Genomic DNA, 122,526 nt, shown 5'->3' with positions numbered 1-122,526 from the left:
TAAGCCAACTTTTTCACTCTCCTCTTTCACTTTCATCAAGAGGCTTTTAGCTCCTCTTCAAGTTCTGCCATAAGGGTGGTGTCATGTGCATATCTGAGGTGATTGATATTTCTCCCGGCAATCTTGGTTCCAGCTTGTGTTTCTCCCAGCCCAGCGTTTCTCATGATGTACTCTGCATAGAAGTTAAATAAGCAGGGTGACAATATGCAGCCTTGACGGACTCCTTTTCCTATTTGGACCTAGTCTGTTGTTCCATGTCCAGTTCTAACTGTTGCTTCCTGACCTGCATACAGATTTCTCAAGAGGCAGGTTAAGTGGTCTGGTATTCCCATCTCTTTCAGAATTTTCCACAGTTTATTGTGATCCACACAGTCAAAGGCTTTGGCATAGTCAATAAGGCAGAAAGAGATGTTTTTCTGGAACTCTCTTGCTTTTTCCATGATCCAGCGGATGTTGGCAATTTGATCTCTGGTTCCTCTGCCTTTTCTAAAACCAGCTTGAACATCAGGGAGTTCACGGTTCATGTATTGCTGAAGCCTGGCTTGGAGAATTTTGAGCATTACTTTACTAACATGCGAGATGAGTGCAATTGTGTGGTAGTTTGAACATTCTTTTGCATTGCCTTTCTTTGGAATTGGAATGAAAACTGACCTTTTCTAGTCCTGTGGCTACTGCTGAGTTTTCCAAATTTGCTGGCATATTGAGTGCAGCACTTTCACAGCATCATCTTTCAGGATTTGAAACAGCTCAATTGGAATTCCATCACCTCCACTAGCTTTGTTCGTAATGATGCTTTCTAAGGCCCACTTGACTTCACATTCCAGGATGTCTGGCTCTAGGTGAGTGATCACACCATCGTGATTATCCGGGTCGTGAAGATCTTTTTGTACAGTTCTTCCATGTATCCTTGCCTCCTCTTCTTAATATCTTCTGCTTCTGTTAGGTCCATACCATTTCTGTCCTTTATCGAGCCCATCTTCGTATGAAATGTTCCCTTGGTATCTCTAATTTTCTTGAAGAGATCTCTAGTCTTGCCCATTCTGTTCTTTTCCTCTATTTCTTTGCATTGATCACTGAAGAAGGCTTTCTTATCTCTTCTTGCTATTCTTTGGAACTCTGCATTCACATGCTTATATCTTTCCTTTTCTCCTTTGCTTTTCGCCTCTCTTCTTTTCACAGCTATTTGTAAGGCCTCCCCAGATAGCCATTTTGCTTTCTTGCATTTCTTTTCCATGGGGATGGTCTTGGTCCCTGTCTCCTGTACAATGTCACGAACCTCATTCCATAGTTCATCAGGCACTCTGTCTATCAGATCTAGACCCTTAAATCTATTTCTCACTTCCACTGTATAATCATAAGGGATTTGATTTAGGTCATACCTGAATGGTCTAGCGGTTTTCCCTACTTTCTTCAATTTCAGTCTGAATTTGGCAATAAGGACTTCATGATCTGAGTCACTGTCAGCTCCTGGTCTTGTTTTTGCTGACTGTATAGAGCTTCTCCATCTTTGGCTGCAAAGAATATAGTCAGTCTGATTTCGGTGTTGACCATCTGGTGATGTTCATGTGTAGAGTCTTCTCTTGTGTTGTGGGAAGAGGGTGTTTACTATGACCAGTGCATTTTCTTGGCAAAACTCTATTAGTCTTTTCCCTGCTTCATTCCACATTCCAAGGCCAAATTTGCCTGTTACTCCAGGTGTTTCTTGACTTCTTACTTTTGCATTCCAGTCCCCTATAATGAAAAGGACATCTTTTTTGGGTGTTACTTCTAAAAGATCTTGTAGGTCTTCATAAAACCGTTCAACTTCAGTTTCTTCAGAGTTACTGGTTGGGGCAGACTTGGATAACTGTGATATTGAATGGTTTGCCCTGGAGACAAACAGAGATCTTTCTGTCGTTTTTGAGATTGCATCCAAGTACTGCATTTCAGACTCTTTTGTTGACCATGATGGCTATTCCATTTCTTCTGAGGGATTCCTGCCCACAGTAGTAGATATAATGGTCATCTGAGTTAAATTCACCCATTCCAGTCCATTTTAGTTTGCTGATTCCTAGAATGTCTCGTTTGACCACTTCCAATTTGCCTTGATTCATGGATCTGACATTCCAGGTTCCTATGGAATACTGCTCTTTACAGCATCGGATCTTGCTTCTATCACCAGTCACATCCACAGCTGGGTATTGTTTTTGCTTTGGCTCCATCCCTTCATTCTTTCTGGAGTTATTTCTCCACTGATCTCCAGTAGCATATTGGGCACCTCCGCCTAGTCAAAGCTATGGTTTTCCCAGTAGTCATGTATGGATGTGAGAGCTGGACCATAAAGAAGGCTAAGCACCAAAGAATTGATGCTTTTTTGAACTGCGATATTGGAGAAGACTCTTGAGAGTTCCTTGGACAGGAAGGAGATCCAAGCAGTCCATCCTAAAGGAAATCAGTCCTGAATACTCATTGGAAAGACTGATGTTGAAGCTGAAACTCCAATATTTTGGCCACCTGATGTGAAGAATTGACTTATTGGAAAAGACCCTGATGCTGGGAAAGATTGAAGGTCGGAGGAGACGGGGATGACAGAGGATGAGATGGTTAGATGGCATCACTGACTCAATGGACATGAGTTTGAGTAAGCTCCGGGAGTTGGTGATGGACAGGGAGGCTTGGCATGCTGCCGTCCATGGGGTTGCAAAGAGTTGGACACGACTGAGCGACTGAACTGAACTGAGAGTCCATGGGGTCACAAAGAGTCGGATATGACTGAGCAACTTTCACTTTCACTCGTGATGAAAAAGTGTAAAGTTATGCCCCATATGAAGGGACAAGGTAAAACCCCAGAAAAACAACTAAATGAAGGAGAGATAGGCAACCTTCCTGTAAAAGAATTCAGAATAATGATATTCACAATGATCCAGAATCTTGGGAACAGAATGGAGACAGAGATTGAGACGATTTTACCAATGTTTACGAAAGACCTAGAAGAACTGAAGAATTAAGAGAGATGAATAATACACTAGATGAAATCAGTAGCAGAATAACTGAAGCGGAAGGACGGATAAATGACCTGGAGACCAGAATGGTGGAAATCACTGCCACGGTACAGCATATAGAAAAAAAAGAATGAAAAGAAATGAAGATAGCCTAAGAGATGTCTGGGACAACATTAAATGCAACAACATTCACATTATAGGGGTCCCACAGGGAGAAGAGAGAGAGAAAGAACTTGAGGACATATTTTAAGAGATAATAGCTGAAAACTTCCCTAACATTGGAAAGGAAATAATCAACCAAGTCCAGGAAGCACAGAGTCTGAGGCAGAGTAGAGCCAAGGAGGAACACACTGAGACACATAGTAATCAAACTGACAAAAATCAAAGACAGAGATAAAATACTTAAAGCAACAAGTGAGAAATGGCAACATACAAGGGAGCTCCCACCAGGCTATCCGCTGATTTTTCAACAGAAACTCTACAAGTCAGAAGGGAAAGTCATGATATATTACAGTGATGGTTGGGAAGAACCTGCAACCAAGAATACTCTACCCAGCAAGACTCTGCTTTACATATGATGGAGAAATCAAAACTTTCCACATGAGCAAAAGTTAAGAGAATTTAGCACCACCAAACCAGCATTACAACAAATGCTAAAGGAATTTCTCTAGGCAGGAAACAAAAGAGAAGAAAAAGCACTAGAGAAAATAAACCCAAAACAATTAACAAAACGGTAACAGGGTCATCACTTCAGTTCAGTTCAGTCACTCAGTCATGTCTGACTCCTTGCGACCCCATGGATTGCAGCACACAGACCTCCCTGTCCATCACCAACTCAGGGAACTTACTCAAACACATGTCCATTGAGTCGGTATTGCCATCCAATCATCTCGTCTCTGTTGTCCCCTTCTCCTCCCGCCTTCGATCTTTCCCAGCATCAGGGTCTTTTCCAATGAGTCAGTTCTTCGCATCAGGTGGCCAAAATGTTGGAGTTTCAGCTTCAGTATCAGTCCTTCCAATAAATATTCAGTACTGATTTCCTTTAGGATGGACTGGTTGGACCTCCTTGCTATCCAAGGGACTCTCATGAGTCTTCTCCAACACCACAGTTCAAAAGCATCCATTCTTCAGTGCTCAGCTTTCTTTATAGTCCAACTCTCACATTCATACATGACTATTGAGAAAACCATAGCTTTGACTAGGTGGACCTTTGTTGGCAAAGTAATGTCTCTGCTTTTCAATATAAGAAAACCATAGCTTTGACTAAGTGGACCTTTGTTGGCAAAGTAATGTCTCTGCTTTTTAATAGGTTGGTCATAGCTTTTCTTCCAAGGAGCAACTGTCTTTTAATTTCATGGCTGCAGTCAATATCTGCAGTGATTTTGGAGCCCAAGAGAATAAAGGCTGTCACTGTTTCCATTGTTACCCCATCTATTTGCCATGAAGTCATCGGACTGGATGCCATGATCTTAGTTTTCTGAATGTTGAGTTTTAAGCCATCTTTTCTCCTCTCCTCTTTCACTTTTATCAAGAGGCTCTTCAGTTCCTCTTCACTTTCTGCCTTAAGGGTGGTGTCATCTGCATATCTGAGGTTATTGATATTTCTCCCGGCAATCTTGATTCCACCTTGTGCTTTATCCAGCCCGGCATTTCACATGATGTACTCTGCATATAATTCAAATAAGCAGGGTGACAATATACAGCCTTAACGTACTCCTTTCTCAATTTGGAATCAATCTGTTGTCCCATGTCTGGTTCTGACTGTTGCTTCTTGATCTGCATACAGATTTCTCAGGAGGCAGGTCAGGTGGTTTGGTATTCCCATCTCTTCCAGAATTTTCCACAGTTTGTTGTGATCTACACAGTCAAAGGCTTTGGCGTAGTCAATAGATGCTTTTCGGGAACTCTCTTGGTTTTTCTGTGATCCAATGAATGTTGGCAATTTGATCTCTGGTTCCTCTTTTTCTGAATCCAGCTTGACCATCTGGACATTCTCGGTTCACATACTGTTGGAGCCTGGCTTGGAGAATTTTGAGCATGACTTTGCTAGCATGTGAGATGAGATGAGTGCGATTGTGCAGTAGTTTGAGCGTTCTTTGGCATTGTCCTTCTTTGGGATTGGAGTGAAAACTGACCTTTTCCAGTCCTGTGGCCACTGCTGAGTTTTCCAAATTTGCTGGCATATGGAGTGCAGCACTTTCACTCAGCTGGAATTCCCTCACCGCTGCTACCTTCGTTCGTAGTGATGCTTTCTAAGGCCCACTTGACTTCACATTCCAGGATGTCTGGCTCTAGGTGAGTGATCACACCATCGTGATAATCCGGGCCGTGAAGATCTTTTTTGTACAGTTCTTCCATGTATTCTTGCCACCTCTTAATATATTTTGCTTCTGTTAGGTCCATACCATTTCTGTCCTTTATTGTGCCCATCTTTGCATGAAATATTCCCTTGGTATATCTAATTTTCTTGAAGAGATCTCTAGTCTTTCCCATTCTATTGTTTTCCTCTATTTTTTTGCATTGATCAGTGAGGAAAGCTTTCTTTGCTCTCCTTGCTATTCTTTGGAACTCTGCATTCAAATGGGTATATCTTTCCTTTTCTCCTTTGCCTTTCACTTTTCTTTTCACAGCTATTTGTAAAGCCTCCTCAGACCACCATTGTTCCTTTTTGCATTTCTTTTTCTTGGAGATGGTCTTGATCACTGCCTCCTGTATAATGTCACGAACCTCCGTCCATATTTCTTCAGGCACTCATCTATCAGATCTAATCCCTTGAATCTATTTGTCACTTCCACTGTATAATCATAAGGGATTTGATTTAGGTCATATCTGAATGGTCTAGTGGTTTTCCCCACTTTCTTCAATTTCAGTCTGAATTTGGCCATAAGGAGTCCATGATATGAATCATGAACAGCTCCTGTCTTGTTTCTGTTGACTGTATAGAGCTTCTCCATCTTCGGCTGCAGAGAATACAGTCAGTCTAATTTCTGTGTTGACCGTCTGCTGATGTCCATGTGTAGATGTCTCCTCTGTTGTTGGAAGAGTGCGTTTGCTGTGACCGGTACATTCTCTTGGCAAAACTCTGTTAGCCTTTGCCTTGCTTCATTTTGTACTCCGAGGCCAAACTTGCCTTTGGCCTTGTATAGGGTCATACATATTGATAATTACCTTAAATGTAAATGGATTAAATGCACCAACCAAAAGACATAGAGTGGCTGTGGGTGAAACATGTTCCTGTATGTACTTCCACTTACCACATCACTCTGCTTGACCCACCCACAAATTGTATCTAATTATTTTATATGGTTAACTTAATAATGTTCCCGTTATGAATTGCAATTATAATTATCTTTTTTTTTTTTTTTTGGTCTGGCTATTGATTGTGAAAACTGATAAACATCTTTTACAGTTGTGATTATATAGCTGCTGCTAAGTCGCTTCAGTCATGTCCGACTCTGTGCAGCCCCATAGACGGCAGCCCACCGGGCTCCGCCGTCCCTGGGATTCTCCAGACAAGAACACTGGAGTAGGTTGCCATTTCCTTCTCCAATGCATGAAAGTGAAAAGTGAAAGTGAATTCGCTCAGTCGTGTCTGACTCTTAGCGACCCCATAGACTGCAGCCTACCAGGCTCCTCCATCCATGGGATTTTCCAGGCAAGAGTACTGGAGTGGGGTGCCATTGCCTTCTCTGGATTATATAGCTATTGCTCAGCAAATACCATTATATGATAATTGGTCAACAGGAAAATAATAGAACTCTATACCACCAAAATTATTATCTAATAGGAAAGCTTGTCATCACTTTTAAAAATTCAGCTGCATATCAGAATGATCTTGAAATTTTTTGAAGAATGCAAATGGTCAGGTATTGCTCTTTTCCCCCAGAGCTCCAGATATGTTTCTAATGAGCAGTCATGTTTAAAAATAACTACAGCACATGATGATCCTTTACTTTTATCTAGTTGCTTCACTTTTCCTATTTCATATTTAGTGCTTTCATCTCGTTTAGTTTATGTTCTTCAATTTTTTCATCTTTTTCTTTTGATGTTTTTTCTCAAGCCTTTATCAAGTGTAGTAGAAAAGCTTTTGTATGAAGTGAAGTGAAGTGAAGCCGCTCAGTCGTGTCTGACTCTTTGCGACCCCATAGACTGCAGGCTGCCAGGCTCCTCTGTCCATGGGATTTTCCAGGCAATAGTACTGGAATGGATTGCCATTTCCTTCTCCAGGGGATCTTCCCAACCCAGGGCTCGAACCTGGGTCTCCCGCATTGTAGACAGACACTTTACTGTCTGAGACACCAGGGTACGAATATATATATATATATATAATTATGTATGAAGAATGCTGAGCACTGAAGAATTGATGCTTTTGAACTGTAGTGTTAGAGAAGACTCTTGAGAGTCCCTTGGACTGCAAGGAGATCCAACCAGTCCATTCTAAAGATCAGTCCTGGGTGTTCTTTGGAAGGACTGATGTTGAAGCTGAAACTGCAATACTTTGGCCACCTCATGCAAAGAGTTGACTCACTGGAAAAGACCCTGATGCTGGGAGGGATTGGGGGCAGGAGGAAAAGGGGACGACCGAGGATGAGATGGCTGGATGGCATCACTGACTCGATGGACATGAGTTAGGGTGAACTCTGGGAGTTGGTGATGGACAGGGAGGCCTGGCGTGCTACAATTCATGGGGTCGCAGAGTCAGCGACCATGACTGAGCAACTGAACTGAACAAAACTGAACATATATTTTGGAAAACTTACAAGTTTTGATTAAGAAAGTTTGTACCTAATGAATAAATTTGCCTAATAAAAAAATTATCACATTTTTATTTCACTTGTTTCACTTAGCAGGAATAGAATGCTAGATTTCTAATTAAAAATAGATAAGCAACAAGCAACAAAGGTTTACTATATAGCATAGGGAACTTTAGTCAATATCTTATAATAAACTAGGGGAAATAATTTCAAAAATACTATTTTCGTATGTGTATACCTGAGTCATGCTGCTGTGCACCTGAAACACTCTAAATCAACTGGACTTTGAGAAAGTATATACACTGAAATAATGAGAGTAATTACACGAAACGCTGAGAGTAACTACACCAAATGAAAACGGTCTTTTGCTGTTGTCGTTCACTGGCTGAGTCCTGTACTGTTCTTTGCCACCCCACAGGCAGCACCTCGCCAGGCTCCTCTGTCCTAGACTGTCTACCAGAGTTTGTTCAAATTCATACACATTGAGTCAGTGATGCAGTCTAACCATGTCATCCTCTGCCCTTTTGACTTCAATCTTCCCTAGCATCGAGGTCTTTTCCAATGAGCTGGCTCTTCTCATCAGGTGACCAAGTATTGGAGTTGCAGCACTAGTCCATCCAAAGAATATGCAGGGTTGATGGTCTAAATAACTCAACTAAAAGGCAGAGATTGAATGAGTGGATAAAAGAGTAAAACTCTATTAAATGTGGCCTGTAAAACACTACTGATAAACATAAAGACATAAATAAGTTGAAAGTAAATGAATGAAAAAGACAAATGCCACACGGACAACATGCTTGAGAAGGCAAGTGTGGTCATTTTATTTTACATGAATCCCCCCCACCGCCCTGTTTTATTGAGATATAATTGACATATAATGTGGCTATTTTTTTTTAACAGGCAAAGGAGAAACTCAAATCAAAGACAGTCACAAAAGATAAACACATCATAATGATAATAGGATGAGTGAATAGCATCACTGACTCTATGGACATGAATTTGAGGAAGCTCCTAGAGTTGGTGATGGAAAGGGAAGCCTGGCATGCTGCAGTCCATGGGATCACAAACAGTCAGACATGACGGACCGACTAAACTGAATGATAATAGAGACAATTCAGCAAAAAAACATAACCACAATTGTGTATCTAACTAACAATTAGACCTCCAAAAGATAGGAAAAATAAGTTAACAGAATTAGAGAATGAAATAGACAATTCCACGGTTACAGGAGGAGAGATTATCTTCTCTCAGCAACTGCTAGAACTAGAAAAAACTGCAGAAAAGATATGGATCTAAGGAGCAACACCCTCTTGACTTGACTCCCAGAGGACAGTACCCCCAACAACAGCAGAATACACATTCTTTTCAGGTGACAAGAAACGCACAAGGAATCAAGACAGACCACACGGTAGACTTACACAAGCTCAACTCGTTCAGAAAGGTAAAGGATCGGACGGAACATTCTGTGACCATAACAAACGGAATTACAAATCAATAATTGCGAGGATTTTTACAGAAACTCTAAGACTCTGTAAGTGAAAGTGTAACTTGAATTCAGAGGTCAGACCCAAACAGGGGCGATGAAACGACTGATTTCCTGGGCCGCAGGAACCCCACTGACCACGCTGACCCCAGGCCACAGTGGCCCCCGAACCACGCCCGCCGTGACCCCGGCCCGCGCCCCGGCCGCCCCGCGCCCTACACGCCGTGTCCGTTGGCCCTCCGCCCTGCGCCTCCGACGCAGCTCGCACCGGGCGCGGCCATGGGGCCCGGGCCGGCTCTCCTGCTCCTGGGCCTGGGCCTGGGCCTGGGCTGTGGGCCCGGCCGCCGGCCGCCGCCCCCGGCTCCCGCGCAGGCGCCCGGCTCGCCGGCCCGAGGCCTCCCCGTCCCGACGCCCGCCTCGGCCCGGCGTGCCCCGTCCGACACCCGGGCCCTCGTCCAGGCGCGGCGCCCGGAGGCCGCGCTCCGCTCGGTCACGGCCCCCCGGGACCCCGGGGAGCGGGCCGCAGGCCTTGGCGGCCTTGGAGCCGGCCGCGCCCGCGTCAGCCTCCGGGCCCGCGCGGCCCCGGGCGGCGGCATCTTCCTGAGCGGCCGCCGCGGCCTCTGCCTGCCGGCCGGGCGGCCCCCGAGCCTCGCGCCGCGCTGCCTCCGCGCGCACGTCCAGGTGCGCGCCCGCCGCGCCGCCGCTAACGCCGCGCCCGCGCCCGCGCCCGCGCCGGTGGACCTGCAGCTGTCCGCGCCCGGCGGGCGGCTCTCCCTGCGCTGGCGGTCCCGCCTGCCGCGCTCGCTCGGGCCTCTGGAGTGGACCTTCCGCCTCGGGCTGCTCGGGCCCGCGGCCGCCCAGAGCCGCGCGTTGCCCCGTCGGGCTCTGCCCCGCGGCCGGCGCTCCTACCCGGGATTCGTGGCCCGAACCGAGTGTCCCACGGACGGGCCCACCCCGGTCTTCTTAGAAGCTGTCGGCCCGAACAGCTCAGAACCCACTGAGTCCTCCGTGTCCTGTCAGGTATCCCGACCGATGACCTGTAAATTGGACCCCGTGCGGATAAATAGGAACGACGATAAACCCGTGCGACTGACCAGGGACATGGGAGACACCTTCAATGCAACAGTCATCCTCTTCTGTCCAGTCCAAGAGTACTTTCTGCGGATTTGGTATATCTATCCTGTGCCTTATGTAGGGGCCGTGCCTGACTGGACTAAACCTATGCAAAAGCCACCAGTCACCGCAGGTAGAGGTTCAACAGTGTTGACTATACTCCCATATTCTTTCACTTGGGGGGTGTATCTGTTTAATTTCTCGGTAGTTGTCAGAACGCGGGATCCCCGGGTTCCAGGGCAGAAGGACTCAGACAGCATCTATGTCGTCATTTTTAGACGTCCCCTGAATGCTGTTATTTCAGGGCCTTCCAACATCACAATTAACTTCACAGATGGGGTGACTCTCAATGGAAATACGTCTTCTGATCCAGAGGAAACAGACCCTCTAGAGAAAGAGAGGCTTAAGTTTCTGTGGTACTGTACCACAAACCCAAGAGACTACGATGGACAAAAAATAACAGTGATAAGCAAGGAAGTGTGTCTCCCGGAGCAGGTTGACCTCAAGTGGACATGGGCCTCTGGTCCTATTCTCACCCTTTCTCCAGAAACACTTCAAGGTGGCCGTGTATATTTTTTCAGACTGGTGATCCAGAAGACCGGCAGGTCAGCATTTGCTGATGCAACGCTGCGCGTGCTTCAAGGAGAGCCGGTAGCAAGCATCACATGTATTGAAAATTGTGACCAGGTTCTGGTTTTATCAGAGAGATTCTCGTTGTCTCTGGATTGCACAGGTTGTACAGCAGGCCGAGATGTCTATCGGTGGTCCATTCTGACGTCTTCAGGTCAGGAGGTGCCATTTGACTGGATGGGGCAAACTTCAACAGGACGGCATGGTGCTTATGTATCTATAAAAGCTTTTGCTTTCTGGAGTTTCAAGGAAGATAAGTTTTGGATTTCTCTAAATGCAGCAACTTGGAGTGGAGTCACCTTGGTCTTAAGGTATCCTTTCATAATTCGCCATGTCCCTATAACCACAGACTGCAAAATTGTTCCAGAAAAAGGAATTTCCTTCATTACTCAGTTTGTTGTCATTTGTACTCATTTGAAGCAGAAGAACATTGTTCTTACATATAAAATAATAGTTCCTGACGTACATGGTTTTGGTGAAATCAGTTCTTTGAAAGAGAATAACTTTGGATCCATCCTGTATTTGGGGAAGAGTTCCACATCGCCCCCTTCCTTTCTCCCTGTTGGTGTGTTGGACAGTCATTATGCCTTGAAAATAACTGCTCAGGCATATAATACCTCTCTGGGAGCTTTTTCCCAGGTGAACTTGTATGCCACTGTGCGGCCTCCCACTGACGTAAAGTCATCAACGACTGTGCTGGAGGAGTTATCCAACTTCACCACGGGACCAAATTCCTCCCTGTCCACTTTGCTTCAACAGCAGGATTTTCTAAATGCAAGTTATTTAATATACGTAGTAGCTTCTGTCATGAATAGCATGAAAACTGACGCAAGTCTTCAAGCTGAGAAAATTAAACTCCGAGAACACCTTTTCAATCAGACACTCATTCTTCCTATAAACAGCTTGGTGAATATTAGCCAGGTGGTCATGACTATTACTAAATTAACAGAAAAAACCTCTGAGATCAGCGCATTCTCTCAGAAACTGGCTACAGTGAGGACTTGGCAAGCAAGCCAAGCCCTCCAAGATAGACATCAGAGAGATAAGAGCATTTCTTCTGAGCAAATAGAAAGTGTGTGCACTGGAATATTAACAACCTTGTCTAACATCCTGAAACTGCTGGTTCATTATGAAGTGTTCGAGGAGCCTTTCCACGTGGTTGAATCTCTAGCAGACACGGTACTGGCTGTGAAGGTGCCAGAGAATGAGACCACTGCCTTGAGGACCTCCAACTTTAAAATGCATGTCAAGAAAACCGAAAGGTGGAATGTTACCAAGTTTTTCAGCACCCAGAAGCAGTGTCAGAATTGTTTTTATCCCACCCTAAATGTGAACAGCGTTGCTAGTCTGCCTGCCAGGGCTCCGATTTCCACGATGTTTTGTGAATTTGCGGATGACCCTTTCCCTTGGCTAAATCATGGGGAAAACATTTTGACCCAGGTGGTTGGATTCCGAATGACAGGAGTCGAGGTCACGGGTGACGTGACTGAGATGCCACCTGATGCAGTGGAAGTGTACCTCATCAGGAAAAACCTGAGCGTTGGAACTTTCAATCTCACAGTGGGACCCAGCTCAGAGCCTTATGCAGTGGATGAGTCATCGGCAAAGACGACAGGGGCGTTCAGCTTTGTTGTGGACAGTGCAGCAGGGAGGGACGTGTTGATCCACATCCTGACAGACGTGTCCGTCTTGTTCACGGTGTCTGTGTACGCAGGCCGTGAGATCACACCCAACTCTTTTATGACCAGCTACCTGGTACCCCATAAAATCCCTCCAATTGCCAACGAGAGTGACCTGTTTGACCCGGAGTGTCCGGTGAAGGAGGCCCGAGTGGTCTGCCTCCCCGCGGCCCTGGTGCAGGTCATAGCTCAGCAAACCGATTCCTCTGAGTGCACCATCGCTGTGGTTCTACAGGCACCTCGTTTCGTCCTAAACCCCAGTAACAAGTTGGTGAGAATTTCTGTTTTCAGCATCACGTGCTTGAATATGTTTGGGATCCAGAGCGACTGGAGAGAAGACACCTGCGTTGTGGGAGAGAAGACCACTTGGCAAAGAGTGCACTGTATGTGCAAGAACCCACGGCGGGCCAAACGGCAGCTGGATATAATCAAACAGGCCAACCTTCGCCTGCGTACACACTATTTGACGGCCAAGGTGATCGTGGTCCCTAACCCTGTGGATCTACAACTGGAGGTCATCAAGAATGTCACCCAAAACCCTGTGACTCTCTTCACGGTACTTCTCATTTTGCTGTTGTACTTGATCCTTGCGTTCTGGGCCTTGCACAGAGATGAAACGGACCAGTATCTTAGGGAGCATGTGATAGTTCTCCTCGATAACGATCCTTATGATAATGTGTGTTACCTAGTCACTGTTTTTACAGGAAGCCGTTGTGGTTCTGGCACCAGGGCCAATGTCTTTATCCAACTGCATGGAACCGAAGGTAGCAGCGATGTGCACTGTTTAAGCCATCCACAATTCACAACTCTCTACCGAGGAAGCATCTGCACTTTCCTCCTAGCGACGCAAAAGGACTTGGGCGACATCCATTCCCTCCGCGTGTGGCACAACAATGAGGGCAGGTCCCCTGAATGGTATTTAAGTAGAATCAAAGTAGAGAATCTGTTCACCAGACACATCTGGCTCTTCATGTGCCGAGAATGGCTTTCTATTGACACATCTCTGGATCGAACCTTTCAAGTTACCCCCCCAGATAAGCCTCTCAAGAAAATGGACTTTTTCCTCATAGATTTTAGTTACAAGCTGGGGAGAAGCCACTTGTGGTTCTCCGTTTTTTCTGGTGTCATTTCTACACCGTTCAACAGGCTCCAGAGGCTGTCCTGTTGCTTAGCCATGTTGCTGTCCACGCTTCTGTGTAATATTATGTTCTTTAGTCTAGAGAAGGAGATCGAAGCAGAGTCACAAGAGCGGAGGTACATCAGGCCGATGGTGATTGGATTGGAAAGTGCCTTTATTACGCTCCCTGTGCAGCTAGTGATCACATATTTGTTCATCTATTCCCAGAGGAGACCTCTTGTATCTCTAGATGAGGTCACTCCTCGGAAGCATCCTTTGAAGCCAGCTGTAAATGAACAATGGGAAGAACGGCTGGGAAAGTGGCACATTTACGAAATTGACAAGGCACACTCTCAGCAGCCTGAGAAGTCTAATATACATCCTGCAAAACACAAGTCTTCTGTCAAGATCACCTCTAAAAGACAGCCCCTGGCCAAGCAAGCAGAAAGCAACATCTCTGGCTCCCCAAGGAAGATATCAGGCACCAAAAGCAAGGCCTCTAGGCCCCAAAGAGATGTCTCCAGCTCACAAAGAAAGGTCTCCAGCACCCCAAGAATGGTTGCCGACACCCCAAGAAAAGCCCCCAGCACCCAAAGAAAAATCTCTAAAGCCCAGGAAAATAATAAAAACACCAATATCCCAAATGTTGAAGACAATCAAAGCATTTCTTCCAAGGATCTGCCTCCCCAGCCAGGTTCTCGAGCCCTCAAAGAGAAGCCCAGGATGGTCCTGCCGTCGTGCTGTGTTAGTGTCGCCTGGCTCTTGGTTTTCCTAACCTGTGCAGTATCCTCCTACTTCATCATATTTTATGGACTGACTTACGGCCTCGAAAAGTCAACAGCATGGCTGTTTGCATCGTTCTGTGCATTCTCTCTGTCAGTCTTCCTAGTGCAGCCATTGAAAGTCATACTTATGTCAAGCTACAGAACAAGTACATCCAAGTATTCAAAGAACCTTTCATGGATCAGCAACTATCACTTCACTGAGATCAAGTTGCAAAACCTCTGGAAGGATCCAGAAGAAATGGACAGACGCCACCAGTTTGTCATGGAGCTCCGAAACTCAAGGATGTACCAGCCTCTCACCCAAGATGAAATCACGATATTCAAAAGAAAGAAGAGGGTCAAGCGAAGAGCTTTCCTGTTCCTGAGTTACATCCTCACTCACTTCATCTTTCTGGCTCTCTTGCTGAGCCTAGTCGCCGTCCTGCACCCCACTGACAGCTTTTACTATAATCAGTTTATTCGGGGCCAGTTCTCTGTGGATCTGGCAGGTGTGGCCAGGCTGGAAGACATCTATCAGTGGCTGAACAGGGTGCTGCTGCCTCTGCTCCACAATGACCTGAATCCCACGTTTTTCCCTGACAGCTCCTCTAAAATCCTTGGCCTTCCTCTGATGAGGCAGGTGAGGGCGCAACCTGGAGAGATAACATGTATGCCGGCCAAGAAATTTGTGGAGGGCAGCCTCAAAGGAGAGATTCGCTGTCACCCCGAATATGGCATTGACCCAGAAGACACAAAAAACTACTCTGGGTCGTGGAATAGAGTTAGTAAGCGGGACACTGACCAGACGGCCGGAGGGTTTACTTACAGGCCTCCAGAGAAGAGGTGGGCGTACTCTTCCTATGGGCTGCTGCACACCTATGGCTCAGGAGGATACGCCTTCTATTTTTTTCCAGCAGAGCAGCAGTTTAATTCCACACTGAGGCTCAGCGAGCTCCAGAAAGGCCACTGGCTGGATGAGAAGACCTGGTCTGTGATAGTGGAACTGACCACCTTCAATCCAGACATCAGTCTCCTCTGCAGCGTCTCGGTCATCTTCGAGGTCTCTCAGTTAGGTGTTGTGAACACAAGCCTGCATGCGCACTCCTTCTCGCTCACTCATTTCAACAGAAAATACTCAGAAGCAATCTACTTGTATGTGGCCATCTACCTTTTCTTTCTCGCCTATATTGTCGACGAAGTCAACGTCATCACGGATGAATGGACTGCCTATGTGAAAAGTGTGTATAATTGGCTCAGCTTTACTCTTAAATTCTTCCTTACCTTGTGGATCATGCTCTTTTTCAGGAAGCACTTCTTGGCCATCGGTGTAGTTCGGGCTTACCTGTCAAATCCCGAGGATTTCATTCCCTTTCACGCAGTGGCTCAAGAGGATTACACCATGAGGGTGATTCTGGGTTTCCTGGTGTTTCTGACGATCCTGAAGACGCTCCGGTATTCCAGGGTCTTTTACGATGTGCGTCTGGCTCAGAGGGCCATCCAGATTGCCCTTCCTGGCATCTGCCACATGGCATTGGTGGTGTCCGTGTATTTCTTTGTCTTCATGGCATTTGGGTACTTGGTGTTCGGGCAGCATGAGTGGAACTACAGTGACATGACCCACGCCACCCAGACCATATTTTCCTACTGTGTCTCAGCTTTTGAGAACATGGGATTTTTCAGTAACCGGGTTCTTGGGGTCCTCTTCCTCTCATCTTTCTTGCTGGTGATGATCTGCACATTGATCCACTTATTTTGTGCTGTGATTCTGTCTGCCTACGAGGAAATGAAGCAGCCCGTGTATGAGGAGCCCTCAGAAGAGGCGGAAGCCATGACTTATCTGTGTCACCGGCTAAGATCTGTTTCTTGCTGCCTGTGCTTCAAACCCAGGGCGGAAGATGAGCCCAGGTTCTTCATCAACATGGTGTACGGGCAGCCGGAGAAGAAGAGCCGCCGCTACCTGGGGCTGAAGACCAGAAACATCAATGGGAAGAAAATGGTTTACCTCGTCGTGTGATCCGTGGCAATGTCGAGGCCCACAGGCAGGTTTCTCCAAAGGTCCGGTTTCTGGGGTCAAGGGGCATTTCGTGGCTCAGTGTGTTTCCCACCCGTATTCACAGTGCACCCCGCGTCTGGACGCGTCTGCAGTGGGGGCCTCCACGCTTGGGACTTGAAAGGAGGGTCAAGGGCAGTGTGGCCTCTGCGGAGAGAGGAGGGCGACCATCTGTGAGTCCCGGGTTCATTTCCCTTTTTCTTTGAAGTTGCTGTCTTTGGCACCAACTGCAGTTTAGAGGGTTAGAGACCTAGATTTGGGGGAGGGAGCTGAAAGGACCCCCAACCTCATCTCAGCTTGTCAGAAGCAGCAGGTGAATGCTCCTGCTGTCCCGGCCTCTCTCCCCCCGAGGCTGGGAGGCCAGGGCTAGTGGTTGAGGGCAGAGCCCAGGTCCCTCGGCCCTGCTGGCCCTTCCCTTTGCTGATGGGGCTGCAGAGCCTCCCCGCCTCCTTACTCCCACCACACACACTCCAGCTGGGCAGGGCTGGAGGGGCCTCGTGAGGGGTCCCAGGAGTGGCCCTTGTGCCTGGAAATGGAGCGATGTGGACCAGGGCGCAGCAAATTGAAGCTTCTCATGTGCTCTTAAGGCCACTGCAAGTTATAGATGTACAATTTAGTAACATATTTCTGTCTATGAAACATGTCTTTTCTGAAACAAGTTACGTGTTTATGCTGAGTGGTTCACACTGAAAGGTTGTAAATATTCCATGTACCGTATGTTACCATATATACTTCTAGGATGTGGGCTTTTGGTTATTGTTGGCCTGGTGGATTGTTTATAACACATTAGTTAAGGAAATGATATAGCAGCTCCTGTATTTTCACCCTAAAGCATGTTCCTTTACGTAGATGCCACTTTAAGCTTGATGTGAATTAAATGTATGATTTTTTTCTTGAAGCCTGTGGTGATTTCTGTGATAGGGGGGGTACACAGATGGCACCTGCCCTCCACATCCAGTGCCAGCAAAGGGGAACAACCCACAGGTGGTGGCTGCTTTTTCCCAGGTGTTTGTCACTCATCACCCCCGGAGAACGGAATGGCTACCCACTCCAGTATTCGGGCCTGGGGAATTCCATGGACAGGAGCCTGGCAGGCTACAGACCACGGGGTCACACAGAGTTGCATACAACTGACTAACACTTTCAATTTCACTTGGCACCCTGGAGGTGCTGATCTGCACTGCATGCCCGTGGCACCTCACACCTTGGCAGGTCTGGGCGCATGCACAGCTATAGGCCTTCCATCCCTTCCTCCCCATTGTGGGGGCACTCTTTTTCATCAGGTGAGTAAATGAAGAAGCTTTGTGACTTGCCCAAGGCTACCCAAGAGTTAAGAGTCAGAAGCACAGTTCTGGGTTTTCTATCTGCCCTGGCGGGAAGTCCCAGGTGTGCCCAGGTTCTGATCCAGTGTTCCAAGTGAACTTCATGTTCATGGTTAGCACCTCCCATTAGCACACGACTTATTAACTGGTTGAGAGAGTAGAAAACTGGGGCTAACTCTTTAGATTGGGTTCCGGTTAGGTGCACTCACCCATGGCACACAGAATTGTAGAGTGTAAGCCCTGACAATGTGCAGGAACTGTGGGCCAGGCCCCCTTAGAGGCTGGGAAGACCCATGGCAGATAAGGCAGTCTCAGGCCCTCTTTGGGGGAGGGTGGGGAGCGCCCAGACATTCTTCCCAAATTAGGCATCAGCTCAAGTCTCCAGCCCTTCTGATGGTGTGGGAGGTCCAGCGTCACACTATTTGGGCTCGCTTCCCTGGAAATAAGCCCCCAAGTCAGCACTGCATCTCATGATTCAGAGGTGTGACAGAGTCAGAAAGGGACCACCCAAGTGGGCAGTCCAGGAACAAGGCTGGGGATGGGAAGCTATCTGAGACAGGACCAGGGACAGCAGCTGAATGCCCTGGGGAGACACGACTCTCCACTTGTGGCTTCAGTGAGAAGTCTAGCAGATTCGCAGGGCTGTTCCCATGTGTACTGGGAACGAAGGGAGTGCCAGGGGCCTTCCAGTGTCAGAGAGCAATGACATGTATTCTTAGAGTTTAGAAATCTCAGAGATGCCTATTATAACATTGTCAGCGTGGGAAGTAATAAAGGGAAACCTCATTAAAATGGAGTCGGGAGGCCAGATGCGGGGTCTCATGCATACCCCACTCCAGTCAACACAGATCCCAACTGGAAAAGAGGTACTGGCAGGAAGTGATGCAGGAGGAAGAAAGATTTTCTCCTTGCCTGGCAACTACGTAGCCAATGAGAGGCTGTCACAGCTTAGCCAGTGAAAAGCTGTCATAACAGCCCCTCTCAGCTACCCCTTCTCTATTAAAGACTTCTCTTTTCTTTGTTCTACCAGACTTACTTGTCCCAAACTGCAATTCATTGCTGCTCCTGAATGAATCCATTTTTTCTGGTAAAAATAACGGGCTGTTTTATTGTTTTAGGTTAACATCAGGAAAACAAAGCAATGAGAAAACTATAAATTCAGGTTTCTTTAGAAGGTCATTTTCATGGAACATTGCATCAATTTCTAAAGGAGTCTTTTAAGATGCCTTTATTCTTACCACGTTTCCAGGCACAGGGCAGGCATTTTTTAGAACAAGTTGGAAACAGTTATTCATGCCTCCAGAGTGTGCATTGCCCAGGAAAACAAGATAGATGTTCTCGGATTTGTTTTTCACTCAAAGGAGTGGAACAAGCTTTGTATGCAGAGAGGTGGCACCGTCTGAAGCTACATGTTCTTCATCTACCTCAAAGTGTTGTGTTAATTAAGAAGACTTGTATTTGTAAAGCCTGCTTCTGTGTGTATGTTATACTCCAGTTCAGTTCAGTCGTTCAGTTGTGTCAAACTCTTTGCAACCCCATGAACTGCAGCACACCAGGCCTCCCTGTCCAACACTAACTCCCGGAGTTTACCCAAACCCATATCCATTGAGTCAGCGATGCCATCCAACCATCTTATCCTCTGTCATCCCCTTCTCCTGCCCTCAATCTTTCCCAGCATCTGGGTCTTTTCAAATGAGTCAGCTCTTTGCACCAGGTGGCCAAAGTTTTGGAGTTTCAGCTTCAGCATCAGTCCTTCCAATGAATATTCAGGACTGGTTTCCTTTAGGATGGACTGGTTGGATCTCCTTGCAGTCCAAGGGACTCTCAAGAGTCTTCTCCAACACCACAGTTCAAAAGCATCAATTCTTCTGCACTCAGCTTTCTTTAGAGTCCAACTCTCACATCCATACATGACCACTGGAAAAACCATAACCTTGACTAGATGGACCTTTGTTGACAAAGTTATGTCTCTGCTTTTCAATATGCTGTCTAGGTTGGTCATAACTTTCCTTCCAAGGAGTAAGCGTCTTTTAATTTCATGGCTGCAATCACCATCTGCAGTGATTTTGGAGCCCAGAAAAATAAAGTCAGCCACTGTTTCCACTGTTTCCCCATCTATTTGCCATGAAATGATGGGACCAGACACCATGATCTTAGTTTTCTGAATGTTGAGCTTCAAGCCAACTTTTTCACTCTCTTCTTTCACCTTCATCAAGAGGCTCTTTAGTTCTTCTTCAATTTCTGCCATAACGGTGGTGTCATCTGCACATCTGAGGTTATTGATTCCAGCCTGTGCTTCCTCCAGCCCAGCGTTTCTTATCATGTACTCTGCTGAACTCACCAGGTGCCCAATATGCTACTGGAGGTCAGTGGAGAAATAACTCCAGAAAGAATGAAGGGATGCAGCCAAAGCAAGAACAACACCCAGCTGTGGATGGGACTGTCGATAGAAGCAAGGTCTGATGCTGTAAAGAGCAATGTTGCATAGCAACCTGAAATGTTAGGTCCATGAATCAAGGCAAACAGGCGATGACAAGAGTGAACATCGACATTCTAGGAATCAGCGAACCAAGATGGACCGGAATGGGTGAATTTAACTCAGAGATGACCATTATATCTACTATTGTGGGCAGGAATCCCTTAGAAGAAATGGAATAGCCATCATGGTCAACAAGAGTCTGAAATGCAGTACTCGGATGCAGTCTCAAAAACAACAGAATGATCTCTGTTCATTTCCGAGGCAAACCATTCAATATCACGGTAATCCAAGTCTATGCCCTGACCAGTAACGCTGAAGAAGCTGAAGTTGAACAGTTCTGTGAAGACCTATAAGACCTTATAGAACTAACACCCCAAAAAAGATGTATTTTTGATACTCTTAAATATTTACTTAAAAACTATACAACAGTTAAAGGCATTTTGTCTCTTGGCCATAAATTCAGTTCTCTAAATGCATCCTCCCTCCACCACCCTACAGAGGGCCAGCCTTTCCTTTGAGCCAGAAGAAACCTCTAGTGTCTTGCATTGTGGAAGACTTCACCTGGGTGCTGGATACACTGTTGTATTTACTTTGTGAGATTTCACCTTGCTGCACACTTAGGAAGTACGTATTTTTCTGTATGTATGTTATACTTTTAAGAGTTTACTTAAAAAACTAAAGCCTGCTTCTGGCACTTCATTCAGCACTAAAAGCAAAAATGCTAATCTTTGGAGCTTAATTTTACTGGAAGAAATGGAGAAAGGAATGAGCAAGGTTGTACTTAAGTGAGATGAGGTGCATAAAGAATGAATCCTCCAGAATACCCCCTTTTGTTGCTACTAGCAGTGCTTTGCTTTAGATTCTAACCTGCAATTTCTTATTTTTCAATTTTCAAATCTTTCTCAGTCTTCACTTAACTAAAAACGTATAATATCAATAGTATTTACAATGTTCTGCCTTTTCCCGGAATGTCATAGAATTGGAATCATACACTATGTATCCTTTACATATTGGATTCTTTCATTTAGTTATATGCCCTTACATGTCCTCCATGTCTTATCATGGCTTGATAGCTCATTTCTTTTTAGTGCTGAATAAAATTCCTTTGTCCATGGTTTATTTATCCATCGACCTACTGAAGGACATGTTGGTTGCTTCCAAGTTTTGGCAATTATGAATATGAATAAAGCTGTAATAAACATCTGTGTGCAGGTTTTTACATGGACCTAAGTTCAATTCCTTTGTTGAGTACCAAGGAGCACAACTGATGGATGATATGGTAAGAGTATGTTTATTTTTGTAAGAAACTGCAGAACTGACTTCCAAAGTGGCAGCACCATTCTGCGTCCCTGCCAGCCATGAATGAGAGCTCCTGCTCTCTACATCCGCAGCAGCATATGGTGTTGTCAGTGTTCCAGATTTTGGCGATTCTGATAGCTGTGCAGTGGTATCTTATTATTGTTTTCATTTGCATTTCCCTGATGATATAGGATGTGGGACAACTTTTCATATGCTTACTTGCCATTGTGTATCTTCTTTGGTGAGGCATCTATTTCAAGTCTTTGGCCCATCCTGGGTTGTTTTTATTGTTGAGCTTTAATAAGAGTTCTTTGTATATTTTGGATAACAGTCCTTTATCATATCTGTCTTTTGCAAATACTTTCTCCCATCCTATGGCTTGCCTTTTTAATTTTTTAATTGGAGGCTAATTGCTTTACAATGTCATATTGGTTTCTGCCATACAACATAAGTATACATAAGTCCGCTCCCTACTGAACCTGCCTCCCACCCTCCAACCCCCCCACCCCTCTAGGTTGTCAGAGCACACTGGGTTGAGCTCCCTGTCCTATATAGCAACTTCTCACTCGCTGTTTTATATATGGTAGCGTATATCTTTCAGTGGTGCTCTCTCAGTTCCTCCCGCCCCCTCCTTCCCCCACTGGATCCTCAGGTCTATTCTCTGTGTCTGCATCTCTCCTCCAGCCCTGCAAATAGGTTCATCAGTACCATTTTTCTAGATTCCATGTATATACATTAATATACAATATTTGTTTTTCTTTTTCTGACTTACTTCACTCTGTGTAACAGGCTCTAAGTTCACCCACCTCACTAGAACTGAGTCAAATTCATTCCTTTTTATACCTGAGTAATATTCCATTGTATACATGTACCACTTCTTTACCCATTCCTCTGTTGATGGACATCTAGGTTGCTTCAATGTCCTAGCTGTTGTAAATGGTGCTTCAATGAATGTTAGGGCATGTGTGTCCTTTTGAAATATGGTTTTCTCAGGGTGCATACATGGCTTGTCTTTTCATTCTCTTGATTTAATGCCTATTTCACATGCAGTTTCTTTTGGGAAATGATTTTTTTCTAAAGCTTTATTAGATATTTTAAATCCTTTTGGATTTTTTGTAAGCTTTTTCATTTATCAGTAACTGTTGTTGTTCAGTCTGACATTTTGCAACCCCACGGACTGCAGCACACCAGGCCTCCTTGTCCTTCACTATCTTCTGGAGATTGCTCAAACTCATGACCATTGAGTCAATGATGCCACCCAATCATCTAATTCTCTGTTGCCCTCTTCTCCTCCTGCCCTCAGTCTTTCCCAGCATCAGGGTTTTTGCCAATAAGTTGCCTGTTCACATCAGGTGACCAAAGTATTGGCGCTTTAGCTTCAGCATCAGTCCTTCCAATGAATATTCAGGGTTGATTTCCTTTAGGATTGAATGGTTTGATGTCCTTGCTGTCCAAGGGACTCTCAATAGTCTTCTCCAGCACCACAGTTTGAACGCATCAATTCTTTGGTGCTCAGCCTCCAGCTATCACATCCATACATGATTGTGGAAAAACCATAGCTTTGACTATACGGACCTTTGTTAGCAAACTGATGTCTCTGCTGTTTAATACACTAAGTTTGTCATAGCTTTTCTTCCAAGGAGCAAGCATCTTTTAATTTCATGGCTGTAGTCACCATCTGCAGTGATTTTGGAGCCCAAGAAAATAAAGTGTGTCACTGTTTCCATTGTTTTGCCATGAAGTGATGGGACCAGATGCCATGATCTTAGTTTCTTGAATGTCGAGTTTTAAGCCAGGTTTTTACTCTCCTTTCACTTTCCTCAAGAGGCTCTTGTAGTTCCTCTTCACTTTCTGCCGTAAGGGTGGTGTCATCTGCATAGCTGAAGTTATTGATATTTCTCCTGGCAATCTTGATTCCACCCTGTGCTTCATCCAGCCTGGCATTTCGCATGATGTACTCTGTATATAAGTTAAATAAGCAGGGTGTCAAGATACAGCCTTGACGTACTCTTTTCCTAATTTGGAACCAGTCCATTGTCCCATGTGATGCTTCTTCATGGGCATACAGTTTTCTCAGGAGGCAAATAAGGTAGTCTGGTATTCCCATCTCTTGAAGAATTTCCCACAGTTTGTTGTGGTTCACACAGTCAAAGGTTTTAACATAGTTAATGAAGCAGAAGTAGATGTTTCTCTGGAATTCCCTTGCTTTTTCTATGATCCAACGGATGTTGGCAATTTGATCTCTGGTTCTTCTGCCTTTTCTAAATCCAGCTTGAACATCTGGAAATTCTCTGTTCATGTACTGTTGTACTTCAAGCCTAGCTTGAAGGATTTTAAGCATTACTTGCTAGCATGTGAAATGAGTACAATCAATAACTGTGGACAGCTCAAATCAAAATTAACATTATTTTCTGCCTAAGACCACATGACTTGCTCTTTGAATATTATTTCACTTAACTTTCAGCGCAGCTAGGAACTTGTCCACACTAATGGCTTTGACAGCATTCATGGGATAAGCTGTCATATATCTGAGAGTGGATTTAGGTCAAATTGGAAATGCTTCAAGATGGTCTATCTATGGCCAGACTCAGAAATAAAAACCAACAGTATATAATCGTTGCATTGACCCCAAAAATGCCATTGCTGTAAGCACACGTCGAGGTCATGTTCTAGTAGTATAATAAAAGTGATTGCTAATTCCTGAGACTCAGGACAGCAGCATTCTTTGGGTCAGTTCAAAGATTATATAGCATTGGTTTTCATTTTTGAATCTGCCCAGATGACGAAGGGCACTGCAGGCCACTTAGGTCACTTCAAGGCTTTGGAGGAGCACAGTGGCAAGTCCTAGGCGCACACAGCTTTTAAGGACAGCAGGAAGGGACAGGACCGATTTTGAACCCCTTTTATCTGTTGTCTCAGAGGACACACTAACCACTGCGGGCAGGGCTAGCCCAGAACCCGGGCTTCCGTCCTAGTGAGGAGACGGGTAACGGGAGAACTAAGATCAGCGCATTTCTCTCGGAAGCACAGGGTGAGCGAAACTGCCTGGGGCTACAAACCTCAGGGGATGGGCGGTCTGTGGGGCTGCACACTGGCAGCACCGAAGCTCGAGAAGGAAGCTGAGACTCCGGGCAGCCAGGACGACAGGCCAAGGTGAACGAGTCAAGGCGCGCCAAGGGCTGCCCAGCCCCTGCCAGACAGCCGATCTTGGGTGTGGGACGCCGCCGCAAGGCGGAAGCGAAAATGAAAGGCATTCAGTCGTGTCTCTTTGCGACCCCAAGGACTGTAGCCCCACCAGGCTCCTCTGTCCATGGGGATTCTCTAGGCAAGAATACCGGAGTGGGTTGCCATGGCCTCCTTCAGGACAATCTTCCCAACCCAGGGATCGAACCCGGGTCTCCCACATCTCGGGCGGAGTCGTCACCTTCTGAGTCACCGCGGAAGCCAAGCGGAAGGCGAAGAGGAAGTCCGCCACGGAGCCCCGCCCCCGCCGCGCAGCCGCGCCCCCGCCGCGCAGGCGCCCAGGGCAGACGGCGGCCGTGGGTCAGGGCCGCGCATGAGCCCAGGCCTGGGCATCGCCGCCGCGGAGGCAGCGGAGGTGAGTGGCGCGGCCTGGCGGCCTGGCGGCCTGGCGGGCCCTGAGGGAACGCGTGCGGCCGCGCCCCCGTCGCCTTCCGGCGTCTCCCGCTGCCCTGGCCGGGCCTGGGTTCCTCCGCGGAGAACTCGGGGGTTCTGAAGGCAGAGGCAGGCGCCGTGGGGCCAGGCCGCGGAACTTGCTCCCGGCTCGTTCGCGCGCTGCGCGGCGCTGCGGGCTCGGGAGCCGTCCGAGGGCCGGTCGGCTGACCGGGCAGAACCGAGGGGGAAAAGTCAGTGGACTTGACGGCAGGGCGGCAGAAAGAGAGGGACCCCAGAGGTCCCGAGACCCGCGGGGACACCACCCGAGCTCACCGTACTTGCGGTTGAGATGTCCATGGGAGGCGAGAGAGAAGGGGGCTGAGGAAGAAATCCATGAAGTGACAATGGTTAAGGATTTTCCTAAACTACAGATCAAACTGCTTAATGCAGCACAAGCAGGATAAGTAGGTTGAAAAGGGGGGAGGGGCGGGGAAGTAGATATATATTCAAACCGCTGAAAGCCGAAGGTGAAGAGAGAAATTTCAGGGCAGCCAGAGGGAAGGCCCCTACGTGGAGACGCGAGGGAGGCCCTCCAGGCGGCAGGAAGGCCAGGAACGAGGCCGGGAGGTGGGAGAGCGCAGGGGACGCGTGAGGGAAGCCGAAACGCAGCGCAGCCTGCTGTATGGACCGTGGACGCCGGAGTCTTTGGGAAAAGATAATTCCTGAGTTAAAGAGGCCTCACATGCCCAGGAAGGTTTGAAACAGCACTCGGAGCCTTGAATTTTGTAAAATCCTGTTGAATTCTCTCATGCTTATAATTTATGCGTCTCCTGAAGTGATGGTGCCCTGTTTCTTCCTGTATTGTTACTCTCCTGAGTTGCGTTCACTGGTTTTCGAATGCTGAACCAGGTTTGCATTCCTGGGTGGAATCCAGTCTGCCCTGATGTTCTCAGCTTCTTATGTATTATTGGATTCAGTTTGCTAATATTTTGCTGAAGAATTTTGCTTGTGAAGGATATTGCTCTGTTTTGTTATTCGGTGGCTTCAGTTCAGTTCAGTAGCTCAGTCGTGTCCTACTCGACCCCATGAATTGCAGCACGCCAGGCCTCCCTGTCCATTACCAACTCCCAGAGTCACTTAGTTGTGTCCAATTCTTCGTGACCCCATGGATTGCAGCACGCCGGGCTTCCCTGACCTTCACTATCTCTGGGAGTTTGCGCAAACTCATGTCTGTTGAGTCGGTGGTGCCATCCAACCATTTCATCTTCTGTCACCCCCTTCTCCTCCTGCCCTCAATCTTTCCCAGCATCAGGGTCTTTTCCAGGGAGTTGGCTCTTCACATCATGTGGCTAAAGTATTGGATCTTCAGCTTCAGCATCAGTCCTTCCAATGGACATTCAAGGTTGATTTCCTTTTGGATGGACTGGTTTGATCTTGCAGTCCACGGGATTCTCAAGAGTCTTCTCCAGCACCACAGTTTGAACGCATCAATTCTTTGGCGCTTAGCCTTCTTTATGGTCCATCTCTCACATCCCTACATGACTACTGGAAAGACCATAGCTTTGACTATACGGACCTTTGTCAGCAAAGTGACGTCTCTGCTTTTTAATACACTGTCTAGGTTTGTCATAGCTTTGTAGTTTTCCTATAATCAGTTCAGTTCAGTCTCTGAGTTGTGTCTGACTCTTTGCAACCCTGTGGACTGCCGTACACCAGGCTTCCCAGTCCATCACCAACTCCTGGAACTTGCTCAAGCTCATGTCCATTGAGTCGGTGATGCCGTCCAACCATCTCATCTTCAGTTGTCCCCTTCTCCTGTCTTCAATCTTTCCCAGCATCAGGGTCTTTTCGAAGGAGTCAGTTCTCATCAGGTGGCCAAAATATTGGAGTTTCAGCCTCAGCATCACTCCTTCCAATGAATATTCAGGACTGATTTCCTTTAGGATGGACTGGTTGGATCCCCTTTCAGTCCCAGGGACTCTCAAGAGTCTTCTCCAACACCATAGTTCAGAAGCATCAATTCTTCAGTGCTCAGTGTTCTTTATAGTCGAACTCTCACATCCATAGCTTTGACTAGATAGACCTTTGTCAACAAAGTAATGTCTCTGCTTTTTAATATGCTGTCTAGATTGGTAATAACTTTTCTTCCCAGGAGCAAGTGTCTTTTAATTTAATGGCTGCAATCACCTTCTGCAGTGATTATGGAGCCCAAGAAAATAAAGGCTGTCAATGTTTCCATTGTTTCCCCATCTATTTGCTATGAAGTGATAGGACCTTAATTTTTTGAATATTGAGTTTTAAGCCAGTTTTTCACTCTCCTCTTTCACTTTCATCAAGAGGCTCTTCAGTTCCTCTTCACTCTCTGCCATAAGGGTGGTATCATCTGTGTATCTGAGGTTATTGATATTTGTCCCGACAATCTTGATTCCACCTGTGCTTCATCTACCCTGCATTTCACCTGATATACTCTGCATATAAGTTAAGTGTATGCAATATACAGCCTTGACGTACTCCTTTCCCAATTTGGAACTAGTCCGTTGTTCCCTGTCCGGTTCTAATTGTTGGCTTCTTGACCTGCATATAGATTTCTCAGGAGGCAGGTGAGATGGTGTGGTATTCCCATCTCTTGAAGAATTTTCCACAGTTTGTTGTGATCCACACAGTCAAAGGCTTTGGCATAATCAATAAGGCAGAAGTAGATATTTTTCTGGAACTCTCTTGCTTTTTCTGTGATCCAGCGGATGTTAGCAGTTTGATCTCTGGTTCTTCTGCCTTTTCTAAATCCAGCTTGAACATCTGGAAGTTCATAGTTCATGTACTGTTGAAGTCTGGTTTGGAGAATTTTGAACATTACTTTAGTAGTGTGTGAGATGAGTGCAGTTGTGCAGTAATTTGAATATTCTTTGGCATCACCCATCTTTGAGATTGGAGTGAAAACTGACCTTTTCCAATCCTATGACCACTGCTGAGTTTTCCAAATTTCTTGGCATATTCAGTGCAGCACTTTCACAGCATCATCTTTTAGGATTTGAAATAGCTCAGCTGGAATTCCATCACCTCCACTAGCTTTGTTCGTAGTGATGCTTCCTAAGGCCCACTTGACTTCGAATTACAGAATGTCTGGCTCTAGGTGGGTGATCACACCATCATGCTTATCTGGGTCGTGAAGATCTTTTTTGTACAGTTCTTCTGTGTAATCTCTTCTTAATATCTTCTGCTTCTGTTAGGTCCACCATTTCTGTCCTTGACTGAGCCCATCTTTGCATGAAACGTTCCCTTGGTATCTCTGATTTTTTGAAGAGATCTCTGGTCTTTCCAGTTGATGCTGTTGGGTATCAGTTAATCAGGTATCAGCTAATAGTCTAGTCCAGTTAATGGTATCAGGGTACTCCTGGCAGTTTTGGTTGTTCATGTGATACTGGCCTCAGAATTTCTTTGGCAGTCTTCCTCTCTCTGCTTTTCTTTTCCTGTGATCCGTGCATCTGCGTCTGGCTGCACCGGGTCTTTGCTGCGCGCGGGCCTTCTGGGCTGCTCTCTGCTGGTGGCGTGTGGGCTCCCCATTGCGGCGGTCTGCTCGCTGCAGAGCGCGGGCTCTGGTGCGTGGGCTTCAGCACTCGCGGCTCCCGCGCTCTCTGGTGCGTGGGCTCAGTTGCTCCTCCACATGGGGGTCTTCCCGATATCAGGGACCCATCCTCTGTGTCCTGCATTGGTGGGTGGCTTCCATACTACTGAGCCACCAGGAAAGCCCCCCTGCTCTGTAATTCTGAACGTTTCTGTAGGTTGTTGTTACTTCTGTAAATGCTTGACACTTTGCTGGTAAAGCCATCTGGGCATGAAGTTTTGCTGGTGCTCTGTTTCATCTTAAAGTAAAATTTAAAATTACAGATTCACTTTTCTTAATAAATATAGGTCTTTTCAGGTTCTCCATTTTGAGTCACTTTTGATAATTGGTGTTTTTTTTTTTTTTTTCCAAGAAATGTGTCTATTTCATCTAAACTGTCAAGTTCATTTGGTGAAAATGTCACTGCATTCCCTTACCCTCTTAATGTCTGTGGTCTTGGTGACGTCCCCTATTTTGTTCCTCGTTATGGTAATTTGTATCATTTTCTGTCTGTCTTGATCAGTCTACCTAGAGGTTATCAACTTTACTGACGTTTTGAAGTAACCAGCTTTGGTTTTATTGATTTTTTTTCCTATTGTTTGTCCATTTTCTATTTCTTTGATTTCTATTCTTTATTTTCTGTGTAGTTTGTGCTTAATTTGCCTTTTCCTAGCTTCTTAAGGTAGAAAGTTAGATGACTTATTTTAAACCTTCATTTCCAGTTTAGGCATTTAAAGCTGTGAATTTCTCTAAAATCAGCTTAAACAGCATTGTGTATATTTTGATATTTTAGTTTTCATTTAGTTCAGGCTATTTTCTAATTTCTCTTGGGATTTCTTCTGTGAATCATGATTTATGCAGAAATATATCATTTAATTTCCAAATATTTGGAGATTTTCCATGTATCTCTTTGTTACTGACTTTAATTGACTTATTTAGGGGTTAGAGAAGGTACTTTATGATTTCAGGCTTTTAAAGTTTGAGGCTCATTTTTTGGCCTAGCCTGTAGTCTTATCTTGGTGGTTACCTCATGCACACTTGACAAGAATGTGTGGCCTTGAGCAGGCCTTGTGGTCGTCCTGAACTGATGGACACCTGACGAGTGTGTGTGGCAGTGGGCAGGCCTTGTGGGAGCCCTGAACTGATGGGCACCTGACGAGCGTGTGTGGCCGTGGGCAGGCCTTGTGGGCGCCCTGAACTGATGGACACCTGATGAGCGTGTGTGGCCGTGGGCAGGCCTTGTGGGCGACTGAACTGGAGACTCCTCGTCTGTGTGGTGCCCGTCTCCCCGTGGGCAAGAAGCAGGCAGTGGGGACTTTGAGATGTGGGTGCTGCTTGGTTCTGTGGGTGATGTACCCCATCTCTTGGCCTTGCAGATGGCGTGTGAGACAGAGCGAAACCCCCTGGGTGTGTTCAAGTGCCAGCTCTGTGCCTTAACAGCTCCGTACAGCTACCAGGGGCAACAGCCCCCTGACAGCCAGTCTGTCGTGTGAGTACCCAGGGTCCCAGCCCAGGAGTCTTCCCAGAGCTCGCTGGCCTGAATCTGACACAGAGCTTGGGTGTTGCGTCTGGGCCCACCCTGCCCGGGCTCTGGGTGCTTGAAGTGTGACCCACACCTGAAAGGTTCAAGGGCCATCTGGCTCTTCTGGAACCTCCCAGTCCCTCCCTCCGTGTTGGGCCCAGGGTCCAGCCTCGGGTGGACTTTGCTGCCTGTGGCTCCTGTTCTGGTAGGAGTGAGCCCTGAGGGCCAGCATCTGCCCAGGGAAGGCCTGCAGTGGAGCCAGTGGGTCCCAGGCCTTGATTCTTGACCTTCAGCTCGTCCTTCATCAGACGCCACCTTGTGAGGATCTGACCAGTCCATTACGTGGGACGGGTGCTGGGGGCCAGGCCTCTTCCCTCCGGCCGCGGGGATCCTGGGGGTGTCGCCTCAGGACTCTCTTGGTCTCCTTTCTGATGCACTGGAGGCCAGTAGGGCACCCACCAGCAGCCTCCACGTGCTCCCTGCGCAGAAGCCGTTTGGGAGTGGGCGTCATTGTGGGGGCGGGGAGAGGACTCGTGCCTGCCCTCAGCCCCATGCTGTTGAGTCAGGCGGGGTCTGGAGTGGAGTTGCTGCAGCCCTTCTCTGGGCGGAGGAGGAGCGGCGCTCTCTCGACGACTGTTCGTGGAGCCTGGAGCAGGTCTTGTTTCAGTCCCAGGCTGGCCCCTTTGTTCCACTCTGGTACTACTTGGAGGCAGTGGGGGCCCAGCCCCAGCCCCTCCCGCGATGAGCGCCCACAGCGGGCAGCCACCAGGGAGGTCTGTGCAGCTGCCCGGTTCCTGTCAGCAGAGGCCGGGCCTTTCCGCCCCCACTTCCTGTTCTGCAGCCTCCTGGAGGAGAGCTACGTGATGAGGGACCCTTTCACCCCCGACAAGGGCAGATTCCTGATCGTCGGCTCGAGGTGCAGCATGTGCGGCAGGCTGGTGTGTGTGGGCCCGGTGGGTAAGCCGCGTGTGCCTGGGGCCCTTCTCTCTTTACCCCGTGGCTGGGACCTCACGTGAGTGGTCTCGGGAGAGGTGACCTTTGTGCCCTTCCCAGGGGCAGTGTGAGCGGCAGCCTTTCCTGGCCTTGGTGTCCCTGGGCCCCTCACGGTCACTTGGCGGGGGCAGCTGCTCTGCCTCATTATGGGTGGGTCCCTGCAGCCAACAGAGGGCTTGGGGACAGGCAGGCTGGGGTCAGTTTGAGGGTCTCAGTGGGGATTGAGGAGAGATTCTTGGAGGCTCTGCACCGCCCCCCCAACCCCTTAGCCCCTAATCGCCTCCCCTCCCCCACCAAGTGCAGCTGGCACTGTGCTCTTCCCTCCGTGGGACTGTGGCCTTCTTTCTAATCGTCCTCCAGGGCCCCTCCAGAGGAAGGGGCATCTTTTCTGGAGCATTTGTTGTGTGCTAGACCCTGTGCTCGGGACGTGTGTTGCCAGCAATGCCTTCTTTATTCCTATCCCAGCCCTAGTTAGGCAGAGCAGTGCGCACCCATTTTACAGGGGAGGAGACTGAGATTTGGAGAGGTGGAGTTTGCCCAGTTCACTGGGCTAGCTGAGCCTGTTGTGTGAAAACCCGAGGACGGATGGAAGTGCAGCTGTGTAGACCCTTACCCCAGGTGACTCTGCAGCCCAAGCATCCCTGAGTATTCTGGCTGGGGGCCGAGGGCCAGCAGCGGAGGGGCAGGGGGGCTGTGTCACAGAGCAGATTGGGACAGCCAGTCTCCATCCATCAGAAGTCAAGGTGATGAGACTGGCAGGTGGGAGGAAGCCTCAGCTCAGGCAAAGGCCCAGAGGGAGCCGCTCCACTGTGGGGCCATGTGAGGAGACGGGCAGCTGGCGCCGCGGAGGCCCTGTGTGGACGCGACACAGCGGGAGTCGGGAGTGGGGCCAGGCGGGGGAAGCCAGGGCTGCCGCCCTGGGAGTTCGGGCCGCAGTTGGTGACAGAGGGGATGGGCCCCCGTGTGGCGTCAGATCTCCACGGTTGTCTTGGTTGAGGCAGAACCTAAGTTCCTGGAAGGAAGGGACCCTGATACACGGGACAGATGAGACAAACAGCCCGGCCCAGTGGCGCTGGCTGGGGGGGCACAGCTGTGGTCCTCAGCGCAGGACCCATCTGGTCCCCTGCAGAAGTCGCAGCTCCAACCATCACATCTACATCCCCGTTGGTGGGAAGGGACAGGAGCGCACACGCCTGTTCCTTCAGAGAGCTTGACCAGGAGGTGGCACACAGCTGTGGTGACGCCGCTGAGCAGACAGCCACGTGGCCACACCTGGCTGCAGGGCAGCTGGGAGGCAGGCCCGGGCCCTGCGCCGGACGGAAATCAGTGCAGCGTTAGTGGGTGCCACGCTCGCCACTGTATGTGGTGGAGCAGTTCTGACCTCCTGCCCGGACCAGCCTCGGCTGTGGCCTCCGGCTCTGTGGGCCGTCCCTCCCATCCCTGGCTGCTCCTAGCACCGGTGTCACCGAGCCCCTGTCTCACCGCCGTGATAGCCAGGAGAGGGAGGGACCCCGGGTTTCCAGCCCGTTGGGCCTGGCTTGTGCTCATCCTTGGCCCACAGTGGAACCCTGCCCTGCAAAAGCCGGGCTGCACCGTCTCTCCTGGCCGCCTTCGCGGGTCTCACCCAACCATTCCCACGGCCTGCGTGCTCTGGCCCTGGCTCTTTTGCCCCCACTGCCCTCTCAGAAGCCCACCGGCTCTTCTCTTAGAAGAGGACCACCCTCCTGGAGGTGGGCAGCCCGGCCCCTGTGCCCTACTCTCCCTCTCGCTGTCTGGCTCTGGCCACACCCCCCAGCTCCTCTCTGATGTGTGTATCTGGGGGCCTTGCCTCACCCCGCTGCCCTGCCTGCAGTGAAGGGCTGCCCTCTGGGAGATGTTGCACTGGGCTTCTTGTGGCACTCAGCACTCCCCTCCCTTCTTTCAGGAATGCAGTTTATTCTACTCGAAGAGATTTTGCCTCCCCTGTGTCCAGGACAACGTGGATGCTTTCCCTCAGGAAATTCAGCAAGACTTGGAGAAAAGGAAAGTCCCCTCCACGAGGCCTGCCAGCCAGCGCAGTTCTCAACCATGAGTGCAGTCGGGTACCAGGGCCGCAGCGGTGCCCACCCAGGGCTCGTGGCCACACGGGCTTCCGTGGCCCAGGTCAGAGACGGGGCCGAGCTGGAGCCGCTGTGCCGGCCTTCTCTCTGGGCCGTGGGAGCCGTGTCTGGAGCCCAAGGGGGCTGGGGTCTGCCTGCAGCAATACCAGGGTCAGGTGCCGGCCGAGACGGCACCCACAGGCAGACCCCAGACGCCCGCGCTCAGGGACCGCAGCCTCCCACCCTCACAGCCCCCACCTTAGCAGCTGGTGAGACGCTGACGTGGGCTCGCCGTGTGGCCCCAGTCCTTAGTGGGCAGAACTGCTCCGTCCGATTGTATAATTTCTGCAGGGCCAGTGCACACTGCCTGGGGGTGATAGAGACATGTCTGATGAGGGGACGAATAAAGAGCTTTTACTGACGATGTTGGTGCTGGGTTTTGTCTTCTGGGCCGCACTGTCCCAGGTCTACTCTGTTACTGGACCCTGACAGGCGGAGACAACCTCAGGCTTGGGTTCAGGGCAGACCTATAGTTGGTACTTGTTTTTCCAGCCAGGCAGTTCATCTCACAGCATCACTCAAAACTCTGCAAATAATTTTTAAAAATAGTTTATTTTTTAAAACCATTAAGGCAATACTGTACCCTGAAATTAACTCTTTACATTCATCAGTCTTACAGTAGGACATTCCAAACATGTAAGTTCCCATCAGTTCAGGATAGAAATTAACATACGTGATCAGTTCAGTCTCCTTAAGGGAAAATGAATAAGATCCAATTTTTTTTTTAAATTAACGTTATTTTATAGCCATTTTCTAATTGCCTGGCACGACCACCAGGAAAGTGACCAAGGAGATCCCACTTGCTGTCCTCTGCATACCCTGGCTTCCCTGACCCCAGGTGCCCCACCGATCACATCCAGGGGGCTGAGCCACAGAGGTCATTTGGAGCCTACCCAGAAAAGCTCTGCTTTGGAATTGCTCCTGTTTAGTATGAAATACAAGGGGTCTGTCAGCCCCTAAATGCTTTGAGAACATTAAGGCACCAAGAACAGTAATGGACCAACACACACCAAGGAGTCACACTCAGTCCTGGCTTTGGAAGCTGCGTGGCTCTGCCGTATGTCTGGCAAAGGCTTCCTCTGTGCCTGTGTGCCCCAGGCACAGACACGCATCAGGAAGAAGCCCACCTAGGTTTGGAACAAGTCGCCCGGGAGATTCACGGGGTCTGTGGCTTCCGCTGGAGGCGGCCAGAGGAGCAGCCAGTGCGAGTCCCTGTCTCAACATCTCTCAGATTGCAGAGCTCTTTGGTAACAGCCCCCAGGTAGTAATTCCCTGAAGAGCAGACAGCTGCTTACTCCATAGGAGAAGCTCCGCGTCTCTGGTGGGACCAACCCTGCTTGCGTGAAGTTGGCTTCTAACCTGGGTCTGCCTTGCTGATCGACAGACAGGCGTGCCTGTGCTGCTCAGATGCGAAATGATGAAGAGAACAGATTTACAGGGAGATAAATTCCAGATGGCTCAGGAGAGAAGGGGAGCTCAGACGTGTGTGCATGCGTGCGTGTGTGCGTGCGTGTGTGGTGTCCGGGGAGGGGCGGGCCTGTGTGCGCATGCAGTTGTAATTCTGTTGTGACATTTCAGCTTTTTTGTGTGTTTCCAGCAGGTCCAAGAGCCAAGCTACTAAACAGTATACATCAGTTCACATTGATCTCGAAAGAATCCCAATGTTTGTTGTCAGATGCATGATTGTAGGTTAGTAAAATATTATGATTAAAAAAAAACACACAACCTCAAATCACAGTATTTAAGATATAGCTATTAACGTAGTTCCTTTTACCATACAGTGTAGGGGGAAAAAAAGTGATTCTCGAATACAAATACTGTAACTGTAGGGCAGTGAGTGGTGTCCATCTCATGTGAGGTACGTTGTTTTTTAGGCCTGATGAAAGGACCAGGCCATCTGTGCCTTTAAACTGAAACTTCACCAAACCGAATGATTTTTCCTGGAAAAGATCAGCTACTCGTCTCCAGGGCCTCTCTGCCCGTGGCCCCCACCTTCCGTCCCAGGAGGCAGGGCTGGTGGTGGGGTCTGGTCTGCACTCCGGCTGGCATGACGCTGTGCTGGCCACACCGCTGGGGGTGGCAGTGGTGAGGGAGGCAAGAGAGGAGGCGGCGGCCGTGCTGCCTTCTCTGGGCCAAACAGGGAAGCTGTTCACTTTTGACCCAAACTAGCAAACACATTTTCAAATGAAAAAACCTGACCCAGGTCTCAGTTTGCTGTTTTGTGATGTAAAAAAATTGCTATTTCTTCGCTTTTTTTTTATTTTTCCAAATAATGCATTTAACAGCCACAGGGGCCCCGAGGTCCTCGGTGTTATGAGTTGCTCAGTCAAGATGTGACCTTGGCGTGGATGCAGTGTGGTCCGTCCTGTGCAGAGGATTCCAGAAGCATGTGGCTCCGTGTCTTCCAGCTGAACCACATCACGTGGCCCCCTCTTCCCCAGGGGGTTATACTTTTCCTGCCTCACTGAAATTCTGAGAAGGAGACAGTCTAGATCTGAGGAGTCTGGGTGCCTCAAGCCAGGAAAAGGGGTGTGGAAGTGAGCCTCAGGCAGGGGACTCTGTTCTAAGCGGGAGTGAAGTAGGGACCTGCCACACCCCACACAGACAGCTTCATGGAAAGCGTCATGTAACTCTTCAGATGAATTTGAAGACGCGTGGTCTTTTTTTTTTTCCTTAGAGCACTCCCAGTACCACAGTTCAGTTCGTCGGCAGTTCCCGGAGAAGCAGGAGGGCCTCCTCTATTCCCAGTCAGACGGAGTTGCTGCCCTTGTTTTCACTCTGGTGTGTGTCCCTGGCTGAGGGTTGAGAACCATTTTCCTAATTGTGCTAAAAAATGGTGCCTAAAAATAGATGTAAATCTCAGCCAACACTCAGACCTCAACCTTTGGAGCCTAATGTTGGATCTTCCTGGAGAGAAGTTCCCCAGGGGAAAGCGTGCCCCCGGTAAAGTCAGCCCTGGGAAGGGGGGGCATGCGCAGGCGGTGGCACGCAGTCGGCAGCACTCAGGCCGGCTGGTCGGCATTCCCCGCCACGGCCCTTGGTCCGCTCCTCCCAGCGGGGCTGTCTGCAGAGCCTCCCTGCTGCACCCGGGCCGTGCCGTCTAGAGAGCTGAGGCAGGAGTCCCCTTAGCTACCACTCCAGGCAGAGATTTCGTTGCCGAGAATCTGTCATCCCAAGGGAGCCCCGTAAGCCCGCTTGGACCAAGACTTAAGAACAAATACAGATACAGTCCAGTGCCTGCAGCAACAGCGCTGTGAAAACCCTCCCTGGACACCTCTTGATAGTGAAGCCCTCAGTTGGTGGCATCGGTCTTAGTTTGTGGCATCTAGGGACAGTACGGTTTCCTTGCCTCTCTTGAATTGACATGGCTGCTGTGAGCTTAAGGAGCAAGCGACCCCTCCAGGAACATGTGCAGCCAGGGGAGCAGACTCAACCCCAGGGACCACTCTGAAGCACCCTCACCCACCTTAGATGCAGAGGCAGGAGAGGGGAAGCAAGCCACCCCCGGGGCCCAATCCACACGTCCAGGCAGTCCTTCCGAGCCCGGTGTTTCCACTGGAAGGTGAGATGACACGGTCCGACCCCCTCGAGGGTCTGAGGCCTGGAGGTGACGCCGGAGCCTGCACTGACGGCGCAGGTGGGGAGCCGGGGGCACCTGCACGTCTCCCTCGCAGGATCCGTGTTTTGGAAGCCGTGCGGGTTGAAGAGGCACTTGCTGGTTCTCCAGGGTCCCTGGAAGCCCCTACTGAAGGCCAGGCCAGTGGCCAAGTTGGTCTTAGCTGGAAGCACCTGACTCCCTAGTGAAACAATGGACTTATATTTAAACAGGACTTTTTAAGACATTCCAGAGACGAGTGTGGTCATTGTGTCAAGACAAAAAAAGCCCTCTGTCGTGCATCCGGCCGCGAGCCGTCAAAATGTGCCTGGTGTCACAGTGGCTGGAAAGGAGCCAGGCACAGAGGGGCTCAGGTGCGACTCGGGGCGGAGGCCGCGGGGAGCCACGTTGACGAAGGCTTGCACAGAGACACCTCTCTCTGCCCTCGCCTGCCAGAATCTCCCTGTGAGCAGGCTCCTCCTCGGCCAGCAGGTGAAGCTGTAGAGGAGGGAGGCCCTGCGTGGGCCAGTCACCTGGGCCCTCGGCAGCGAAGGCACAGAGTCCTAACCCCTGGACCACCGGGGAATTTCCAAGGCTCCCTTTAAACGATGAAATTTCCTTTAAAAATCCACACAGGCTTCCGTGTCTCGGTGCACACAGCAGCAGTGGGCACACAGTCTCTGAGCCCTGATCACAGACGGTCTGACTAGGGATGCGCCAAAGGCCCCAGTGCTCCGTGGATCTTAGATTTAATAGAGGCATGTGACAGCCCTATTGACGTGGCTGTCCAGCTGCAGATTTGCGGAAACAGTAGCTGCTCAATTAATAGCTTTCTCATCATCAGTCATCTAACCAAGGGCCCTACCTGTGCCTGGAGCTTCTGTTCAGATCGTAGGCTGCCGTGTTCTATGCTCTTCAAGTGGAAGGAAGGGCTTGCTTTACCAGGGCCAGCTCTCAGGCATTCTGGAATTCTTTGCCTTTGATTCACAGTCACTGTTGACACCTATGCGTGTATCCTCTTTGGGAAGATGCTTTGAGCCCCTCTTCCCAGAGAGCTGTGTAGAGGTCACAGGGTTCCCGGGGGCCAGGCGGGCAGTAGGCAGGGCTGTTGTCAAACTGCTCCTCTGACACTGGACGTCAGGGAGGCGGCGTCCACGCGTGCAGCCCTCAGACTTCTCGCAGTGTGGCAGGGGCAGAAGTGAGCCCGTGGGACCCCCAACCAGAAATGCCCAGGAGGCAGAGAGGAGGGCCACTGGGGGGCAGCCAGGCGGCCCGGAGGAGCCCCATGGTCCACCTGTCCAGACAAAGGTCCCCAGTAGTCTGCGGCCTCTGGGGAGTTTGGCACTTGGTGGTAAGTGAGGGAACGAAGAACCAGGTTTAAACGATGGCTTAAGAGCGGATCAAGGTGGAAAAAGGAGTCTCGCCATGACCTGCATCCAGGACCGCGGGCAGCTGGCTCTACACTCGTTGTCTGAGGTTTCTGGAACCCGCTTCCACCGGACCTTATGCTGATGTCTGCTAAAATACCACAAGCAAGAAGCGTGCTCCTTCCATAGCTCCTGTTTGAAACACTACCATATACTAAACTGGTGAATAATTCATCCATAATTTGACTATCAGTGCTCGGAGAAATCTTTGATTGTGTGACCCCAGATACTCCGAGTGGCAATGAGTGGCTCTGTTATTTCAAGTGAATTTCTTCTTATTAGCAAGTGAACAGTGTCAGGTTGCTTTAAGGCCAAGGTCCTCTGCAGCTTCACCATGGGCTTCCCTGGTGGTCTGGCCGGACCCCAAGAGGACCAGATGCTCGCTGACACCGTGGATGCAGAGCCTGGGCCGGCAGTCAGCTTGTTCAACAGCAAGCATGAGCTAGGAGCTGTTTCAGATAGATCCTAAGAGAATCTAAACAGGACCGACAAGTCTTCCGAAAGCCTGAGTCTTGGGCCTCACTTTCCAAAGCCGTGTCTGTGTGAGTAGACCTGTCCCGAAACACTAGAGCGAGAGGCGGCACCCACAGGATCCAGCCCGAGACCCCAGACCTCACACGAGCCGGGCCTCCAGGCTCGCCAGCCCAGGGAGTGCCCATCTTAGGGAAGAGCGGGCACATGGGCGCACCTGTGACTCAGCTTACCTCCTTTCTGACTTAGGGTGATCCCTGACTGGCATCAGTTCTAAAGCGGAAATGCTGTCATTTGTCTCCAGCAGGCCCTTTGATTGCATCTTAAAAAAAAAGATAAAAGCATCACCGAATGTGTAATATGTACAAAGACGCCCTAATTGTGAGGCTTGCTTTTTTTTTAAGCTGCAGTCTCAGTTTTCTGTATCATAATGCTGATCGTGGAGACTTTCAAACTCAGTCCTAGCCATTCTTTAACAGCAGATAATAAAGACCTTATAGAACCAAATGTCCCAAAGACAGAGGAGAGGGGCGTCAAGGGTCAAAAAGGCTGCAGGCCCAGGAGGTGTCCAGGGGCTGAACCAGCCAGGGGGTGGGGAGGCACTCTGACAGCTCTCTGATAGGACAGTTAATCCAAGTGGTGGACAGGACCATGTGCTCTAGACAAAACCATAATCCACACTGCCTCCAGACTGGACTGAGGTTGAAAACTTGACCTTTAAGGCTGAATCAGACATTTTAGATTTTGGTAAAACCACCTTATATATGTAGCTGGAAAAGGAAACAACTCTTGAAATCCTCCCGAAAACCACCAGCCTGTTGTGAATCCTGAGACCAAATGAAACCATTTCATCCCCCCACCCTGGCCCGCCCTGGCCCATTCTCCAGGCGAGACCCCTGGCCCCACCCCCACGCTATACAGTCACAGGAACTTTGTCCTCTCCACCCCAGGGAGCAGCTGCCACCAATAGGGGTTAAAAGAAACAAAGCTGCATATTTAGAAAAGCAACAGAAGAAGACCAAGGAGCTGCCTTGCCAGAGGGGGCTTGGAGCAAGATTTACAAATAACTTGTCAGTTTGCCCATGGAGACGCGACCCTGGCCCCCAAACAGCTCGGCTCGGTGGATTCGGGTCTGATAGGGGACCGAGCCGAGAGGAATGAGAAGTGGACTACATTTCAGTCCCTCTTGTCCCTGCTGACCACAGGTGCCAGCTTAGAACAGGGAGGGGATTGAGTCCAGAGGGCCCTTGAGACGTGGCTTTCTGGAATCTTCTACACACACCTGGGAACAGACTTTTCCACATACTACTTACAACCACAAAAACAGCAAACTGAAACGAAACACCCGGTGCATTTCGATAAGCTTATTGAAATCATTCTTTGACATTCTAAATCCTGTGATTCAAAAATAGCACGTTGTCTTTCTTCGAATTCAGGAAACAGAACCGAAGTCTTCCAAATAAATATTTCGCTGCTTTTAAAATACTTAACCTTTGGAGACATCTATGTTTACAGGATTATAAAAATTAAAAAGTGCTGATTAGTTTTCAAAATTAAAAAAGAGCATAACAGTCAAAAAGGGGTAAAAAGGGAAGAGAGACCACGTATTTTGAGGTTAATTCACTGGCAAATTCCTAACACGATATAAAGAAATCTGCACTGATTCACATCAGGCACATTAAAAATCAGACCGCTGAACACCATTCCCCCTCATTTCCCAAGTCCTGACTAGTAGCTGCTTCTCACCAGCATTTCAAGACTCTGCACTGCTCTCAGAAGTGGTTACAAAAAAGAAACGTGGAGTAGCCTTCCGGTTACCTAGGCAGTAAACCTCCCGTTGTTCCAAGGTTTCCATGGGGGACATTTGTGCAAAGCTGCGTTGCTCCCGTCTCTCCTCTGTAGCGCCGCCGCCTCTGAAAACCCGCGAGAAGCCCCTCCCCGCGCGCGCGCGCCCGGGAGAAGCGCCTCCCCGCGCGCGCGCCCGGGAGAAGTGCCTCCCCGCGCGCGCGCCCGGGCCGTCAGTACATGTCCCTGTAGATCTCCTGCAGCAGCGGGTGCAGGGCGGCGTCCGACTCCGTCTTCTTGATCACCTGCACCAGCTGTGCGTGCTCCGTGACCAGCTGCCGCAGGTCTGCCATCTTCTGCAGGAGTTTGGGGAAGAGGAAGGCGTCATCAGGATGGTTGTTCTGGAGATGGAGTTTGAGCACGTGCACAATTCCCTCCTGCATTTTCTCAATGTGTCCTACGTTTAGGAGGCCGGGCCGATCTACCCTCAGGAGAGAGGAGAGAGGGTGAGTGGGGTAACCAGCACGGTAATGCTGAGAACAGTCTTCCAGTCTGAGAAACCAGACATCCTGACTGGACTCTGCCTTTCTTACCCAAAGCTCAGCCGCCTTTACACACGGGCCACTTGCCTAGAAGACAGAGCTGCATTTTTCCCAAATCGCTGGGCCTGGGACAGACAGGAGAAATACTCGTTCCTAAATATTTCTTTTCTTTTTTTAAATGTATTTTATTTATTTGGTTGCACCAGGTTGTGGCTGCAGCTCACGGGATCTTCCATCTTCACTGGGGCATGTGGGATCTAGTTCCCTGATCAGGGCTCGATCCTGGGCCCTCTCCACTGGCCTCGAGGAGCCTTAGCTGCTGGACCACAAAGGAAGTCCCTCTCAGTACTTCTATGACCTTAAAACCACAGCTACCTTACAGGGTGGCTGCTTCATTTAGAGTTTATCTGATGACCACCTGTCAGGGGAAAACTCCCAAAACATTAGGAGTAGAAGCTATACATACAACCTGCTGCTGCTGCTGCTGCTAGGTCGCTTCAGTCGTGACCGACTCTATGCAACCCCACAGACGGCAGCCCACCAGGCTCCCCCGTCCCTGGGATTCTCCAGGTAAGAATACTGGAGTGGGTTGCCATTTCCTTCTCCAATGCATGAAAGTGAACCTACTTGTGCCTAATATGGAAAATGATATCCTTCTTCCTACATCTTCTTAGGTACTCCGTTTCAACAGTATTTAAGCAGTGTGGTTATGTCCGACACAGGTTTAATGTGGTATAAAGCACCGCTACAGGTACCGTCTAACGTGTGTGGGTATGTGCGCCCAGTCGCTCAGTTGCGTCCAACTCTGTGACCCCATGGACTGTAGCCCGCCAGGCTCCTCTGTCCATGGGATTTCCCAGGCAAGAATACTGGCGTGGGCTACCATTTCCTTCCCCAGGGGGTGTTCCTGACCTACGGCTTGAACCCGTGTCTTATGTTTCTTGCATTGGCAGGCAAATTCTTTACCACTGTGCCATCTGGGAAGCCCACCTTCTAATATGAATCAGACAGAAAGTAGGCGGAGCCAGAAAGGAATGAGGGGATGGATACAGGCTGGAGAGGGGCTGAGGACACCTGGAGAGGGGACATGTGAGGCTTGCACCAAGAAAAGTGAGGTGGACACCAGGTGGCGTCCCCAGGTGGCTCAGACATGGGCATCAGGCACCTGGGGCAGCTCAGACCATGCATCCTGCCCTTGACCCAGAAAGATCAGCCCTCACCATGCGTATTCAACAGGCAGCGCTCTCTTTAGAGTCCCACACATCACTAGGGTTTCAGAAGTGTTGCTCGCAATGTGGACTTGTCGTTCTTTGGGGGGTGGATTGTAAAATAAATATTAGGTTTTTAAAGAGAGAAGTTTTAAAAAAGTAATAAGTGAGTCCCACTTCATAATTGTAGCCCCATCATACAGATTTCATGTATGTCTCACCAGATATTTTTCTGATCTGATTATAATTTCTTTTATAAAACTGTGGTCACACTACTTATATAGACAGTCATGCATCACTTTCCCCACCACACTGCTTCTTGAGCATGCAAAGGACAGTGGCAGATTATGCACGGCTGCCTTGCCACTCTGCTTTTTACCTCCACCTAACTGGGCCCAGCTGGATGGCCAGAGGGACAGACCTCGTGGAGCTGAGCCACCCTCACCCAGCTCCGTGTCCGGAGTTGGGGCTGCTGCGGCCAGCCTCAGTTCCGCGAGCAAGGGACTCACGGGGCACTACAGCTTCAGGCAGCAGTGGCCCCGTGGCTCTCATGGCTGGGTTGGGTCAGCTAAGTTTACAGTAGAGGGCTGACCTTCTTAGACCCAGGACGGCTATTTAAAGGAACATGAGGCTGAGCCAAAATTCTGCAGAGCCAGCTCCCCGCACAGAGGCCCAGGTTTTCCTTCACTGGAATCCGTTTCCTCTGGCAAAGCATGCTGTGCAGTCATGCCTGTTAGCTAGCTGCTGATGCTTTTCATTATGAAATCGCACAAGTATACCAGCACAGACAGCAAGTGCACTAATGACCGTGGGGCACTTTATAGAACACTGTCTGCAAGATGGATACAAAATGATAAGAACAGTTATAACACGGTCGTCCCACGGTATCTGTGTGGATTGTTCCAGGACCCCTTGAGAGTCCCTTGGACCGCAAGGAGATCCAACCAGTCCATCCTAAAGGAGATGGGTGTTCATTGGAAGGACTGATGCTGAGGCTGAAACTCTAGTACTTTGGCCACCTGAGGCAAAGAGCTGACTCATTTGAAAAGACCCTGATGCTGGGAAAGATTGAAGGCGGGAGGAGAAGGAGACGACAGAGGATGAGACGGTTGGATGGCATCACCGACTCAATGGACATGAGTTTGAGCAAGCTCTGGGAGTTGGTGATGGACAGGGAAGCCTGGCATGCTGCAGTTCATGGGGTCACAAAGAGTCGGACACGACTGAGAGACCGAACTGAACTGAACTGCAACACCCAAATCCATGAAAGCTCAAACCCCTTACATAAAACGGCACATAACCCGTGCACATCCTCCCAAACATATGGCATCACCTCTAGCCCACCTGTAATGCCTCAGGCAGTGTAAACAGTATGTGAATAGTTGCCAGTGTGTGGCAAATTGAAGCTTTGTTTTTTGGAACCTTCTGGAATTTTTTTTTCTGCATGTTGACTCTGCAGGTGCAGAACTGACAAGTATGGAGGGCTGACTGAATATGATGGTGTTATTATAACATATACATTGTAATATTACTACGATTATATCTGATATATAATAGTGGATATGATAATAATGAAAGTGAAAGTCACTTAGTCGTGTCCGACTCTTTACGACCCCATGGACTCTACAGTCCATGGCATTTTCCAGGCTGGGATACTGGAGTGGGTGGCCTTTCCCTTCTCCAGGGCATCTTCCCAACCCAGGGATCAAACCCAGGTCTCCCACATTGCAGGCAGATTCTTTACCAGCTGAGCCACAAGGGAAGCCCATGATAATAAGAGATATCACTAAATATTAATTACTAATGATCCCTAATATATTTTGCTGTTGTTTAGTCACTCAGTCATGCCCAACTCTTTGCAACCCCGTGGACTGTAGCCCACCAGGCTCCTCTGTCCATGGGATTTCCCAGGCAAGAGTACTGGAGTGGGTTGCCATTTCCTTCTCCAGGGGATCTTCCCAACCCAGGGATCGAACCCGCATCTCCTGCATTGACAAATGGATTCTTTACAGCTGAGCCACCAGGAGAATGCCCCTAATATACTTTATTACTGCAGTGGGCTGCCATTCCCCCCTCCAGGGGATCTTCCTGACCCAGGGGTCAAGCCCAGGTCTCCTGCACTGCCGGCGGATTCCTTACTGTCTGAGCCACCAGGGGAGCCTGACATACCGCACCCTGTTACAGACCAACTATCATTCACGCAGTTACAGGTGGGACATGTCACTGTGGCACAAGTGTGTCGCCGTCTTGTTACTCAGCCACTCGGTCGTGCCCAGCTCTTCTGGGACCCCATGAGCTGTAGCCCAAGAGGCTCTGCTGGGTTGCCATTTCCATCTCTGTGGGACCTTCCTGGCCCACGGATTGAACCCACATCTCCTGTTTGGTAGGCGGATAATGTGTTTTATATAAAGTAACATGGAGACACTGCCATATATAAAATAATCAACAGACCTCCTGTGCAGCACAGGGGACTCTTATCCTGTAACCACCTAAATGAGAAAGTAATCTGAAAAAGAACAGACGTATGTGTATGGGTATCTGAATCACTTCGCCTCACACCTGAAACTAACAAGACTATAAACCAACTATACTCCAGTGTAAAATAAGAATTGTTAAAAAGTTAAAGCTCTGAGACAGGAAAAATTACCTTTGCTACAATATGATCCAACATGGATCTCATTCTCACTGAATCCTGGTTAGTGTCACTGTGGGAGCTCGGACGCCCTCCCCACCTGCCCCAAGCGGTGGCTCCGTGCCACTCACGTTGGATTCACCGCTGCTGGGTTCTCAAGACGGGAGGCTGTAAATGCCCTGGCACTGACGCGAAATCAGCGACTTACCTCCGCAGCAAATGATAGCAGCCACAAAGAGGGAAATATCACTGTCGTCCAGCTCCAGTGCATTGAACTTCATTGCAAAGTCGAACTTGGGCTCCATGATATCACAGAAGGGTTTTCTTAGGCTTTTAAGGAACTCACGGGTTATGAAGCCATTCCCATAGGCTACCAACATCCCGTCTTTGTTCATCACAGAAGACAGCATCGCAAATATGGCTTCGTAAACTCCATACTTCAGCAGGGTGACTTGGTCATTCAAGTCCAAGCTTGCAAACCCCGGGATGGACTTGGCGAACTCCGTGAGCTCGGTGACGGTCTCCACGGACGTGCACTGGCAGCAGTGGAAGATGCGGACCTCCGCCTCCTTGTTCTGGATGCCGTTGGCCACCAGCTTGGCCACCAGGGTCTTCTCGGCCATGCACAGCGTCTCCATGTCGTGGATGACGAAGGGCTGGAAACCAAGACACTGGAATAAGTTGGACGACTGGTGACAAGCTGTCTTCTTAATTATCATCAAACTGATGGGTAGCCCCTGAAGTTCAGCCGCCTGAGAAGCAAAGTACGTGCACGACACAGTCCCCGCCCTTAGACAGCCTCAGAATCGGCTGGGGGTGAAAAGACGTTCAGTAGCGGACAATATACATCAGAAAGACAGTCATCATCATCGCCTGGAACTGGGGGGGGATTTCATTGCTAAGGAGGTGAAGGACCTCCCTGGCAGTCCAGTGGTTAGGATTCCGTGATTCCACAGCTTTGGGCCCGGGTTCAGTCCCTGGTCAGGGAACTAAGATCCTGCATGCCTTGCAGCACGGCCAACAGCAACAAAGTAAAGTACTGATTTTGGCAATAAAGCTCACAGGAAAGAGAATATTAGCAAACCACTCTAAATATTTGATAATTTTCTCTGGATTCCCAAATACTACTGCAATAGCCAATCATTAGAATAATTCTTTTTTTTTCTATAAACAATGATGGTGGTGGTTTAGTTGCTAAGTTGTGTCTGACTCTTGCGACCCCATGGACTGTAGCCCACCAGGCTCCTCTGTCCATGGGATTCTCAAGGCAAGAATACTGGAGTGGGTAGTCATTTCCTTCTCCAGGGGATCTTCCCACCCAGGAATCGAACCTGAGTCTCCTACACTGCAGGCAGATTCTTTACCGACTATGCTACAAGGGAAGCCCTGAGCTACAAGGGCTTCGAGCCCTGAGCTATAAACAATAATGGTTCATTTATTTCAGAGACTCTAAAAAAAACAAATCCTAGTATTTATTTTGGCAAAGTCATATTTAAATGAATGAAAAGTGATAAAACAAATGAAATGATCATAGTCACTGATCATTGGGGAATATGTTCTATTTTAACAATGAACTTTTGGTAAGTTGGGATTTCCTGGTGGTTCAGACAGTAAAGAATCTCCGTGCAATGCAGGAAACCCAGGTTTGATTCCTGGGTCAGGAAGATGCCCTGGAGAGGGAAATGGCAACCTACTCCAGTATTCTGGCCTGTAAAATCCCACAGATGGAGGAACTTGGCGGGCTACAGTCTATAGGATTGCAAAGAGTTGGACACGACTGAGCAACTTCACTTTCACTTGGTAAATTATTCATTACGTGCATGCGTGCTAAGTTGCTTCAGCCGTATCCGACTCTTTGTGACCCCATGGACCATAGCCCTGCCAGGCTCCTCTTGTCCATGGGATTCTCCAGGCAAGAATATTGGAGTGGGTTGCCATGCCCTCCTCCAGGGAAATTATCCATACAGTAATTCTTAGTTTTTCCATTTTATGGACGTTAGAGATAACCATCCTTATCCAGCACTACTGAATGAATGAATTTTGCGTGTAAATAAATGTCACTCAGAAAGTTGGCATCTGTGTTGAAGTAAACGGACAAGCACTGCTAAACCCTTGCTCTCTGGGGATAAACCGGAAAGCCTCACAGGAGCCCCTTTCCTGGTGCAGAAGACTGAAATCTCCCCACCACTGCTCCACATTCTGAGACAGTCTCCACAATCTCCAAATGCTTGAGGCAGCTCCCTAAGTGTGGCCTCACCATGTGCATCTAAACCCACCCATCCTATCATTTTATAAAGATCTAGTGGGCTTCCCCGGTGGCTCAGATGGTAAGGAAACGGCCTTGAATGCAGGACACCCAGGTTCGATCCCTAGGCCGGGAAGATCCCCTGGAAAAGGGAATGGCAACCCACTCCACTGTTCTTGCCTGGAAAATCCCATGGGCAGAGGAGTCTGGCTGGCTGCAGTCCACGGGGTTACAAAGAGTCGGACAAGACAGCGACTAGCACAGTGGAGGACAGACGAGATGGTGGGCCGTGGATTCGGAGCCAGTGTGCGCAGAAGAGATGGTGTATCTGGTGGGGCTCGGGAAAACAGGCACAGATAAACCCTGCAGCTGAAATGCAGCCAGATCTTTCTGCGGACAGGAGAAATGGCAGCCTCCGGGGGAGCTCGCTGACTCTTCCACAGGCCGGCGATGAAGCAGGCTGAGGCGTTATGTTCAGTCCCCGCTGGACAAACGCTGAGTGGACGAGCAGCCCAGTGATTTTAAGAACCACTCTGCAAGTGGGCAGATCACATCACTGACAGAGCCTCCGGGCCCCACGGCATGACATGTGCCCTTTCTGGGCTCACGAGCATCGGGAGCCACCTGCAGGGCACCTGTGGGGTGTACCTGGCACAGAGGCGGAGGTGCCGGGGTAATCTGACGCACTCTTTGAAATGTCTAAACAGAATTAGAATTTGCAAGATAGTCTTGGACCAAAAAAAAAAAAAAAAAAAAGATCTGATTTCGCATCTGAGGCAAGGAAGTATTTTTTAAATTATCTGTGAAGGGCTGCAAACATCCTGAATACGAAACTTAAAGCCAAATTTCTAGCAATCTCAGGTTTGATGGAGAAAGACTAAAACTATCTTTTTCCAAAGACTTTACAAGCAGGCCAGGTTGACCATTTTGGGAGGAAAGTTTGGGGGCAGTTTCTATGAAGTTAGAGCTCAGATTTAAAGTGGACTAGAAAAATATTTTCAAAGAATACATGGCAGTGTTTCCTCAATTGCAGAAAATACAATATAAGTCCACCTTGACTTTATGCAGATCACTAACTTTTTAAAAGCACATTCAGCAGAAATAAAAATGTTCAATGAATTTTTTAAAATATGAGTTTTGTTGTTAAAAAAAACAACAACTGGAAAAACACTGAGCTAAATGAAATTAGGTCTTGCCAGCGTCTTTAACATAATGAGTATACACCGTCTATCTTTTAAGAATGGGGTTAGGGACTTCCCTGGTGGTCCAATGGTTAAGGCCTTGCAATGCAGGGGACGCCAGTTCAATCCCTGGTCAGGAAACTAAGATCCCACATCCCACACCACTGAGCCCAAACTAGAGAGTCTGTGACCCACAGCGAAAGATCTCACATCTCAACTAAGACCTAATGCAGCCAAATAAATATTTTTTAAAACAGAAATCACCTGCTAAAAAATTTATTAAGAAAAAAAAAAAGAACTGTTTGACTGCAGAATGCCTATTATTATTGGTAGGACATTCCACAGGACTAGCACAGACTGGCTACATAATTTTCAGGGCCCAGTGCAACATGCCAGTCACTTACTCAGAAGCGATTAAAGCTTTCAAGACAGTGACAGAGAGCATGAAACGCCAGCGCAGGGCCCGCTAAGCGGGGGCGGTATGTGGGAGGACACACACCCAGGACGCCAGCCCTGGACTAGTTTACGTGAAACATTCTCTCACAAGTGAAGACTTCGATCGTAACGAGTATTTCATTTTTATAAAATTATCAGTTGGGTTTTAGAAGGCAGGCCTCATTAACAGGCAAAATTAGAAACTATTTGGATTCAAAACAAGTGCAAACGTTTAAAATCATGTTTATTACAGCCCAACAGAAGTTGTAGACCGAGACCCTTGACAGTTTGCCAGACTTTATTGAGAAACATTCTCCATTAGGCTATTTTAGAAGTCCTGGAAGCTTTCATTTAACTTTGGAATGTGCCTTTTCTACTCAAGCTTGAATATGAATATATCTGATGTTACAAGTGGTCGTTTCAAATCAATGAAGCACATCATAAAAAGTTTAAACAGTACAAGGCAGAAAGCTGCCCACTTTCCCCTCAGAACTGTGCGTGCATGCATGCTAAGTCCCTTCAGTCATGTCCGACTCTTTGCGATCCCATGGACTGTACCCTGCCAGGCTCCTCTGTCCAAGGAATTCTCCAGGCTAGAATCCTGGAGTGGGTTGCCATGCCCAGGGGTCAAACCCTTGTCTCGTTAGGTCTCCCGCACGGGCGGGCGGCTCCCACTAGTGCCACCTGGGAAGCTCCCCCCAGATCACTCTGGGCCAAGTCCAGAAGGCTCCCCTCACAGATACTTTTTTTTTTGCCACTTGAAGTGTTCTATGTGTGTTAATGATATTCCTTATAAGAGTTCATTTCTGAAACACATTCAAAGAGCATTTTCTGTGAAAACTTAGGCAGCACCATCTTTTAGGAGAAATTTAATTGTGAGTTATTTGGAAGAATTGCTTGGGATGACATTATCTAATAAGCTCTTGATGAGGTTTTACTACACATTTCTCAATATAAAACAGTATGTTTTTCAGCCTACTGACAACTGAAGTTATAGGTATAACATTTCAACGCAGCACAGCAGGCCAGACCCCAGGGTGTGGTGGGAGGGGGTGTCAGTCCGAGACCCGCCGTGCCTGGGCAGCTCTGCCTCTGTCTGAGCACAGATGGAGTAGCAGAGACCGTGGCCCTGAGCTGGATGCTCCAAGCTCTGGCGTGCCCTGGGCAGGCCAGGAAGACAGGAAGGGCCACGTCTCCATGTATGCGGGGCATGGGGCGGGAAGTGAGCCCACCTGGGAGCAAACAGGGTCATCAAAGGCAGTCACTGTTCCCTGGACACTCCCTTTCAAACTGGTACCCGTGATGCTGCGGTTTGGAGGTGGGTGCAGAAGCAAGCGACGGACCCTTAGCCATATCCTGCTCTCCATTTTTCCCATCCAGTGAGACCTAATCCTAGACTACTTGTCTACTCCCCAAGTCACTGTGTGACAGTCCTCAACTGTCCAGGTTCCCACTGGCCTTGGGTGACGGGCTCCTCCTCGGAGTGCACGGACCTCAGTGGGATACGGGAAAGATACTCTGCGGAAACCAAGTTAGTATTAAAGAAGAGTGCTTGGCTCAGAATAAAGATGACTTTTAAGTCTGCTTTACATTCTGGAAACCCAAGGGAGAAGTAGAAGATCTCAGCAACATGTCAAAAGATTCAAAGAGATAAAAAATCTGGACTACAAGATCAAACCAGTCAATCCGAAAGGAAATCAACCCTGACTGTTCACTGGAAGGACTTGATGCTGAGGCTGAAGTTATAATACTCTGGCCACCTGATGGGAAGAGCTGACTCACTGGAAAAGACCCTGATGCTGGGAAAGATCGAAGGCAAGAGAAGGGGACGACAGAGGATGAGATGGTTGGATGGTGTCACTGACTCAATGGACATGAGTGAGCAAACTCTGGGAGATGGTGAAGGACAGGGAAGCCTGGTGTGCTGCAGTCTGTGGGGTCGCAAAGAGCCGGACATGATTTAGCAACTGCACAACAACAACTTGGGGCTATACCAATCATTTCCAGGGTAGAAATTCAAAGGTGAAAAGGTTACTTTGCTTTCACCCCAGTGATGTGGGAAGGATTGAGTCTGTGCTGGCCCAGCATGGGTGCAGCTTTACCAATTTAACGAGAGTTCACTCAAACCCTTCTAAATTACCTCAGCCTATTTCACTGGAGAAATCACCAAAGAATGAAAAGACTCAGTAGAAAAGACGGTGGGTGTCTTCATGAAAGTAAGCAGCTTGTGAAATCCTTTATTTTCCTGTGACTAAAAGTTCCAGCTTGTAATTCCCAATAGGGATGGCTTCAAGCTACTCATTAGTACAAATTAAACCTGTTGCACCACGCCCATAGGGAAGAGGCAGAACGTCTTGATTTGCCAACCTCGGGCCATGCCCCGCTTTGAAGGCCACCGTGAGATCAGTCCTGTAACGGAGACAGAGGCTGGGCTCGCTGTGGGGTGGGGACCGGGTGGGGACTGGGTTGGGGCCGGGTGGCACTAGGCTGGGCAGGCAAGTGTCAGCGCCCACAAGGGGCATTCTCAGTTGCTCCCAAGAAGGTCCAGAACTGTCCAAAAGACAGTGAAAATAAAGTTACTGAAAACAAAAGGACCCCTTCTAAGCCTGGAGATGTCATTTGCTTCTCACTAGAGAAAAAGATGATGAGGGGTGGGTAGGAAGGGGGCACACTGGAGAGGAGAGAGTATTTTTTTAGGAGCAAGGATATAAGGGCACATTTTGAGTCAGAAGGGAATGGTTTCATTTTCTGAGATTTTAAAAAAAAATCACTGATACAGCTCTAGAATCTGGTAAACTATTAAACAGAGGTTTTGGGCACATTAATTACACAGTCATTATACTAACTTGGTTGCTGGGAGCTTTGAGGTGGATCAAATGGATGGGAATTGCTGTCAGGCTGAGTTTCATAGTCTCTGAACGAAAATGTTTCCATTGCATTGTCTGTCGTTGGCCTTGGGGATAAATATTTTCTCAACATTCAGAACATACCTCCTCCACCCTCTGCTACGACTCTAGCTGACGGGTTGCCCAGGGAGCCCGTCAGACTGTAACAAACAGAGCAGAGCCACCCACCGGATTGTTGTTGGTCTTCCCGGCAAGGATGACCCGGGCCTTGACCTTGTTCATGTTGAAGTTCTTCAAGTAGGCCTCATAAATCCTCTTGGCCAGAGACTTGAGATCTGCGGTTTCGGAATCTTCTAGGTCATGTTCACACGTAAGGATTTCTGCCTTCAATTTTGCTTTTTCAGATCTTGGCATTCGTCCAAAACGAATCGCTGGGGGTCGGAGGGGAGACACGGAATCATGGAAAACAGAGAAACGAAGGACATAATGGGGAGTGGTGGCTGACAGCTGCAGGGAAAGTTCACACTATGGGCCAAACTGTGGGCGAACATTAGCAGGAAGTTAGAACACATTTCACGACTCAGCTTTCTCCCTGTGGAGCGGTGAGCATGCTACTCACAGCCCATATATCCTAGACTTTTAAAACCAAAAGGTTAAAGTAAAAATTAGCACCATTACTCACTTCATCAACAGGACTGGCTCAAGGTCACTTCATGTTATTAAGTATATAATTGACCCTTTCAATCAAGGAGATGAAAGTGAGCCTTAGAAGGAGTTAACTATTACCTTTTTCCTTCTCAGAAGGTAGACACGCAACTCTTATGGACATTATTTTAAACTTCCTTTCATGTAGTAATTGGCATGTTTTAAAATAAAAGTAGGGGGCCTTCCCTGGCGGCCCAGTGGTTAGGACTCCACGCTTCCAATGCAGGGGGCGTGGGTTTGATCCCTGGTTGGGAAAGGATCCCACATACCACATGGCTTGGCCAAAAATAATAGTAATAATTAAAATAAGAGTATGACTGAATATAATTAAGCTTATAATATGGTGAAATGTTTGAAATGGCACACACTTCATATATATGATCTGAACATTATCACTGTGATTTCCAATTGGTTGCAAAATCTTATATCCAAGTTTCACCATTTGAAGTTTCTAACCATAATTCCAAGGGCTCTACTGGATTTCTGCGCTTTGAGACTTCCTTTTTAGGCTCTCATGTTACAAAATGACCTGAATATTAAATGCTGCAGCACATTCATTCAAAGTACAGCACGTTCCGAGCCCACAAGGGAGGCAGATGGAGGCATGAAAAGTGAAAGTGAAGTCGCTCAGTCGTGTCCGACTCTTTGCGACCCCGTGGACAGTAGCCCACCAGGCTCTTCCGTCCATGGGATTCTCCAGGCAAGAATACTGGAGTGGGTTGCCATTTCCTTCTCCAGGGGATCTTCCCGACCCAGGGATCGAACCCACGTCTCCCACACTGCAGACGCTTTAACCTCTGAGCCACCGGGGACACCCAGATGGAGCCATGGGTGGGTAAAATTCGAGAGCCAACCTTACCTACCGTTATGGGACATCCCAACGGAAAGGCACTTGTGGAAGCGACAGTACTGGCACTTATTCCGGTTCTTTTTCTGGATCTTGCAGCTCCGGTCGCATCTGTCATACACCAGCTTCAGCCGAATCGTCCTCCTAAAGAAGCCCTGTGGATCAGCACACGGTGGGTTAAAGAATAGGACCACTGATGAATCAATGTCCTCCTTTATTCACGCTTCTTGTTGTTCACTTATTGTCTCTTTTAAGATGAACTGAATGCAGAGAAACGGTTCATCTAAGAAGTCTGATGTCGGCACTTCCCTGGTGGCCCCGTGGTTAAGACTGCCCTCCCAGTGCAGGGGGCACAGGTCTGATCCCTGGTTGGGGAACTAGATCCCATGTGCAGCACAGCCCAGGCAAATAAATAAATAAAGTTCTTATTTAAAAAAAAAAAAGTCTAATATAATTGAAGCAGGTTTACATGGAAAAGTAAGAAAATGAGGCAAAATTCAAATACCAATACATCCTCACCTGGGAAGACACACAATCTCCCAAAGAGTGACTCCACCCGGCTAAGATTTCTACAAATGTGACTTTCTCTTCTTAGAGAGCAGGTCCATTTGGGTGATGAAAATGTTCTAAGCATTTTTTGTGGGAGAACATAAACTCTCTAAAAGATAAAGATTATATAATAAAGGGAAGCTAGCTGGTTATAAATGGAGAAGGCAATGGCAACCCACTCCAGTACTCTTGCCTGGAAAATCCCACGGATGGAGGAGCCTGGTGGGCTGCAGTCCATGGGGTCGCTAGGAGTCCGACACGATTGAGCGACTTCACTTTCACTTTTCACTTTCATGCATTGGAGAAGGAAATGGCAGCCCACTCCAGTGTTCTTGCCTGGGGAATCCCAGGGACGGGGGAGCCTGGTGGGCTGCTGTCTATGGGCTTGCACAGAGTCGGACACGACTGAAGCGACTTAGCAGCAGCAGCTGGTTGTAAATAACTTTCTTGCTTTATAAAAGCATCTTAAACTTGACCCAGTGAGAAACAACTTAAAAAAAAACCCAAAGTAAACAAAGGTGACTCAATCATGGCCCAGCGGAAAGACAGCTTTGCGGGGAGCAAGGCACTCGCTGTGGAGCCCGTGGTTCGGGTGGACGGGCCCCTGGCACAAAGGACACACTGGGGCGTGCCGCAGCGGCCGGGGAGGACTCGGCCTGGGTTCTGGCCGTTGGCCGGCACGTGCTGTGGGCTCTGATGGTGCTGATGCTTGTGAGGACCACTGCCCTCCATGGCCTTCTGAGGACGATGGAGAGAGAATGTGTGCGGAAGCTCTCTGACCTTGCATCCCCATGAAGGGAGCAGCCTTAACGTGGTTCATTCTCTTTCAAACAGCACACTTGCTACATCACGTATAAAGAGCAGTCCAGCAATATGGCACAGGCTTTCCAGAGAGAGAAATGAACGTGTTAATGGGGTCAGTTTCTGATTAACAGCTTTAACGTGCTTGTACTAAGTCACTTCCGTCATGTCTGACTCTGTGCCACCCCATGGACTGTAGCCCGCCAGGCTCTTCTTGTCCATGGGATTTTCCAGGCAACAATACTGGAGTGGGTTGCCATTCCCTTCTCCAGAGGATCTTCCCCGCCCAGGGATTTAGCCCGAGTCTCTGCGGCTCCTGCACTGCATGCGGATTCTTTACCACTGAGCCACCAGGGACGCCCTTCAGCAGATCTTTCTTACTAACAACAAACATTTGTGTGTAAGATAAAGGGAAGCACACGTGGTCCCTGAAAGGTCACTTTTCTCTGCACCTAGGGTCCCCGTACCTTGCAGCCCTCACACGCGTGGACGCCGTAGTGGTAGCCAGAGGCTTTGTCCCCACAGATCCTACACTCGATGTTCAGGGCAATGCTGGACGACTCCTCGGTGCTGCCAGGGACCACGGGGTAGGAGGCAGATGAGGGGCTCGAGGCTGGGGACAGGGTGTCTAGGAAAAGAAGGGGAGGGCTTATGAACTTCCACACTCTCACCATCCAACATCCAGACCAGCTTTCTGAGGATCTGATCCCCGCCTAACCACCCCTCGCCCTCAACTCCCCCCACCCCACCGCCCCGGGCTTTCACTGGGGAGGCGTCAGCTGGTGGGTAGGGCTCCCTTCCTGTGTCAGCCCTGGCCCAGCCCTCCCACAGCGACCAGGGCTGGGACATCTGGAAGCTCCCCTAGCCAGGGACCCCCCAACTAAAAAAAAAAACTATACACTTTAACCCATAAAAATCAAAACAAAATGGACCAAATCATGGCCGCATAGAAAAGGCCACTTCCTAAGCAGCCTATACACACGAATGCTCACAGCAGCTTTGTTCTTCGTTGCCAAAGACTGAAGTGTCCCACACAGAACTTGTTGCTTTTTTTTTTTTTTTTGCATCCTCCCTTCCAGCCCTTTTGTACTTGTTAACTCAGTAAATTGCACCAGAAAGACAATAAAAATCCATGTGGGCAACCCAAAAGCACAACTCAAGAAAAAAGAAGTTGGGCTTTCTTAAAATTAAAAACTCCTGCTCTGCAAAAGACAAGCCACAGACTGGGAGAAGCTATTTGCAAAACACATACGCAATAATAGAACTGCATCCAAAATGCATGAATGAGTCTTACAACTCGACAGTAATGAAACTAAAAAACTCAATTAAAAACAGGCAAAGGATCCAAATAGATATCTGGCTGAAGAAGACACACAGATAGCAAGCAAGAACATGAAAACATGCTCCCCATCAATGGTCAATGAGAACCTGAATTAAAACAACGAGACGTCACTGTGCAGCTATCGGAACGGCTAAAACCCAAAAAACTGACACCATCAAATGATGGGGAGCAGGTGGAGGAAAAGAAGCTCTCATTCTAGGGAAGCAGAATGGTGCAGCCACTTCAAAAGACAGTTTGGCGGTTTCCTATGAAGCAAAACAGTCTTAAAGAGTTACACTGCTAGATGTCGACATGTGGTGCTGGAGGAGACTCTCGAGAGCCCCTTGAACAGCAAGGAGATCCAACCGTCCATCCTAAAGGAAATCAGCCCTGAATATTCATCAGAAGGACTGATGCTGAAGCGGAAGCTCCAACACTTTGGCCACCTGATGCGAAGAGCCGACTCATTGGAAAAGACCCTGATGCTGGGAAAGACTGAAGGCAGGAGAAGGGGACGACAGAGGATGAGATGGTTGGATGGCATCACCGATGTGATGGATATGCGTTTGAGTAAGCTCCGGGACTTGGCGATGGACAGGGAGGCCTGGCGTGCTGCCGTCCATGGGGTGGTGAAGAGTTGGACCAGACTTGGCGACTGAATGACAATACCAGTATTGACAAAAGTGATTTGAAAATGTGTGTCCACACAAACACCTACATGTGAGTGTTTCAGCAGCTTTATTCTTTTCAAACGTGTTTCTGAAGCATCGTTGCGTTAGTGCTGTGTTTAGTTGCTGCCGTACAGAACAGTGACTCAGCCACACACACGTGTTCTGTTTCATACGGTTCGTCACAGCATACTGAACACAGCTCCCTGCGCTGTACAGTAGGGCCGCGTTGTTTCTCCACCCCGTATATGCCAGCTTGCCTCTGCTAATTCCAGCTCCCGACTCGACCCTCCCTCCCCCTCTTCCCCCTCGGGAGCCCCAAGTCTGCTCTCTATCTCTGTGTGTCTCTGTTTTGTAAATGTGCTCATTTCTTGTTAAGTTTTAGATTCCACACACAGCTGATGTCATAAGCTATTGGTTTCTCTCTTTACGACTTAGTGTGATAATCTCCAGTTGCACCCATGTTGCTCCAAATGGCTGAGAAAAATGGAAAATCACTTTCTTTTTTCATGGCTGAGTGACACTCTGTCGTGCCTACACATGCACCATGTCTTCTTTATCCACTCCTCTGTCGATGGACGTTTAGGAGGTTTCCGCGTCTTGGCTATTGTGGACAGCGCTTTAGTGCCAAGAGGCCCCTCAATAGGTGAGGTCAGTTCCGAAAGGCTACACATGCGGCTCTTAATATCTGACATTTGGGGAAAGGCAGAGCTGTCGGTGGTAAAAAGATCAGCAGCTGGAGTGGGGTTAGGGAGGCAGGGCTGAATGGGTGAAGCACAGTGGCTTTTTCGAGGTGGTGAAACTATTCATATGAAATTGTAATGGTGAATACACGACCTAATTTATTCGTCAAAATCCACAGAGTTTTACATTCAGAGTGAACTTTAATGTGTGCAAATAAATGAAAATAATTGAGGAGGTCCAGGGGTTCCAGAATGGCACACAGAATGCAATTATACAACCTTTCTTGCCTGGAGAATCCCATGGACTGAGGAGCCTGGTGGGCTGCAGTCCTCGGGGTCACAAAGAGTTGGACACGACTGAGTGACTTTACTCATTTACTTATATCACAAGTGTGGGAAGCACTTGTAGGAACGCTGATGAAGATGCTTGCCTGCATGACCTTGGAAATGCATGGAGTCTGTGAGTCCAGAGGAAAAGGGAACTGCCCCTGGTCACTGTCCTGAGCCGACAAGGTTGTTTCCCACAGGGCCCTGGGGGAGCAGTTCTGAGGTCGCCACTCTTGCTGGTCTGTCACTCGGTCGTGTCCGAATCTTTGTGACCCCATGGACAGCAGCACGCCAGGCCCCCCTGTCCATCGCCAATTCCCGGAGCTTGCCCAAACTCATGTCCATTGAGTCGGTGATGCCATCCAACCATCTCATCCTCTGTCGTCCCCTTCTTGTCCTGCCTTCAATCTTTCCCAGCATCAGGGTCTTTTCCAGTGAGTCAGTTCTTTGAATTGGGTGGCCAAAGTATTGAAGTTTCAGCTTCAGCATCAATCCTTCTAATGAATTGTCAGGACTGATTTCCTTTAGGATGGACTGGTTGGATCTCCTTGCAGTCCAAGGGACTCTCAAGAGTCTTCTCCAGCACCACAGTTCAAAAGCATCCATTCTTCAGTGCTCAGCCTTTCTTTATTGTCCAGCTCTCACATCCGTACATGACCACTGGAAGAAAACCATAACTTTGACGTAGGCAAAGTGATGTCTCTGCTTTTAAATATGCTATCTAGTTTTGTCATAGCTTTTCTTCTAAGGAGCAAGCATGTTTTAATTTCATGGCTGCAATCACCATCTGCAGTGATATTGGAGCCCAAGAAAATAAAGTCTGTCACTGTTTCCATTGTTTCCCATCTATTCCCCATGAAGTGATGGGACCAGATGCTATGCTCTTAGTTTTTTGAATGTTGAGTTTTAAGCCAGCTTTTTTACTCTCCTCTTTCACTTTCATCAAGAGGCTCTTTAGTTCCTCTTTGCTTTCTACCATAAGGGTGGTATCACCTGCCTATCTGAGATTATTAATATTTCTCCTGGCAATCTTGATTCCAGCTTGTGCTTCATCCAGCCCGGCATTTCGCATGATATACTCTGCATATAAGTTAAGTAAGCAGGGTGACAATATACAGCAGCCTCGACATACTCTTTTTCCTATCTGGAACCAGTCTGTTGTTCCATGTCCAGTTCTAACTGTTGCTTCCTGACCTGCATGCAGGTTTCTCAGGAGGAAGGTCAGGTGGTCTGGTATTCCTATCTCGTGAAGAATTTTCCAGAGTTTGTTGTGATCCACACAGTCAGAGGCTTCGGCGTAGTCAGTGAAGCAGAAGTAGAAGGCACTACACCGGAAATGAAAGACTAAATCTAAGTGTTCACTGGATGGTGGATGGTGGATGGATGGTGGATGGATGGTGGATGGTGGGTGGCAGATGGATGGATGGTGGATGGATGGACGGATGGATGGTGGATGGTGGGTGGCAAATGGATGGATGGTGGATGGATGGTGGATGGATGGATGGTGGATGGTGGATGGATGTTGTATAGATGGTTGGATGGTGGATGGATGGATGGACGGATGGTGGATGGATAGATGGTGGATGGTGGTGGATGGATGGTGGATGGATGGATGGTGGTTAGATGGATGGTGGATGGATGGATGGTGGATGGATGGTGGTGGATGGATGGTGGATGGATGGTGGTGGATGGATGGTGGTGGATGGATGGTGGATGGATGGTGGTGGATGGATGGTGGTGGATGGATGGATGGTGGATGGATGGTGGATGGATGGATGGTGGATGGATGGTGGTGGATGGATGGATGGTGGATGGATGGTGGATGGATGGATGGTGGATGGATGGTGGTGGATGGATGGTGGATGGATGGTGGATGGATGGTGGTGGATGGATGGTGGTGGATGGATGGTGGATGGATGGTGGTTAGATGGATGGTGGTGGATGGATGGATGGTGGATGGATGGTGGATGGATGGATGGTGGATGGATGGTGGTGGATGGATGGATGGTGGATGGATGGTGGTGGATGGATGGTGGTTAGATGGATGGTGGATGGATGGATGGTGGTGGATGGATGGATGGTGGATGGATGGTGGATGGATGGTGGATGGATGGATGGATGGTGGATGGGTGGATGGTGGATGGATGGTGGTTAGATGGATGGTGGATGGATGGTGGATGGATGGTGGTGGATGGATGGATGGTGGTTAGATGGATGGTGGATGGATGGTGGTGGATGGATGGTGGTGGATGGATGGTGGATGGATGGTGGTTAGATGGATGGTGGATGGATGGATGGTGGATGGATGGTGGTGGATGGTGGATGGATGGATGGATGGTGGATGGGTGGATGGTGGATGGATGGTGGTTAGATGGATGGTGGATGGATGGTGGATGGATGGTGGATGGATGGATGGTGGATGGATGGTGGATGGATGGTGGTTAGATGGATGGTGGATGGATGGATGGTGGTTGGATGGATGGTGGATGGATGGTGGTGGATGGATGGTGGATGGATGGTGGTGGATGGATGGATGGTGGATGGATGGTGGATGGATGGATGGTGGTGGATGGATGGTGGATGGATGGTGGTGGATGGATGGTGGTGGATGGATGGATGGTGGATGGATGGTAGATGGATGGATGGTGGATGGATGGTGGTTAGATGGATGGTGGATGGATGGTGGTGGATGGATGGTGGTGGATGGATGGATGGTGGTTAGATGGATGGTGGATGGATGGTGGTGGATGGATGGTGGTGGATGGATGGTGGTGGATGGTGGATGGATGGATGGATGGTGGATGGGTGGATGGTAGATGGATGGTGGTTAGATGGATGGTGGATGGATGGTGGATGGATGGTGGATGGATGGATGGTGGTGGATGGATGGTGGTGGATGGATGGATGGTGGATGGATGGTGGATGGATGGATGGTAGATGGATGGTGGTTAGATGGATGGTGGATGGATGGTGGTGGATGGATGGTGGTGGATGGATGGTGGTGGATGGATGGATGGTGGTTAGATGGATGGTGGATGGATGGTAGTGGATGGATGGTAGTGGATGGATGGTGGTGGATGGTGGATGGATGGATGGATGGTGGATGGGTGGATGGTAGATGGATGGTGGTTAGATGGATGGTGGTGGATGGGTGGATGGTGGATGGATGGTGGTTAGATGGATGGTGGATGGATGGTGGATGGATGGTGGTTAGATGGATGGTGGATGGATGGATGGTGGTTAGATGGATGGTGGATGGATGGATGGTGGATGGATGGTGGATGGATGGATGGTGGTTAGATGGATGGTGGATGGATGGTGGATGGATGGTGGATGGATGGTGGTGGATGGATGGTGGTGGATGGATGGATGGTGGATGGATGGTGGATGGATGGTGGTGGATGGATGGTGGTTAGATGGATGGTGGATGGATGGATGGTGGATGGATGGTGGATGGATGGATGGTGGATGGATGGTGGTGGATGGATGGATGGTGGATGGATGGTGGTGGATGGATGGTGGATGGATGGTGGTGGATGGATGGTGGTGGATGGATGGTGGTGGATGGATGGTGGTGGATGGATGGTGGTTAGATGGATGGTGGATGGATGGATGGTGGTGGATGGATGGTGGATGGATGGTGGATGGATGGTGGATGGATGGATGGTGGATGGATGGTGGTTAGATGGATGGTGGATGGATGGTGGATGGATGGTGGATGGATGGATGGTGGATGGATGGTGGATGGATGGTGGTTAGATGGATGGTGGATGGATGGATGGTGGTTGGATGGTGGATGGATGGTGGTGGATGGATGGTGGATGGATGGTGGATGGATGGATGGTGGTTAGATGGATGGTGGATGGATGGATGGTGGATGGATGGTGGATGGATGGATGGTGGATGGATGGTGGTGGATGGATGGATGGTGGATGGATGGTGGATGGATGCATGGTGGATGGATGGTGGTGGATGGATGGTGGATGGATGGATGGTGGTGGATGGATGGTGGTGGATGGATGGTGGTGGATGGATGGATGGTGGATGGATGGTGGATGGATGGTGGTGGATGGATGGTGGTTAGATGGATGGTGGATGGATGGATGGTGGATGGATGGTGGATGGATGGATGGTGGATGGATGGTGGTGGATGGATGGATGGTGGATGGATGGTGGTGGATGGATGGTGGATGGATGGTGGTGGATGGATGGTGGTGGATGGATGGTGGTGGATGGATGGTGGTGGATGGATGGTGGTTAGATGGATGGTGGATGGATGGATGGTGGTGGATGGATGGTGGATGGATGGTGGATGGATGGTGGATGGATGGATGGTGGATGGATGGTGGTTAGATGGATGGTGGATGGATGGTGGATGGATGGTGGATGGATGGATGGTGGATGGATGGTGGATGGATGGTGGTTAGATGGATGGTGGATGGATGGATGGTGGTTAGATGGATGGTGGATGGATGGATGGTGGATGGATGGTGGATGGATGGATGGTGGATGGATGGTGGTGGATGGATGGATGGTGGATGGATGGTGGATGGATGCATGGTGGATGGATGGTGGTGGATGGATGGTGGATGGATGGATGGTGGTGGATGGATGGTGGTGGATGGATGGTGGTGGATGGATGGATGGTGGATGGATGGTGGTTAGATGGATGGTGGATGGATGGATGGTGGTGGATGGATGGATGGTGGATGGATGGTGGATGGATGGTGGATGGATGGATGGATGGTGGATGGGTGGATGGTGGATGGATGGTGGTTAGATGGATGGTGGATGGATGGTGGATGGATGGTGGATGGATGGATGGTGGATGGATGTTGGATGGATGGTGGATGGTGGATGGATGGATGGTGATGGATGGTGGTGGATGGATGGATGGATGGTGGATGGATGGATGGACGGATGGTGGATGGATAGATGGATGGTGGATGGATGGATGGTGGTGGATGGATGGATGGTGATGGATGGTGGTTAGATGGATGGTGGACACTGTTGGAGTGTGAGCTCACAGGTAAGAAGAGGCTAGAGTGGTCCATGAGGTGGTGGATTAGAGGTACAGACATTTGTTTGAATTTATATTACCTTAACATAGAGACAGACATCTGTATATAGAAATACAGACACGTGTACATATGTGGGTATGTATGTACACATATATGTCTGCTCCATCAGCTGAGAGAGCCTAAAAGGAAAGATACTCCAGGGAATTTCCTGGTGGTCCAGTGGTTAGGGCCCCAGGCTTTTACTGCCAAGGGCTCAGGTTCAATCTTTGGTTGGGAAAACTAAGATCTGGCAAGCCGTGGGGTGTGGCCAAAACAAAAGGAAGATAAAGAAAAGATACTCCAAGAGCAACCTCAAATGCTTGGAGGGAACAGTATGGAGTATCTCAGAATCCTTAGGACCCTGGGTAAAACACTCAAAAGGGTTTTGCCTCAGAACTGGGGCAGATTACCTCTAGCATCAGCACTGCTCTGGTCCATCTAACAAAGCTTAACCACAGGGCCTGAAAGGATCAACATTTGGCACATTAAAACTTAACTGCCTCCCAGAACAGGACTTAAGAATATTTATGTAAATACAAAATATCCATCATCAACAAAATCCACAATGTATGGTATCTGAAAATAAACTGCAAAAAAAAAAAAAAAAAACCATGCAAAGAAGCAGAAGAACAAATGACCCATTCCTGTTTACCCAAGAGAAGTGGAAGCACTGTTCACACAGAGATGTGTACGTGAACCTTCCCAGCAGCTGTATCTGTAACAGCCAAGACCTGGAGACAACCGGATGTTTATCAACAACGTGGATAAACAAACCATGGTAAACCCAGACAGGAAATCTTAAAAGATGAACTGTTGATACACGCTGTCAATGCAGATGAATCTAAAGATAATTTGGCTGAGTGAAAGGAGTTAGACTAAAAAGAGAACATGTTGTATGATTCCATTTATATAAAATTCTAGGAAATACAATCTGACTGATGATAGAAAGCAGAGCGGCGGTTACTCTGGGAGAGGGAGGTGTGGTGGGAGGAGGGATTACAAAGCGGCACAAGTGAACGTCGGGGTGACGGGGCTGCCATCTGATTGTGCTGATGGCTGCACAAGTCTCCGTGTGTGTGTGTCACTGTTTGGATATGTGAAGTTTTTATGTCAATAAAGCTAGCTAAGAAAAATTGGGGGTAGGGCGGGAAATACACACTGGCAGAGCAAACAGTCTCACCCGTCCAGTCTGCTAGGTGTAAAGCTGACCGTGAACAGGTTTTATAGAGGGCCCTCCCGTATCTGCAATTTACATAACTTAGAAATATCACCAAGGGACCTGTTAGAGACAGGATGAAAAGTCGGATTCACAAATAAGAAGTCATTCTCTCTCTCAGATGAACTGGTATCATGATATTAGTGTATCAATGATAGCAATGAAAAACCCAACAAGGAGACAAAGACTTTACGGATTATGAGATGATTCTAAATGATCAAAAGGTTTAATTGCCATGATAAAGAGAACTGGAGGGAAGTAAAAGTGGATGACCACCCCCACCTCCTTAGCGGCCAGCGGCCGAGAGTCAAGGACGTGTGTCTGGTCTCTTTCTGTAAGCGCCCCTCTCTTCCTTTCTGCCACGGTGCACACGCTGTCACCAACACCACCGCATTGCAGACCCCTGTGCGTGAGGTGAAGCAACGTCCACCCCAGCAGGCTCGCGGGTCGCGCACTCTCAACCACGCTCTCCGTGACACGGGTCTATCCGTGAACACAGCTGCCAGCCAACCTCCAGCCTCCCTCTCCCGCTGTCACTGAAGGTCAGCGCACAGTCTCAGAAACCACCTTCCTGGGGTGGGGCCATGGGAGAGGACAGTGGGGGAGCGAGCCCTGGACACAAGGGGAGCCGTGGGGTGGAAGAAACAGAGGCCTCCACCAGAGGCTGCCGGGAAAGCCTTCTCGGTTCTCCCACGGGAGCCAGGATAACCCACGGTCAGAGGGGAAAACCGCACACACACCTCCTGGCTGGTTCAATCCTGACTCCTCCAGTCTCAACCCCAAGAAGGACAGCGGAGTCAAGTCCACCTCCAAAGGAGCCTCCTTTAAATCAAGGGTGCAGTTTATACCACATTATCCCAGGGTGCCTTTTTTGCAGGGGTGGGGGCATGCTGCAAGGCTTGAAGAATCTTAGTTCTCCAACCAGGGACTGAACCCATGTCCCCTGCAGTGGAGGCGTTGGAATCCTAGCCACTGGACTGCCAGAGAAGTCTCCGGGGAGTCTCACCTGTTGCCCTGAGAGACGGACAGAGCCGTGACTTCCTCTTCCCGGTGAGGCTACCAGACTAGGCCCCACAGTTTACTGCTTTGTATCTGCCTCGCCTGATGCTTGATGGAGTCCTTTTTTTTTTTTTTACCATAACCATCTTAAAATTCCTTTTTTTTTAACAGTTTTAATTTTTTTTTACTGAAGCATAGTTCATATGCCACGTTGTATTAATTTCTGCTGTTCAGCAAAGTGATTCAGTTTTACACATATACATATATACATTCTTTTTCAAAATATTCCTTTCCATTACAGCTTATCATATGCAAAAGACCCTGATGCTGGGAAAGACTGAAGGCGAAAGGAGAAGAGGGTGGCAGAGAATAAGATAGTTAGATCATCAACTCAATGGACGTGGATTTGAGCAAACTCTGGAAGAGAGTGGAGGACAGAGGAGCCAGCTGTGGTGCAGCCTGTGGGGTCGCCAAGAGTCAGACACACCCGAGCGCCTGGACAATAGTGACAAATTTAATACAGTTCACGCTGTGCAGCAGGGCTCCGCTGCTCATCCATCCCACGCATGGAAGGTTACAGAAGAGTCGGGAGATGGTTCACGTCCATTCCCAGACAAGACAGTGATTTTTATTACAGTAGGAGTCTCTGCTTTAAAGAAACATAAACTCACACCATTAAAAAAAAAAAAAAAGCAGCTGCCAGCTGGATTTCAAGCATTATGTGACTCATGTCCAGCTTTTATAAAGAGGACACACTGTGAGATGCCTCAAAAGTCCGGGGGCACAGAATGTCACGCTCTCACGGCTGAAGATTTCAAGGCAGAAAGACGTGACTTCTCCTCCAGGTGAAGCGAACACTGTTCTCTGTGGAAAAAACATTTCTGAGTAAAGCTTTCCAGGAAGGGGTACGCTTACCTGTAATAACGGAGCCATCTGATCCTGGACCACTTCCTAAGTATTGGTATTCTGTAAAACTGAAGCTCCCGGAACTGTCCTCCCCAATAGACTGAGAAATCTCTTGAATGGTTCCCATCTCTTGTAGGAAGTCTGCCGAGAGCGGGCTTTCCAGGTCATCAGCCTCCAGTGGGGAGAGGGGACCGATGGGGCTCTCTGTGTCCACCATCTCCATCGGGAGGAGCTGGTCCCACTGCCCAGCTCCGATCTCCTGGGAGGAGAGAGAGGCCATTGGTGAAAACACTGGGAGACTGGAGGGCCACTGGCTCCCCTTGAGCAGAAGCATCACTGGCCAGTGGAGACACACCTGAACTCATAATCGAAAGAGTGACATTGTCGGCCATTCTTCCGCTTGACTCTTGATAAGCTCAGTAAGAAAAGGAACATATTTTTTATTATTATTACTTTTTTATTTTGGTCAAGCGGCTTGCAGAATCTCAGTTCCCTGACCAGGGACTGAACCCAGGTCCTTGGCAGTGACAGAACCAAATCCTAACCACTGGACCACCAGGGAACTCCCCTCAAAATGAAAAATCTCTAAACAAGAGCTCATCTCAGGAACCAGAGCTGACCCGGCCAGGAATCCCTCTGTGTTGCTGCGCCCTCTGTGTATCGGAGGAAGACGGAAATAGCAGCGACACACGCTTAGTCCCAGCTGCCCCAGGGCAGCCCCTCCGGTGGGGACATGTCTGGACTATCTGATGAGCACGCAAGGATGCGGGAGGGGGATAGGGAGGGCATGGCTCCACACGGCTGGCCAGGGAGGGTCTTGCTTAAAAGGGTGCAGACCCCAGCAGGAACACAGCAGAGAGCTGTGCAGACATCTTGGAGAGAATGTTCCAGTGAAAGGAGCGGCAAGTGTGCAGCCCCCAGGATGGATGCCTGCGGGAGTACTTGCAGGCACAAGCGGGTCAGTGTGGCTCGGCGGGGGTCCCGGGGGAGTGGGAGGGGCAGGCAGCTGGCGGGCACACTGGGCATGATATGTTCTCTGTGCACGTGGGGTGCTCCATGCAGGTAGGTGTTCCTAAAGTGACTACTCTGTAACGAACACATCTGGTGTTACAAAAATCTAAACGGGTCAGTCCCCGATAGTGCTAGGCTGTTTCAACTCACACACGGAAGAACGCTCTCTAGGTGGGCACTTTCAGACTGCAGCGTGCCCCCCAGATTCCTGTGTGGGAGTCCTGATGCCGGTGCGTGCTTGCTCAGTCGTGTTTGACTCTTTGTGACCCCGTGGACCGTAGCCCACCAGGCTCCTCTGTCCATGGGACTCTCCAGGCAAGAATACTGGAGTGGGTAGCCATGCCCTCCTCCAGGGACCTTCCCAGCCCAGGGATGGAACCCATGTCTCCTGTGTCTCCTGGACTGGTAGGTGGATTCTCTACCACTGAGCCACCTGGGAAGCCCTCGGGCCCTAGCATGGGGCTGCATTTGGACATAGTAAAGGGGTGATTACATTAAGATGAGTCTTCAGAGGGGGCCTGATCCAATCTGGCTGCTGGAAATCTGCACACACAGAGACACGGGGGTGCACACTCGGTGGGGGGCAGCCTGTGAGCACACAGCAGACGGCGGCCCTGTGGCCCAAGCAGAGGGGACTTGAGAGGAACCAAAGCCGCCCACACTTTGATCTTGGCCTGTGGGCCTCCCAGACGGTGAGAAGCAAACACCATCGGGGGCCGCAGCCCGTGACCCGCCCTGAGGGCAGCCGGGGCACAGGCCCAAGGTCAAAGCACAGGCCCTCCCTGCGCTGGCTAGGTTCACACTGCTGCCCGGACCTCTGAAACCACTTCCTGCAACCTTCAGACCAGGGCCCGGCCTCCTGCACAGCGTGGGCCCTGGTGACCTGCCTTCCCCGCCTCGCCCTGGTTACCGGCCCCCATACCCCCGAGACCAGTGGCACCAGGTCATCTCCCCAGATAGAACCCCAGCGTCGGCCCTGGGCCCCTGCCTAAACCGCCCTCCCCCGCCCCCCGCCTTCCCGAGGCCCCGTCCAAGTTCACCCCCCAGCCCAGCCTCTCCTCGCCAACAAGGCCGAGGCGACATTCAGCTTCTGAAATGGTCTCAGGGAGGCCCACACGCACGTTGAGGAGAGGACCCGAGGGGTGCGTGCCACCAGTCCTGGCTGGGGCTCAGCGGGCGGGGGGCTGTGGTCCCTCCACGACCTCGGAATGCTGAGCTCTTGGGACCAAGGAAGGAAAGAAAAGAAAGAAAGAAAGGGAAGTCGCTCAGTCGTGTCCAACTCCTTGGACCCCATGGACTGTAGCCTACCAGGGTCCTCTGTCCATGGGATTTCCCAGGCAAGAGTACTGGAGTGGGTTGCCATTTCCTTCTCCAGGGGATCTCCCCAATCCAGGGATCAAACCTGGGTCTCCCGTGTTGCGGGCAGACACTTTACCCTCTGAGCCACCACGACCTCAGAAGGCTGGGCTCTTGGGACCAAGGGAGAGGATGCTGCCAAAAGCAGAGCTGTGGGAGGTGCTCGGGCCAGAGCATGTCCCACCTCAGCCCGGCTGCGAGTCAACCGCAGCATCAAGCGCAGAGACGAAGGCACGGTCTGCTTCCTTTGGAAATGAAGAATGGGGCCAGTCCACATGCTTTTGTAAGGGTCTCATCTCATGCCAGGATTCTGACAATAAATGACCATAGTCAGTGATAATGCCACAGCAAAAAAGAAAAGGGGGCATTAAACTTCTGTAAGATTGAGAAGATGTTATCATCTTTTAGGGTACATCAGACTGTGCTCTGTGCTTTTTTTATTATGTTTTATTCTGCATCATAACTGTATTTCTTCAAATGGCACGTGAGATAAAGGGATTCCTTAAGATATTTTCCGGGAGGTCCCTGGTGGTCCAGTGATTATGACTTCACCCTCCAATACAGGGGGTGCAGGTTCTATCCCTGGTTGGGGAGCTAAAATCCCACACGTCTTGTGGCCCAAAAACCCAAACATAAAACAGAAGCAATATTACAAATTCAATAAAGACTTAAAAAATGGTCCACATCTAAAATAGATTTTTTTTTTTAAAAAAAAGGTGTTTTCCACCATGATCAAAAGGTTCCAAAGTGCAGTCATTAACTTACTACCTCTACCATAAAGCTCAACTTCAAAACTATATGAAAGCCAGGCAGAGGCCATGTTATCAACGGGGCCGCGACCACGTCCTCTATGCTGTCATATTCTAAGCGCTGAAAGGAAAACGCACATGGAGGCAGCCTTGTATTCCCGCAGACATCCTATCTTTCAACCAGGAGCGCCCAGATCCGGAGGAACTCAACTCTGACTACAAACGATGTTAGTCTCCCTGGCATTCCAACAGGGCGTTGCAATGCTCTGCCATCTTATCATTTTACCTTTCAGTTGCTTTCCGAGGGTACCTGAGATTTATGGAGAGAAACGTCAGTGTTTCTGTTAACGAAGAGCTAGAGGATGTGAGAGTTGGACTATATAAGGAAAGCTGAGCGCCGAAGAATGGATGCTTTTGAACTGTGGTGTTGGAGAAGACTCTTGAGAGTCTCCTGGACTACAAGGAGATCCAACCAGTCCATCCTAAAGGAGACCAGTCCTGGGTGTTCATTGGAAAGACTGATGCTGAAGCTGAAACTTCAATACTTTGGCCACCTGGTATGAAGAACTGACTCATTGGAAAAGACCCTGATACTGGGAAAGATTGAAGGTGGGAGGAGAAGGGGACGACAGAAGATGAGATGGTTGGATGGCATCACTGACTCAATGGACATGATTTTGAGCGAGCTCCGGGAGTTGGTGATGGACAGGGAGGCCTGGCGTGCTGCAGTCAATGGGGTCGCAAAGAGTCGCACATGACTGAGCGACTGAACTGAACTGAAACGAGAGCCTTGGGGAGTGAGGCAACACCATGACCTCTGGCCAGAGGACTGGCTGCCACACATCACTGGACGCACTGGCCCTGCCTGCTTCCAGCCTAAGCAGATAAGGGACACTGCCCTTTGGATGTTTCCGCAGGTAAAGTCGAGGCCGCATGGCACACGCCCTACCCCGTGGCCCTGTGGTTCCTGGCAGCCTCTGCACACGCGGTCTCCACACCAGTCACCTCTGCTCCGGGATCAGGAAAATCACAGCAATTCCCTGCCTCTGGAGCCCACAGAACACAGCCACCGCCTGGTCCGCCAAGACGGGCAGCTAGGTGCCAGTTACCGTGCCCTGGCCCAGGGTCCTAGGTCCTCCGGGGCTTCAGGAGAGAGAAAAAGACACCACCAATGATGTCTCAGCAGCTCCCAGGGTAGCCAAAAGGCGAGACATCAGGAAATGGTGCAAATGGAAGTCAAACAGGCCTCAGTTTCCAGGCAGGGAGAAGCGAAGGATGGAGTGGCGGGTGCTGAGGACGGGTGATAAAGCCGAGCTCCGACAGAGACATGGGGGATGCATACGCCGTCTCCCTTCCTGGACAATCCATTCTGAGACTTGCTGGCTTCTAAATGCATTTTTTCCTCCCCTTTCTCATCCAACGTAAGTGTTAGAACTGTATCCCATATATGGGAAACTCAAATGTAAACTGCTAAAATTCTACTTTTAGTAGAACACTGATCCGTCAAAATATTGATGATCCAGTGGTTATGACTCAGCCTTGCAGGGGGTGTGGGTTTGATCCCTGGTCAGGGAACAATTATATAACCCCACATGCTGAGCAGTGCAGTGAAAAAAGATTCAAAACAAAACCGAATGAAAAAAAGAGAAATTAACAGAGTGAATCATAACTGTGAAACTAAGCCTGAGAGATGAGACGAACACACACAAGTCTAGGCACCACTGCTGTTTGCTGTTGTTCAGCCACTAAGTCGTGTCCAGCTCTTTGCGTCACGGTGAACATAGTGAACAACAGAGTCCAAGTGGGCAGGAAAAGGCAGGCTTCACACGGGGAGGTGGGCGGTGGGGGTGGTGCACCTTTATCCTGAGGACGGGGACCGTGCCCGCGGCCTGGGCAGCCGGCTGGCACACATCTCCGACCGCTCAGGAAAGGCGTGGACAGAGTGCCGGACTGACTCTATCCGAGAAGCAGCAAAGAGAGAATCTGGAGAACGTTCAGGACATTCAGTCACATACCAGTGCTTTGCAGAGAGTCAGGAAGTCTCATTATCTGACTGGAATGACAAAGCGGGGACTCACTTGGCTGTTGTCTCCCGAGGGTGTTGCTGTGTCTCAACCATCTTTGTCCCCTTACATTACTTTTCTAAGTATTTATTTATTTAATTAATTTATTTGGCTTTCCCAGGCCTTAGTGGTGGCATACGGGATCCAGTTCCCTGACCAGGAATCGAGCCCGGGCCCCAGGCATTGGGAGCCTGGAGTCTTAGGCACTGCACCACCGGGGAGTACCCCGCTACACACACATTATTAGCAGAGCTCCTTGGACCTAGAAGGCCTTTTGTAAATGTTCTCCGATATAAAGTACTAAATAAAAGTTCACCATCTAAACATATTTCTATGCTGTGACATCCGACACTCAAGAAAAAGAGCAAGTGGAATTAGGCTGGAGCTCTCTCACTCAGAACTCACGTTCGCCTCAGCAGGGCCCAGCTGAATAGCTGAGCGAACGGCAGTCTTTTAGTGTGTTTCTCTTTACCTCCCTCTGCTCAGTTCTTACCGCACCGTAAAGCCCTGGTGGACGGTCCCTTCTCAGGCCTGGTAATGCCGCCTCCGAGCGATCTGCTGACGGCTGTCCTCACTCAGGTAAGTCTGACTAGACTTCATTGAGTGATTAAAGGTAAAAGAGGGGATTTTTGTCAAAAGAGTACCATTTGTGGAGCAGACAAGCAGCTTTCAGACAAGGAATTTTTCCACTTTTCATCAACTCTAATTTACTACCTTGTCAGCTTCTTTGTACTTTCCTGTACACTTTATGGAGATTACACAACTATTGTGACTTCTGGCTTAACTTGTTGGTTTAGGGCTGGAAACAACATTTCAAAATAAACAAAATAATGCTAAAAAGCCCTCTGCACCTTCACCTTGCACCTGAAGTTCACTGAAATAGATTAATCATTAGTGCCTGTATAATGATTGACAAGGTAAGTATAGAAAAGGCCTAGGAAACGCATTTAAAACAGAAAAGTACCAGAGTATAATAGAAAGAAAACAAAGGACTGTGCATTTTAATGAATTAAATCAAACATACTAGGAGAGTCTGCACAATAGGTTTGACTAGAGCTGTCTAGATCTTTTCCAACAATGCTTAAGGCGTGAAATTTTGTAATCAAGAGTCTGGCAGGCAGAAACGGGAGACAAAAGGATAGTTGTGAGCCTCTACACCTCTGTCTTTAAAGGTGCAAAGAGACTGTTCCCAATCATTTCCAAGAAATCTCCCCCCAGTTTTATACAAAGGTCACACTCTATCATGTTGGTGTTCCAGCACTTCAAACCCACTCCTTCCCATATTCCTGAAAATGGAGTTATCGTTCTTAAATATAATCTTACTTTTGTGGATGGTGATACCAAAATAATCACAGGCAAGTGGCAACTTTGGACACGCGTTGGTGTCAGCTGCAATGGAATGTGAGTGAGCTGAGAACCAAAGTCAATGGATGCAGCCGCTATGGAAAACAGTATGGAGTCCCTCAAAACACCAAAAATAGAGTTATGTGATCCAGCAATCCCACTCCTGGAGGGATAGCCAGACAAAACTACAATGCAAAAGGATACATGCTTCCCTGTGTTCTCAGCAGCACTATTTACAACAGCAGAGACGCGGAGACAACCTACCCATCCATGGACAGACAAATGGATAAAGGAGTGGCAAAGACAGACAGAGGAATACTGCTCAGCCACGAAAAAGAGTAAGACAAAGCCGGCGGCAGCAGCACAGACAGACGTAGAGATCACCATGCTAAGTGAAGCAGGTCACAGACAGAGAGACAAACGCCACATGACGTTGCTTGTATGCGGAGTCTAGGACACGACACAGCGGAGCCTGCTTGGGAGACAGAAGCAGACTCACACAGAGAGAGACAGATTTCTGGTTGCCAAGGGGGACAGGGGTTGGAGATAGATGGTCTGGGAGTTGGAGGTTAGCAGATGAAAACTATTACACGTAGAAGGGATGGACAACAAGGTCTTACTGCGTAGTACAGGGAACTATATTCAATACCCCGTGACAAGCCATGATGGAAAAGAACATGAAAGAGTGTGCATGTGAAAGGAAAGTGAAGTCGCTCAGTCGTGTCTGACTCTTTGCGACCCCATGGACTGTAGACTACCAGGCTTCTCTGTCCATGGAATTTTCCAGGCAAGAATACTGGAGTGGGTTGCCATTTCCTTCTCCAGGAGATCTTCCCGACCCAGGGATTGAACCCGGGTCTCCCGCATTGTAGGCTGACGCTTTACCGTCTGAGCCACCCGGGAAGTCCTGAAAAAGTATGTGTGTATATATATATACACATATAGCTTATATATATACAAGGCTACTATGTAGCGCAGTCAGTAAAGAATCTGCCTGCAATGCAGGAGAGCCGAGTTTGATTCCTGGGTTGGGAAGATCCCCTGGAGAAGGGAATGGCAACACACTCCAGTATGCTTGCCTGGGAAATCCCATGGAGAGAGGAGCCTGGCGGGCTACAGTCCATGGGGTCACAGAGTCGGACACGACTGAGCAACTAAACCATCACCGTATGTGTGTATATACACATATCACTGAAGCACTTTGCAGCAGAAATGAACACAGCATTGTAAATCAACTCAACTTCAATTAAGAAATAAATGTAAGAAGCTGTGAGCAAAAGTCCACAGAAATGTAACTCATATTTATGACACAAACGCTTTGACCCGATGAAGCAGCGGGGAGGACGCTGAGCTTCTGCCGCTCAGACGACAGACAAGCAGTGGAGGGTCAGGGGCCTTGATGGCCACAAAACTGAACGGTGACACCCCAGGCAGGGAGGGGCTGGTGGGTGTGGGAGGAACGTCCCACGGACACCAGGACGTGAGTCAAGCTGGGGCTCGCCGCTGCGATGGGAGCCGTGTTTCGTGAGCTTGGTGGACCATGTGCGTCCCCCTGAGCTGGTGACCATACTTCTCCTGGAGACATCTTGGGGGGACCCACAGCTCCAGGGCAGGGGTGTGGGAGCCGAGACGGGGCGGGGAGGGTGCAGGGGGCACACCCGGAACCAGGCCCTCCGGAACAGTCACTGCAGCGCTTTCTCTATGGGTCCACACTGGGGCAGGGGAGGCAGCCCTGGTCCCAGAGGCTCAGAGAGGGGCACGCCTTGTGCAGCTGAGACATGAAGAGAGAAATGATCGAGTGACAGCAGAGGCAGTGTGACGAGGGCCATCTGGGGGACACCCTGAGGGTCAGGGAGCCTCCACCAAGGAGGGGATGTCCACGCGGAATCTTAAAAGGTGGCCATAAAGAAGTGCAGCAGAAGAAAAAGGGTGAAGAGGTGTTTCTAAGAAAAGGGCACAGCCCGTGTGCAGAGATGACTTGAAATATCACTGAGTAGCTAAGAAGGTCAGGATCACCCACATTGAGGGGCTGGACCCGTGACCCGTGGCCGCACAGCAAGCAATCCCACAGCCCAGCGGCTTGAAAGCCATCCACTGTGTTAGCTCACAGTCCTGTGGGTCGGCAACTCGGGCTGGGCTGGTGGGGCCTTCCTTGGTCAGCAGGTCACCGTGGCTGGGGGGTCAGTGGGGACGGATGCTGGGTGCAGGCTGGGCCCTTCTCACCACGTGGCCTCTATCCTAGGAGGCCAGCCCCGGGCTCCTGCAAGTGCCTTCGTCTTCCAAGAGGGAGTGTGGGAGCTTGGCGACCTCACTCGTAAATACTGCATCACTTCGGCCAATTTCTGCAGGTCAAAGCGAGTGAGAGGTGAGCTGAGATCCAAGTGGTGGGGAAATGAGCCCGGCCTCCGAGAGGGAGCCCCAGAACCTGGGACCCTTTGTGGTGCGGCGTGGGTTGGGGGTGGGGGCCTGCACAGGGGGGGAGGCTGCAGTGCAGTCCAGGCACGTCACCGCCCACGGCTCAGGACTCCGCCTGTGGCCTCCACCCTGCAAGCAGGAAGCAGCCACGGGGGGTGAAGGCAGGACGGTGACAGGGAGGGGCTGCACTGGGCTTGTTCTGGCAGCAGGTGGAATCCAGAATTAGATGGAAGCAGGCAAGGTGAGAGGCAGCAGGACTCCTCCAGAGTATGTGGTGACTGCTCCCAGTAAGAGGACACGCCCTGGGGGCTGATCTGGGGAGGTGGGAGGGAAGGGGACGAAGACCTAACATGGCCAGCGGGCAGGGGTGGGGCAGGGAACTCGGACGGAGCCTGGGCTACACCTCTCCAGCTCAGGTAACTGGGAGACGAGGTGCCGCCATGAAACCGGGAGCGTGAAGAGAAGAGCCAGTTCCCAGAGCGGAGAGTCGTGGAGAGGGAGGGTGGCAAATTCAGGGGCGGGCTGTGGTGACGGTGTCTGCGGGACGCGCAGGCTCAGCCTCTGTCAATGCCTCCTCTTCTGGAAAGTTCTGAGGATGTTACCAGTGTTCGCCTCCTACAGCTCTTAGCAGCAGCAGCATCGGCCGGGCAGATAAAGCCCCATCCTGCTCTGGGTGACCTTGGATACCTGAAACGCAGTCTCAACAGCTGTGATGGGGTTACTAACATCCACACGCTGGTTGGCCCGAGCGTGTGTGGATCGACTGTCCCTCCTCCTTCCTCAGGTCCCCCCGCCCTACCCCCACTTTTATCCCTTAATCACGCCCTTCCTCCTGCCTGGCTGGACCTTAAAGAAGGCTGAGTGCCGAAGAATTGATGCTTTTGAACTGTGGAGCTGGAGAAGGCTCTTGAGAGTCCCTTGGACGGCAAGGAGATCAAACCAGTCCATCCTAAAGGAAGTCAGTCCTGAATATTCATTGGAGGGACTGATGCTAAAGCTGAAACTCCAATACTTTGGCCTCCTGATGTGAAGCGCTGACTCATTGGAAAAGACCCTGATGCTGGGAAAGACTGAAGGCAGGAGGAGAAGGGGACGACAGAGGATGAGATGTTAGGTGGCATCACTGACTCGATGGACATGACTTTGAGCAAACTCCGGGAGCTGGTGAAGGACAGGGGAGCCTGGTGTGCTGCAGTCCGTGGGTTTTCAAAGAGACAGACACGACTGAACGACTGAACTGCAACAAAGGCAAGAGCAAGCTGATGGAGACATACAGCTCACAATACCCCTTGGCTGGGCTGGGCTGAGCACCAGGAGGAAGGGGAAACGAGGCACCATCTGCATTAGATTCTACAAGTACCAAGAAGAATGTCGGAGACCTGTGAGGCCTTCATGTTGCTGAAACAAAATGAGACAGTAGGAAGCATATTACTCAAGGCCGACTGATGGTGTCAGCCCATGAATGTATTTCCACTGCCTGCCCTGCGGTGCTGAGAGCCTAGATAAAGGTTTTATGGTAAAGAGAAAACTTCTCCAGGCCAACTCAATGAAATCTAAGTTTGTTCTAAACCAAGAGAAATCAAGTAGAAAGACGATTACTTTCGGTAGTTGTATATCTTGGAGGCTAATTTTGGCTTTATGAGTTCAGAAACTTGATAACAGATGTGTCCATATTTTCTTTTTTAAAAAACCATTAAAAAAAATCAAAGTATAGTTAATTCCCAATGTTCTGTTAGTTTCAGGTGTACAGCAAGGCGGTTCAGTTATACACATATACACATATATAGGGCTTCCCTGGTGGCACAGAGGGTAAAGCGTCTGCCTGCGATGCAGGAGACCTGGGTTTGATCCCTGGGTCGGGAAGATCCCCTGGAGAAGGAAATGGCAACCCACTCCAGTATTCCTGCCTGGAGAATCCCATGGACGGAGGAGCCTGGTGGGTGACAGTCCATGGGGTCACAAAGAGTCGGACACAACTGAGCAACTTCACTTTCACACACATATGTATGTTCTTTGCCAGATTCTTTTCTATCACAGGTTGTTACGAGATATCGCATGTAGCTCCCCATGCTGTACAGCAGGTCATGGCTGTCTATCTTTCATACATAGTAGCGTGCATCTGTTGTGCGTGCATGCTCAGTCGCTTCAAGCATGTCCGACTCTTTCTGACCCCATGAACTGTAGCCCGCCAGGCTCCTCTGCCCACGGAATTCTCCAGGCAAGAATGCTGGAGTGGGTGGCCATTTTTCTCCTCCAGGGGATCTTCCCGACCCAGGCGTCAAACCCACATCTGTCGGTGTCTCCTGCATTGCAGGCGAATTCTTTACCTACTAAGCCACCTGGGAAGCCTGCATATCTGTTAATCCCTGCTAATTTATCCCTCCCCAGGACCACCCCCTCGGGAAACCATAAAATTGTTCTCTAGGTCTGTGAGTCTGTTTCTGATTCATTAGTAAATTCACTGATATCGCTTTTTAAGATTCCACAGGTGATACCATACAATCCAAGTCTTTGTCTGACTCGCTTGACTTAATGTGATCATCTCTAGGTCCAGTCTGTTGCTGCAAATGGCAGAGATGTGGCTGTGTCCAAACCACTCTCCTTTAACTCCCGCTTCGGTTCTGGATGAGGTCAGAGGCATCGCATTCAACATTGGGCCGCAGTGGGCAAGGTCTGAGCGTCCTCCCATTTTTCCAGTTTGACACAGAACCACAGAGGGTCAGACACGGGGACTCAGAGTAAAGCAGGCCTCCCTCTAGTGACAACGTTCGGAGAGATGGGAGATACCAGAAGTTTCTGGGGAGACAAGCTCCCTCCAGTAATGTTCTGAATGCCCAGAGCCAGCTTGGCCTGCAGAACCATCTGGGAAGTCAGCATCAGCCCTTCCGTAAACGCACTCAGAGGAGCACCTTCATGGACAAGGTCCCACTTTCTGGGAGGTGAGAACCACTTTTTGGACATTTTCAAAAACCGCGCTAAGCTACAGAACGAGCCGGTGCGTCCAGCGTTCAGAGGGCCCTGCCCACCATCTCTCTCACCTGACTGAATGCTCACTCTCAGGGTCTTTCGCTCTGCAGCGGATGAGACGACAGTAAGGAAAAAGCCAAAATCTGGGACAGTAATACAGTGTTGTCACTGGGTTCATCCTCCTCCATGAGGATAAAGAGATTGGGGAAAAAGTCCTCTTCGTCTCTCCCCAGTTCTATTTGGACAACTGACACACAATATTACAATTTTATTTCTACAGTCGCCAAGGGATGGTTTCTCTTCAGCTTCACGGGTCTGTGAGCGGCTGCGATAGGCATACGGGGGAGACCACCGACTAGGGCAGCACTCTCACTCCTGAGCTCCAAGTAATCGCGGGGGATGCTGGAAGGCAAAACATGCAGACCAGCAAGCTCCCAGGAAAGCAGACACAAGCTGCACTGAGCACTGCAGACGGAGAGCTTCAGGGGGAAACCCAATTACCACACTCAAAAATTAAACGGGAGCTTAGCTTTGCAGAAGTTCAAACTGTTTTTATTTCTTCATTGTTTTTATTTTTTGTAATTTTTTTTTTTTACGGTGCCATTCAGCCTGTGGAATCTTAGCTCCCTGACCAGGGACCAAACCTGTTCCCCAGCAGTGGAAGTGTGGAGTCTTAACCATAAACCACCAGGGAAGTACCAAAACCACTTTTTAAAAAATTTATTTGTTTTTAATTGGGGGATAATTGCTTTACAGTATTGTGTTGGTGTCTGCCATACATCAACACGAGTCAGCCACAGGTACGCATACGTCCCCTCCCTCTTGAGTCTCCCACCCTCTAGGTTGTCACAGGGCAGGTTTGAGCTGCCTGCATCACAGAGCGTTTTCCGTCTGGTAATGTACGCGTCCCCATGCCGCCCCTCAGTCCGTCGCGCCCGCTCCTTCCCCACTGGGTCCACAAGTCTGCTCTTCATGTCTGCATTCCCACTGCCGCCCTGTAAACAGGTTCATCAGCACCATCTCCCTAGATTCCATACACATGCCTTCATATACGATATCTGCAGGACTTCTTTTTTTTAAATTCAGACTTTAATCTTAGCCCAGAGATCAGGAAATGTGAGTTCTGGAGTCACCAGAACTGCCACAGCTGCGCAGGAGTTGTGTAACTCTGGAGCTGACTTACAAAGTCCCTAAGGGTAGGGGGATAAAGGCCGTCATCTCCCAGAAAGCAAAGGGGAAAGGCAGATGGAAATGGGAGAAGACAGAGGAGAAAGTCAGAGGAGCAGTCCAGGGGTGAGACATCCAAGCAGAGATGTCCCAGAGGGAGGGAGGCGGGGAGTCAGGGCGAAGGAAACGATCCGTGAGAACTGCCCTCAGAACTGAAGGCTGTGCGTTCCCAGGTCCCCAGGACAGGGGGTGAATGCAGGCCCCCATCAAGGCAGAGCACGGGGAAATTCTGGAACACACTGGGACAAGAGAGGCCACCAGACCCTGCATAGGAATGAACTCCACCCCCACAGCACATCTGTACGTCCAGCAAAGTTAGCCGAGATACCCAACTAACACAATGGGCTATATACTTGTTGTTTTAGTCTCGAAGTTGTGTCCGACTCTTTGTGACCCCATGGATTACAGCCCACTAAGCTCCTGTCCATAGGATTTCCCAGGGAAAAATCCTGGAGTGGGTTGCCATTTCCTTCTCCAGGGGATCTTCCCGACCCAGGGATTGAACCCAGGTCTCTTCCATCTCCTGCACTGGCAGGCAGACTCTTCACCACTGAGCCACCAGGGAAGCCCGGGCTCTCTGGCACTGCACTGCAACAGGGTTATAACACTTTCACACAAGTAATACCTGAAAACAAACAGATACAAAAACCCAGGAAAACACTTTGAACCTGGCAGTACAGTACCTTGAAAAGTGCAGTAGTGACTGCAGAGTGAAACTCAAAGGTGCTTGCTCCTTGGAAGGGAAGCTATGCCAAACCTAGACAGCACGTGAGAAAGCAGAGACATCACTTTGCCAACAAAGGCCTGTCTAGTCAAAGCTATGTTTTTTCCAGTGGTCATGTATGGATGTGAGAGTTGGACCATAAAGAAGGCTGGGCACCAAAGAATTGATGCTTTTGAACTGTGGTGTTGGAGAAGACTCTTGAGAGTCCCTTGGACTGCCAGAAGGTCAAACCTGTCCATCCTAAAGGAAATTAGTCCTGAATATTCATTGGAAGGACTGATGCTGAAGCTGAAGCTCCAATACTTTGGCCCCCTGATGCAAAGAGCTGACTCATTGGAAAAGACCCTGATGCTGGGAAAGACTGAGGGCAGGAGGAGAAGGGGACGACAGAGGACGAGATGGCTGGATGGCATCACCGACTCAGTGGGTATGAGTTTGAGCAAGCTCTGGGGGATAGTGAGGGACAGGGGAGCCTGACTGCTGCAGTCCACGGGGTCGCAGAGGCGGACACGACTAAGCGACTGCGCGATAACAGCAGGGCAACAGCTGGCATCCCGGGGCTCGCGGCAGTACCAGCTGCATCACAGCTGCTTTTACATGTTTCTGGACATCCGCAGCTTGAAACAGAGACAGCGTACGACTGTACTCACAAGCACAACCACATGTAGAGGACCCACGCACACAGCAATGTGCGCCAGATACCTGAACCAGCGGACACGGCTGGACACATAAACGCATGTTCAAATGTTTGAAAGTTTGCAGCTTGAAGGCTCATGTGTGGGCGCCTTGACTCCCTGCTTCAGAATGCTTTTGCATTTCTCAACAGCAGCACTGAAAGCAGAAGGCGACAGGACGGCACGCTTACAGTGGGGAGAGGAGGGGACTCCCACTCGCAGCTCAGCGTCCAGGTGAGCGGGCCACCGGGTGGGGAAGCAGGAAAGCGCTGGTGTGATCTTTCAGTGCGGTAACTGTGCCTCTCTCCAAGACTCCAGAGCCTCTCCCTCCCCTGATAACCTGGTGCTTATCTCGTCTCACAGGCAACGATGGGGGAATGTTTTTTAAGTGGAGTTATGAAATTCAACTCAAGCTCCTCTTCTAGCCATCTAACTGCAGTAAAGTGTTGAAAGCTGCTCACGCCCCATCTGCTGTGGGTCTATAGGCTCTTATGCGTCAGCCTGACGTCATCACTGGCCACCATGCAGACACAGCACTGCTCTAAGTTAGAGATTCTGTTGCCGTGGATGATGGAGGCTAACGCTCCTTGAATCTTCATAACGTGCCAAGCACGCGTTAACTCGTTCCATCCTTGCAACAACCCCACGAGGAAGGTCCTGTGAATATGCTTACTTTAGAGGTAAGGCAACTGCAGTACAGAGAGGCTACAGTCCTGGGCCCAGGGTCTCAGCACAAGTAGAGGTGGGGTTTGGACCTTGCCGGCCAGCCTCCAGTTTCCGCTCCTAACCCACCACACTACTATCCTTGGTAGAGTTTATGGTGTAACATCTCCCAGCGCTCATGTTTCACAGCCTTCTGGTCAACTACTATGATTTTTGAGGTTTGTCATCTAGTTTCTGAATTACCCACAAGCTATTTTTTCCTTCCCAGTTTAGTCTATGTTAAAAGCAGACACTCTGTTGCAGGAATGTTATTCTTAACTAGACTGTCTGGTAAAGTTTAGAGCTGAGAAAAAAACCCAGCATCATTTCAGTTTGTTTATTAAGTGGAGATTGGAGATTTAAAGTCATGGCAAAATGAAACCCAGATGATTAATGGAATGCCCAGTTCTCGTGTGCTGTTTGCATATTAAGTGGAGAACTGTCTACTCGACTTTGCCAATGGCGTCATTTTTGCAAGTGTCTGTAAGTTGGGCCGCGTGAGTCTTAGCTGATGACTTTAGGGCCAAGCCTACAGTTTTAATACCAATTATGAGTGAATCATTTTTTTGTTTTTAAACACCGGTCTTACTGATGTATAACTGGCATACAATAAACTGTACATATTCATTTTTTTCAATTTGTATTATATATATATATTAAAGTAATTATTTTTCTGTGTCAAGTCTTAGTTGCTGCCCGCGGGCTCTAAGGCGCTCATTAGTCAAAGCACATAGGCTTAGTTACCCTACAGTGCGTGGGACCTTAGATTCCTGACCAGGGAATCGAATCCGTGTCCCCTGCATTAGAAGGCGGATGCGTAACCACTAGACCACCAGGGAAGTCCCTGTATGTGTATCAAGTATACACTTTGAGAAGTTTTGATATCTGCACACACCTGTGAAACCACCATCGCTATCAGGATAGTAAAAATATCCGTTGCCCCCAGAGTTTCTTCCTCCCCATCTGTAACCTCTCTCTCTCTCACTCCTCTGGACCCCCAGCCTGCTGATCTGCTCTCTCTCCCCTCTGGACCCCCAGCCTGCTGATCTGCTCTCTCTCCCCTCTGGACCCCCAGCCTGCTGATCTGCTTTCTGTCACTGCACATTGTCTGCATTTCCTCGAGTTCTATACAAACAGGCTCGTTCGGTGTATACTCCTGTCCGTTTCCTTTCACTCAGCGTACTTCTCTGAGATCCATTCATGTTGTTGTACACATCCAGATTCACTCCTCTTCACTGCAAAGTAATATTCCATCTACCTGTGGATGGACATCTGGACTGTTTCCAAGGTTGAGTTATTACAAACAAAGCAGCTATCAACATTCATGTATCAGTCTCTATATGGACAGGTGCTTTTCTTCCTCTTGGCTAAATACCTGGGTGTGTGATTGCTGGATCAAATGGTAGGTGTTTAACTTTTTAAGAGATTGCCAAACTGTTTTCCAAAGTGTTTGCATCGTTTTTCATCTCTACTAGCAGTGTATGACGGAGAAGGCAACGGCACCCCACTCCAGTACTCTTGCCTGGAAAATCCCATGGGCGGAGGAGCCTGGTGGGCTGCAGTCCGTGGGGTCACAAAGAGCTGGACACGACTGAGCGACTTCACTTTCACTTTTCACTTTCATGCATTGGAGAAGGAAATGGCAACCCACTCCAGTGTTCTTGCCTGGAGAATCCCAGGGACAGGGGAGCATGGTGGGCTGCCGTCTATGGGGTCGCACAGAGTCGGACACGACTGCAGCGACTTAGCAGCAGCAGCAGCAGCAGCAGTGTATGAGAGGTCCAGTTCCTCCATGACATGCCCAACATTTGGTGTGGTCACTCTTTCGAATTTCAGCTCTTCTAATGGGTCTGTAGTAGCACCTTGTCACCTCTGTGAAAGCTGTGAAACCCGAGCACAGGGATTGCAGGCAATTTGCATTGCCCTGGCAACTGATGATGTGGGGCATCCTTCCCAAGCTTATTGGCTCCCATGCATCTTCTTTGGCGATGTGTCAGTTCGGATCTCTCGCCCATTTAAAAACTGGGTTATTTTCTTACAAAGTGAATTTCCTAAGTGTCTCCCTGTTTTCTGGTTACAAGACCTTTATCAGGCTTGTGCTTTACAAAAATTTATTCTCAGTCTGTACTTTGCATCTTCATTTTCCCAGTGCTGACTTTTGAAGAGCAAAAGTTCATTTCTATTAAGTCTAATTCAGCAGTTTTTCTCCTTTTGTGGATTGTGCTATCGGTGTCATAACTATGAAACTGTTGCCCTCCTGGTGGGCTTCCGTCTATGGGGTCACACAGAGCTGGACACGACGGAAGCGACTTAGCAGCAGCAGCAGCAGCAACCCAAGGGCACACAGGTATTCTTAATTCTTGCTTTCTTTAGATTTTACATTTAGATCTATGATCCATTTTGAGTTCATTTTTATATATGGTGTGAGGAATGGATCAAAGTTCATTTTGGGCACATAGATAAACAGTTTTGAAAAGACTGTCCTTTCTCTGCTGAACTGCCATTGTACCTTTGTAAAAAACACTGATTTCTCTTAGTAACAAAGATGGAATTTCATCAAAAGCTTCTTCTACATCTATTGAAATGATCACGTAGTTTTTTTCCATTCTGTTAATTTGGTGAATTATGATAATTTTTGATTGTTAAACCATCTTTACATTCCTGGGCTGAATCCATTTGGCTATGATATAACATTTTTTTATACATCATAGATTCAATGTCCTAAACTATAAATTAGAATTTTTGTATCTATGTCCAGAAGGGATTTTGGTATTTAGTTTTCTTTACTTGTAATGCTTTTGCCTAGTTTTGGTATCAGATAAATGCTAGCCTCAGAGAGTGAATTGGAATGTACTCCCACTTCTTCAGTTTTGGGGAAGATATTGTACAGAATGGTATTATTTATTCTTTAGATATTTGGTAGAATCTACCAGTGAAGCCATTTAAGCCTGAAGTTTCTTTGTGGAAAGATTTTTTAAACTACAAATTTTATTTATTTAATAGATGTAGGGCTAGATAGATGATTGATTTATTCTCGAGTTTAGTTTTGGAAATATGTGCATGTCAAGTAACTTGCCTTTTTGTCTGAGTTGCCAGATTTATTGGCATAAAGTTCATAACGGTTTCTTTCTATCCTTTGATAGCTGTATGGCCTGTAGTGGTGTCACCCCTCTCATTGTAGATATTAGTAGCTTGCATCTTTTCTTCTTTTTCTGAATAAAACAGGCTAGAAGTTTATCGATATTATTTATCTTTTCACAAGAACCAGCTTTGTATTACTATTTCATTGGTCTTCTCAGTTATGTTTGGGTTTCTATTCATTGATTTCTCCCTGATCTTTATTATGTCCTTTTTTGTACTTATATCGGGTTTAATTTGCTCTTCTTTTTTCTATTCTTAAGGAGTTCTTTCTTCTTTTCCAGTAAGGTGCTTAGTGTTATAAATTTGCATCTAAGTACTGCTATAGCAGAGTCCACAAATTTCAACATGTTGTTTTTAATTTTCATTCATTTCAAAATACTTTCTAATTTCTTCTTTGATTTCTTTTTTGATACATGGCTTATTTGGAAGCATGCTATGTAATTTCCAAATATCTGGTGAGTTTTCACTCATGTTTTTGTTAGTGACTTCTAATTCAATTCCGTTATGTCAGAGAATCTGCTTCATATGACTTAAACCTTTTAAAGTTTACTGTGATGTGTTTTATGGCCCAGAATACACTGTGTCTGGTACATGTTCTGTGTGCACCTGAAAGTGATGCACAGCCTGCTGTTGTTTGGTAGGTTGTTCTATCTAGAAACGTCAGATCAAACTGACAATATTGTTCAAGCCTTCCATATCCTTGTTGATATTCCCTATATCTAATAAATTATCTGACTATAATTTTATATTTATCTGTTTCTCCTTGCAGTTCTCTGTTTTTGCTTCACGTATTTTAAAGCTCTGTTATTAGACACATAAACTTAAAGAACTGTAAATCTTCCCAAAGAACTGATCCCATTATTTCTTCAAATGTTTTTTTTTCTGCCCCCCACTTTTTCCCTAGGGTCTCCAATTATGCATACATTAGGCTGCTGTTGTTCACCAACATAGCGATGGCTCTTTCCATTTTTTAAAATCATAATAACTGTTTTACTGCTTAATCTAACATACATACACATCAGTATATATCAGTTCTGGGTAAGTTTCAACTCATTGATCCCCACCCCTCCCCCCATTATGGATCCTCTTTTCTGGTTTTTTAGCTTATCTAGTAATCCTTGATTAGATGTCAGACACTGTAATTTACTTTTTACCTCACTCAGTACTGAGTAATTCTGTATTCCTATAAAGATCCTTGAGCTTTCTTCTGGGATGTAGTTAAATTACTTGGAAAAGATCCTTTTGTATATTAATTTTGAGAATCGCCAGGCAGGACCACAGCAGCATGTAATCCAGTGCAAATATCCCCCTACTGGGGCAAGATCTTTCTGAGTGCTCTGTCCAATTCCTCTTGAAGTGTGAGGTTTTCCAGACTGGCAAGTGGAAACAGGCACTGTTCCCAGACCCATTAGCGTGCCAGGCACTGTTCCTGGCCCAGCTTGACTGCTGGGCACTGACCCTTCCAGTCCTCCCAGATGGTGCCTTCACTGGCCTCAAGCAGCTTCACTCACACGCCTGCACCAGGCAGCACGTAGCAGGCTTGGAGCTTTCTCCTCTGGTGCTCTGCCCTGGGAAACTAGGCCCTTTGGTCTCTGCAGACTCTCAGCTCCATCTCCTCTGCTTAAAGACCCTGCCAAGCTCTGCCCGACGCCTCCTTCTGGCACCGCAGCCTGGAAACTCACTCGCATCACACCTCTCACCCTGTTTGTTTTCAGCGCCATTCACTGCCTGACGTCCAATGTATGGAAAACATTGTTTCATACATCTGTCTGGATTTCTGGTTGTCTCTGGCAGGAGAGTAAATCAGCTCCGTTCCATCTTAGACAATGGAGCCAATCATTTTTACAGACAGAATAAGTTGGTCACAAGGTCACAACCACTTTCTCTTGATCTTTTAAATGTGAAATGTGAAACGGTTAACATAAAGTTATATGACCCATCAATTGCACTCTTGGGTGTGCCAGTGACGAAAACTCATGTTCACAAAGAAACCTGAAGACATACCAAGGGCGCAAGTGTCAAAATGGAAAACAAATTGGATGTTGAATTTTTTTAAAAAAAGTGCGCTATAAACATTATCATCAAGAAAGAGAAGACAACTCACAAAATGGGAGAAAAATGTGAAAATCAAATCTCTGACTCAAGACTTCTCTCCAGAAGATATAAAGCACTCTTACAGCTCAACAACGAAAAGGAAGATACCCAGTTAAAAAATGGGCAAAGGATTTAAGTAGACATTTCTCCAAAGGAGATATACAAATGGCCAACAGGTGCATGAAAAGATGCTCAATGGTCTTCGGTTAGGGAAAAGCAAATCAAAACCACAGTGAGATACCACTTCACATCCACTAGAATGACTATAATACAAAAAACAGACAATAACAAGTATTGGGGAAGATGTGGGGGAACTGGAACCCTCACACATTGCCACTGAGACTGTAACATGATGGAGCCATTTGGAAAACAGTTTATCAGTTCCTCAGAGGGGTCAGACATAGAGTCACCACATGGCACAGCAATTCCGCTTCTAGAGAAACGGAAAGATACATCTCCACAAACACTGGTTCATGCAGCGCTCACAGCAGCCTTGTTCATCACAGCCAGAAAGTGGAGCCACTCACACGTCTACCGACTGATTACTGGGTAAAGAAAGCGCACCGGGCCGGCACGTGGGTGTGATGCTTCTTCAGGTGCGCCCGGCTCCTGGCGAGCCCACGGACTGCAGCCCGCCAGGCTCCTCTGTCCGTGGGATTCTCCAGGCAAGAACACTGGAGTGGGCTGCCATGCCCTCCTCCAGGGGATCTTCCAGACCCAGGGGTCAAACTCACATCTCCTGCACTGGCAGGTAGGTTCTTTACCACTACCGCCACCTGGGAAGTCCCAAAATGTACTATATCTATACAATATTCTTGGTGACAAAAAGAAATGAAGTATTGATTTGTGACACAACATGGAGGACCCTTGAAAACATTATACTAAGTGAAAGAAGCCAGGCACAAGAGACCGTGTACTGGGTAAATCCATTGATATCCAACTGTCCACGATAGGCCAATTGTAGAGACAAAGCAGATTAGCGGTTGTTGAGGGCTCGGAGTGGGGTGTGCAGGGAATGAGGCACGATTGTTAGTGGGTATGTGGTTTCTTCCGGGGGTGATGAAGATGTTCTAAAATTAGATTGTGGCAATGGTTGCACAACCCCATAAGTATAATGGAAACCATGGAACTGTATACTTTAAACCATTGTTTAAACATACCAGTTACATACTAGTGTATGGTACGTAAACGACATCTCAATGGAGCTATTTAAAACCTGCAGAGCAACTTTATTCATAATAGCTCATAACTGAAAAGAATCCATATGTCTTCTCATGGTGAATGGTTCCAAACACTTGGTATATCTGTTCCACAGAATACGACTCAGCAAAAAAAGGAATGAACTATTAATATATCCAATAACCTGTATGAATCTCCTGAGAGTTACGCTGTGTGAAAAAGCTAGCACCGAAAGGTTGCATGCCACTTCTGTTTGTTGTTCAGTTGTTAAGTCCTGTCTGACTTTCTGTGACCCCACGGATTGCAGATCTCCCAGGGCTTGCTCAAACTCATGTCCATTGAGCCAGTGATGCCATCCAACCATCTCATCCTCTGTTGTCCCCTTCTCCTCCTGCCCTCAATCTTTCCCAGCATCAGGGTCTTTTCCAATGAATAGGCTCTTTGCCTCAGGTGGTCAAAATATTGGAGCTTCAGCTTCAGCATCAGTCCTTCCAATGAATATTCAGGGTGGATCTCCTTTAGGATGGACTGGTTGGATCTTGCTATCCAAGGGATTCTCAAGAGTCTTCTCTAGCACCACATTTCGAAAGCATCAATTCTTCAGCACTCAACCTTCTATTGGACTCATTATGTACCACTCTCAAAATGATACAATGGTAGAAATGGAGAACAGACCACCAGGGTAAGGAAGAGGCTGGGGTCTGAGAGATCGGTGTGGGTCTGAAGATGACTCTGAGAATGTTCTGGACACATGACTATATCCTGGCTATGAAGCAGCACTGTGGTCTTATAAGGTGTTTCCACAGGGGAAACAGTGTGAACAGTACAGAGATCTCTGAATTATTTCCTACAACTGCATGTGAATCTACAATTATGTCAAATTTCAAAGATTTTTTTCATTTTAAAAAAGTACTAAAAGGGAGATAAATTAGGAGTGATATTTTCAGAACAGGTGAGCTCAGACTCACAGTTCTGATCTGCAGCTTGGTAAGTAAACATGGTAATAAACGTAATAGATGGTAGAACCTGTCCTCTTTTGTTTGCTTGCTTTTTTGGTTTCTTCACTTGGAAGTAATTTCACTTACAGAAAAATTGCGCACGCACGCAGACTAGTATTAAGAACATTGTGAACTCTGTGCCCTTTATCATATTTACTAATGATTAACATTCTACCCACTTGCTCTGTCTTTGTAGGTAGGTAGCCATACAGCGTGTGTGTGCATGTGCGTGTGTGTGTATTTGAAGCATGACTCTGTCTCCCTCAATAACGAAGTACCTATTTTCTAAGAATCAGGATATTCTCTTATACACTAGAGTACGTTTATCTACAGGACACTTATCAATTTCAGCCAACTGAATAGAGATACAAGGCTTTATGATTCAAGGTCAAATTTTCATCAGCTGACCCAATAATGTCCTTGACATTATTCCCTCCAGTGCAGGACCTAGCGTGGGGGTCACCTACGGCATTTCGTTGTCATTTCTCTTTTAATGTGAAATACTTCCACTGCTTTTGTCTTTTCATGAAAGTGACTTTTTAAAGGCTCACCATTTCTACTACTGTTTTTAAATAGAACGTAGACATTGCTTTAAGGGAATGGCAACCCACTCCAGTACTCTTGCCTGAAGAATTTCATGGACAGAGGAGCCTGGCGGGCTACCATCCATGGGGTTGCAGAGAGTCAGGCGCGACTGAGTGAGTAATAGGCACACAGTAGCTTGCGTTTTGGTAGGTACCTGGGGAGAAGAGCCAGCGCTTCTGGAGAGCCTCTGCCTTGAGATGCCGCAGGTGCCCTTCCAGAGCTGGGTGCTTCAGCTGCCTCGCAGCCTCTCTAGTGACTTTTGTCCGTTTGCCAGCTGGACAATGTTTCCCAGGCCTTCCTATTTGGAACTAGAGGTTCCCAGAGCCACATAGCTTCCATTCTTATTCATCACGACAAATAAAAGAAAACTGAAAACAATTATTCTGTAAATTCCCAAACAAGAAGAGGTTGACCTAACGTTGATTTTCAGCAGCTCTGTAATTCCAACATTTAGCGAATGTTGGTAACAAGCAACCAAGGGCCCTCTTCCGGAGCAGGCTGTAGATCAATTGCTTTTCTAAAGAAACCAGGGTGAATGCGACTTAAAGCGACAAGGAGCCGAAAGGAACAGAAGCAACCTGTGTAAGGGGGAAAAGTGAGTCTACTGCTATCAAGTCAGACTCTGCATGAAAATAAGAGAACCGGGAACTCTACGAAGGGTTCATTCACAACAGCCAGCGCCGGGGCTTATGAGAAGGAGATGGTCCTGTATCTGCGGTAACTGGCTATTCGCATCCACTGCACAGAATCTGGGAGGGGAGCGGGGACTGACACGCAGGAGGCTCTGCTCGGCCACGCTGCCAGGGAGAGCAGGTCTGGGGGCGGGAACAGCTGTCCACATGCCTCTTAAGCAGCATGCCCTGACGTGACCTTGGTCTTTGAGGGCTGACAGAGCTCCAGCCTAGAGTCTTTTGGACAGTCTGGTTTGCTTCTTATTTGTTTTGATAGATTGTTCCTTGCCTCTATCCTGCCTCCGCCCAGCCCACAGCAGCACTCCCCTCCCCTACTTGGACTTCGGCAACATCCTCCTAACTGGCCAGCTAGCCAGCTGCTCCCCTCTCCGAGGGTCACCAGCGACGCTGCCAGTGGCATCCTGAAGTCCCGCCCTGATGGCCCCACCCCTGCTTTATGCATCCCTCTGAGGTGCATGGGTTCCAAATACCTGGACTTACAGGTAAGGAAGGAAATGACAGCCCACTCCAGTATTCTTGCCTGGGAAGCCCCACACACAGAGGAGCCTCTGGGCTACAGTTCGTGGGGCTGCAAAGAGTCGGACACAACTGAGCATCTGAGCACGAGCAGACCCAGGGAAAGCATCACCCAGGGCCACATGGCCGCTCAACCGTCAGCATCTCTGCCCCACGCGGGACCGCGTCCACACCGCCCAGCAGCCCGAGCTGCTCTCTGCCGGGCCCTCAGTGAGCCCCAAGAGCCTCACGGCTGGCCTGTTGCTTCTGTCCCCAGCCTCAGACGACAGCCAGAGGGACCCTGGACCAGCTGAAGAGCGGTGTGTGGCAGCCCCTGACTCAGGCCCTGCCCCGGGGGCGCTGTGTTCACAGAGCACACAGCCAGAGGCCTCGCAGCAGCCCCAGGGCCCTCCAGGGGACCTGCTGCCACCTCCCTGCCGGTGCCACGTGTCCCCCCTCCGCGTGCTCCTCTGGCGAGCCTGGCCCTGGCTGCCCTTGGCCCCAGGACACTACCCACCCCTGCAATCTGTGGAGCCTCTCACCTTCCAGTCCTTTCTCAGACATCATTTTCTTGGCGAGGCCACTTGGCCGTCCCTTCAGTGCCCTGGCCCTTCCCTGCATGCACGCCCGCCCACCTGCCCACGCACAGCATCTCTGAACACACCAAGCCAAGCTCGGATGTGTCCACTGGGCTGATTGTACATCTCTCCCCACCAGAGAGCCAGCTCTCCAAGAAAAGAGATTTGTGGAATTTTGCTCCTTTATGTATCCACCAACCAATGCTTAAGAATGATGCCTAGCACAGAGAAGGAGCTTAATAAACATTTGCAGAAGTTTTACCCTGAACTGATCCAATGTCTCTTCATTCCCCTTTGCAACCCTGTGTTCCAAAATAAACTATTCAGGGTCTTGCCAGACCCACCTCCTAATTTCTAGCCTCTATACTTTACCCTATTCCTCTGCCTGGAATGCCTCCCATTCCCATACATGTCAAGCTCAAATACAATTCCTCCCTGAAACTTTCCTGGAGGAGTTTCATCCAGATGGAAGGACCCCAACCTTCACATCACAGGAATTGATTGAAATAGATTGATGTCTGTAGTTTGGCCACCTGATGTGCAGAACTGACTCATTGGAAAAGACCCTGATGCTGGGAAAGACTGAAGGCAGGAGAAGGGGATGACAGAGGATGAGATGGTTGGATGGCATCACTGACTCGATGGATATGAGTTTGAGTAAGCCCTGAGAGTTGGTGATGGGCAAGGAGTCCTGGCATGCTGCAGGCCATGGGGTCGAAAAGAGTCAGCCGTGACTGAGCGACTGAACTGACTGATGTCTGAATGCCCAGCTGGTCTGGGACTCCTTAAGGCAGCGTTCGCAGCCCAAAAGGCAGGTGTTCAATGAATACAGACTGGTTCAACCTGATCAGTGCTACACTCTGGACATTGATCCCTTTCTTACAAAAACGCCTCATATCATTTCAAGCAGTGAGCCAGCGAAAGGAGTTTATGTGGGGAACACAACCAAGGGTCAAAGGGCTGAGGCCGGGCATGGAGCAGGTGCTTTTCTGAAGAAACAGGGGTTTATGCAACTTCAAGTGACAAGAAAGGTAAGAGAACAGAGCGATCCATTTAAGGGGAAAAAAAGATGGCAAAGTTCCTGAAGCACATTCGAAGACGTTCTGGGGAACAGTGCATGGGGGGCGTCAGGGCCAATTACGGTCTGTAACCAGTTTCCAGCGTCCACACCATTCAGCTGAGCGCAGTCGAGACGCCCACGTGAACTTGGTGGTGAACTTAGAGGTCACTAAAGGAAATCAGCCCTGATTTTGGTACATGAGGCCTTTCCAGAGAGAACTGACCCCTTCCCAAAACACTGTACAGCCATCTGTTTATTTGGGCTACATTTAGTGTCAACACTCGGGTTCGATGCCTGGGTCGGGAAGATCCCCTGGAGAGGGAAATGGCAACCCGCTCCAGTGTTCTTGCCTGGAGAGTCCCATGGACAGAGGAGCCTGGCGGGCTACAGTCCTTGGGGTCCCAAAGAGTCGGACACAACTGAGCGACTAAGCACGCATCCATGTTAATGTCAGCAGTGGGGTCAATTATCTGAGTAGAGGTCTTGTATACCTGTTTCCTTAATAGGTTTATTCTTAGGTACATGACATATGCAGTCTAATTTAATTCTTAATAGATTGGATTTTATTAGAGAGCTTTTTTCCAATTCTTTGAACTGAAGTATAGTTGATTTATAATGCTGACTTCATTTCTGCTGCACAGCACAAGATTCCATTATGCATATACATACATCCTGTTTTTAACATTCTTTTCCATTCTGGTTATCATAAAACATTGAATATAGGTCTCTGTGCTGTATAGTAGGACCTCCTTGTTTATCTATCTGATATATAAACGCTTAGATCTGTTAACCCCAATGTTCCACGCCACCTCTCCCCCAAGCCCCTCCCTTCTTGGCAACCACCAGTGTGTTCTATTTAACGTAGTTCAAAGTTTACAGGAAAACTTAGAAGAAAGTACAGAGAGTTCCCGTGTTCTCCCATTAGTAACATCTTGGTAGGGTCATTACCACTGATGAGCCAATGTCAGTGTGCTAATTAAAGTCCACAGTTTACACCAGGGTGCACTCTTGCTGTTGTACGTTCTGTGGTACAAATATATAAGTATATAAATAAGCTATGGTTTTTCCAGTAGTCACGTATGGATGTGAGACAATAAAGAAGGCTGAGTGTCGAAGCATTAATGCTTTTGAACTGTGGTGCTAAAGACACGAGAGTCCCTTGGACTCCAAGGAGATCCAACCAGCAAATCCTAAAGGAAATCAACCCTGAATATTCATTGGAAGGGCTGATGCTGAGGCTGAAGCTCCAATATTTTGGCCACCTGGTGTGAAGAACTGACTCATTTGAAAAGACCCTGATGCTGGGAAAGATTGAGGGTGGGAGGAGAAGGGGACGACAGAGGATGAGAGGGATGGTGGAATCACTGACTCAGTGGACATAAGTCTGAGCAAACTCTGGGAGATAGTGAAGGACAGGGAAGCCTGGCGTGCTGTAGTCCATGGGGAGGGGTTGGATACAACTGAGCAACTGAACAACAGCAAGCGCCTATTACAGTATCACACAGGGTAGCTTCACTGACCTAAACGGCCTCTGTGCTCTGACGCATCCTTTCCTCCACCCAACCCTGGGCAACCACTGATCTTCTAACTGTCTCCATAGTTTTGCCTTTTCCAGAATGTCACAGAGTTGGAATCATGTAGTCTGTAGACTTCAGTTTGGGTCCTTCAGGTATATGATATTTTCGGTAATAGCATCAGTGATATCACTTGCCAAAATGTTTTACAAAGAGGCGGTACCAGTTTACGGTCCCATCAGCAGCATGAGTTCCTGCCAGACCACGTCCTCAGACTTGACACTTGGCCAGTCTTCTTAATGTATCCATTCTGGCTGGGGTTTAATATCTCTCTACTACTAACAGCAGGCTTCCCTGCTGGCTTGGACAGTAAAGAATCTGCCTGCAAAGCAGGAGACCCGGGTTTGATCCCTGGGTTGGGAAGAACCTCTGGAAAAGAGAATGGCAACTCACTCCAGTAATCTTGTCCAGAGAATTCCACGGACAGAGGAGCCTGGTGGGCTACAGTCCATGGGATCACAAAGAGTCGGTCACAACTGAGGGACTAACACTTCACTACTAACAGCAATATCTGCTGCTATTAGTTTACATTTTCCTAATGACTAATGATGTTGAACACCTTTTCATGTGCTTACTTGCCATCTAATACCTTTTGCTGAAGAATCTGTTCAAATATTTTGCCCATTTTTGCTTTCATTCTTAACTGGGTTGCTTGTTGTCTTCTTACTGAATTGTGAGAGTTCTTTACAGATACAAGTTCTTTGTCAGACACATGTTTTGCAAATATTTTCTCCAAGTCTGGGGCTTGTCTTTTACTTTCTTAAATGCCTTCTGATGAGAAAAAGATTATATTTTTAAAAATTTTATTCATTTATTTATGGCTGTGGTGGGTCTCCATTGCTGCGTTTTTTTTCTCTCGTTGTAGCAAGCTGTGGATGCTTCTTATTATGGTGGGTGGGTTTCTCACTGCAGCGGCTTCTCTTGTTGTGGAGCACAGCCTCAGTAGTTGTGGCACACGGGCTTACTTGTTCCACAGCCTGTGGGATCTTCCCAGACCAGGGATCGAACCTGTGTCTCTTGGATTGGCAAGTGGACTCTTTACCTCAGCTTCAGTACCAGTCCTTCCAATGAATATTCAGGAAGGTTGGTTGATTTCCTTTAGGATGGACTGGTTTGAGCCGCAAGGGAAACCCAAAATTTTATAATTTTGATGAAGTCTAATTTATTAGATTTCTTCAATACCTTGTATTTTTTTCATTATAGTCTTTACCAACCCTGAATCACTAAGATGGGCTCTGTTTCTTCTAGAAGTTTCTGCAGTTCTCACTCTTTAGGTTAGGTCTATGGCCCACTTCAAGTGCTTCCTTTTTAATATGACATGATATGGGGGCTGAGATTTGTTCTCTTGCATGTGGCTAGCCAATTGTTCCAGCATGAATTGTTGAAAAAAAGCGTCTTCTCCCATCTTCTCCCATGGAAACGGTCCGTCACTCTGTTCACAATCAGTTGGCCACGTAGTTGGGTCTGTTTCTAAACTTGCTGTTCTGTGCCGTTCCTCTGTTTTTCTGTTTTCATATCGATACTATATTGTCTTGAGACTGTGGCTCTATCATTCTTGAGACCAGATAGTCCAAGTGCTTCCTCTCCATTCTTGTTTTCCAACGTTGTTTTAGCCACTCCAGGTCCACTGCGTTTCCATATAATGTTAGAAATCAGTTTGTCAGCTTCTGCAAACAGGCATGCTGAGATCTGACTTTGATCACTGAATCTGTAGATCATTTGGGAAGAACTGCCGTCTTAATGATACTGAGCCTGATAACGCGAGAGCATGCTGTGACTCGCCATTTATTCAGGTTTTTCAAAATTCCTCTCAGCCACGTTTGGTAGATTTCATTGTTCAGATCTTAGGCATTTTATCCAGAAGCATTTCATGCTTGTTGATATTCCTCTCAGCCACGTTTGGTAGATTTCATTGTTCAGATCTTAGGCATTTTATCCAGAAGCATTTCATGCTTGTTGATGTTTGATTACTTTTAAAAAAAAGTCCAGGTTATTTTTAAAAATTAATTAATTTTTGGTTGTGCTGGGTCTTCATTGCTGCGAGGGCTTTCTCTAGTTGCTCCAAAGTGTTGGAGCCTCAGCTTCAGTACCAGTCCTTACAATGAATATTCAGGAAGGTTGGTTGATTTCCTTTAGGATGGACTGGTTTGATCTCCTTGCTGTCCAAGGGACTCTCAAGGGTCTTCTCTAGCACCACAGTTTGAAAGCATCAGTTCTTCGGTGCTCAGCCTTCTTTATGGTCCAACTCTCACATCCATACATGATTACTGGAAAAACCACAGCTTTGACTAGACGGACCTTTGTCAGCAAAGTGATGTCTCATTTTAATGCACTGTCTACGTCTGTCACAGCTCTCCTTCCAAGGAGCAAGTGTCTTTGAATTTCATGGCTGCAGTCACAGTCTGCAGTGATTTCGGAGCCCAGAAAAATCCTCCTTTCTAAGTTTGAATCTGCGTCCAACATTTTATCCTTTGTACTTTCAATGTCGTGAACTATCTTAGAGAGTTCTATTAATGTGATGGGGGAAAGGGCTAGGCTCACTTCCTGTGTGGTACTTTCAACCATTTTCCGCAAGCATGTGGATAAGTCACTTTTACTAAGCTCCTCTGCCTGCCCCTCTAGAGTGCTAAATAGCAGCAGTGTCCACATTCCCACTTTTGAGCCTGTAAAAAGCAGAGAACCTTCTCTGGCTGAAATGAGGAGGTGGGAGAGGTTCAGGGCATGAGAAGGACTACACCCACACAGCAGGTTTGGAAAACCACACGGGGCCATGAGCCAAGGAATGTGAGCACCTCTGGTTGACAACCAGGAAGAAAACAGGCATGGAGGATGTTCAGAACGCACCGAACTGTCCATCCAAAAAGGATGGATTTCATTGCATGTAAATTATACCTCAGTAAACTAGACTTTAAAAAGACCTGAAACGCACCTCCACTGTCTGGATTTTAGGGACAGGTGGCTCAGTGGTAAAGAATCTGCCTGCCAATTCAGAAGACACATGAGACAGAGGTTCAATCCCTGGGTCAGGGAGATCCTCTGGAAGAGGAAATGGCAGCCCACTCCAGTGTTCTTGCCTGGGAAATCCCATGGACAGAGGAGCCTGGCAGGCTACAGTCCATGGGGTCTCGAAGAGTCGGACACAACTGAGCGACTCAGCAATACAAAGAGGCGAGTCTGGTGTTAGAAGCTGACCCGACACACATCCCGCCCTTGGAGCAGGGCAACCACGGAGGCTCTCCAGCATCTCCAGGGGCCAGCCCTGCTCCCACCTGCCGTGACCGAGCTCCTGACCTCCTGGGCAGGGTACAGCCTCTCTCCCCACCACCTCAGCCACAGAGCAAGAAGCCAGGAGGCACAGACCTCACCCATCTATGGTCCTAGGAAAGGGGCATGCGTGTGTCTAAGGAACAGTTCGCCTCCTTCGCTTCTGTGGCAGCAAACAACGGCAGGCTGATGACACGCCCGATCCCTCACGCCTGGCTCCTCCAGGAAGCAACTACCCCGCTCACACAATGAGGACCGAATCACTGCTCGGTAGGGTTCTCCATGCCTCATGCCTAGCCTTCGGCGACAGAGGCAGCAGACCCCGCAAGTCAAGTGCCGTGCTTCCTGGAGACAGGTCACTAGGTGTGGGGTGGGAGTCTCTATGCCTCTAAGGTTTAAATCTGGCTGACCTGAGCGGGGCAGAAGGATTTCAGCTGAACACATGATGCCAAGAGAAATAAGAAGGTAACCATCAGAAGAACTGAGACGGGTGCAACAAGGGCTCGGGTCCCTCGCGTTCACTCGTTTCCTTTCTCCCAACTCAGCTCCTGTAGTTCAGGAGTCCCCGAGCCCTGGCCACGGCCACGCGCCGCCCTGTGGCTTGTTAGGAAGTGAGCCCCACAGGAGGAGGCGAGCAGTGGGCAAGTAAGTGAAGGCTTCATCTGTATTTACAGCTGCTTCCCACGCCCCCCTCGACCCCGCCGCCGTCTAGCTGCAGGAGAACAAGCCCAGGGCTCCCGTGGACTTTGCATTACAGTGAGTTCTGTAATTATCTCACGACACATCACAGTGTAATAAAAACAGAAATGAAGTACACAATAAACGGAATGTGCTCGAATCGTCCCCAAACCATCCCCCGGCCCCACCCTGGTCCGTGGAAAAGTTGTCTTCCACGAACCCAGAAACTGTCTTCTAAACTTGCCCTGCGTCAGAAAGGCTGGGGGCTGCTGCTCCAGAAGAAAGGACGTGTTAAAGACAAATATTACTCGAGGCGCGTGTGCAGACCCCTATTAAATTGTTGCTGTCCCCCTGGCCCCCCGGAGGCTTGGAGAAGTCCAGCCTCGCCCGTCAGGTCTCCTGGGTTGGCTGTCCCCACACAGCACCGCCTTGCTTGGGTACCTGCCTGAATCCTGAGCCCAGGGGGCCCGCTTGCCATGGGACGCAGCGCTTCCTGATGGCAGGGAACACGGCCTGCCCTTTTCCGCTGCTGCCCCCAGCGCTTGGAACACTGCCTGGCCCATAGCAGGGGCTCAGGAAAGGTGTGTTGAATAAACAAATGAGCTCAGGAATGAACGACTGAAGTACTGCAGACCCGAAGGTAGAACATGTCCAGCCAGAGAGATTCAAACCGCAGTAGAGTGTCTGAGCGGCAAAGTTCCTGCCTCTCGGGTAGGAAGCAAGGAAGGCTTCTGGAAGGAGACGGTATTTGATTAGGCCTGGAAGGAATCTCAAACGGAGGGGCAGCCGAGCCGGAGCTCACGCAGATTGTCCTGCAGCCCCTGCTGGCGCACATTCCGGTGATTAGAGTGTGAGGCATCTGTGGTTTCCTGCCCCAGAGGGTCTGCGACTCAGCTGGGGAGGGCGGCTTGCACCAAAAGGCCACGATGAACACGTGACGGGCGAGCACGCAGGCAAACGCGCCTGACGCTGCACCAGACAGACCTGCCCCGGGCAGGCAGGCCTGGAAGGCTTCCCCAAGAGTGATTTTCACTGAGATCTCCGGGGTAGGGGTAGGGAAAAAGGAAGGGTGAACAGCAGGATGAGCGAGCTTCTCTGGCACAGACGAGGAGCTGGCCACAGAGGAAGCACGTGGGCCTCTGGGCGTCAAGGCCCTGCCCTCCAGTCACCACCGGAGCCGACAAACAAGGACGAGTAAGTCCATGTCACAGCTAGAGAGTTAATAACAAGCCAGGAAACAATGAAGCCCCAACAACAGGGTCCTGTTGTGTAGCCCAATGCCCTGTGATAAACCATAATGGGAAAGAACAGGAAAATGACTATACACATGTATATGTGTGTGTAACAATCTTACGTCCTATACAGCAGAAATTAACACAACACTCTAAATAACTACACTTGGAAAACTCATAGCTTTGAGTGTATGGACCTTCGTTGGAAAAGAGATGTCTCTGCTTTTTAATACGCTTCTTAGGTCTGTCATAGCTAACCCTGAATGAATTCATTGGAAGGGCTGATGCTAAAGCTCCAATACTCTGGACGCCCAATGCGAAGAGCAGACTCACTGGAAAGGCCCTGATGCTGGGAAAGGCTGAGGGCAGGAGGAGAGGCAGGCAGAGGATGGGAGGGCTGGATGGCATCACCGACTCAGTGGACTTGGGTGTGAATGAACTCTGGGAGTCGGTGAAGGACGGGGAAGCCTGGCGTGCTGCAGTCCATGGGGTCACAGAGAGTCGGACGTGACTTTGGAGACTGAACAACAACAAATTCTTGAATAAAGTAAAATCTTTTGGAAAGCCTTCTTGGGAATTCCCTGGTGGCCCAGGGGTTAGGACTCCACTTTCACTGCAGGGGGTCCAGGTTTGATCCCTGGACAGGGAACTACAATCTTGGACCCCACAAGCTTCAAGGAGTGGCCGAAAGTAATGATAATGAAAATAAAAGCCATTCTTCCTCCGCGCCAGGCGAGAGGCTTGCACTCGGAGCACTAGCATCCCCCACCTGTAGACTAGGGGAACGGGGGGATGGGCGATGCCGGCTCTTGGTGCTGCTCCGCCTCCAGGGCCGCAGGGGGAGGCCGCTTACTGGACTAGAGGAAGACCAGGGTCAGGGAGGGGAAACATGGGGGGCTCAGAACCGACACTCTGAGTCTGAGTCTCAGGGAGGCAGGCTGGGGAGCGTGGGGGCCCCGTCACAACAGCGATGGCAAAGTGCCGCTCTGCTGAGCCTCCGCTGCCGTAGTTCAGTCTAACTTCATGTCTACGAAGATGAGGGCTTCCCAGGTGGCTGAGCGCTAAAGAACCCGCCTGCCAGTGCAGGAGCTGTGGGTCCAATCCCTGGGTCGGGAAGATCCCCTGGCGGAGGGCACAGCAACCCGCTCCAGTATTCTTGGCTGGGAAATCCCATGGACAGCGGAGTCTGGCGGGCTACAAAGAGTGTGGCCTGGGGTCTGAAAAGAGCGGGACATGACTGGGCGCACACACACACACACACACACACACAATACAAAGATGAAGACGTCAGCTGGATGGAGGTGCTGATACCTTCTTCGGCTGGAATACCATCTTCTCATCTCTTAGAGCGGTCCCTTTTCTAAATTTTATTTACTAGTTTTTGTCTCTCAGAGGTCTCGTTCTCAAAGAGGCCACACCAGATCTGACATCGCAAGTGGCCATGGGGCTTTCTGAAACATCTTCTAGAAAACGCCCTCTCCTGCTATGAAAGCCCACGTTTGGACTCATCCGTTCCACACAGAGTTGCTGAGCCCTTCTTCGGTTTGTGCCCTTTCACCAGTCCGTGAACCAGTCATGGGTTTATCTGTTTTCCTGGCTACTTTTTTTTTCCCTTCTAGAGTTTTCTTTCTCTTAAGTCCTGTGCCTCCCTTAGTACCAAAGATCATCAGCCGTCCTTGAATGTGGTTAAATATTCACTTTCACTTAGACTTCTGACCTAGACACTGAAAGCTAACTTTGCTGCCTTCCTCTAAGTAAAGAGAAATAGGAAAAAAGTCGATAATTTTTGGTTTCCAGAGTGAAAGAACATACCCTATTTTTTTTAATATTGATAACCTGCTAAGTAGGCTTGTTTAAAAGATTTGTTTTCCTGAAATATGGACTGACAGTGCTGTGTTCTGCTAGATACTGACATCCACACACAAAGCTAGACTTGGAAAGACTTAGTCCCGCTCTTCCCGGAGCCCTTCCTCTCGCCACCGGCCACTGTCACTGTCGGCCAGGATGGGGGCCTTCCTCTTTCCATCCAACACACCAGCCCTGGAGGGGTCTTCCTGCCCCTGCGCTGTTTCCAGGCTGCTTGGGTGGATGCTGGCAGAGCCCCCCACCACTGGAGAGCCAGCATCTAGACCCGCCCTCCCTCTCCCCTCCCCAGGGATGCGGGCACCCTGCCCTTTCCTCCTTCTCCAGGTCCAGAACCTTCCGTCTCTGGCTCAGACATCAGTATTTCTACCCCCTCGACCTTCTGGCGTCGCTTGTCCAACACATTCTTGGAACCCTGTTTGGGCTGTTTTTCTCAAGCAACGTCTGCGGGTGGACACTCTGATGCCCTTCTCCGCACGCCTCTTCTTTTTTGAAGCCTTCGTGGTCAAGTGTCTCCCCCCACAAGTTCCTGCCATGGCTTTTTGCACAGTTGAACTTTGTGAGTTTTTTTCAACCGCTCCTCTCTGTTGGGACCCCTGCCTGAAGGTGGCGGATGAGCTTTACTCTCATGGCTTGAGAAGCGCCGCACTGGAATGCCTTTCTTCCTGGAAACAGCTCTTGAGAAGTGAGAATTTGAAGGAAAACAGGGAGAAAGAAAGAGGCTCTTTCCTGAACCTGCGTGTGCTCTGGACCGACTGCTGTGAACAGTCAGGGGGACCTTGCTGGGATGGGGCTGGAGTCCCTTTGCCTAGAGGTGGGGATAGATTCTGCAACAGGTTTCAAGGTGGAGAAGAACAGGTGATGATAATATTCAAGCAAGATATACCCCCAAAAGTCCTAAAGTCCAAGGATATTGTTAACACATCCAATACTGCCTTTTTGTTTGGACTATAAATAACTTCGGTACAGCAAGAGATGCTTCTATTTAAACCAAATTTCAAATTGCTCGGAACCATTTTCCTTTTGTAAGCCACTCCTGTTAATCCCGTCCCCAATACACAGATAGAAAATCGGAAATAAAGTGAGTGGATAGAGAATAAAATAAGACAATAACCCACTTATCAAACTGACCCGTAAAATGAGCCAAAATGAGATTACCAATTAGAATTTATCAAATTGATTCACAGTCCTTGACAGAGGGGACATACGTTCTTCGTGCTGGCAGCCTAATGTCAACTTCTCCAAGGAGGAACACTGCCTGAAAATGCTTCTGAAAAATTTTTTTGGTTAAAAAAAATCCCATTAACATACAGGTAATAGAAGAAAACCTGATTTCAGATCATCAAGATCTGATTGTCACTTGAGTCCTCTGTTTTACTAGCCACATTGCTGCGCTGTAAACATGCCCTTAAATACATGTCAGGCTAACAATTTCTTAGAACATTTCCGAAAGAGACATGGCCACGTGCCAACCTCTAGATGACTTGGTCTGTTTTACTAGAACTTGGCAACTTGTCACCTCGGTGTGGTTATCACATAACCACAGATGTATGCAGTTGCAAATGGCCTCAGGGAACTTGGTGCCCCACTTGCTCTTAAAAATTGGGGGAGGGGGTAAGGAACTACGGTATACTGTTTACTTAACTGTATTAATATCTCCAACCTTTCCTGTGAAGCTTCATAACCTTTGAGGCAATTCATTCTGCCTTTGCTTTCCAAATTCCTCCTTGTGGCCCCATGGACTACACACTCCCAGCCTCCACTGCCCATGGAATTTTCCAGGCAAGAATACTGGAGTGGGTTGCCATTGCCTCCTCCAAGAGATCTCCATCTAGGGATCAAACCCCCATCTCTTGTGTCTCCTGCACTGGCAGGTGGATCCTTAACCACTGTGCCACCTGGGAAGCTCCACAAATAATCTCTTTAAATAAAGCAAAGTAAAAGCAGTCAGATGGGAACTATATTCAATCTCCTGTGATAAACTATGATGGAAAAGAATACAAAAAAGAACATATATATGTATATATAACTGAGTCGCTCTGCTGTACAGCAGAAATTAACACAACACTGTAAATGAACTCTGCTGCAACAAAAATTTTTAAAAAATTAAAAGCCAAGCAATGAGTGTGGCATCTGAATACAGAAGACAAACCTCTGCAACGCTTTCTCTAATTTCTCCTGTGTATCTTATCTTCACAGTTGGAGAGCCAACAGGACCCTTGCCCTGTTAAATAACAGCACACGTTCCAACTCACAAAGATTTAGAACACAACTCTTTCCTTCTGAGTCAATTGTTTAGAATTAGAACGCATGATCTTGCAGAAAGAGCAATTTATTTAATCATCTGCTTAGGCCACCTTGTAGAAACTCTATTTCATGCTTAATATACCCCAAAGCTGGGCTTCCCAGGTAGCATTAGTGGTAAAGAGCCCTTCTGCCAATGCAGGGGATGCAAGAGACAGGGGTTCAATCCCTGGGTCGGGAGGATCCCCTGGAGGAGGAAATGGCACCCCACTCCAGTATTCTTGCCTGGAGAATCCCAAAGACAGATGAGCCTGGAGAGCTGCAGCCCACAGAGTCGCAAAGAGCCAGACACGACTGAAGCAACTTAGCACACATACCCCAGATCTAGTGATAATTATAAACAGAGTAATCTGAACAGCGGCTGCCACCTTTACACACCTATGCGTGGGAGCCACGTGTCCCGCACGCCCGTCCAGTGCAGACGGAAGGGGGGGTTCTGGCCATCTGGGTGTGAGGGGAGCTGCAAAATGCCAAGGGGAAGTCCTCCAGCAGGGGTGGCTAGGCCCCTGCTGGACTTCTAAGTCCCCCCGACTAGTTCCCACCCACATCTGAGCACTGTAAAAGAAATCGGCAAATACTCGCTGAATTCAATTCTGTTCATGTTTTAGTGGTTCAGGGCCCAGGCACAGTCGCCCGTCGCATCCTCAAGGATGGTCCCAGGCCCCTCGGGGGCACCAAAACCTGCCCACCATGCTCAGGTCCCTTAAACGGTTTAGCATTTGCATACAAGCTACACACATCCTTCATAGACTTTAAACCACCTGGAGATTACGTGCAATACCTAATACCACCTGCATGCAATGTAAATAGTTGCAGATACAATGTATAGCTATTGGCAGGTGGCAAATTCAAGTCTTGGTTTTTGGAACTTTCTGGAATTTTTTCCCCTCGAATATTTTCCATCCATGGTTGGTTGAATCTGGGGATACAGAATCTGTGGATATCCAGGTCCTACTCAGGATACAGGGCGAGCTGGGCAAAACTGCCTGACACACTGTCTGGCTCATCGAGTTAGACTCAGTGGAAGAAGACGTCATTCAGCCTGCATTTCCGGAGACCCTCCAAGGATGAGGACCAACTGTTTTCAGGGTCTGGGGATACCAGAGGAAAGACAAATGCAGAATACATCACCATCAAAACCTGAGCATGTGGACGTCCCTGGTGACCCAGTTAAGACTCCATGCCCCCAGTGCAGGGGGCCCAGGTTTGACCCCTGGTTGGGCAACTACTGAGCCCACATGCCGTAACTGCTGAAGCCAATGCACTTAAGAGTGTGCTTCGCCAAAGCCCCCAGAAGGAGAAGCCCCCGCGCTCTGCAGCTAGAGAAAAACCTTCACAGCAACTAAGACCCAGCTCAGCGAGGGATGAATACATAAACAGACAAACATTTTAAAAAGAATAAGAAAAGTAAAGGAAAAATTGTTTTAATAAAAGTGTATATGCAGGGTGGGGGATGTGCTTCTTTCCAAAAGCCTCTGAAAAATCATCCAACGGTCAGAGCCAAAATAACACAGGCACCAGATCCGGGCAGGCGGCACAGGCGTGCTCCCTCAGACCCCAACTGGGCAAGACCGGCTTCTTACATGCCCCCGAGAATCTTTACCCGCATCTCTCTGCCACCAAGTTTGAGCCTCCTAACCCTTCAAAGAGGTGGAGCGGAGCGGAAAGCCATTTTGTGATGAAAAATCAGCATCTAGAGAGGGGGGCAGAGGTTCCCTGGCCCAGCGGGTGGCCCTGAAGGGACAAAAATCAAACCTTGTGATGACCTAACACCTCCTCCGCTCTGTCAGACTGCTTCTCTGATGCGACCGCAAAACAAACATGGCTCAGCTACCAAAATAACTATATACGAGGTCAGACCTCATAAGGAGTAAACGCTCCATCTTTTGAGGTGCATAAACCCCTCCCCGATACTGCGACGAGAAGATGCCAGTTAAATGTTCCAGAAGCAAAGAATGAACACCGCTCCAAGCAGCAAGCCAACCAAACTGGGTGAGGTCTCTTCCCCACCGGACAGGTCACTGCATGTGAGTGGCAGAAACACGGGGAAGAAAAAACAAGTTCTGTCAAATCTGGCCCACCGGGACATCAAGGGCTTCCCCTGTTTGGTTCTTAACCTTAACACTATCTTCACACCAAGTCGGAAATTAAAATTCTTTGCCTAATTTTCCCCAACCACATGGCCTTAGAAGCGAGCTGGCCTGTTCTATGAAACTGCTAAGGCAGAAGAGACAGACAGCACATGTCTATCCTACAAACAGAAACTGGCGTTACTTGAAGTGTCTATGAAGTCTATACCAAGCCACGAAAACCAGAAACAAAAACAGAGGCCCTCAAATTCCCAAAAAGCCACATCCTCTAACTGCAATGGAACAAAATTAGTACAGACATTCACCCCCAACGCCGGTCCCTTGGAAGTTAAGACATTCTGCCGTTAAGGATATATTCATTCACACAAGACTAAAAGAGGAAATAGAGAAATGTGGCATGTTTAAAATATGTTTACAGTAAGCAAAGAAATGTTTTAATAGAAGTTTTTAAAGATGATTACTTAATCCTTATAAAAACAGATGCTCACAGACAACACGTCAAAAAAAAAAGCACTGGTTAACAATCATTTATAACATATCATATAACATATGATTTGATTTATTATATCATATATAATCATAACCACAAGGTATATGGCAAAAATAGATTCCCTTTCTGCACCCCAGTTTCACCTTCTTTCAGCTCCTTTTTTATATTCTGGTATAAAAATCAGCTTATGAGTAGATTCACAGCTGCCTTCCCCAATACTAAACACAATATCCCAGGGCAGCTAAAAACTCAGTAAACATTTATAGAATATATGAATTTTAAAATGTACATCTATTAAAGAATCAGCTTAATAATTATTCTAAGCATGATGAAATATATGATATAGACACAAACACATTTATTCACATGAAAAGATTTTCCATAACCCAATGCTTAATGAAGCAGCTTATAAAATAGTTTCTACAGAAGAAACACATTTTTTTTTCTTCCCTCTCTCATGTTCTCTCCCACATACACACACTATGTTTAAAAATCTGGGTACAAGTTGGATAAACATGAGCTAGTAACAACAATTACTTTATGACTATGAAATAACTTTCACACGTCCAAGATGTGAGAAGAGGGAAAACGTTGCTTTCTGTGGTCAATTAATTTGCTGTTATTTCCAAGTTATGTAGAAGTTTGTCAAGCTCCCTGCCTGGTCCCTCAGTAACCAGTGAACCACTCAACCTGAACCATCTCCTCCAGCATTATCACCGTCCTGGCTGATGGCACTTCTAGACCTGGCCTACCAGCTTGGCAAGCATCTGCTTGATATTCAAATTGGAATTAAAGCAGCTAAGAGGTGGCACGACTCCTGACTTGTCAGCGTCTGTAACTCAAGTGTCTGTTAAGTGAAAACATTTCTCACAGTCATATTATCTAGTTTTAAATTACGTGGAACCAGCCTGCCATAAAGAAAGGAAGTTCCTAAAGAACACTGACACGATCAAGTTTTTAGAACTTAAAAGAACTTACCCATATTTATCTTACTTTCAAAGAAATGAAAATAGACCTAACTATGGCATCGGCAAGGTAGTAATTAACCCTCAAATTGCTAGTCTGTAGAGCAATGGAAGTAAAGACTTCAATATTTCAGTCTGGAAAAAAATGAGTAAATCAAACCTTCTATTTACCTGTGATGACAACGTCTTCGTTCCGGGCTGCTCCGGCCACAGACTTACTTCCCAGAGGAGGCAGGGCGCTCCTCCTCCGGCCTTGGCGGCAAGAAGGTAAAGGAGGAAACGATCTGTGCTCTGGTTCTCCCCAACTCTCCACCACCTTGAAAGAGGAAAGTCACCGTGACCCTGCGTCTTCAACCGCTACGGTGTGGCAGGGTCGTCCCAGGAAAGCCCAGCCCTCCTCCCCGCCCCACGCACCCCTTCCCAAGCAGCCTGGGGGAGGAGGGGACTCCGGAGTTTGGGGAGGGGCGGCAGGGACTAGGGGTGGGCCGGCGGCCGCGAACGGCCCAGGGCGCTCGGCGAAATCCAAGGCAGTATCCAAGCCCGGACTTTTAGAATCTTGACGTTTGCGAAGCAGCCACCAGCCTTTAAACTTCAAAAGGCAGGAGAGCACGAGTGTGCCGTTGTCCCCGGTTAGACTGCGGAGCGCGTAGGGGCAGAACCAGCCCTCCGGACTTCCGCCAGGACGGCCGCGCGCAGCCGGGAACCCGGGGAGTCCCGCGGAGGCTGCCCTGGGCTCGGCCCGTCCGGGTCTCCCGATGGCGCTTAGGCGCAAAGTGGGGGCAGTTCCTCAAAGCTGAACTAACCCGCGCTTGTCTCTCCCATCCGAGCTCAGCCGCCCGGTGCACGAGGGTCAGTCTGCCGGACCTCGGGCCACCTGGCCTAGGGGATCCTCGGAGGTCTCGGAAACGCCCCCAGTCGGGGACAACCAAACTCGACCATGCAGAAAGAAGGGCGAGCTGATGCCCCCGCCTGGCGGGCCTTCTCTCCGGAGTGGGGGACAACCTGAGCACCTAGTGTCTCTGAGGTACCGGACCTCGACCCCTGCCCAGGCCCCAGTCCCAACCGACAGCTGCGGACGCCGGGGCTCCAGGCAGGCCCCGGGCGCTCGGAGGGAGGCCGACCAAGGGGAGGCCCCCTGGGCCCCGGGATCCCCAGTACTAGCCAGCAGCGAGCGCCCTCACCCCGCGGCCCGGGGCCCCGCGCATGCGCCACCCGGCCCCTCCCCGTCCGCCGCCGCTCTCGGGGGGGAGCCCGGCCCCCGGACCCCCGAGCGCGCCCGCCCGCCCGCCGCCTGGCACCTGGGGCCGCGCGGTCCGCCGCCTGCCGGTCCGCCGGGCGAGCACGCCGAGGGAGGCGGCGCCGGGCAGGGCGCTAGCGGCCGCCTCCGCCCCTGCCGCCCGCTGCCCCCACCGTGGGGCCGTCGCGTCCCCTGCCCCTGCCCGGCGCCGCCTCCCGACTCCGTGCCAGCCGCGCCCCCGCGGCACGCGCCGCCCCTCTGCCCCCCGCCCCAGGAAGGGCTGCTCGCGCAGGGGGCCCCTCCAGGAAGCCCCGCCCCCGGCCCCACCCCGCGCGGGGACACAGCCCCCGGACGGCGGGGCCCGATTGGCTGCCCGCGGGGGCGGGGGTGGGACCGCTCTCGGCTGGGGGGGCGCCCACCTCCTGTCCCGCGGCAGCAGCGTTAGGAGGGAAACTGAGGCTGGGGCGGGGGTGCGCGGAGGTTCAAGGTCACCCGCGTGGGCGCAGCGCGCGTGAGAGCACGCCGCGTGTGGCTGGACCTGGGCGCGCGTCCGGCCCCGCTCACTGGGGGAGGGCCGAAGTCTAGGAGGGGCGGCGCGAGACTGCCGGCCGGGTGGGGGTTCCCGCCCGCGGCCCGGGCCACGCTGGCGAGGCCCCGCCTTCCCTCCGGGAGCCCAGCTCTGCCCGGACCGCTCGAGGAGCTTGGTCTAGACCCGGGACCGAGGCGCGGGGTGCCCTCGAGTCTGGGGAGAGCGCAGGGCCAAGGACAGGCGGGAAAAGACCTTGTCCCGGGGACCCCGGATTGCAGAGGCGGGGGAACGGGAACGCTGGCTGGGAGGGCGCGTCAACAGGTGGCGGAGTTGCCGGGGGCGGCGGGGGGGGGACGAAGACGAGCGAAGGGCACCGGGCCCAGGTGCCCGGAGGCGCTATCGACTCTGACCAGCCGCCCCTCACCGCCCCCGGCCCCGGCCCCGGCCCCCGCCTGTCCGATGAGCCTACCTTCCCCCAGTGAATGGGGGGAGAGGGGCTGACTCTGTGCTTAGCCGAGGAGCTGAGCTTCTGCCAGCGCAGGAGGGGAGGTCGCGGCCCGGGAGCCAATGGCGAGCAGCAAGAGCTGCAAAGCGGCTTTGTTTGCGCGGTGACGCCCGAGCTCCCCGCGCCCGAAGGCACAAAGCCCCAGGTGCCAGCGCATCGGGACGCCCCTCCTTTGGGAACGAAATGTATGCTATGTCGGCCCTGCTCCTTGCCCTCCCGCGACTCCGTCCACTGTTCTATTTGTGGCGGCGAGCGCCCAGAAGGACCTACTGGGGCGGGAAACAGCTCCAAGCAAATTCCCGCATGACACACAGACGCTGGAGACCCGGCGGACGTGGCCCCTTATACGGATGTCTTAGGCTCACCCTTGTTGATTGGCTGCATACCTGTGGCGACCTCTGCCCCACCCAGCAGACACCCTCAATACCTTCGCACTAATACACACTGGACAAGCCCAGCTTTTATTGCGCATGCTATATAGCGATGGGCAGTTTTTGTATTACGTTTCAGAGTTTACCAAGTGATCCGTGTACATTACATCCTGGATATCTCACAGGCTGAGCAGGCAACAGTATTGTTTATGTACGGAGCTAGAGGGCCCATAACTGGGCTCCTGTCCTTATGAGGGCATCCAAGCTCGGAGATGTCACCTGACACACCACAGATCAAGAACCGAAGAGTTGGAATGGCAGGGTGTCTGCTTCTCTCCCCAGACACACCCGTGATTGTCTGCTGTAGACCCAGTTAAACCAGGCAGCTGGAGAGACCTGGTAAAAACTGTTTTGAATAAGGGCGAAGGAAGCTGCCTAGGGGTCAACAGAGTCGTATGTACACCCACAGACGTACAGAAATGATCTTCTTGGGGCTTCCAAGATTTTAGGGAGAGAAAGCTTGTTTTCCACACATGTAATGTAATCAAAGCTATCACATTTGAACAAATGCTCTCAGCCAGTCCCTTGCCTCCCCTTCCTCAGGAAAAAGTAGAAGGATGCTCAGGACTTTTCTCATGGGAGTAGTCATGCGAGTTTCCATACACGCAGCCCCCAGGGGACCATAGGTTCCTGTTTACCTTGAACAGACTTCTGTTAGCCATGAAAAGCCCGTCACAGCCAAAATAGGAGATACTGTCACAAAGGACATCCCTCTCCCAGCCCCCAGCTCCTGGAAGTCTCTCCCTCCCGCCTCCACCCCCCAACTTCTATGCTGATGACAAAGCTTGAGCAACACAACAACACAGACAGCCTTCTACACTGGGACAGAGCAGCACCTTGCAGCTTGAGGGACACTTTAGTGCTCCTAAATACGCCTCTGAGCATTGCCTCAGCTCCTTTTGCAGCCTTGGTGAATACCAGGAGCAGTGGGGGTTGTGTGTGTCTTCGTTCATTGCTTCCATTTAATTGGTGCTCATGCTCTTTCAGATCCTGTTTCACATTTTCTAATCTTGGAGACGTTTGGAGAAATAATTATTCTTGTGCCCACTTTACAATAGGGGGACTGAGGCACACACACATCCCCCACCAGGTCATACTGACCAGTTGCAGAGCCCAGGATAGGAAGCCTGTCTGTGGTGCCCACACCTGAATGGACCTAATCCCACAAGGGCAGACAAGGGTTTCCCATGGCCTCAGGGGAGAAATCAGGAAGCTGGGGACGTTCAGAGGACAGGAAGGGAGTAGCTGGCAGAGGCTCCCATCACCAGATACTAGGTGGCACGTTAGACCCTGGATATGTAAGCAGGTGAGGTCACCACCTGTGTTCAGAAACTGGCCCTGACCCCTGCAGGGGTGAGGCGTCTACCATGGGTTGGGTCCAGGCCCCAGACAGAAGTCTATCTCTTTGCTGTGCAGTCGAGCTAAGCCCTTTTCCGGGAATTGTCCCAGCCTCTGTGGGTCACTTGCTTGCCCTTTGCTGATGTGCAAAGCCCCCCAGTGAGACGGAGTTTGTGCTTCTGGGGTGTTATCAACCAGGACAGTGGCCTCTGAACTCCTGGACTCGTGACCTCTGGTGAGATGGTGGAAGTCAGCAGGGGCAAGGGACACGGGCTGAGAAAGGGCGAGTTCACTGTTGGCCGGTTCGGAGGCGCCCTGTGGTCCAGACTGGACCTCAGCGGGGACCAACCCTGAGTGTGTGCATGGCTGCTCTCCTAGTAGTGATGGCGAAACCTCAGGGGTCCAGGTAACCAAGTCTTGTCACCCGAAGGCTGGAACTCACAAAGGTCCCAAAGAACAGCTGGGTTCATCTCATTCTGCAGAGGTGGAGACAAAGGGAGTGGACAGCCCTTGGCCGAGGGCTACGAGAATGACCGAGAACCTGGCTCTCCAAGTCCAAACCCACTCTACCATGGGTGCAGAAGAGGGCACCAGCCTCGAGTAACCCCAGGGTGCAGCTGCCTGGCCCCCAAGTCCGTGCTCTCCTGGCCCGACCCCCTGGCTGTCTCTGGCAGGCCCAGGAGCCGACTGTGAAGGACCAGTCTGGTCCCAGCGCTTCAGCGGGGCCACACACACAACCTTGTGGCTGGAGAAAGAGGCCGTGTTCAAGGGGAGAGTGGACAGGGCACCAGACAGGCGAAGGTGGGCAGTGACCTGTGACCTGGTAGGGAGTGGGAGGTCAGCTTGACTCTATCACACCAGTAACAAGTTGCAAATGATACATGTTAACCAGTTGTTATCATGGAAGTGGCAGTGGGGTGGGTACAGCGCTGCACCCGCTTGAGGTCGGCAGGGTCTGGAACCTTCTGCAGGTCCAACAACAGCGTCCATCATAAACGCCAGGCCCTTTGATTACTCACCTGTCCCCAGCCAAAGTCCCCAGACTGGCTTTCCCGTAGTCTCCACCAGGGCGTGGGTCTCTGTCTCCAATCTGTGTCTCTGTCGTTCCTGAGAACCCCAAGGCAGCCCACTCGCAGCCATGCTCCCCCAGCCCCCACCATCCCTCCCTAGAGTCAGATTCCCTCCTCATCATCACGAATGACTCTGCCCCAGGTGGCTTAAGCTCCTTGGGACGGGCTGGCTCACAGATGTCGTTTGCTGGGTTCTGAGCTTGGGCTTGGAGCTTCAGAACCTAAGTGATCCAGAAGGGGAGAATCTCACAGTGAAGTATGATGGATAGATGCTGTAGGATGTATAAAGCAGCACCTATATAGAGCACAGTACATCGTGTACCTCATCATACATGTAAAGCACAGTCAAGCATGATGTACTCAGAAAGCCGAGTGCCGAAGAATGGATGCTTCTGAATTGTGGTTTTGGAGAAGACCCTTGAGAGTCCCTTGGACTGCAAGGAGATCCAACCAGTCCAACCTAAAGGAGGTCAAGTCAGTCCTGAATATTCATTGGAAGGACTGATGCTGAAGCTGAAGCGCCAATACTTTGGCCACCTGATGTGAAGAACTAACTCACTGGAAAAGACCCTGATGCTGGGAAAAATTGAAGGCGGGAGGAGAAGGGGACGACAGAGGATGAGATGGTTGGATGGCCTCACCAACTCAATGGACATAAGTTTGAGTCAACTCCGGGAGCTGGTGATGGACAGGGAGGCCTGGCGTGCTGCAGTCCACGGGGTCGCAGAGAGTCGGACACGACTGAGCGAGTGAACTGAACTGATAGATGCTATGCCATGAGCGTGTGCTCAGTCGTGTCAAACTCTTTGCAACACTAAGGACTGTAGCTCACCAGACTCCTCTCTCCATGGGATTTCCCAGGCAAGAATACTGGAGTGGGATACCGTTTCCTTCTCCAGGGGATCTTCCTGACGCAGGGATCAAACTCACAGCTCCTGCATTGGCAGGCAGATTCTTTACCACTGAGCCACCTGGGAGGCCCAATGTATGGATGAATTTGGTCAATAAAGGACATTCTGCCCTGCTGGAGTTCTCAGTTATCTGACCTGGGGAGGGGGATCCTGAGTGTGAAACGCACTGTTGTAGGTGGGCAAGGTCTGGGGGGAGGGGATGCAGAGATAAAACAGGTGAGTTGACCCACAAATGCAAAATAGATTCACATATATGTGGGGATCATCGCCTCTCTCTGGGGCACCCCCAATTCCCTCATGAAATTAATAGACAGAACCTGGGATTTGGAGTCAAACAGACCTGGATTCAAAACCTTGCTCTGCCTTTTACTCATAGCATAATCCTAGACAAATGGCTTGAACTCCTATCTGAACTTTTTCCTCGAGAAAATGGGGTGTCAATGCCAAGCTCCAGGGGTCCTGGGATGAGAATTAGGAAGGAGGGTAGAGGAAGTGCAGGGACAGGGCCTGATAGGTGGGTCACATTTGGGACCTGGCGACCACCTGCCTGAGGGCTCTGCCAAGGGCCGCCTCCTTCAGGAAGCCTGCTTGGCGCCCATCCCACCTGCAAAGCCACCCTCTTCCCCGTGTTGGCACCACCCCCCCACGGCGCTTGCCTAGCTCAGCACTGTCTTTACTGCGCCTCTCTCCTTCCCGCCTCGCCACTCAGAACGGCCGACACGATCGAGTCCTTGAAACTTCCTGACACCAGGCGAAGCACCTGTTCCTTGTTCCCTCTCGTGACCCTCAGATCTATGCTGGTGCCCACCTTTAGGGCTTTCTGGGTGCCTCAGCCATAAAGAATCCTCCTGCCATGCAAGAGATGTAAGAGATTCTAGTTCGATCCCTAGGTTGGGAAGACCCCCTGGAGAAGGAAATGGTAACCCATTCCAGTATCCTTGCCTGGAAAGTCCCATGGACAGAGGAGCCTGGTGGGCTACAGTCCCTGGGGTCGCGAAGAGCTGGATGTTACTGAACAGGCACCCACATTTCACAGAAGAGTTCTGCCAGCCGGTCAAGGCAGCGTAACCTCCAGCCTGAGTGGCCTGCAGGTTCCCAGCCCGGCTGCCAGCTGCCCTCATCCAGGTCTTCATCCCTGAGTGCACAGGGCCTGGAACCCACCCCCACCAGCCCCCATAACATGCCAAGGAGCAGCCAGCATCTCCAGGCCTCAGTGTTCACTAACATGACCAAGTAGCTCTTGGGCCCCAGTCCCCTGAGGGGACAGCCCATGTTTAACAAAATGTTCCCAGTCTGTGGCAAAATGGACAAAAGAGCTTTTGGCGAGTTTTCTGTAAAGCTAGTTGATCTAAAGAAGAGTCCTCTTTGTCCCTGGGTGTGTCCTTGACACTTCCCTGGTGTTTTTTTGTTTTTTTTTTTTTTTTGTCAAAAATGCCTTTTCTTACTAAAAAGATGCTGATAATAACTGATAATAGCTGTGTTTTGACTCTGCGGCCCCACGGCCGTCCCCCAAACCGGGTAAAATGTGGGTCTGTGAGCCCCAGGTCCGCGCCGGCTGGGCCCAGCGCATTCTGTTTGCCGATAAACGCGCAGCGCGCCGCGCAGGCCTCCTGGCCCTGTCCTCTGGCCCAGCTCTCTCCTGCAGACTGCCTTCTGTTGCTTATTTTCCCGTCAACACTTCGGCTTGTGTTGAGACTTGCAGCCGGGAATATAAAATCCTACACGAGGGCCTGATTTTGATCTCTGGGGAAGTGTGGGCGGTGGCCTCAGGAGCCTGCCGGCGTCACACCCACTCGGGGCCCCAGCTGGCCTGTCACCTGCTACCCTCTGGTGGGGGCCAGGTCTGGGGAAGAGTGCTTCCTCTGCCTGGGAGCCTGAGGTGTGCAGGGCCCGACTTTCATGGGAGGCAGCAGGGAAACTGAAATCTACACTCTGGAACACTCTAGAAGGTGCCGGGGGCCTGCCGCAGATAACGTGGGACCAGCATCCTGGCAGACGGGGCCCTTCGGTGGCTGGCGGGAGAGACACGGGACTGTAGACCCATGATTTCTTTTCTCTAAGTTGAAGCACGTTAGATTAAACCAACTTTCCGGGCAAGTGTTAGTGCTGAGTTTAATTTCAAAATGGTCCCTCCCTGCAGGGAGATCTAGGGATTGCTAAGGACATGCTAAGGGCTGAGACGGCCCCTTCCAAGAGTAATGCCAGTTTCACCACCCAGGGATCCCAGCCCTGACTTCTTCCAGGAAAGCAAGGCGGGCTGTACCCCCTTGTTCCTGACTCCCTGCCACCAGCTTAAAACGGAGAAGAATCCCTCGGTTAGACACCTCTGATCTTGACTTCTGTCCTTACATGTGTCTCCCCCGACCCCAAGGTCAAGGCCTGGCCTTTCCAGATTGGCAAAGGCCCTCAGGGCAAAACAGCTGCAGTGCCATCGCCCCGTTCCTGCTCCCCGTGCCCCCAGACTTAGCCTCTGGTGGTTCTCCGCTACCTCGGCCACACTTAGAGGCCTGTAACATATTTTTAAATAACTCCTTTATCCAAAATGTTTACTTGCTTCCGGAGAGAGTCAGTGCGAAGAATCTGGTCTGCCATTACTAGACACAGAAGCTTAAAGCACTGTTTCAATCCTTGATGAAATTTGCTTATCTGCTGGTTCATCTGTTAAACAGCTTGAAGACTGGGCCTTGGGCCACTCGTGTTCCCAGCTCACCTGGCACAGGGGAGGCGGTAACTATTCGGGGATTTTTGAGCATGTCCCTGAAGGGTGCTGTTGGTCCAAAGGAAAGCTGGTGGGTAACTTCAGGTGCCTGGAGCTCCCTTCTGGCTCCGTTGCCTGGAGAGGGCGTTGGCGAGGTCACCCACCTCTCTGAGCCTCATACCTGGGAACCGCAGGCCTGGGCGTGGTGCCTGTCGGCCGGGCTCACGTGTACTCACTGTTTCCACTGTGCCTACCCCTCCCCTCCCGGGCTCTGTGACCTTGGGCAGCCGCGACTGCCCTGCGTCTGTTCCCCGACCGTAAACTGAGAGGCCGGGCTGGCTGATCTCAGACGTCCCCTGCCAGCTTGAGACTCTGCGTCGTGCTCAGGGGGTGTGACCGTGACGTACCCCAGGAGCCAGCTGCCAGGGCCCACGAGGGAGGCGTTTTTTCCTGCCTCACTGGGGGAAAGGCGGACACATGACTCTTCCAGCTGATCTCTTGCGTGAATTGAGATCAGCGACTCGTGCTCTGGGCTTTGGAAAGGCGTTTGGGACCAGCCTCCCTGGTCTGCGGCCTGGGGGATATTGGCTGCTTCTCCGGGCTGGAAACTTCCAGGCCAAGGCTGGGCCACTGAAAGTCCCGCAGCCCTGCTCCTGCAGACGTCCAGCAGGCAGACTGTGCCGAGTCCCGTCCCAAGGCCGCACCAGGGAGGGGACGCGCCCCGGGCTTCTGCTTCCTCTTCCGGGGACTTCTCCTCTGCTGCCTGCTGCTTCAGTCTAAAAATACGCTCTGCCTTCTTGTTAGAACCCAGTAGGAGTGATAGATCCTGTCAACGAGAGGAAGAAGCTATGGGATGGGGCACACTTTGGGAAATTCTCAGGACGGCAGGAACCTGGGCTGGCTGCCCCGTGCATCCTCCACTCCTGCTAGGGAGACAGGAGGCCGCTGCCCAGAGGGACCCAGGGCTCCCCACCCCATCGCTCCCGCCCCACTTTGGAAGGGAGCCCCAGAAGCCGGCTGGGGCAGGGCCGCTCGGCGGGACCAGAGGTCCACCTGGAAGTTTCTGGACCGGGGGGTCCCTTCAGGGCAGGATCCCATGGAATCCTTGCTGAGTCTCCTGGGGCGGGGGCCAGGCCCCGAAAGGCAGGCTCAGGCAACCATGGTGGTGACGTGGGGCTGGCCCCCGAGGGGACTCTCCCTGTCTCCATCACCCATTTCGTTCAGGGAGCAAAGCCAAGTGGAGAGTCTGAGCGCTAATCCCAGCTCTGCTGGGTGAACTTGGCCAGTTGCCTCACCTCTCAGCTCCTCAGTTTCCTTGTGCGGGGAGGGGGGGAATTTAAGGCTGCCCTTGGAGGGTCACTGTCAAGGTCGGACTAATGAAGGGCGGCCCCTGACTCCGCCCCCAACTCTGCTGGCCCCGCCCTTTCCTCCTGGCCCTCAAGTCTCACTCCCCTTACCCTCCAGCACCAGGCTCTGCCCTGCCTGCACAGCCGCTCCCCAGCCCATATTCCTGCCCTGCTGCAGCCGGACAGGCTTGGGCAGAGCCCTTAGGCCTGATACTTGGGGTCAGCCAAGGTCACACTCCCATCTCTTTCCCTAGCCTCTCTGCTTGCAATCCACCACGTCCCATGTGCTTCTGCTTCTGCAGGGCATCTCCTTTTCCTTCTGTTTGTCCTGGCACCACCTCTTCCAGGAAGACCTCCCAGATCTTCCCTCTCTGGGCTGTGTTCCTCTGCTGAGCTCTCTTAGCCCCACCGCCTCTGCCGATCTCTCTGTGTTATACTAGTCTCTTTGCTTCTTGGGGATTAGGATTTTACCTGAGATTACTAATAATAATCATGACAGAAATGATTAACTTTTTAAAAAAGTTCCTTTTAAAAAAGATTTTACATCATGCATGTTCAGATTTAACAATGCCCAGCTACTTTGTGCAGAAAAATTTCACTAGTGATTGCTTTTTTTATACCGCAGTTATTTTACAGTGAAGTTTATCACGTGTCTTATAATTTTGCTTGTTTTTATTATAACACATATGATATTCCTTATGTTTAAATAAATGACTTCCTTTTAACATAGTAGTTTTTAACTGTGATAAAATATACATCGCATGGGCTTCCCAGGTGGCGCAACCCACTCCAGTATTCTTACCTGGGAAATCCCATGGACAGAGGAGCTTGGCAGTCCATGGGGTTGCAAAAGAGTCAGACATGACTTAGCAACTGAACAACAAAATGCATAACATAGGGATTTCCCTGGTGGTCCAGGGGCTAAGACTCAGAGCTCCCAATGCAGGGGGCCCGGGTTCAATCCCTGGTCAGAAAATTAGATCCCACATGCCGCAACGAAGACCCAGCACAGCCAAAGAAATAAATATTAAAAAATACACGCGTGACACACAGTGTTCCATTTTTAGGCACATGGTTCACTGGCATTAAGGACGTTCACCTTGTAGGCTCCCATCACCAGCATCCAGAACTTTCTCATCTTTCAAAACTGAGACTTTGGTCATCCCATGCACCGATGGCTTCCCACTTCTCATTCCGGATTTTTAGCTGCTGTGAAAGAGATTTGGGGAACATTTAGTGAAATCAGAATGAGGTCTGTCCCACAGATAGTGCTGACTTCCTGATTCTAATCAGTGTACGGTGGTTGTGTAAGATAGTGATTCTTAAACATTTTGGTTTTATGATTCCTTCATCCTCTTAAAAGCTATTGAGAACCCCCAAAACATTTTGTCTCTGAGGGCTATATTTGTCAATATTTCTGGTGTTAGAAAATACAACTGAAAAAAACTTTTATTTATTAATTCATATAAAATGATAATAAGCCCTTCGTATCTTAACATATAGAATACTTTTGTGAAAATGATTATAATTTTGAAAGCCTTAACCCCAAATTTTGAAGACCATTTTTTCAAATCTCCTTAATTTCTGGTTTAATAGACCCCGAATTTTAAAAACCATTTTTTCAAATCTTCTTAATGTCTGGTTTAATAGAAGGTGTAGCTAGATTCTCAAGTCGTCTTCTTTGTCTCTTGGGATGATTCCTAGTTTCAAAAAATTTAAGTATAGTTGACTTATAATGCTGTGTTAGTTTCTGTTGTACAGCAAGATGATTCAGCTATATGTATATACATGCGTATTCAGTTCATTCTTTTCCATTACGGTTCATCACAAGGTGTTGGATATAGTTCCCTGCGCTCTACAGCAGGACCGTTCTGCTTCTCCATGTCTGCTTCTGCAAGCGGTCTCTCGCAATCTGTCATTTTCATCGCCCTCGGTGAAGAAAATCTAGCAGGTGGAAGAAGGAGTGTAATTTAATAGTCCTTGTGGATATTCTTTGCCGCTGCCCCCAGAATTCAACAAACGTATGCTTCCCTTTCTCTCCTCTTTTTGATGTAACGCTTTTCTCAGTATAATTCACATGCCATAAAATTAACGCTCCTAAAGGCTCATGGTTTTAGTGCCGCTTGGCTCCCGGCTCTTCCGGGACGAGAAGGCATTTGAAGGAGTGTGCTCAGCCCAGGGGAAATCAGGCCCTCCCCACCACACACACACCTGAAGGAAGACAGCATGAAGGGGTGCTGCCAGGAAGACAGGGGCGTCTGGGAGCCTCCTCCAGGCCCGCAGACAGGCTGCCTCTGAGTCTTTCTCCCCGCCTGCCGGAGGCCACATGGGACAAGGAGTTTCAGCAGCTTTGACCCTGACCATGGAAGAGAAAGCCTCCCCATTCCTGGCATGGTAGGGCTGATTTTGGGTCTACTAGGAGGGGGATAGACAAAGCCTCTAAGAAAGTGGGGAAGAATTCATGAACTACCGTTAAGTGAGACGAGAGAAGCCCGTGGAGGTCAAGAGCCCAGTCATCGTACAAGCGTCCTGTGGCCGCTGAAACAAGTGACCACAGGAGTAATGGCTGAAAAACCACCAGTGGGACTTCCAGGAGGCCTAGTGGTTAAGGTTCCGTGCTCCCAGTGCAGGGGGCCTGGGTTCGATCCCTGGTCAGGGAGCTAGAGCCCGCACGCTGCCACGAAGGTCTGGCGCAGCCAAATAAATCAAAATAAATGAGTAAAGCAACTCAAGTCTCTTTTCTTGCAGGTCCTGAAGTCAGCGTCTCATGTGGGTCTCATGGTGCTCAGGACAGGTGTGGGCAGGGCTCAGCTTCCCCTGGAGGCTCCAAGAGAGAATCCATCTCCTGGCCTTTGCCGGCTCCCAGAGGCGCCCACGTGCCTTGGCCCATGGACCCTTTTCCCACGTCCAAGCCAGCAGCTCCGTGTCTCCTGGTCTCTCTCTGACTCCGACCTCCTCCTTCCTCTCCTGACCCTTGTGATGACGTTGGACCTTCGGGGGAAATCGAGGACCATCTCCCCATCTCAAGGTTTTTACCTAATCCCGTCTGCACAGTCCCTTTGGCCGTAGAAGGCAGCATATCGGGGCTTCCCTGGTGGTCCAGTGACTAAGACTCTGCACTCTTGGTGCAGGGGGCCCAGATTGGAGCCCCTGGTCAGGGAAGCAGAGCCCACACGCCTCAACTGAGAGTTCGCATGCTGCGACTGAAGCTCCCTCGTGCGGCAACTAAGACACGGAGCAGCCGGATACGTGAACAAAAAAAACATTTAAGAAAACAGAGGAAGACGTTCACAGGTTCCGGGTATCAGGACGTGACCATCCTAGAGGGGCGTTACTGTGTCCTCACAGGGCTCGACAGCGTGGCCACTGGAGCAGACAGGCTCCGGGGCCTCGGACAAGTCATTTCACCTCTGTATGCTTCAGTTTCCACAACTGCAGAAAGAAGACAGTGATGGTCCTGCCCCGTCAGGCCCACTGCTGTTTACACAAGCCCTTCTGGCAATGCAGAGGGCTGTGGGCAGTGGCCATGTTTCCAGAACCTTCCTTGGCCACGGCCCAGGTAACTGAGGAGGGGCTGCTCACTGAGCTCACCATCCATCTGTCCATCGCCCCCCTCCAAGGGCAGTTCCGGTGGCAACCCCCCAAACACACTCTAAAGCCCCCCAGACACGCCCTGGGAGGGGCCAGGAGGGCAGGGAGGTGGTGGTGGCAGCCGCCACGGCCACACACGGGTTTTTCCTGCATTTATCGGATTACAGGACTTGAGCTTCCTTCCGTGTTAGGTCCTCCCAAGTCCCTGGGAAGTTGCGGGCGCTGAGCCTACACTTGTTGGATCGTGAGTCACCCATTGGCCGAGGGGTGGAGAAGAGATGGAATCAGAATTTCGGCCCTGGCCCGCTCAAAGCCTCCATTTTTCTGTGAACATATAGTGCAGAGGGTACTTATTTCAGAACAATAGAGGGGTCGTGACCTTGACAGCGAATCCCTCCCCTTGGCCCGGGGGGAGCACAGCCAGCTCCCAGCCCAGGGTGAGAGTCCTCCCCCTCGGCCCCTCCCCCGAGCCCCTCCCGGGACCCACCCTTGGAAGTCGGGAGCAGCACGAATCCGACCTTGAGCTGAGCATGTTCTGCCCACAGGGGCGCGCCGGGAGCCCCCCGAGCCCAGGACACCTCCTCCTCACCACCCAGCAAAGGAGAAAGGTGAGGCTGTGCCCACCCCCAGGCTCTGCACAGCTGAGTCACTGGAGGCGTGGAGTCACCCGCCTGCCATCTTGAGCTCACACACATGTGCAAGACCAAGTGCACGTGTGTGTATGTGCTTGTGTATGGGTGTGCGCACCGGCAGGTTTGCAATTATGTCTGTGTGTGTGTACACGTGTAACTGTGCACTTTTGCGTGCCACCTGAGAGGGTACATGAACGAACGTGTGCGTGCACACCTGTGTACAAACATGAGTACACGCTCGTGCGTGTACGTGTGTGCATCTGGGTGCACAGGTCTCTGTGTGCATGCTTGCCTATGAGCGTGTGTGCCTGCACGGGTGAGCATGGGCATGTCTGTGTGCTCACATCTGTGTACGAGCATGCATCCACTTCTGCGTGTGGGGCCTGTTTTTGTGTGTTCGTGTCTCTGTGTGCACACACATGTGAGTGTTGCATTTTCTCCCTTGGGCGATTCAGACGGCTGTGGAGACTGGACATAGCGATGAAGGTGGACACCAAGACAGGTCCAGGGGAAGATGCAGGCCCAGCCCTGCCCGACACCTACATGCCGTGGGCTCAGCAAAGCCAGGGGCGCGGGCAGGATGCTTCCAGGATCCAGGACCGAACTGCCAGCACCTTTGACCAGCTGCGTTGCTTATTTCTCAACCTCTCCCACTTGAGGGCATCTTGCCGTGTATTTTGGTTTCAAGCACGATCGGAGGGCCAGCTGCTGCCCATCCTGGGAGAACATCGTCTTCTTTGGCATGTGCCCACCTGCTCCAGGCCGGCCTCTGGGGACCCCTCCCCAGGCTCTGGGGGGCTGCTATTTAAGACCCCCACCGTCGTAGGAACAGGGCTGTTCTCTCAATCATTGGCTTCATGGGGAACAAAGGCGGAATTGTGACAGCTGTGGGAAAGGGCAGCAGTTTTGCGGCACAAAGAATTTATTTTTTCTTTCCCTGATCTGAGCCCTATCAGGGGCCCACGGGCTGCCTGGGAATTCGGAAGCAGCTTCTGGGAGAAGGCTGGGCAGGCGATGTGGGTGGCCGGCCGCTCAGGGTGCCTGCTGGCCCTCCAGTGCCTCCAGGATGTCTATTCCACCCCTGGAGCCCCGCCCATGGCCCACCGGTGTGCTGGGGACACACTTGGGCTCTCCTGCTCCTCTCCGATGCCGCAGCCCCTCCAGCCCTCCTCAGCCTGGCTCACACCCGAAATGTGTCCCCCGCTGCTCCCGGCTCTGCCCAGGCAGTCCTCCCCCTCCTCCTCCCAGTGGATCACCTCCCACCCCATCCCCATCCCACCCTCATCCCATCCCGCTGTCTGGACCCCACAGGAGGCAATGACTCCCGGTCTGTCTCCAACTGGTCTGCCCCCCAGGTGCCTTGCAGGAACCCCCGAATTGCCTTGAAGTCTGACCCCCTCCATGGTCCCCGTCTTTACCGATGGGGCTACCGGACAGCCAGTCTGCCTAAGCCAGCTGTCGGGGCTGGGCTGCACATGGTCCACCTCCCCTCCAACCCATCACGCTCCCCAGCCAAGGCTCCTGAGAGCTCTCTCCTATCTCCCCCTTCATCCCCCACTTCCCTCACCCACTCACCCACTAAAACCATCGAAGCCTCCCTGTGGCCTTTGAGGACCCAAGGGTGCCCCAGGCCCTTTGCAGCCCACCCACCCACTTCTTGCCTGTAGGTTCTGCTCCCTCTAGGGGCTCCCGCCCCTGTGAACAGCACGCTTCCCTCCCCAGCCCCACGCCCACC

General features: G+C 49.7%; 3 protein-coding genes and 1 non-coding gene across 11 annotated transcripts; 2 read left to right on the top strand and 2 right to left on the bottom strand.

Annotated features, from left to right (window-relative positions):
* The first annotated feature begins 9,497 nt into the window (after window positions 1-9,497).
* LOC138078824 (polycystin family receptor for egg jelly-like) lies at window positions 9,498-16,535 on the top strand. The gene is made up of 2 exons (XM_068971561.1): window positions 9,498-14,182; window positions 14,345-16,535. Exons 1-2 carry the CDS (start codon window positions 9,498-9,500, stop codon window positions 16,533-16,535), a joined length of 6,876 nt encoding a protein of 2,291 aa, XP_068827662.1.
* Window positions 16,536-25,204: 8,669 nt separating this feature from the next.
* On the top strand, window positions 25,205-33,884 carry CDPF1 (cysteine rich DPF motif domain containing 1). Of its 7 annotated transcripts, XR_011144825.1 has the most exons (6): window positions 25,841-26,040; window positions 30,264-30,376; window positions 31,251-31,362; window positions 31,905-32,020; window positions 32,964-33,132; window positions 33,327-33,431. XR_011144825.1 is itself a non-coding variant. In XM_068970817.1 (5 exons), exons 1-4 carry the CDS (start codon window positions 25,969-25,971, stop codon window positions 31,971-31,973), a joined length of 366 nt encoding a protein of 121 aa, XP_068826918.1. In that variant the 5' UTR covers window positions 25,841-25,968; the 3' UTR covers window positions 31,974-32,020; window positions 33,327-33,448. The 7 variants fall into 7 exon arrangements, 6 of the variants coding, with proteins under 6 accessions (XP_068826914.1, XP_068826916.1, XP_068826918.1 ...); XM_068970817.1 differs by lacking the exon at window positions 32,964-33,132 and having other exon boundaries at window positions 33,327-33,448; XM_068970818.1 differs by lacking the exons at window positions 32,964-33,132; window positions 33,327-33,431 and adding an exon at window positions 32,532-32,558.
* Window positions 33,885-40,703: 6,819 nt separating this feature from the next.
* On the bottom strand, window positions 40,704-107,373 carry PPARA (peroxisome proliferator activated receptor alpha). 2 transcript variants are annotated; one of them, XM_068970205.1, is made up of 8 exons: window positions 107,307-107,373; window positions 106,675-106,819; window positions 65,999-66,248; window positions 55,277-55,437; window positions 53,476-53,614; window positions 52,136-52,338; window positions 45,409-45,856; window positions 40,704-41,299 (listed from the first exon to the last, which is right to left on the bottom strand). In XM_068970205.1, exons 3-8 carry the CDS (start codon window positions 66,210-66,212, stop codon window positions 41,052-41,054), a joined length of 1,413 nt encoding a protein of 470 aa, XP_068826306.1. In that variant the 5' UTR covers window positions 66,213-66,248; window positions 106,675-106,819; window positions 107,307-107,373; the 3' UTR covers window positions 40,704-41,051. The 2 variants fall into 2 exon arrangements, with proteins under 2 accessions (XP_068826306.1, XP_068826305.1); XM_068970204.1 differs by lacking the exon at window positions 107,307-107,373 and adding an exon at window positions 106,918-106,972.
* Window positions 66,479-66,551, bottom strand: TRNAD-GUC (transfer RNA aspartic acid (anticodon GUC)). The gene has a single exon. It is a non-coding gene; the product is annotated as a tRNA-Asp (tRNA).
* Window positions 107,374-122,526: the final 15,153 nt, after the last annotated feature.

The sequence above is a fragment of the Capricornis sumatraensis genome, chromosome 4 (genome assembly GCF_032405125.1).
Source record: "Capricornis sumatraensis isolate serow.1 chromosome 4, serow.2, whole genome shotgun sequence".
NCBI classification, from domain to species: domain Eukaryota; kingdom Metazoa; phylum Chordata; class Mammalia; order Artiodactyla; family Bovidae; genus Capricornis; species Capricornis sumatraensis.
The sequence above is the reverse complement of the archived record's forward strand: the minus strand, read 5'-3'. Positions and strand labels throughout refer to the sequence as shown.

Coding starts and splice junctions, on each gene's coding strand:
- CDPF1 (XM_068970812.1), top strand. CDS start 25,969: ATGGACCGTGGACGCCGGAGTCTTTGGGAAAAGATAATTCCTGAGTTA. Junction 30,377..31,250: donor CCTGACAGCCAGTCTGTCGT/GTGAGTACCCAG, acceptor CCTGTTCTGCAG/CCTCCTGGAGGAGAGCTACG. Junction 31,363..33,326: donor GGCTGGTGTGTGTGGGCCCG/GTGGGTAAGCCG, acceptor CCCTTCTTTCAG/GAATGCAGTTTATTCTACTC.
- LOC138078824 (XM_068971561.1), top strand. CDS start 9,498: ATGGGGCCCGGGCCGGCTCTCCTGCTCCTGGGCCTGGGCCTGGGCCTG. Junction 14,183..14,344: donor AAGATCACCTCTAAAAGACA/GCCCCTGGCCAA, acceptor AAAAGCCCCCAG/CACCCAAAGAAAAATCTCTA.
- PPARA (XM_068970205.1), bottom strand. CDS start 66,212: ATGGAGATGGTGGACACAGAGAGCCCCATCGGTCCCCTCTCCCCACTG. Junction 53,615..55,276: donor ACGCGTGTGAGGGCTGCAAG/GTACGGGGACCC, acceptor GCTGATCCACAG/GGCTTCTTTAGGAGGACGAT. Junction 52,339..53,475: donor CGTTGGGATGTCCCATAACG/GTAGGTAAGGTT, acceptor TCCGACCCCCAG/CGATTCGTTTTGGACGAATG.